Below are 133,789 nucleotides of genomic sequence, written 5' to 3'. Positions count from 1 at the left end.
TTGAGGTTATAACATAATATATATGAGGTTATAGCAATATATATTTGTGGTTATAACATATTATATTTGAGGTTATAATATAATATATAGTTCGGTATATAATGGTCTGTGTTTGAGGGTATAGTATTTTTATAACACCAAATATATTATGTTATAATTTCAAATGTATGTTGTTATAACTCCATATATATATTATATTATTACTTCAAATATACATTGTTACAATTCTAGATATATTATGTTATAACCTCAAATATATTATGTTATAACCACAAATATATGTTGTTATAACCCATATACTTCCTCCGTTTCATAATTGTTGCTACATTTGCATGGGCACGGGAATTAAGAAAAGTGATTGACCTACACTGTAGCTGATTGTTTATTTTATAGAGTATAGTATTTTATTATTGTTAATTGAAAAAGAAAAAGGAAAAATAGGTTGTTAAGTTACTTTATAGAGTATAGTATATATTTTATTATAGAGTATAGAGTATAGAGTAGGATAAAAATAGGGGTAGATAGAACTTTAAATGATTGTTTTATTACTAAAAACGGAAATGTAGCAAGTAATATGAAATTGCCAAAAATAGAAAATGTAGCAGGTATTATAGAACGGAGGAAGTATATTATGTTATAACCACAAATATATGTTGTTATAACCCCATATATATTATGTTATAACCTCAAATATATATTGTTATAATTTCAAATATATTATGTTATAATCCAAAATAAATTATGTAATAAACCTCAAATATATGCTGGTATAACACCAAATATATTATGTTATAACCCCAAATATATTATGTGACTTTTCACATTAAACTTACACGTGTGTGTCAGTTTTTTTAAAATTAATATAATAGACTGGACTTTTGAGAAACGTCTTTAGAAAAGACGGTTTCAAGTAAAAATTGTTGATAATAAAATCGCCAAGCACACAAATGAGATGGTAACAAGAGATTTAATGTTGTACTGAATAGTTTTTGAAGTCATTTTAGAAACTTTTCCTATTAGAATATATCACCAACAACTGGAAAATTGCAGTTAGAATAAATTATTAACACAAGAATTTCAAGCATATATAAATAGTTGAAAGATAGATAAAACAATTCAAGATTTACGAAAATACATAAATTTTTATGTCAGTTGATCAAAAAACATAATAATTTGTGAGTTTGATCTTGCGGAAATCCAAGTAAATCACAAAAAATGATCATTTTTGAATTCAAGTCCTATGTCTTTTATTTTAGAATTAGAAGGCATCAATTCATTCAAATTGTTTCAATCAATCAATATTTTGATTAATGTAAACAACACATATTTTAAAGAGTTTATTTATTTATTTATTTTTTATTTCAGTTAACAGTTTAAACATGATTAGTATCATTCATAAGCGTTAACCATAGAAACAAATAAGAAATCGTTAAACAAAGCAAGGACACATGAAAACTGTCAGACATCAAATTGTATTGCACAACTATGCATTACGTGACCTAGGTCGCGCTACACATAACTTGTTGCCTGCCTTTATTGTCTTTCATGCATACTTCTTCTCAATTTACTGAAATAAATATATTTGACATATAAAGCTTATTTAAAACTTTTATACTTCCTTATTGTACTTAGATATAATATCAATCAATAAAATGATGCATCATATTACTCTTCTTTGGGGGATGATATTCTCTCAATTGCCTTTTCTTCGACCTTTATTTGCGACTTTGTTATTTCATAGTTAAAATTTGATTGATAAATATCTAATTTTAAGATTTAGAGGCTAACGAGTGATAATTATGCAGGTTTTACATCATATTAGATCTAGTGAAGATAAATATGGATGTGAATTTTCAGGGTAATGTGTGGATATGAGTATGCAGACTCATCCTCATCATTGGGTAAGGGATGTATGGTGGGTATGAGGTCTTACCAGTTCCATATTCACCCCATCTACCCCATACTCACTTGCTCATATATACAATGTACCACCTGATATCAATTTTACTTGTTTTTATCTGAACTATCGACAAAAAAATACTTCCTTTATGCCAATAAGACTAAATAAAAGAGAACGAGAAGTTGTGATATTTTAACATTAAGTGTAATAAATGTAATTTTTAAATGAAGTGAATTAGCTGCGTAGATCATATTTTAAAAAATGTAAATAAGTAAATAAGATTAAAAAAAGTATCGAGCCAATATTTAAAATTAAAAATGGTGTAATATAAGTAAGATAATATTAGTTAAATAAAATAAAAAACCCAAAAAAATAATGTAATGTGCAACAACCAAAATCAACGCGCAATAGTAAGAACGTATACCTCCGACTCCTTTCTCCTCCTTTCATTCCGCGTAACAGCACGTGTCAATGTAAAACCGCGGACCTATAATAACAATACACGTGTCAATAATCTACCGGGTAAATTTTGTTGCTGAAGGATTTTCATCCTAGCCGTCCTTTCTCTCTCTTATGGAGACAAAGTCAGACTACTATGCCAACTTCGGAATTGAACCTCCTTCTCTCTCTCTCCTAAAGTCATTTTCACTCCTGCTGTGACTAAGTCCTTCCAGAGAGAGAAAATTTGAAGAGAGAGAAAGTTCCACGGCTGCTTCTGTCGAGGTATTCTGCTCTTTCCTCTCACTTCTGTTAACTCGAATTCTTCAATTTGTTCCTTATGTTTGCATCAATTTCCGTTTCTTTTTGTTTGTGTGCAATTTTGTTTGTATTAACTTGTTGACTAGTTCATTGATTACCTTTTTCGATTGTTCATGCTTTTTTTTGGAGGTTCTAGTGTTCTTTCTTGCTGGATTTTAAGGTTTTGGATTAAATTTGTTGTTTATACTCGTGTTTGATAGTTTTTGTCGGTATTTATGGTTTGTGGTTTCATTTTTTTATGAATTAGACTTCAGTTTATTTATTATTTTGACTTGTTGGAATTGATAATTATATTAGGTTTAAGGAATGGAGATTTAGTTAGAATTCGTTCATTCGGTTTTCTCAGTTTCGGATTGTGTTGGATTTGTATTATTTTTTTCCTCAGCTTGAATTAGTCTTTAAGTTTTGATCTGGGTAATGATATCTTCCAATAGATTTTGTTCATTTCCCTACCTTTCCAGTTGTATGGATGGGACGCCGCCTCTTAATTTTCAATTTGCTGATAGTTTTGGTATTTTTTTGTCCTGTTGGTTGCTATAACTCGAGCAATTTTTCTGCTTGCCTTTTCCTTTGTCTAATTGAGTATAAAAGAGATCTGATGACAAATTTATTTCTCGGTGAACTAGTAGATGTATGAGCTGATGAGTGTCATACTCATAATTCATATGCCTAAATTATGCTTGGAAAACACGTTTAATGTATTTTACATTGATATGTAGTTTGGATTTGATAAGGTCTCTATTTGACTTAATCTCCTCTTTGTATGAATTAAAAAATGTTGCTTACCTTCCATACCTAGTGATGGAGGTGGGAGACAAAATAGCGATGCTGCCTTGCTTGTAGACTACTGCACATTGATATGAGTTTATTAGTTATTCTTCTTCCCTGTGTACACCAACTGAGAACACACTGTTACATTTTATAGCATGTGTGGTCTCTCTTTGTCTTTTTCATTTTACTATCTGCATGACTCCACACCTTAGTTTTGAAAAGCTTGCCTAGGCGGCTAGGCTTGTATAAGGCTAGTGCCTCGGGTGGGGAAGGTTTGATGCCTTGTTTGGGCTTAATGAGGCTATTCTTTTAGTCAAGCTCCTCAGAGCGCTTTATAGAGCCTTAAGCCAAGCCCCTCAAAACACCTTAGAGCGCCTTTTGGTCTTAATCTCAAAAGGAACCCATTTGATGCGAGCATCCACCACTAGATTTATTTTCTCTTTATTTCTCCTCTTTTCTTTTCTTCTTTTTATTTTTTTAGTTTTTTTTTGTGAAGTTTTTAATTTATTTTTAACACATTTGGCGCATAGAGCCTCCGGGGACCTTTAGTGCCTCAGTGCGCCTCATGCCTTTCAAAACTAAGCTTCACACTTATGTCCAGATTTGTGGTCTTGTACAGGACCTATTAGTTTTTCTGCTTGGCCTAATGCTTCAACGCCCAAATTGATGGTTGATGTTCTTTAAACTTGATGGTTTTGTACGTTAGGGACTTAGGGTTTAGCGCTTATTTTTGGAATTGGTTCAAAAAACTTTTTTAGCTCGAGCACTAGACTTAAGAAAACGAATCTGCCTTCATTTTTCAGCATCTAGATGCTGTTGGAGAATTCCCTTGTAACTATTGACCTCATTTTGGCTCCTATCCTCTTGAGTTGTCTATGCCAAGTTCTGTCCAAGTTGCTTATATTTCCATTGATGGTTTCTTTGCAGTCTGTTGCCGATTGAATATTATACTGGGGTACATCTTCCCCACTGATGATACCAAAGAAAGATTGTCAAAATATCGAGTATAGTGCAAATGCCATCACTAAGAATGAAGAAGAAGTCAAGTGTGTGTTGTCTGAAAGAAAAATATTCTTTGCGTGTTTGTCAAAAATCGAGTACAATATCCAAAAGTTCTCATGTCAAAACTTCTCAGTTAACAGCTGAATCTGGTACTTGCTGTCAGAGCTGTCAGGAAGGTAAGCCATGCAGCATCATTTAGAAGCTAACGTTACTAGAACTCTGAACTTTTTCACAGTGACGTACTTATTGCCTTGCAATCTATTTTTTTCCCTTTTTTTTTCACTTATAAGGTAAGCAATATTGTTTTTATGTACCCTTTTTGGGTTCTACACTTCTACCTCTAGTTTATGGATGTGTTTTTTTGTCAGGGACACAGTGAATACGTTTACAAGTCAAATTTTACATAATTATCTCCTCTACACCTATTACAATATGCCAAAATATTTTTTTTTATCTCAATTTGCTTTTGAAATGGTTTCTTAGCAATAAAATCTGGTAAGAAAGTCAAGTTTCGAGCTTGTCAAAGGTGCCTTTTTAAAGGAGCCATAAAAGATACTCTTTATTCAAATGAAGAAGTATTTTAAGATACTTTCTTTCTATAACTCAAATGGCCAAGTTACTTTCTTTTATAACTCAAATGGCCGAGTCAATGCTGGTATTCTGACTTCATTGGTGGAATCTGATGTTGAGGCACCTTGTTTCTATTGAATAAATGGTATTTTTTTTGGCTAAAAGTATTATAAAATTTACGTGTGTCTAATTATTTTCTGAAAATAATATCCAACCAAAAACCCTTTACTCAAAATAATATCCAACCAAAAACCCTTTACGGCTACAGATCGACCGTCTAACTAGCTGCAACAGAATGAGTTTTGGATTTTTCTATGTTAAGTTGGAGATTTAAAAATGCAAAGTTATCAGAAATAAGGTGTTGGAGATCTTTTTCTCTATATGTTAATATTGATGTTATGAATTTCTTCATAGAGTTAATAAAATTATGAAGTTTAAGACTGTTAGTTTGTGCGTGCTATAATCTTAAAGTCAAAATTGACCAATAAGTCAAGTTCTTCCCTCAGAGATAGATGTATATGCGTAGCTTGTTTATCATGCGCTGCACTTCTCAAATCCATAGCTTGTGATCCATATGTACCTGTGATGTATGACAGATTGTTTGTCCCTTGAGGTGAAATGCTTATTCACCAATCAATTCTACACTATTGTTGTGTTAATGAAGATGGATGTTTAGAATATGCATCCTTAATCACTTTCCATGTTCTTTGTTCCTGTAATGGAACACTTTTCAGATGTTTCCCTCAATAGAAGATTACATCAACATAATATAACTGCTTTGAAAGGCTCCATTACTAGGCTATATTCAAAATGAGCAAAACAATTTGTGAAAAACTTCCTGTCAATGAACTTGAGAAGTTGTCTTATTGTATTTTGTCTTTGAACCTGTTGTAAGATAAGAAAATTAATATTTGTATGGAAGTTTTTTTTTTAATTTTTTTTTAATTTTTTACATAGTATTATTAAGAAAAGAGTCCAAAAAATACTTTCTTCTAACTACGAACCCTTTAATAGAATGTGAAAATATGAAGCTTCTTTAGAACAAATTACTGTTTTTGATCTCATGTATGAGGAAATTATGGAGTTAATTTCTTTCCAACTAAAGGAAGTTAATATATAATCCTTGGAGTTATCAAGCTAAATCTCTATTCTGAAAGCTTGTAGATGTGCTTTTAGTACTCATTTATCACAATTCTGTCTTGATTGACAAAGTTGAAATAAATTTTACGAACAGCAAGAACAAGGGATGTTGAAATTTTAATGGACGACCAAGATATCCCAAAAGCAAAATGAAGGATAAGTCATTTAATCGTTGTTCTGTCATGATAGCCAAAGGTAAATAAATTTTACTAACAAAAAGAACAAGGGGTAAAGTTTTTGTGGAAGACTTAGTTATTTCAAAAGCAACATGAAAGGACAAGAAATGGGTTATGTTGACAGTAGAACAAATGTACGCTGGAGAAGCAAGTGAGTGGCTTTAGTAGAAATTATATAAAGTATGTCATACTCGTTCGTCTTGAATGCCAATAGCTCTATGCTTTTAACACATTAAAAATGTCTAATTTAATAAAATTTAACTTATTTACTAAGGACTCTTGTTGAAGATTTCGATATGCACCCTTGAAAAGTATAATAGTGAAATGTGAAAATAGTGGTGCAACTTAGGTTAGAAGTGATTTTGGGTTTATTTTGTTGATTGCAATTTTGGATCTTTTATAACCATCTAGCAGCTGATTTCCATATTAGGGACTGGAGAACATACTTTTAAGGGATAATATCTACTGTTTTAATTTTTTTTTCTTTTTTTGCCTCCTGTTTTTGTTCCTTGCGAATTGCTGTCCATTTTTGGAAAAATTTCATGATGACCTACATATTATTTGTGCAGTTTTTGCTAGCAGTGAATCAAATATCCAGGATGCTGGAGCTGTTAAAGCAACCAACTCAGATGAGTGGGAATGTGGTGAAGACATCTTCAAGCATCTTGCCACTTCTTTGAGTGATTCTGATTTGATCGAGGGAATGGTAAGATATTGTCCTGGATAGTGGATATCTTCTTTGATGCTGGTCCATTTCTGCTTATTTCCATGTAATTATAGGAGCTAAAAATATATGTAACTGCCTCTTACACTCTAATAAAATTCTGGCCTGGACCTGGACTTGAATTGAGGCATGAAGTTCATTTGCTTGATTTGTGCATATAATTTCTACCTATTTACTTTGTTCTGAGGTAACTTGAGAAAAATAAGGAAATGCTTTATAAGTAAAAGGGGACACCTAGAAGGTTTTCATCCTAATCTAAAAGGAGGGCTAGATGGAAAAAGTGAAGGTGTCAGTTTATATTCATTTAGCTAGCTGGCTAGTACCACAAAAGAAATAAAATAAAATAAAATAAAAATAAGACAGTGCCCTGCAATATTGATGTGCTGTGCACTCTTACTCAGTTAGGCATACATTAATGATACATTGATGCCAAAGAAATACCCTTAAGCTCGGTGTCGAAACAGGATTTGTCTTGGACTTATAAAGATCAAGGCTCACTTGTCTATTCTGTCTTAATTTTTTTCCTTCAGTTCTCATTTTCATTATGATAATCTTAGTTGTCTATGTGACAGTAAAGATTTTTTCTTACGAGGAAATTTCCTTGAATTTAATATAGTCATCAATTCGTCATGTAGTCTCTTGAAAAATTTGATCTTCTATGCAGAAACTACCTCCTGTGTCATGCTCCACAGACTTTGGGACAATTTTCTCTCCTACTTTCTGTCAAATTGATGTCCGAGATATACCAAACTCTTATGATGCTGCAGGTACAGGCATAAGCACATTTCTTTGTTTGTTTCGATTTATTTTCATAATGATGCGGTTTAAGTACACATGCTTGCTTTTTGCCAGTTTTATTCTGTGCCTTTTTTCAATTGTTAGATAGTTACTGTTTGGGAAAACAATATATGGCTGCTTTTGTAACAATCTTTAGTGCAAGTTGAAATGTTTCTATTGAACATCTATCAATTGTGGACATGTTGTTGCAAGATCAGTTAACTAGATATAATATTTTCTGTGCCTTAAAGCAAAAATAATGAGTAATAAATCATTAGTATAGGCTTTAGTCTATACAAATTTAGTAATGTTTTTAATTTGATTTGCTAGTTAAAGAATTTACGTTTATTTTTCTTTGTTAAGCCATCAAGGACATGGAAGGTTCTGCATAATACATAGGTGTCTATGCATGCTCATCTTTAAGATTAAATCCAAAATATGTGATTGCTGAGGGTTCAAGTTCTACTGGTTTTTTTTTACAGGAGTCGGTATTGATGCTGATCCATTTAATTTCAATACGACTGATGACAGTGATGGTAATAATGGAAGTTCATCTGACTCCCAAACTTGCAACATATCAGATTTCTACATTTCAGACATGGTTCTTGCAGGTTCGACGTTTGACGGGAGTTTTGTGTGTGATGATATTGCACTTGGTAATACGGAATCTAACATCTTTGATGCTACTCAACGACACATAATGTTGCCCTTTCTAAATGATCCCATGGAATTGAGCGAAATACTCAATCAGCGACCATCTGAAGAAGCTAAGGTGGACTGTGATGGTTCAAGTTTTTTGTTAGCTATTCATCAGATTCGTCCTGGTGAACAAGAAGCAGATCGTAATTGTGTTGACTCAGATGAGGAGCAATACTTAGATCCACACTGTTTTGATAGAAACTTGCCTGACTTGTCGGAGATCGTACCTAGTACTCGACCGACTATTTTGCCCAAGGAATCCCGGGAAAAGAAGCCCATAACTTTAGTACTTGATTTAGATGGTGAGTTTTTGTTACTTATCAATTTTCCTAAGGTTGACTTTCGTAATTATTAATCTTTCTGATTTTTTCCTTTCTGAAATGTTGGATTAATTTGACTATAATGAGTGGGAATGAGGACCTGATTATATGCTTCAGTATCTCCTCACCCACTGCCTCTATCGCTAAGGTCAACTATCGGTGATGGTCCTCAATTTTCTTGAGGGTTATGCCATTAGTTTCTTTCTTAAAACTTGTTTCAAAATCTAGAATAACTCTTTCTACACCTGACATCAGACTTCGATATATCGTTAACAGTGACTTTGTTTTTTTGCAGAAACCCTCGTCCACAGTACTTTGGAACATTGTGAGAATGCGGATTTTACTTTTAAAGTTTTCTGCAACATGAAAGAGCATACTGTATATGTTAAAGAAAGGCCTCATCTTCGAGCTTTCTTGAAGACAGTTGCAGAAATGTTTGAAATTGTTATTTTCACTGCCAGCCAAAGTATTTATGCAGAGCAACTTTTGGACATACTGGATCCTGATGGAAAGCTTATCTCTGGCCGAGCTTATCGTGAATCCTGCATTTTCTCTAATGGAAGCTATATTAAAGACTTGACAGTGTTGGGTCATGATCTTGCTAAAGTTCTGATAGTAGATAACTCTCCTCAGGTATTTGTTGCTCACCTTATCTCATCACTTAGCCGGGACCTAATCTTGTTGTGCTGTCTCTTCTTGGCTTGATTTTCTTGATTTTGCTTGATGATTTCTCTTCCTTTGTTATTCTAATTTCTAAAGCATAAAGAAAGTACTTAGATTCCCGAACTTAGTTGGAAGTCATGGGGGATCCTTTCTTGGGGAGCTAGAATTTAGGCGTAAGTAGCTTTTAACCTTTTTATAAGTCGAGAACTTAGTTCAGTTGCAGTTTCATTGCCTAAGGTGTGTGTGTGTGTGTGTGTGTGCGGGCGCATGCGCGTGTGTGGATCTTGACATTATATCTTCTCTTCTGTCAGGTTTTCAGGTTACAAATCAATAATGGAATTCCAATCAAGAGCTGGTTTGATGACCCGTCAGACAATGAGCTAATGTCTTTGGTTTCATTTCTGGAGACCTTGACTGATGTTGATGATGTGCGCCCTCTTATTGCTAAGAGATTCGGTAACAAGGAATAGAATCCCCCTGTTCTCTTATTTTTTCTAGAGTTATACCATTGATTAACTCTTGCGTCGTCCCATTTTTGCAAAAGCAAGCAACTCGTCTGATGCCCTTTCTCATTTATCCTTCCTATAATTTTTCGTGAAATAATTAGCTTTTCTGCTTGAGGTAGGTTTTTTGTTTGTCTTTTTTGTTATCTTCTACTGGCTAATGTCCTAAGTGTTATATGATTGATGCGAAAGGTAGTTTCAGGATCATGTTTAAATGTTATTTTTGTACAGTTAAAAGATATTATTATCCGAAAATTTGTATATGATTCAGCAGTTTCTTACTCCAGTTTTTTCTGAGCCTTTAGAAATCAATGATAGACATGTTTGCAATTTAGGTATAGGTTGAATTGGGCAACAAATACGCATAATTGCAATTCCACAGAATAGTGATACAGTTATCATTTATGAGTCAGATGTAAAAAATTTTGGAAGTAAAAAAAAAAGTTGATCAAGTGTGGTGACTACACTCCAAAAAAATAGAGAAAAAAAGAAAAATGGAAAGGAAAAAAAATGAAAAAGAGGAGAACATGGAGAAAGCAAAAGAAATGAATGGAAGTTGATCAAGTGGTGAATGGTGAGACATTGGGTGCATGGTAAGCAAGAAAGTTTTTATCATGTTGGCTGCTCTCCTACCCAAGAAAAACAAAGAAAAAAGAGACAAAATGGAAGAAAGAACAAGAGAAGAGAAGAAAAAAAGATGGAGAAATAACATTTGCTCAGTTTTGTGGCTATTGGGTCTGCATGTCCACCAGCCGCGTATGAGCAAATGCTGCTTTCATTGGCTTTTTTATCATGTACTTGTGAATGAAATATTTCTACATAAAATTGCTATATGCATGTGATTGACGTGCTAAAGATAAGGCTCAATCAGTGTAAATTAGAGTATTTTGACATAAGATTGGATAAGTGCATCATTATGAAAATTATTTAAACTGAACTTTTGTTTGAATGGAACTAGAAGTATTGAAAATCGTGGATTGAGGGGTTAAATCCTTTATGAAATTTTAATATGAAAAAACTTAATATAACAGTGCCCTAAAAAACTTTTATCTCAGACTTGCTTCTGGTACGAATGAGTGTTATGTAGCAGGACGAGCCCATTACATTATCCTAAGTACATGCCTTTGATGGCTTTGTGGTGATTAATAAAATTAAAAGGGGTTTTTCTGGACTCTTTCTGTCAAAGTACCTCTCACCATCTTGATGCAAGGACCCTTTCCAAGCTATAAACTATCAAGAGATTTAGATATGTTCTCAAGCTTACTTAAGGTGGGTCATCCGTTTATACACTATGTTTCCTATAGATAGTCAAGATAAGACTCTTGTCTATATAGTACATCTTCCTACTTGGAGACTATATCTATTCCTCTGTGATTTTTTCATTTTATACATGTCTAATACCATGAAAACACTGTTGGATTTCAAGAATTTCTGACCCTGTCCTCCATTAGGCCTTGAAAATGTTGTGTTGATATGTGAAGGCTTAATGATTGTTAGAAATGTTGGTTTCCTTTTCTGGAAAAAATTTGGGGGTATCACAGCATTTTGAGGCACTTGAACCAATATAATAAAGTCTGTGTCCTTCAAACTTCTTCTCAGTATTGCTTTTCCAGGTTGTAAGAAATTTGTCTGACGTAAGGCCGCCGAATGGCTCTGGGTTGAAGAGAAAAACAAGAAGTACCTGTTCTTGACGCTCTTTACACTTTCACATAATGTAAGCCATCTTTTTTTTTTTTTAAAATCAACATGATTTTTAGTCTCTCTTCTTTTGTTACAGTGATGAACCAATGACAAGCTTACTTGCCTGCATGATTATCTTGTGTAAATTGTGTTCGGGTTTGATTGGCCCATTAATTGATTGAAATACTAAAATTTTGATAGTTTTACAAGTTTTGGGGGCATTTGGTAGTTGGCTTTTAGATTAGCTTTTTGGTTGGCTTTTGGCGGCTTCAGTTGGCTTTTAAGCCAAAATTAAAATGCTACTCTAGTTAGCTTTTTTGTTGGCTTTTGGCTTGTGGACCTACTTTTTCTCTAATAAACAGTCAACGGCCAATGCCTAAATTTACTAAACATCTCCGTAAACAGCTGGCTTTTCAGCTAGTTTAAAAGCCAACAAAAGCAACCAACATTTCAGCTGGTTAAACAAGCCAACTAAAAGCCAACAACCAACAGCCAATTGCCTAACACCCCTGTCTTAGGCCAACAAATTAGCGCAGAGACCAAATTGGATCAATTAGGATTATTCAATCCTATATTAATCTATTCAGTTGGACCTTGTGATTATTATACTTCTTCCTTTTGCTTGCTTGCTTGCATGGCTTAGAAAATCTTGATCTTTAGTCTCCTTTATCCTGCTATTTAATCCTGGAACTTAAATCTCAAGTGTTTGATTGTTTGAATTTTCCGCCTGCTGCTGAATTTATTTATGTTTCTCGAGAAGTTATACTGAAATGTTGTGGCTCTGGTTGTTGTGATCTGTGTGTTAATCTTGGCCTGGTTAAAGCTTGATAGAGTTGTAGTCTCTGTCTATGTATATAGATCTGAAGATGTATGGCTTGGGGCTTTGTTACAAGAGAGGAAAAGTTTGCATATAGATTGCTACTTGCTTGCTGTAATTGCATGTTTTGATTTCTCTATCATGCCTTACATCATCAAAGAATAAACCAATGGTTATCAAGCTCTCCATTTTTAATCTGCTGTCAATTATCATCCTATAATTATGCTTCAGTTCACCTATAAATATTCTACACTTTACAGTTTACAGTATGGTACTTACCTGAGTTATATTGTTAATAGGAATATTCTCTTTATAACAGCTTTAGTATACTGACGAAAGGGTAAGTGTTTATGTCTAAATAAACGTGTAATGAGCTTTTTGTCTGCAAATCACTGATTTATTTTTTTCAGTCACTGATTTATATTTTTGACTAAGGCTGTACGGATCTTGCTAGTACCTACTTCATAGGCTTGTCCTTTAATTTGTTTATCTCAGAGAGCATATAGTACTGATTTTAGCAGGCATCCCTGAAAACCATAATCCCGATAGTGCAGCACTGCAGCTTCAAGAAAGAGACAAATTGGGGATGTTTCGTCAATAATCATCTAAAGTATGGTGAAGCAATTGTTTGTTCACTATTGGATGTTTGTATTATTATTTTTGTTTGCGTCGACGAGTATACAATAAGAATGAGGTAGGGTTGTGATGTCTTCTGCCAGTCTGAAGTCTCTAGTTTGTCGTAAATCTCTATCAAATCGGGTTTGTAAGTCAGGTTTGGGAGATTGCGTGTTGCCACTTTTGTTCATCAAAGTGCACAGGCCTATAGGAAGCAATGCTTGAGCGCCAAATAACAATGTGCTCTCGAGGAAGTGATGTCAAGGTTCAGGAAGTGCTCTCGAGGAAGTGCACTGGCCTATAGGAATCTGCAGCATGTTTGATGATTTTTATAACCTAACTGATGGTAATTTGTTGTTTCCTTGATTAAAGACCTGGTGTTGGGAAGGCTATGGTGCTCTTTGACCTTTGCTTGCAAAAAAAAAAAAAATGAATCTTCATGGATTGATGTGGCCTCTTTCCTGCGGAAGAAGAGTTTAAATTTCCAGGGAGCTATTCTACTGAGATCGGTTAGAGTCATACTGTTCTGACCTTTAATTAAAATTGTATTTAGAATGTGCTTTTTTGTAACCGTAAGTGTATATCCATTAGATTGTGCTTCCGTAGATACATTATCAGTTTTATTTTATTGTAGTGTAATCTCGTTCTTTCTAGACAGCAAGTCAAATGGCTTCAGATTGACGATAGAGGAACTGAGATGCTATTTCCTTTGCTTGGGCTTCCCTCTTTCTTGAAGATCTTCATGCATTCTAGATGGACAGTGTAATTGTAACTGTAATAAAAAAAATCTATAAATGCTATGATAAATATAAAATTATATACTTATTAGTTACTCATTCTTATTCACCACATGTGTTCCATTTGCTTTATATACTCTATTTAATACACTTATTTAATTTTTAATATCTCTAATTGCGCATAATTAAAAATTATGGAAAGTTGATATAAATAATCCTTGCATTAAGACAAATCAAATAAAATTTCACTTTACTATATTTTAACTTATAGATTAATAATAAAATGTAAATTAAGAGTAAGAGATGAACAGTGTTCAAAAAGCGAATGGGACATTTGTGGAGAATAAGAGAGAGTAAAATATAACTTCAGAAAATGAATGCTACCGAAAATTTATGAATATAAAAAGAATCAATTTGAATGTTTAAGTTAGACGTTTATTTACAGAATAAAATATCGTCAACAAAAATAAAATATGATCACAAATTCTTGTGTGAAATGGTAACATGTTGAGGCCCTTTCATACTTGAGCCGCATAGCCCAATTAAAATAATTATCACATATAGACTCTTTGATTTGAGGTCGTCTCAATAGAAGAGAATTTCTCATAAAAGCAACACAAATATGATTCTTTTAACTCAAAGCATAAATTATTAATTGTAACCAAAAGAAAAAGCATTTGAATAGAGGTTAAAGTAAGTTCAATCTGAAATTTAAAACTTCAAAGATATTTCAATAATTCCACATTTTGCTCATTTATCCAAAACAAGAATTTATTGATCAACCTCAAATAAATTCAACTTTGACCTGTTAAGTTATTAACCTATTGAAGTTGATATTTTAACATATTAAACTTGATATTTTAACCTAATGAAATTGATGTTTTTATTGTAGTTGATTAAAACACCAACTTTAAAATATCAACTTCAATTGGTTAACATATTAACTTCAACAAGTTAAGACACTAATTTTAATAGGTTAAAATACCAGCTTCAATAACTTAAAATGCCAACTTAAAAAAGTCAAAATAATAACTTAAGCAACATCAAACACCAACTCAAATAGGTTAAAATGCCAACTTCAACATGTTAAAATATTAATTTCAATAGGTTAAAATACCTATTTTTATATGTTAAACCATCAACTCAAATAGGTTAAAAATTAACTTCAATAGGTTAAAAAACTAACTTCAATATTTTAAAACATGAACTTAAATAAGTTAAAATACCAATTTAAGCAGTATAAAACACTAACTTCAACAGGCTAAAGTATTAATTTCAATATGTTAAAATAGCAACTTTAATAGATTAACAACTAACAGATTAAAGCATCAACTCCAAATAGATTAATATACTAACTTTAATAGGTTAAAAGACCAATTTCAAATAGGTTAACACATGTTATAAAGCGCAAATTTATTTTTAAGTTTAATTTATTTTCTATTAATATATTAGGCCGACCTAAATAAACGCATATGTCAAAAGATCGTCTCTCACAACAATTTGTAATACCTAAATAGCCTAAAAATTTTATGAAATGAATACACATTTTATGAAATAGCCTTAAAATTTAATTTTTACATTTACAATCTTGATGCTACAACAATACAACTATAATTTTTAATTTGGTGCACATATTTTTTGAACGCAGACGCAAGCTGACGGTTTGTGATGGTTACCTACAATAACTGAAATTGGTATGAGAAACCTGAAAGCTGCTGACTATTGAGTTAGTTCATCCTCCACATTCTTAGAGTAGAAGACACCATTGTTGAACGAGATCCAATTTCAGTGACTTAATCCCTAATTTCTTCCTCTTTTTCCTTTCCCTATTCGTCGGATCCCAATCATTTCAATTCGCTCTATTCCCATCTCAATTACACCAATTCCACTTTACCTGCGATCACTGCATTAATTGAAGGAATATGTCCGTAGACATTTCCGACAATTACTAAATATAAATATATAGGATATTTATGAAGATAATAAAGTTAATTATTATTAGTAATTATATTTGCTTGCTAGAGAATAAATATAATTGGTGGGTCAATAATAATTGGACCACAACTAATATAATTAATCCTATAAGGTCTTACAAAAGAATCAATTGAACGGTAAATGACTCGGGCCCATTAGGAGTATGGGCTTGCGATCCAATTAGGTTAACAAAAGAATCGGTTTCTTTTTGACCTAGGTTACTAGTATTATATGAGGATATAATGCTAGTAGTGGAGAAGTGGGGATAATGGGACGATGGATGTGAGTATTATAAATACGTTTATTTAAACTCTCACCATACACAATTCTCAATCAAAAAAAGGTTATTGAAAAACCAGGAAAAGCAAGAGAAACAATCTCTTCCGTTCTAGCAAACGTTGGTGTTCAATTGATTCCGGTAGACTGAATAGAGGAGCAGCGTTTGAGGCTCTCAATATTATCTTATCGCGTTATTTTCGTGGATTTCACGCTACAAAGGTAATATAGACTAATCCTTTTATATGATTCATATGTTTGATTATGTTTATGATCCTGAGATAGATGTTAGGAAAGTGTTTCCTGAAATTCCGCTTTAAGCATCCATCGAACCCAACAGTGGTATCAGCTAAGCCTAATTCATAATATTCATATGATCTATATTTCTCTGAAAAGTAATACAACCGTTTTTTTTTTTTTTTTCATGAAAATAAGATATATTATGTTAATTGTCTGAAAGTTATTCATAATATTGAATTTCAATTGGATTGAAATATAAATGCGAAAAACTTGTTTTTCCTGATATTTGAAGCCATTCATGCCGAATATTGTATATCAATTCGAATTTGTTCGAATTCATCAAACAAAAAAAAAAAAAAAAAAAAATTCAGTTTTTTTTATGAAGATTCGATATTTGTGTTAATTGTCTTGGGGCTTTGATTATTCACGAAATCCAAACAATGAAATGAAACACAAAATTTGTTCATTGTTATTGTGTTTCTCGTAATGGTATTCAAGTGTTTTGGATCGAAAATGCTTATACCCTAATTTTTCCCCAATTCAATTTTAATTGTTAAAACACAAAATTTGTTCAATTAAATTGAAATTTAAATGCAAAAACTTGTTTTCGCTAAAATTTGTAGCAATTCTATACAAAGATTGTATATCAATTCGAATATGTTCGAATTCATCAAAAAAAAAAAAAAAAAAAAAAAACAGAAAAACCGAAAACAAACCAGGATGTATGCGCAGGCCACGAGCTGTCTATGGTGGCTTAGTGGCCGGAGGGAGGCGGGCTGCTGGCGGCTGCTGGCGGCTGCTGGGTTCCGTTCTGAGCCTCTGTGTTCCTTCTTCCATTAACATGAAGGATGAAGTTTTTTTTTTTAAATAATGAAGATGGTTCCAGACTTTGGTTTTGCTCTTATTCAAGAGCATGCGGCTTCGTTTTTTTTTGGAATTTTTTTTTGTTTTTTTTTTTTAATGTGCATATAACTATTTATAGAGTTTTAATTGAATTTTAAACAGTTTTTTTTTCCCCTAAAAATTTCTTACTTAAATTAGTTAAGTTTGACTCAACATAAGAATATTTTATATGCTAATTGTTATGACCATTTAGTTTGATATATTGTATAGTTAAAGCTGTTTATAATATTTGATATTATTTTGACATGTGATGACTAGTATGGCCCAAAACAAAATTTATATATAAAATTAGGAAAGTATATACGATCTGCGAATCGTTTGTTTTGAATGTAAGTATATACGATCTGCGAATCGTTTGTTTTGAATGTAATTAAATACGATCTGCGCATCGTTAATTTTTTTTTATTATTCAAAGTATGTAATCACAAATGAAAGGAGTTTCAAGGAAGGTGATCAATGGAGATTCATGGAAGCTTCATGAAGTTTTTTTTTAGGGGCCATACTAGATCATCTTTTATTCATGCTTTTATTTGCTTTGAGCGTTTATTTTATTTTGGTCTTTGCTTGCATAAGTTAATGTATTGGTTAAATATGCTATGTGTTCACTTAATATTAACCATGTTAATTAACTTGAATCCCCATAAATAATATTGAGTTTTATTGTTTTTCCAAACAACACTTATAAGCCTTTGATAATGAATAATACATTCTGCCAAAGCGAGGTATTGCTCATAATTCTTGGGATATGGGGTAAATTTTTTTTGAAAATTTACAGGTTCATGTTTGGTTTCACTCAACAAAATCATCAAAAATAAAGTTTTGGATTTTGAAACTAAGAGATAGGATTGAACAAGTATTATCAATCTATCTACTAAGAATTATAATTAGTTATAATTAGTAAAACGTTTAGTTACCTTAACTACTATAGTTAAAGGCAGGGCCAAAGTCCGTTTAATTGTAGTGGGAAAGGATCTTAGTTGTTATTTATTCAAAAGGGGATTTTAAAATTTTGAATAAATTATTAAACTTGTTTAATTACTGCTTATTGATAGACTATTAATTTTACTTTATTACATTGTTGTAGAAATCATGTCTGGTTCAACTAACAACAACACTCCTGCTTTTAACTTACGCTGTGTCTTGGAAAAAGACAAATTGAATGCAAACAACTTCCTTGAATGGGAAATGGCTGTGAGAATTGTTCTCAGAGCTGAAGGAAGGGAAAGTGTTCTTGACACTCCACTCCCTGAACCCCTGCCAGAAACTGCAACAGTTGCAGAGAAAAGAGCTAGGCAAAATCTCGAGGCCAATTCTGTGCAAGTAACATGTCTGATGCTTGCTTGCATGGAACATGATTTTCAAAAACGTTTTAACAATCTTGATGCCTACACAATAATCCAGCAACTTAGAACAATGTTCGAAAAGAATGCTCGATTAGAGAGATTTGAAGCTAATTGTAAACTTTTGGAATGCAAACTGGGCAAGGGAAAACCCGTCGGACCCCATGTGTTCGCCTTAATAGGGCATTTTCAAGTCATGGAAAAGTTGGGTTTTCCTTATCCCAAAGAGCTGGCCACTGATATTGTGATCAGATCCTTGCCAGAAACTTTTGATGCTTTCAGATTAAATTTTTACATGCAAGGAGGGGAAGCAACCTTGCCAGAATTGCATGGTATGCTTATTCAGGCTGAAAGGAGCTTACCTTCTGAACCCGCACTGAAAGATGTGCTTATGGTCAGAAAGAATAAAAAGTTCAAGAAGAAAGGGGTTCCTAAATGGAATGGCAATGGTAAGGTAGTTACCACTAATGCCTCTCCCAGACCAAAGGCTACTCCAAAGGCTAAAGTAGCAGCACTACATGAGTGCTACCACTGCCACAAGATTGGCCATTGGAAGAGGAACTGCCCCGTCTATCTAGAAGAAAAAAAGTCTGGTGCTTTATCTTTAGGTATATATGTTATTGAAATTAATTTAGCGACTTCGGCTTCTTGGGTATTTGATACTGCTTGTGGGTCTCACATTACTAGTAATGTGCAGGGTCTAAAAAGAAGTAGAAGCTTGAGCAAAGGTGAGGTGGATCTCCGAGTCGGAAATGGAGCAAGAGTTGCTGCTTTAGCTGTTGGAGTTTATATTTTAACATTACCCTCTGGTTTAATTTTAGAACTAAATAATTGTTATTATGTTCCTGCCATCACCAAGAACATTATTTCAATTCCGGTTTTGGACACGGAAGGTTTTTCATTTACTATTAAGAATAATTGTTGTTCTGCATATTTAAATGATATGTTCTATGTTTCAGCTAAATTATTAAATGGGTTGTATGTGCTAGACTTAGAAACTCACATCTATCACATAGACAGCAAGAAACGTAAAACAAATGATTCAAACCCCACTTACCTATGGCATTGTCGATTAGGCCACATAAGTTCAAAACGAATAGAGAAACTTCATAAAGATGGAATTCTAAAATCATTTGATTTTGAATCATTTGGTATTTGCGAGTTTTGTTTGATGGGAAAAAATGACAAAGTCACCTTTCACAGGTACAAGTGAAAGGGCCAATGACCTCTTAGCTCTCATACATACTGATGTATGTGGACCTATGAGCACCATGGCTCGGGGTGGTTACAGCTACTTTATAACCTTTACTGATGATGTAAGCAGATATGGATATGTTTACTTCATGAGAAATAAGTCGGAGTCCTTTGAAAAGTTCAAGGAATTTCAAAATGAAGTAGAGAACCAACTTGGGAAGAAAATAAAAGCATTACGATCCGATCGTGGTGGTGAATACTTGTCTCACGAGTTTGATGATCATTTGAAAAATCGAGGCATACTCTCACAATTGACTCCACCAGGAACACCACAATTAAATGGCGTCTCTGAGAGGAGGAATCGAACTCTATTAGATATGGTTCGATCAGTGATGAGTCTTGCTGATCTTCCTATTTCATTTTGGGGATTTGCATTGGATACAGCTGCATTCACACTTAATAGAGCACCTACCAAAGCAGTGGAAAAGACACCATATGAGATGTGGACGGGAAAAGTTCCGAAGTTGTCTTTTCTAAGGATTTGGGGTTGCGAAGCTTATGTTAAGCGTTTAATATCTGATAAGCTAGCACCCAAATCTGACAAATGTCTTTTTGTGGGTTACCCAAAAAAGACAAAGGGATACTACTTCTACAACCAAAGCGAAAACAAAGTGTTTGTTGCTCGCAATGGTGTTTTTCTAGAACAGGAATTTATTTCTAGAAAAACAAGTGGGAGTAATGTATATCTCGAAGAAGTTCGAGATGAGCAACAAATGGATAAGGTTAACACCTCATTAGAGGCGCCCCAGCATGAAAATGCCCAGGAGGAAATGCATTCAACGCACTTACCTCCTACCGCCCCAAGTGGAGAAAATCCACTCGAAGTCACTCTACCTAATGAGGCAGAAACTTCTCTTGTTGTTCCCCTACGTAAGTCTAGTAGGACAATAATTCCGTCAAGAAGATATATTGATTTCCTTTTGACAGAAAACTCTGAAATAACCATGTTAGAATCAGAAGAGCCTACTAGTCACAAAGATGCTTTGGAGAGTCCTGACTCCGAAAAATGGCTTGAAGCCATGAAATCTGAAATGGATTCCATGTCTGAAAATCAAGTTTGGGACTTGGTTGATTTGCCTGATGGGGTAAAACCCATTGGATGCAAATGGATTTTCAAACTGAAAACAGACAAGGATGGAAACATTAGTGTTTTCAAAGCAAGGTTGGTAGCAAAAGGGTTCAAACAAATTCATGGTATAGACTATGATGAAACTTTTTCTCCAGTAGCCATGCTAAAATCCATTAGGATAATCCTTGCGATAGCTGCCTTTCATGACTTTGAAATATGGCAAATGGACGTCAAAACTGCCTTTTTGAATGGGTTCTTAAAAGAGGATGTGTACTTGACACAACCACAAGGTTTTGAAGATCCGAAAAATCCAAGGAAAGTATGCAAGCTTAAGAGATCCATTTATGGATTGAAGCAAGCATCAAGGAGTTGGAACCTTAGATTTGATGAGGCAGTCAAAGAATTTGGCTTTCTCAGAAATGAAGAGGAATCTTGTGTATACAAGAAGTTAAGTGGGAGTAATATCACTTTTCTGGTCCTGTATGTAGATGACATACTCCTCATTGGAAATGACAAAAACATACTTGAGTCGGTCAAGCAATGGCTTAAAAGTCATTTCTCCATGAAAGACCTGGGAGAGGCTGAGTACATACTGGGAATAAAGATCTATAGGGATAGATCGAGGAGACTTATTGGACTAAATCAAGAGACTTACATAGATAAGATTCTCACAAAGTTCAAAATGGAAAGCTCCAAAAGAGGGTTTATTCCTATGCAACATGGCATTAAACTTTGCAAGACTATGTGCCCATCGAGTTCAGAAGAGTTCAAGCGTATGAATAATGTTCCTTATGCTTCTGCAATAGGATCAATCATGTACGCTATGATATGTACTCGACCAGATGTTGCATTTGCTTTGAGTATGTGCAGCAGATACCAGTCCAATCCAGGAGATGCACACTGGATAGCAGCGAAAAATATCCTCAAGTACTTAAGAAGGACAAAGGATAAATTTCTGGTATATGGCGGAGCTAATGAGTTGTTTGTCACTGGATACACTGATGCAAGCTTCCAAACTGACAAAGATGACTTCCGATCCCAATCTGGTTTCATATTTTGTCTGAATGGAGGAGCTGTGAGCTGGAAGAGCTCCAAGCAGAGTTCAGTTGCAGATTCTACAACAGAGGCTGAGTACATAGCAGCAGCTGAAGCAGCAAAAGAGGCTGTTTGGATTAAAAAGTTCGTTAGTGAACTGGGTGTAGTTCCTAGCATTGAGAATGGCATCAAGTTGTATTGTGACAATGAAGGTGCTATTGCTCAATCCAAGGAACCTAGATCTCACCAAAAATCTAAACATGTTGAAAGAAAATTCCATCTTATTCGAGATATTGTTGGAAGACAGGATGTAATAATAAGTAGAGTTGATACCACGGATAACATAGCAGATCCGTTGACTAAACCACTCCCTCAGCCGAAGCATGAGAGTCATACTAGGTCTATGGGGCTTAAGCATATAGGAGAATGTCTTTAGGTTGTTTACTTCATGTTTACAATTATAAAGAATTTTGTTTACCATATGTTTGGAATGTTTATCGATAATATAAATGGTTTGTTTCTTATTTAATTGCTTGGTTTAGTATTAAATAAAATGTTCATATAATTTGTGTTTTCAATAGGACTATTGGAAACGTTTCGATAATGGAACCCTATAAGTAAACTGAAATCACAATTTATATAATGTCCCTAATCTAAATCACTAAATTGGACATAAGTGGTTTATTAAAGATTAGCATGTAATTAATTGATAGCTCGGTTCCATGGGCTATGGAAACATAGAGATGTTTAATCGATTACATGGATGCATACCTGATGCATTGAGACTTGACCTAATCTGATTCGAAAGGGCAGAATCGAATCCTTATATTTAGTGGATTCCTTAGACATGAGTATGTCTTAATCACTACGAAATAATTAGTTTAACCTTGACGCTGTTAAACGTCGTGCTGTAAAAGGAGGCTATAAAGGCAGTGATCAGGTGGGCTAAGAATTGAGTGGGAGTTATGGTCATACAAGAATGAATAAGTCCTCCTATGTGATAGGATTGGTGTGTAGGCCTCTTGATGAGCGAGAATTGAAAATTGCATGGCCATGCGGAATAAGATTAAATGGTTAATCCTTAGTTGAACAATTCGAACTCAGAGATCAAGAAACATAATTTGAGAAATAACACTGTGTTGTCAAATTTCACATTAAGTGGCTTAAGGAATTTATAATTGTGCAATTGTCTTCGGACAAGTGGGAGATTGAAGGAATATGTCCGTAGACATTTCCGACAATTACTAAATATAAATATATAGGATATTTATGAAGATAATAAAGTTAATTATTATTAGTAATTATATTTGCTTGCTAGAGAATAAATATAATTGGTGGGTCAATAATAATTGGACCACAACTAATATAATTAATCCTATAAGGTCTTACAAAAGAATCAATTGAACGGTAAATGACTCGGGCCCATTAGGAGTATGGGCTTGCGATCCAATTAGGTTAACAAAAGAATCGGTTTCTTTTTGACCTAGGTTACTAGTATTATATGAGGATATAATGCTAGTAGTGGAGAAGTGGGGATAATGGGACGATGGATGTGAGTATTATAAATACGTTTATTTAAACTCTCACCATACACAATTCTCAATCAAAAAAAGGTTATTGAAAAACCAGGAAAAGCAAGAGAAACAATCTCTTCCGTTCTAGCAAACGTTGGTGTTCAATTGATTCCGGTAGACTGAATAGAGGAGCAGCGTTTGAGGCTCTCAATATTATCTTATCGCGTTATTTTCGTGGATTTCACGCTACAAAGGTAATATAGACTAATCCTTTTATATGATTCATATGTTTGATTATGTTTATGATCCTGAGATAGATGTTAGGAAAGTGTTTCCTGAAATTCCGCTTTAAGCATCCATCGAAAACAAACATTAATTTGACTGACAATTCTTCATTCATCTTCTTTCTCATCATCTGATTTCAGTACAAGTTAGCGGTAATCACGAAAATCCTTTTCTTTTGGTTAATTTACATGTTGCAAATATTAAATGTAGGTTTTAGTATGTGTTTTTTGCGTTTGAATTCTATTTTGTGCAGGTACAAGGGTAAGTGTAATTGCATCATCGTAAACAAATTGCTAATAACAATCGACAATCTCTATGTTTGGGGGGCTTGTGAATGCTAGTAATAGTCCCCATCTCCGCAAATCTGGAAGTAGACCTGTTTTTGGTGAACCTGGTAATGTTTATGACCTTCTATTTCAAATGTGAATTTACATGTTTGTCTGTTAATCAATGCATGATGCTAAAGTTGTATGATTAGGTGAAAACAGTGAAGAAATTCTTCTACATTCACACGTTTCTAATGAAATGAAGGGTATTAATATAACTACCCCTCTAAGTAGCACTTTCATGATGCCATCACCCACTTTTTTGTGGAGATTTAAGGTGATTTTGATATTTTTATAGCAATTATATATTGATTTTGTGATGTTTATACAATTTCTCCCATGTCCTGATTTGATTTAATTTCAGGTATTATTGTTTTTTATCTGGGGCTTTTGTTGTTGCAAGGTCAGCTTGTAGTTCTTTTTTTTTTTTTTTTTTTTTTTGTTTTAGTGTCCTTGTCTTTTAGAATTGGTTTGAACTTTGGAGGCGTTGAACAAGTTATAAATAGAATGTATAGCAGTTTGATTGACAATGTACTTGTGTTATGACTTTCAGATTGGATGGCATTCTGTAATGCGAATGAGCGCTGATCTGAGGGATCTCTTTTTGTACGAGGCCTTTTTATACTACAATCCTCTTCTACTTGTGGTTAGTATAGTTTATTATGTTTCCTGATCTTTGTATGAACTGAATTTTCCAAGTCTACTCTCTATGTATAATTTGTGTGGATTGTTTTTGCAGACTTTGATGGTTTGGCTTTGGGGGATAAATTTATGGGTCTTTTCTCAGGCTAACGTTAATTATTCAGAGATTTTTGACATTGATCAAACTCATCTTACTCACAAGGAAATATGGAAGGTGATGCGTACTTTTATGCTTTCAATATTTAGCATGCACTTTTACAATTACTTTTATTAGGTCCCTATTAGCTTCTGGTATATGCTGTATCACCACCACCTTACAGAATTGTTTTGCTGCTGGAGTGCTAATATTTTTGATTAACAATTTTAAGATTTAAATATGATGGAGGGTTGCACCCCACCTTATCACGTGCAATGACTTGGGGGGAACCAATCAGCACCTGACCTTGAACTTTATTACAATGGTCTTGAATTCTGTCTTGGCACTTGTAAATTGAATGATGTGATGGTTTCTTACTTTGAAGTTCACACTGAACTTACTTTCTTGCATTTTTAGAGTAATTATTAAAACTGTTTTGTTTCCAGTGGTTAGCTGTGTCTAGGATATTTTACTTTTTGGTTGAGATTCCATATAGCTCCGTTTCCTGTCAAAATTATACTTTGATATGCTTAACTAGGAAATTAAGTATTTTCTGGTCTAATTTACCTCAATTGTATTCAAAGATGTGGGCACTCTAAATTTTCAATGTGACTTGTTTTGGTCTTGGCCAATGAAAATTGAAATCAGCAGCTTATTTGTTGGTGGGATAAGATATGGAAAATGATAGCAATTCCCTCTTCTTGCTCCCTTTTTTTGTTTGCAGGAAAATGTTATATTCCATGTGCAAGGCATAGTATAAATTGGCCTCTATATCTTGCTTTCTCCTTCCAATGCTGAAAGACTCATTTGCTTCCATTAAGGTTTCCTTCTCTTCCATAACTCATGCCTCCTTTGTAAAGAGCTGAAGACAATTTGTTAGATAAAATTTATTTTCATACTTTAAACCATGTTTACTCTTCTTTTTTGTTTTCCATCATCACCTTCTTGGCTTGTTCACTAATCTACATCATTGGGCTTCTATAATGCAAATATTTTCTGTTCATTTTTTCCTTCTTCAATGTTGTTGGAATTGGGGGGGGGGGGGGGGGGGGGGCCAAATGAAATTGAATAAAAAGAAAAAGAATAGAAGACGAAGCGAGTAGTTTTTAATTCCATACCTGTCTAATCTAAGAAACAAGGAATGAATATGTTCCAATTTGTTTTCACTTCAGCCCAGATGAGGGATTGGGATAACTTAATTGAATTCTTCATTTTCGTATTCATGTCTCTATTAATCCTCTGTTTCCTATCCCATATATATTATAGCCCCATAAGAGTATTAACCGTGTCAGGAAGCAAGCCGCTACCCATTTTTTCTTGCCAACCAGCACTATTAATTGTGCATGATTTATCATCAAAATTAGCTTTGCTCTTTGTTGTTTTTGGAATCCATTTAGACACACAAATTGAGTAGTTTGTTTTTTGTTGTGGCTGGAATTTGATGAAGAGTTGTTTCCGTACCTTATGTATGGCCTAGGTGGCTGTCTTTCAATTTCCATAAGCTATAAAGTATGAATAAATGTATCTCGAGTTCCTCTTGCACTTCCTACTTGTGTGTATTTTTCTTGATCTATTTATAATGCTTTATTCTGATTATTCTACGTGGCTGTTCCTTCTATATTCTGCGGACCTTTAATTTAATCATTTTTTGATTGTTTCTCCTGTTTTGCTGAAAATATTGATCGAATTCATTGTTGTGTTTGGTTGCAGTGTGGCACCTGGATGACCATTATAGTTCCAACGAGTATGACAGCGTATCTTTATCTGTATTCAGATGGAGAAGTATCATTAGCAGCATCTCAACCAGTGTAATAGATACTTCCATTTCTTGACCTTTTTTAAAATTACTTTTAATACTCGTATAATTGCAAATGTTGCAATTATTTTTTAGTTTTGAAAAGAAAATTTCAAATCATATCTTTTGTATAGCTGGAGTTCAATGTTAGCTTGTGAGCATAACTTAAATCTGTATGCTGATTGGAAGCATTCCTATCTTATTTATATACTCTGATTTGTTATGTTTTCCATTTCTTGACCATTTTTCTTTCATAGTTTTCTTTTTCTAATGCTCTGATTTTTCATGCTTGGAAAATGAAGAAAAGTGTAAGAAATGTTTGATACTTCTTATGACACAGTTTCTCCTGTCTGGTTCTATTCATCTCCTTGTCTCAGCTTCATGTTTGTTGCCATGCTGAGGTGAAAATAATGTTCACCGGTCTGCAATCCGTTGACAATTGACTGTATTGCTTGCCTTTGTATTCTCATTGTGAAAGGCTTGACGATAAAATTAATGCATACAGGATAATTGCAGTGTACTGCATGATAATTTGGTAGTCTGGTTCTATTTATCTCCTTGTATCAGCTTGACTAAACATCGTTTGCATTAGGATCAAGACTGAATCATATCAAAGCATATGTTGGACTCTTCACTTTCTAATCTCTATGCATATTTGAATGCTCTCCAAATTTGTGTGGTGTATGTCCCTATGGTGTTGAGTTCTTAAGTACTTTGTTTGATTTTCTGGTTCCAGAAAGGAGGTATCTTAATATATGACATTGATCAGCTTTTGTTTTACATCGCCTATGCAGGTTCTTTTGTACATTGTTGTTGTTTTGATATTAATTTCTCCGTTTGATATTTTCTCCTTATCTTCACGTTACTACTTTTTGAGAACTCTTTGGAGAATAGTTCTTCCCTTGCAGGTAAGTAAGCTCTTTTTCCGTCATGCAATTTAATTTATTCATGCTGTGCATGATTTACAACTATTCGTTTTAGTTACTTCTGTTGTAAAATTTTCACACCATTTGCTTTTTTAAGGGTTTAGTTAAAAAAGTTATTCTTATAAGAAAGTTTTCAATGAGGATGCTGGATGCCACATTATTACCAAAATAAAAAATGGGAAATGATTAAGACTAGAGCCTTTACTTTTTTTGAAAATCCATACTTTTTGCTTTGTTGTAGCTTGAAATATTGAAATGTTACCTTAATGTGGAAAATAACTTAAACATTGCCACACAATATTCTTCAACAATAAAGTTGTATGCTGGAGCACATTGCTGGAAATGATCAACTAACACTTCTAATATGTTTGACTCGGTACTCAGTAGTCTATACCATCCTTGAGGTCCGATGACAAAATTTTTTCTCAAGATCCTGGAGTATTCTTTGGCCTACTACTTCATTTGATAAATATCACCTTTTATTGGTTTGAAAATTCAAATAGAATAATTGATGTCTCAGGTTTGCAGGGCATTTGTTTATCTAAACTTTTCAAGGAAAATTGTCTCGGTGGCAGAATTGAGTGCTCATTAGTTTTTGTGCTGACTTAAAGAAATCACATATTTTGCTGGAGAACTTTGCAATGCTTTTGCCACAACAAAACATTATGGGCCACTGCGACTTAGAGTGATTGTACCAGTCAAAACTCGACCTATCCAAGACCCAGATTGAAAGATTCATAGATACTGGTTTTTAAACAAACTCTTTTGGCCTGGAAAGATTTGTTCGAACCTAAAAGAACTGATATTTTACCCAAAAAACCCAAAATTCATTATACTAAATAGTGTTTACGTAATAAATGAAAATAAGTGATTTTTCAATTCAATTTGGTTGTAGTATATTTTGATGCGGATAATATAATTTTTATAAGTAGATTACCTTTTTATTATAGAAAATGACAATTTGATGAACACATTTTCACAAATTTTATTCTAAAATTTAGTGAAATTAATCTTTAAAAGGGAAATAAGGGATTGTTATACAATTCCTCAACTTAATGGATCAACCCAAACCCAAACCCAAACATGATTTAACTGATCCATTTGAAAGGTATAATTGTAACACATACACCTACACGCCCACACCCTGACATTCTTCCAGAATGGCTGCTTTTTATTTTTAAATTGGCTTGCATTATGCGGTCTCCCTAGACGGATTCCTCTAGACTTTAGAGAGATAATGGGCGTGTTAGAAACACTTCAGTGTGGTATAGATGTTGGTGCATTGAAATATATCTCTTGTCTTTTGCTTATAGGACATCCTGCATTGTTTTTATATTTTGACTTGTACTTCACTGGTTTTTAATGCAGACAATATCATTTGCTGACTTCTTCTTGGCTGATATCTTGACGTCCATGTCAAAGGTATCTGTAACTTCTATTTATATTTTATATGAAAGTTCACGTAGTTTTCTATTATGTAGAATTCATTCTGAAATTGCTAAAAAGATGCACACATAGCTGCTGGCTGTTTCTGTGGCACTCTCCTTTGCAATTAAGATTAAATTATTACAGTATTGGTGCTTCTCTTATAGAAAATTGGACAATTGTAACCATGTACTGCAAGTTTTTGCTCGGCCTACCTCCTGAAGTTCTATTCCCTGGATATTGTTTTTATCCTTCTCTCTTAAAGTGTCTCTAGGTTTTGGCCGTTGGGAACAGGTGATAGACTTCAGTACTCTTTTAGCTCAGCTATTTTTGACCTTTTTACATCTTTCCTTTCTAACTGATAGTCCAACTTTCCATTTAAAAATATTCCTTATTGCTCTTACTAATTGCACCTTGTTCCTAATTTGTCATGCTTTCCCTCTAAAAGGCTTACTTTTGTCCCTATTTTCTCTCCAGAGTACGTATATGGATTCCTCCTTGTCCCATTACATCAATTTAAAAGTAATTTGGAAGCTAAGTAGGGAACAGAGAGAGTAATAAAAGATTGACAGATGCTTGTTTTGAATAGAGTCAACTTTTAAATAGAAAGGGAAAACACCGCCTTTTTTTAGCTCGAATAGTTTTTGTTTTTTTCGCATACACTCTGCTATTCTAGTTTATAAAAGATTGACAGATACTTTTAAAACATTAAGTTGCTATGATGAATAAATTCTAGTCATATTTTTTATCAATGCTTCTTGGATATATTCTTTCTCATTGTTTTAGTGTTAGTTTCATCTTTCTGGTGTCTAGATGATTGTTTACATTTTTTTTGGGTTTGGTGCAGGTTCTATCAGATTTGGAGCGTTCAGTTTGCCGCATGGTCCATCGGCAGGTTCGTTTTCGTTCTCTCTTTGTTTCCCTCACCTCCTTGTAAATTTATTCGGAAAAAAAAAAGATTTTTAAAATCCAAACTGGGAGACTATTATCTATCAAGAATTTGTGAGAACTGAAAGCCACAGCAGCTCGATAATAACCATAAGTCTTGAACTTGTATTAATGTAACTTCAATGTAATAAACATTTAGATAGCTTCTTAAACTTTAATAGTGTGGTTTTTGCTCCTTGAAATCAAGAAGTCAAAAATCCAAAGATATATTTATTTTATATTACAACTCAAGTAAATTTGAAGCAAATTTGCATTACGGTGTGGCTCCAACGTTGTTATACTTTTAAATGATCCTTACCCCATAATATTGGTGTTATATTTCACCTTATGGTTACTTGTTGAATTATACATTTATTTGAACTATGTAAAACCGATACTTCAGATTTCCATATTCAAATTCGGGAACTTTTTTTCTGTGCCTGTTTCTGCTGGGAAATTGTCGAATTTATAAAGAGGACTTTAAGTGAGAAGTACCTTTGAATTAAGAGAAGTGAGATGATCTGACTGCCACGAATGGTGCATGTGACAGGAGTGGCAATCTCGATACATAATTAACATTTAATAATAACGTTTAATACAAAAATATTGCGGAAGTCTCAAAATGTCGAACTGTTAAAAACTTTAAATCATAAAAACTAAAATTGTTTAAAATAAAAGTAAAATATTGCATCTGATAAGAAATGTTGTTTGCTCAAAATGAAAAAAATACATCATCATCACGTCATCAATAAAGATAAAAAAAACAGCTAATCTCAATAAATAGTAATTGATGCAGCCTAGATCGGAACCTAAACTAAATCTTGCAAAATGCTGCCATCCATGATACGGATGACAGTTGATTGAATCGGTTAGCGCTTAACGCCGAGCATAACTTTTTATCCAGCTCAAAATACGGAAATTATACGCTACATTTACAAATTAATAATGTAAGTATGAACTTATAATTAATTAACCCACCGTATACTTTTACCATATTTTTTTTCTGTTCCATACTTTTAAGACATTAAGATACCATTCTCATTCATGACACAAGTACGTTACTGCCACTAATACAATTCGGTAATCTTAACACTTAAGTAAGTTCATTTGGTTAATACTCATAACCGTACCATGCATCAACACTAATCATTTTTATCACTGATCAACAAGCACATCAATTTATGTAAGGGTCTGGTTAGGTGAGGACCGTAGTCCTAAACCCTAACTGTGGTGGAAGTCGTCACCCCTCTAATACAATTTATGCTCGAGCTCTACAGGATAGGTAGGTAACCCCCTGTCTTACACCGCATTTTACGTGCTAGCCAACACGGCGCCGGGATTTTACATGTCGGTCCATGGTTCGACATTACCTTACTATCAGGGTCATTCAATCAATATTCATTCATACAAGTACATCACATTTTAATTACTACAATTTGACTTTGACTTTGACTTTTACTTTGATCAACTTAGGTGATAACCTCTTTTATTTGATAAAATTTCATAATCATAACATAAAATTAACCTTTATGTCTTTATACATTCATTATTAAATTTTTACACATTAAATTTTATTTATAACTTTATTTTTAATAGTTCGCTAAAGTCACACTAATAACTTAATATTTTATTAATAGTCTCCAAATTAATATTGTCCACAAGTAGCTACTAAAATCTATTTCTCTTTAAATAAGTTCCCAAAATCAACATTTCCAACTTTACAATAAATAAAACTTTATTCTCTTAAAAAAAATCAAATATTCTAACTAAAATTCAAGTTAAAATTGCATCATTTGGATAAGTTTCCAAAATTCTACAAGTTCACCAAAAACCAATATTTCAAGTTTAGAAAAATAAGTAAACTTATTAGGTTTGCGAAAATCAACATTCTAGTTATAAAACAAATAAAATTTATAATTTCACAAAAATCAATATTTCTAGTTTTAAAACAAGTCAAAATTATAATTTTCACAAAACTCAATATTTAAATCAAACTCTTTTTTTTATATGATAGTGGTCGAATGGCCTACGAGTGTTTTGGGCTCTTTTCACATAAAAAGAACGACTTAATTTAATTTATCCTACTAAATTCTAGATTCAAATAATTAACATAACCACTTAAAAAAAAATTTTATGCATTAACTTAGAAATTTACGATAACTTTAAGGATAAACTTAAATCTCAAAATAAAGTATAATAACAATATTCTTAATATAACCCTACTTAATATAAAATAAGTTCATAAAATAACTTACTACCTTATAAACTAATTTGAAGGCTAACAAAAACATATTAATAAAGTTCTAAGATAAAAATTCTTAAATATAATAACATTCCTAATGTAACACATAACTCATAAATATACTAGCACTAGTTTATAACATGAATCATACTTAATATCACTAGAATATAATTTTGCACCCAACTTCCTAAACTTGTTCAAAGATTATTAAATTAACATACTAAAAATACTTTTAGCATACACATACTTAATATAATCTTGATCATAATCTCATTAAACTGACTTCATACTAAAACATATAAGCATATTTCATACTTTGCATATTATAAAGTAAATATAATGTAAAAATTCCATAAAAAGAGTAGGGTAAGTAGTTGTACCATACTAACACCAAGGATTAGTACTAAGTACTAATTAGGAAAATAATAAAAAATAAGGCCCTCCAAGATAGATAATAGTGCTCCAAAGATAATGAATCCAAACTCCCAAAATAATGATGATCTTCTAAGCTCCCAAAATAATTAAATCCAAACTCCAAAAATAATGATACATTAAGTACCCAAAGTAATAACCTAATAATGCTCTAAAATGATGATGATTTAAGCTAAATAAAAAATGTTCTAAGCTCGATCTTCTTGAATTTCTTCAACTAATATTAAAGGTATTAAGGTAGTAAGATTTTAATGAAGTGAAAATATAAGAAATAATGTTAGAAAGATTTGATGATGCTGGTGCAAGTGATCTCATGGCTAAGGGGGTATTTATAATGGGTTTGGGCAACTTTGTAGTTCATTAGATTGTATGAAAAAGAGTGTTAGGAGTATAGAAAAAGGTTAACTTGTGTAAGTGATTTAGAGTGTGTAAGTGAATGTGTAAGAGTTTGAAGTGTAGAAGAAGGTTAGCTTGTGTAAGGAAATGATGATAGCTTGTGTAAGTGATGAACATCATGGGTTACTATAGAAAGGATTTTGGTTCATCAAATTTTTGTTCTAGTATGTACAAGTGAATATACTTTAAAATAATGGGTAAATTTGATCATGTAAATATGTAGTTTACTTAGAAAATTTTGCTTAAACTATACTAAGGTTAATAATAAAAATACGACTCATTTTTATGTATAAAATAATTAAATCACAGTTATAAGGTTAAAATAATAAGTAGTAATGTTAGTTTAAGGAAGAAAGTTAAAACGTAACGTTTTACAAACTGTGAATATAATAATAAAATTTTACTTTTCGTACTATAAAATAATAAAATAGTATTTTAGTGCTTATAAAAAAATTTTAAACAAAATAATATTTTAAAGTTTAATATTTGAAAGAAATTACAAAATGGAAAAGGTTTAGGAATTAAAGATGGTTTGAAATGGATAACCAAAGGATTAGAAATTTGAATTGAAAATTCAGAATAATTAATCAGAAGGTTAAGATTAAAAATTTTGAGTCTGTTACAGTGCACCTGCAACCACAAAGAAAGACTAAACCAGGGGCTGATGTCCCGGAAAGCCCTTCGATGCTTAAGTCAGACCAGGAAAGGTAAGGAATAATTGTAAGTGTGAGTATGAGAGTAAGATTGCGTAACTTGATTTCTGTAGAAGGATGATTTATTTATAAGAGTCTATGTAGAGAAATTGTAACTGCCAATTGGTTATTCCTATAATGTTGCCTTATGGAGAGCATGATCAGGGAAGTGACATAGTGGCGGCAGTTTTCTCGAAATGATGGGTGGTTACCCAAGGAAGTGTCTTCAGTTGAAGTGAAAGCGAGAAACTGTTGTGTGATGTCTGATTATGTAACTTTGATTGTTATTGACTTTAAGGGTCGATATTGACTTGTACTTTTGATCCTTGACCCATTGACCAAGGGTATTTTGGGTATTTCAAGTATGTGGGATTTCTAATCCCCAACATTGCCAATTTCTAAATCATCTTTTCTTGGTGAAACCTAGTGGCATATCAATATAAATACCTTAATTTCAGCTATTATTGGACTGCATGTCTTCTCTCCATTTTTTGAATGTGATTCATAGGAAAAAAATCGCGGATCTCGTCGCGAATGTGGTAACGATTGCAATGTCATAGACGCGGCACCTTGTGGTGTTACGCTCGTTTCGTGGACTTTGCAATGTGAATTGTTAATTTGAAATAAATCCATTTCATTAGAGTAATTCAACTTTTCTAGAACATATATTTAAATTAAAGCTTATAATAAACTTTTTAGAACCTAAAACCTTTTTATAAAAAGATAATAAAGGCTAATAAGTTAGAATATTAACTTATAATGGTTGTTACTCTGTGATTTTAGATCACAGGTTTTCCGGTTCGATAAGCTCAATATCCGTTATGAAGCAGCCGCTATGTACGGAACGACCTCATTTTATTTCATGATATAATCGATTGTTTGAATTCCTTCGGTTCTTTTTTTGGGATTGTTTCCTAGGAATTAGTTTCTTTTGTTGACCAAGGATGGAAGGCTTAGTACTTGAACCTCATATCTCATACTCCTCCGTTCCCATGAATTTGCTACAATTACATTTTACATGTAGCATACTTTTTAAAATTTGGTTGGATGAGTTGCAAGAATAAAACAAAAAAATTGTATTGTGTAAATGGTAGTAAAAGAGGGAAGAAATGGGTGGATGAGAATTAAAGAAAGCGGTGGGGACATTTCCATAAAATGAATTGTAGCAAAATCATTGGGACACTTCGGAAAATTTGACAAATTGAGAGGGACGTAGTGAGTAGTTTTTAGTCATGTTGTTTGATGTCAAGTCCAACAGCTGAATATGCTAGTTTTACTTGGCTAACCGTAACTATATATATGTTATTGATGATGTTATAAGACTATTGGTATAGGTTGCTACTACTGCGTGGTTTGAGGCTGATTCTGTGTGTGGCAGTCACTCCGTTGCAATTCCTGTGGTTCTGGTGCTTCCTTATATTTTCCGACTATTCCAATGTCTTAGGCAATACAAGGACAGTGGAGAAAAGTCAAGTCTTCTGAATGGTAAGATTGTGTTATCTAGATGCATTGTGTTGGCATTGTTTAAAAATCTTCTTGGTCATGTATTGCTGACTTTTGATGGAGACCAAAAGTTTAGCTGATTTACTGGTAGAATCATTAATACCAAGAAGGTTATGAACTTACATATTAAGGGGAGAGTGTTTCTGCTTCACTGCTTTCAATTTTAACAGTGTAATAATAGATATCCTTTTGCTACTCATTACATAATAGCTTGGAGTCTCGGATCTTTCTTCTTGTTTCGATTGGAGGTAAGGCTGGAGAATCCCCTACGGTCAAGGGGAAGTGGGATTTAATCCTTCCTGTAAGTGGATAGTGTTTCTTTTTTTTTTTTTTTGCAACTTATAAGAATTCTCTCACAATTCTTTATTGAAGTTTCTTACAAACTCTTCAATAGTGTCTCTGACGTCTTTGTTATTCTTGTACTTGAATTCATCTTGCATCCTCATAATACAAGGAACATTGTGTTGATTCTTTGTATATCAAAGTGTATTTCTAGCATCCTGCACCAAGATCTGTTGTGCGGAGAAATAACACTAAAGGGAAGTGCCATACGCCTACAATCAAGTATCAAGTTACTGAGCACTTAATTGTCTAACATCATTTCTTTTGAGAAATAATTGTCTACCATTATCTTACATATTAGTTATTTATTCTTGTGCAAGAAGCATAGTCCATGAAAGATAGGTTCCTATATCCTATTGTTAATTGCCTTTGGGTTGCTATGTGGTCATGAGGATAAGTGAATGGCATGAACTGTTTTCAGTCTTTTTCTCACTTGCTTTTGACATCTTCATTAATTCATCCTCAAGTGATTATATTACTTTGCATAATCTAACAATTAATATTTTTTTTTGTTCCCTGATCGTGTAACTTCATATCATACTTTCCTCATTATTGTGCTACTTGGATGACATGAGCTTCAGCTTTCTGACTTTTTCTAATGGTACTTATATTTCTTATAGATGCATGTGATTTTTATCCATTCCTGAATTTTGGCATGTTGGGCATGCTTGATTTTTCTTCATTGGGGATTTCTAGCCATTTCTGAATTTTGACTGAGCTTAGAGAATGTACAAGCTTTAATTGTACTGTGATATGCTGATATATTTTGTGATAATGTGTGTGCCTCATTGAGTACTTCATGTATGTAAAATACTGCAACCAAGCCTTCTTTTTGCTGCATTATAACTTTGAATTAGCCTTTTGAATACAAAATATATGGCCAGTCCATAGTGGAAAAACAAGACCGCATCATTACATTGCGGCTGTATCTTAAAGGTTTTTCAGTTTATAGTGGCCAAAATATTGGATGGTACAACCGCAAAACCATTTGCGTTGACCGTAAATCCGTTTCGCAACCGTTACTACGACTGTGCCGAAACCTTATTTTTGCACTAGTCTTGACTTGCTATGGCCATGGCCTTATTGGTGATGCTGCACACAGCTTGACACTCATTTAGATCCCTCCCTCATTCAGATTGTGTTACTACTATGAATTCCACAATATACTAACTTCAGTCTTATTGTATTTGTCTCAGCTCTAAAATATTCTACTGCAATACCAGTTATCTTTCTTTCAGCGCTGAAATATCATGTATTCCCAGACATGTGGACAAATATATATAGGCCACTTTGGCTGATGTCAAGTTTATTAAACTCTATTTATTCCTTTTACTGGGATATTACGCGAGATTGGGATATGAGGTATGTGTACTTGACATTGGTCGTTGTCTAGCTCGCATTCACATGTGTTTTATTTATCTGGCTTTTCCTTTTCTTTGGGATCCTTGTTACTATGAAACTAAAGTTCAATGATGTTATGCACATATCCTAAGACGTTCCAAAAATGATCCAAAAACTATTTACTTGATGTGATGAAAATAATTGCTAAGTACTTCCTCGGACTCTTTTAATTTGCACCATGTTAATACCATGTTCTCACAAAAATTTGGGTCTATGAGGAAGCATAAGAAGGATCAAAATTTAATAAATAATAAATCATACATTGTCAAGGTCAGAGGAAAAATGAGAGGAGAGAATGTGGCAATAGAGATATAGGTTCTAGTTGAAGCAAATAACAATATGTAATTGGAATATGTCATGTTCTGTTAATCATTTGGTTGCTCAAAGACGTCTCATTTTGGCTATATCAATAGATTCTTAGAAAACAATTGAACAACAATATTAAATACTTAGTTATGCTTATGATCTCGTTTCATTCAGTTGTTTCACTCGGATATTCAAGTTTGGAAAACCTCATATTTTCTCATATCTTCTGTATGGACGGAAATGGGTAACTACCACAACCCTCCTTTTGAAGTTGTTTATTCCTTTCTCTATTTCTCACGATAAATTTTCATTTCAATAGCATGCCACTCTATAGTTAATTATTCCATTATTGTTTACGGATTTTTAGGTTTACTGTTGGGTGATTGGAAGCAATTTAATTTTGCGATGTACTTGGACGTACAAGCTTTCTGCTCATCTCCGACACAATTACCTTACTGTTTTCACTATTACTGCTTTGGAGATCTTCCGGCGTTTTCAATGGGTTTTCTTTCGCCTGGAGAATGAGTGGAATAAAATGAGTGCAAAGTCGCATATTCAGCTATCAGAATGTGACGATTCTAATGAGAATGCTAAATTGCTAAACTCTGCAAATCATAGTGTATAAACGACTGAACTGAAATATTGCTTTCCTGTTTGCAATCGCCATGTTTGTGAATTTTCGGGAAGAATATCCCTAGAATTGTATATTGATTTTGAATATTGAGCCATTGTTTATAAGATGAGATCATTTTGTGCATTTGAGAGAACTGTGTTTCACTTCGAAATGTATGAACAGTGTAGCAATGGAGTTTTACTACTCGCAGATTATAGAAGCATGCAAGCTACAAATTTAATATTCTGTAAGATTTTTGACCAACAACTTTAACTTGTTTTTGTATGATAATTTTGCTAGTGTGTGGATCGTCCCTCTATAATTATTTTGCTAATGTATTGGTTATTTGCTCCTAAACTTACTCGTAGTTGCAAGCAATAAGCCCGTTTTCCTGGCTTCTGGAGTAATTTCGGTAGTTGACAAGTGGACTCCCAAGATGGATAGTCAATATTCTACATGCAAGCAAAAGATATTCATTTCTGCTCTATTTTGCCTTATATCCGTAGTGCAGAAAAAGGCTGCATCGTTGTATCGCCACTGCATCGTAAAGGTTTTGAGTTTACCGTGACCAAACTATAGGTCGCGTTGACTGCAAAATCACCTTTATTGACCAGAGTCTTAATTTTCTGGGTCTCTGATGAATACGAAACCCCGTTGATGGGGGAATTCCAGGTTTTAACACACATTTTGCTTTTTATATGAGCTTGATGGTGCCTACCATAGTACATTTACAGAAGTAGTTCATAGTTTGAGCAGAACATGTTTGTGATTAACTTTTTCTTTGCTGTAAAATACATTTCTAAAGCTGTATTAATCTCCTAATATAGTTTATTTGTTTGATACTGAATCAGTACTTTCTGTTTCTACAAATGAAATTTACTAGGAGTGATGTATGCCTATATTGTCAAGAATTTAAACTAACAAGAACTGTGTATTATAGATGAATGACGAAGAATTCTCCTGGTGATGATGAGGACTCGACTCACTAGAGTGATGAAGCTCGTCTGTGAAGTAGCGCCTTCGAACATTTTCATCAATGGTGCAACAAAGCTGATATGATATATATACTACTTTTCACAGGAAAAAAGTGTTCGCCTTCTACATTTGTTCATCAATGATTTGCTTGTAAAATGTACAGAAGTATGCTTGTTGAACCGAAGATGAGAAACCACTGCTGAGACATTGCAACGGCCATATTCGGGCTTCCTGTTGGTTCTGGTACAAAACCCGATCCCCCACCAAAAGGTGTTCCTGGAAAGTCTGAAAATGGCGGAGTTGGTGGACTCATGGTAGTGGGTGGTGCTTGCATCGTTGGGGTTGGAGTTGCTGGTGGTGTACTGTAGCAAGAGCACAAGTTATAACTCTACTTTTGTTGGAGAAGTTAAAATTGATAACTATGGCCGAATGATTACCTTGTCGGTCCTTTCGAGGATGCATAATGACAATTTCCAGAGCCTGCAAAGAGCAAGTACAGATAGAGTGTTAAATCTCTCCATTTAGTTATCAGAGATCAGATTTTTGGAATGCTGCTGTTTACGATTTTTACAAGACAAACAAAGATGACGAATATCTAACATATTTGTTCATGATAATTCTCGAGTTTCTGTGATCGTTCTCATGTTATTTGTTCATTATAAAAATTTCTGATGTATTTCTAAACTCGATCGTGTGCTTACTTGGATCTGTGTATACAAGTTGGGCTGTTCCTCCGAAATCACAGCTAGTTGGAGCTGGGTTCTTCTGGTAATAGTTATTGTAGGCATAAGAAGCATGGTCTTTTACTGTGTTTGGATCGTAACAGCTTGCACCAGATTGAATTGCAGAGCAGTCAGCTCCTCCAAATCCACAAGCATAATCTAAACCAACTTGTAAAGCCTTTTCGGAAGCACTTGGGTTTGCCACACACCAAACTCCTGCGCCTCCACCTCCAATGCCGCCTCCACCTCCAATGCCACCTCCAATGCCACCTCCACCTCCATTACCAATGCCACCTCCACCTCCATTACCACCTCCACCTCCAGTGTCAACTCCACCTCCTCCAAACGATGGTGTAGGATTTGCGGTTGGCGTGGTTGGTGTTGTGGTCGGTATGTTAGGCGGGAATGAAATTGGTGGGTTTGGCGGGATTGTTGGAGTGGTTGTAGGTGTCGGATTAAAAGTCGGAACATCACCCGTTGGATTGTCAGGCGGAACATCTGTAGGGTACGTGTCGTGCATGATCATTGTTGGATAAGTGTCATACATTCGGAGTCGCCTTGCTATTTCCGCATTAGTCCCTGAAAGGTTTCAAATCATTGTAAGTTTTCCAAATTCTCTATTCTTACATATATGTACTTGTATTGTAGTATATTAACATTTTCTATATGAAACTAAAACAAAATCTAATCTTTATATGTACTAATGAGACCACATGAATCACCTGTATTCAATAACAGCAATATAATAACTGATAGGCAACGAAGAAGCACGAAACTCATTGTCGTGACCTCTCCTTTGATCACTCGATACGAAAAAATATTGGGTTTGGCTTACTTATTGACTCGATGATCGATAAGGGTGATGATTTAAGAGCAAGAGGAGGTTTAGTGAAGGCTTATAGAATAAGGGAAGCCTTAATGATGTATGAGCAAAGAGGAGAGTGTCATAATTAGGCTTCATTTATTATAAGAGGTTAAGAGGGAATAATGATAGAATCAATACTTTTCCTAGCACAAAAAGAGAGGGAAAGGAGGAGAGGAAAGGAATATAAGCAAAACTTGAAAGAGGAGGCAAATGTATTTGTAGAAATTTGAGAAATCATAAGCTAAGAAGTTAAGATTGAAAAAGGCACCTGGGAACAAAAGGGAAGAAAAGATTGATCTATTTGGGATTTGAATCTTTTGTTTCTTTTAGGTTTGTTCCCATGTTAAACTTGATAGAGATGTTTTAGTTCTTGTCTATCTAACTTTCTTTTCTTTCATTTTTTTAATTGTTTTTTGTTGTATAAAGATCCACTAGTGCCGTTGCATGATCGAACTTTTGGTTTGTTGGTTAGTCAAATTGTCAAAAAATTGTTTATAGTCAAATTGAAAAGGTTGCTTCCGAAAGCTTTTTTCATTAGCTCTTGATTTGCGGGTCGGTCAATCATAATTTACTAAACAACTCCATTCATATATAGGTCTTACAACCATCTTAACAATCAACCAGTACTACTGGTTGATCAAACAAGTCAAATAAACCATCCAATAGTCAATAATCAACAACCAATTGCTAAACATCTAAAAGATCAGCCGTCATAGATTGCATTCTGATTTAACATTACCAAGCAAGAGTCATGAGTTGACCTAATGGTTGAAGGCTCACCCTTTCACCATTAAGACAAAAGTTCAAACCGTTGCCTATAAAATATTCTCCGAACTGGTCCGAAAAACCACTAAATTTCCCATCTTAAAAGGACATATACGGGGCAAAACCTGTTAGCCAAGCATGTCAGCCCAAGAATGGAATTGGCAAGTGGTAGTACTTGGTAATTATGGGTTTTGTTTATACAATTATGGTTTGCTTTAGAAGAGTATCTATACGTTATGTCTAAAGTGGCCACAATACTTTTTAATTGTTGAAAATACAACAAAAGATTCCTCTTATTGCACATTTTCACTTCTTTCCCTGTCTAATGAATCCTTAATACGCTGCCTGCCAGTCTGCAATTGTAATCTTAATCTATACTAATCAAAATATTAAATATCACCAACTAATTTCGCAAGTGGTTTTAAGCCCATTCAAGGTGTTCGATTGTTTAGGCCCTGGAAAAAAGGAGCCTCATATATTAACAAAATTCATTATAATTTATCGGTTTGGTGTAACTTAGATTTATTGTGATATTGTTGGATAGAGGTTCAAAACCTATCAATATTAAATTTTTTGCGAAAATTTTGGTCTCCATTTTTATCATTAATTGTTGATAGAGGACCCTAATTTTCTAAACATTAAAAAGTAAATAGGGTCCTTATAATCTTTGCTACATTTCTGCTTTATCGCAATTGATTTTGTAAGCATATTGCAAAGACAAAGTCGCATCACATTATCTCAATCGTATTATAACGATTTTTGAGTTTATCCCCATCAAAATATAGGTTATATTGACCGCATTATTTTTGCACTATATATAAAAGTTATAAATTATTTGCCAACAGAGTTAGATAAAATGTTATTTTTGTTTTCATCGATGTTATTAGATGACCATATAGATTGGGTTATAAACGTCCCATTTGGTAAGTCTAATATTTTGAAAATTATTTTCTTAGGTATCGCAGTAAGTTATACACACAAGACCACTGTTTTTGAAGTTTTTCCCTAATTTGGCTCAACTTTTTCGTTTGCTTTATTCTTAAGTTTGTGCTTTACTTCAATCTCAGCCCTTAAAATGCAAGTTAAGGGCCTAGATTAAGTTATGTTAAGGATCGCTTATGTTTTACATTTATAATCTAAATCTACAATCTACAAGCGTATACTATACAAATATGATCATTTGATCAAGACAAGCATTCTTAGTTTATTTTTAGTATACCTGTAAGAATTGGTTGATTGTGTCGATTTTGATTGGATTTTTTATAAATAGGATTGTTTTTGAATCGAATCATTTTTACATTTTGAATTTGATCAGATAAAAGGTTATGTAAACCAGTCATTTTCAATTTTCAATTTGATCTGATAAATTTTGATCAAACTTTTTAAGCCGAATTAAAAATTAACATACCTAATTATCATATCCTTCATATCATATTTCTTAAAAAACAAACTGAAGGAGTACATAGTTCAAATTAACAGACTCAAAATTTTTTTTTCCATATTTTCTGAATGCTTTGGTATTCTTTACTGGTGTCAGGCTCAAATGAAAAGGAGTTCAAAGCTTTTCATAGTTCATATATATCATCAAAGCTCTGTTATTGTATCATAGCCAAGTTCCATTCACAACATTAATGTCGACTGCCCACCCATTTTTTCTTCAGCCATTCTTGTCCATCATCATCATCATACCCAGTATATCCCGCTCATAGAAAACTATAATCAAGATCTGAGAAGGAAAGACGGTAACTCATACCCATAAAGCAGAGTGCGGCGGCCAAAGAGTCCTTCAGCCGTTCTTGCCCGTCCCAGGGATATGGAACTTCAAGGAAATTGGAAGAATTGAGTGAGCCAACATAGGTTTGCTTATTGCACTAGAAAACCGAGGGGGAAGGAGAAATTTAATTTATAGTGTTGATCATTTCCTGGACCAGCTAGGCGCACCGGGAGAGAATATCTATAGATTTTGCATGTGTTTTGTTTTAGATGGTTTATTATATGCGAAAATTGGGATACAAGTCAAAATATTATTCTGTAACCAAGTAGTTCTTGCTGAACATGCATCTATTACTTACAAGGAATATTAATATACATGAAAGGTAACCCAATTACCTCTGCCAAATTAAACCCGATACCAGAAACAAGGATCAGAAAGCAGCAAAATCTCGAGTTCTTCACGACTACAAGGTAGGACCATCATGTTGGGTGCACGAACAAAGCAATGGACAATAATTCCGATGAGAAAGAACTTTGATATGAGCAGCCTCACAAGAAGTAATTTCCAGGCAAAAATAATTGTCTGCTACTGCTACTATCACCCCTGCCTAGATCGATTGCAGGTGGAAAGATAATTTGTCACCTCGCTCCACCCTGAGTAAACATCACAACGAGGACCAGAGAAAGGGAAGTTTCAACTTGTGTAAACCAAAAATGAACTTTTTATGAAAGAAAAAAAGTTCATATCTCACTTGGAATGTTTGAGAAATCAGGCTCGATTCCATTGCCATTGATATCTGAGTGGCCAGGTGTGACATATTTTCCTACAGTCACGACCACACCGGATCCATCATGTAGCTCAAAAACTGATTGAATGAGACCCTACAGATGACAATTGACTTAATTTAGTGACATATTTTCCTACAGTCACGACCACACTGGATCCATCATGTAGCTCAAAAACTGATTGAATGAGACCCTACAGATGACAATTGACTTAATTTACTCAACATCCACTATAGTAAAATCCATCAACCCTAATGAAGACTTACAGCAAAACATAAAAACTCACACCTTGCCAAAAGTTTTTTCTCCAACAAGAACAGCCTTGCAATTATCATGAAGAGCAGATGCGACCTGTACATTGGATGCAAGAGTTAAGCAGCTTCAGAAGAAAACGGTTGCGTTTGAGAAGATATTAGCAAAAGAGGGGCTTACAATTTCACTTGCACTTGCAGTATTGTGGTTCACCAAAACCTGCATAATAATCAATATTGCAGTTCACTGAGAAACATAAGATACACCAGTGCTGTTTTTTTCCCTGGACAACTAATAATAGTCGCACCATAGTCTATACAACATCAACACAAATTGCTTACTCAAGGCAAAGAATGATTTCATTTAACAGATGCTCCATTATACAAGCTACAAGAACAAGCATTCGAGAAAGAAACTTCAGGAATGAGTAATACGTCTACAGAAATACCAAGTCTAGAATGAGCGGTCTGATTAGTCTCACAGGGGTGACATCGTAATAGTCAGAGATTTTTACCTTAATAAGTTCAATATTTATGGTTTTCTGGCCAATAGTTGCACTTTTTTAGCAAATGTTAAGCGTAAATGTTAAGTGTAACTGTCACGATCATAAAATAAATCTATTCGTTCCTTTTTTGGTTTTTCTTACTTTGATCCTTTTATTTGAGATATACTAGTAAGCGATCATAAAAAAGCCATTCTGACTTTTGATTGAGCATGCTCCAAAAAGCAGTAGCCCTTCAAGTGGAGATTGGATCTGGGAAGAGGCACAAACAGTCGCAATCAGCCAAACGCATGAGATATCCAACGCGATTTTTTACACCTCTACAATATATAACGATTCTCTTTCAATAAAATATGTTTACAATGTGGCCTATGTGATGCATCCTTGCTTTTTCACTATGTACAAAGGGTTAACCTTTATACAAAATGCTCTCAAGTTTTAGATCCAACATAAAACTTTGCAGCTGCCATAATGCAACTGGAGTGACTGAAATACGAAAAAACATACATAATACATAAATTAATCTCGATCCAAAGCTTATCTGATAAATACCATGAGAGGTGCAGTAACAAGTGGTGCAGTCTCTGCCACAATGGCATTCTGGGACAGATCTCTTCCAGCAGTATAAATCACCTGTTTTCAAAACACAAGAAACAAGCAAAGAATTAGCCTGAAGCTAAACAAACATTTGCATTTAGATATGATATCATCAGACACTTAACTCAACCTCAATGGTGCAGGGTTAAACGGATCAGAGTTAAGGTTGACACTCTAGATCAAGCAATTGAGGAGAAAGGAGAAGCAAACAAAACCATTTCATGATCCATTCAATCTTAGTGGGAAGCATTTTTTGCCTTCTTTGGGATTAAAAGTTTTAAAACTTTGGCATTGTTTTTGTTGAACAGGTGAACCTTAGGACTTTAAATTTAATACATAGTGAAAAAATGTCAATATCCAAATACAAGTAGTGAACGCATCCAAAACCCTAACTTCTCTTAGTTCACACATACACCCAGTCACCCAGCACAAATAATAAAGAAAAAACTTTAAACTCGTGCAATGCACGAAGTTTATATATACTTTTATATAGCATTGCTTATTTTCTTTATTCCAGTAACATAATTTAGTTTCTTTTCATCTTCACTTTGGATGAAAATTTTCTACTATTACACGTAAAAAGAACATAATTTTTCTATCAATTTTTGACAATTACTGTTCAGTAATTCTTCAACATGATATTTATTGAGAATTGAGACAGTAGTGATTTTAAATATTTTTTTAAACGAGACAGTAGTAATTACTATTGTAATGTTCCAAGATTTTCCTATGAGTTCGAATAAACTCAGGCACCTAGATCAGGGTCCTATGATCATGATTAATCTCACAAAAGATGACTTGATTTTGACACAATATTAGCATTACCAACAATTTTAAGGTAAACATGCAATTCAAAACATAGTTACATCTCACAAAAGGATGGACAAAGGAATCGGGAAGCTGAAGAAAATGCACTAGGCAAGCATGCATGGTAGCTTCACTATACCGTATCTCCTTTATTTAGAAACAGCTTTGCAATTTCTATTCCAGCCTGCACAGAAAATAAGCAATGCTACATAAACCAACAACAATATCCAAATTTGAAATGACACGTCTATATTAAAGAGTATACCTTAAGGAAAACTAAGCAAATAAATGTTCTGCAAAGATCCTTTCAGTTATCAGTATGCTACTGGAATAAAGAAAATTTTTCAACATAAAATCTAAGCAGAACTGCTCACGTGTACAGTCCTAACAATTTCAATCAATAGTTAAACCATTGAACTAAATCCAAATCCTTATCAGGCAAGTCAGCATCTGAAAGTTAAAATCATTGAAAGAATTTGACAATAAAATATGACGAGAAGCTGGAGGTTGGAGGTCCTACAAATTTTTCGCTCAAATGCAGAGAGACATACATGGATTCAATTGTCCATTGGTTTCACCTTCCTACTAACTAGGTCTACCTAAACATAACAACAAATTAGTATAATACCAGGAGAAGTCAAAGTGATCTCCCTAAGGGCTTAGAGCCAACAAAATTATAGTCTTTATCCCATTAAATTTGCTACATATCTCCAACAACTCTTACATCAGAAACTAAATTGTTGCAAACTCTATGAGACAGAGAAAGTATACATTACTCACAAGATCGTCTGCACTATCAGAACCTGTTTAAACAACTCTGTTCACATGATAACACTAACTATAATTTCTAGATCCATAACACACCTCAATTATTTCTTCAAAAACGGTTCAGATACATGAATTTTACATCAAATTGTCAGGCGTGAGAGCATTAATGCTGAGGCATATACCTGCACCAGGCCACCAAAATTGTCCCTCAGATCCAAAACAAAGCATGAGGCACCTAGATCCTGTAGGCGCTTCATTGCTGCATAAGATTTTGTAGAATTGGAAATAATAAATATAATCATGATAAATCAGACAATTGAAAACACTTCAAAATTGGCACAATCCCATGCTTGATAGTTCAAGAAGTATACGACAAAATCATACTCCCCTTATCTATATGAAATTGCACCCCGTTTTTGAGTTGTAATACTAACTTGAAGTTGGAGCATAAAACAAAACACATATCGATGGAATAAATGAGTGGATGAGATAAGTGGAAAGAATAAGTTTGTGGGTGAGATAAAAAAAAAGGGAGTGGGACCATTGCCAAAAAAAACGCAATGGTGCAAAGTAAGTGGGACAAACACATAGAAATAGACAGAGTGAGTATTAAACAATGCAGGAGGTAAATTTTCCAAACATAGATGAAATAATGTATAATCATTGCGTTAACGAAATTTCAATCACCAGTGATCAGCATTGTAAGTTCTTTTGATAGAAGAATGATCTTACTTTCAAAGGGATGAAGAGTAAGCTTTCCAAAATTTGATAAGAAATAATGTCCTTGTTATAATTTTTAACCGAAGCAGTTTGGACATAAACATTGGGAATCATTTAAAATCACTGAGAAATTAAGAATGGAATAGAATGGGTACCTTGTTGTCCTGGAAAGGTTACATGCAAAAGAAGTGATTTAATTTTGGGACAAGTTTCAAGTCTCAATGAGACATTGGCCGATCATTTACACGCATCAGGTAGATAATTTAATTTACACATGAAAATTGGGGTATAAGGTCTGAATGCTTGAAAATGTGACTTTTGTCATTAAAGAGAAAAACAACTAATTTCCCCTCCTTTTGTGGCCAAAGTGCCATTTAATTCATAGAAATGCAAATTTTAATAATTCAGGCAATCGTAAACAGCCAGAATTTTAGTTGAATGGTGATAGACAGTAACAATGCGTCTGAATAACTAGCTTGGAAGGTGGTTTCATAATCCCTTTTTGACAAATTTCACCTGTGGCACTAGTTTGAGTACCTTGTTTGCTAGGGAAATAATACTATCGAAAAAGACAATCACTATACTGTCAAATGTAATAATACTTCAAAGGTTAAGAGAAATAGTTTCTGAACTAATAACAAAGGGTAACAAAAACATGCATATGATGACAACTATAGTCGGTTGTCTAAACAAAAATTTGAACACTACTATTATGCATAATCGACTGCAACTGTCACAGTGTAATAACAATTACCTGTCACTACATCTTTTCTAGCCAATGCATTGAACTCTTTCAAACGCACATATCCAACTGAGGTTGCACCATTGTCAATTTGTTCCAATCTATAGAACACAGGAGGTCTCGCAACCAGCTGTCTCTGAACTTTGAAAGACTGAACAGGACCACAATTCCCAGGCTTGACCTATAAAAAATTTTGCATTACTCATCAGGCCCAATTGCCCAAAAAGGAATACAGCCTTAAGGAAGGATTCAAGCATTGCATTTAATGGTTTGATGTAGAAAACACCACCTCAACTGTTACGAAAGTTTCATTGGGACCTTGCATTTTTGATGATACTTCGAAGGCTGATTTTCCCCTCACATCTTCCCCATCAACCGATAAGATTTCATCGCCCTTACAGAAACATAGTGGAAAATGCTGATGAAGTTTCTACTTTCTTATGTAGATGAAAAGAAGAGGTATAACAATTTGTAAAATAAAAAGACAATAAGCATTAGGGAGCGACTCAACACTTGACAACCTCATGAACAGAAATTCGTAATTTTTCATTTCTCCTAATTCAACTACATATATAACTTGGAAAACATTTGGAAAGTAAACTTGTAAAATCAAACTAATATAGTGTTGTCAAGCCACCAACTCAAATGAAGTCTAGCTGGTAGTAAGAAAATTCAAGGGACACAATTAGCCAAAAACCCTATATTCCAGAAAGATATGCACTTTTTGCTCCAAATGAAAATAAAAGCTCCACGATTGAACATAAAATATTAAAGGTATTGTGCTCCAACACCATAACAAACAACATTCTCAGTTCTAAGGCTGGAGGCCTAATTGATGACTGGTGCCAGTATACCGCAATACAAAGCCTATTGTTACTTCACCTAATTTACTAAGTAAATAATATATTTGGAATTGCAACTTCTAAGTATTGTTATAGGAGTATATATCAAAACCCATTAAAAATAGTACTTTAGTGGTCACCTGTCTTATTCCAGCAGTATGAGCAGGGCCGTCTAATATGAGTCCTAGCACCTTCAATTTAAAGCTTCCATTACTGTCAGGAATTTCCCTGAGATTTATTCCAATACCAGTCATGTCATATCTCGCCATCTTTGAGAACTTCAAACCACCAACAATTTACATGCCATGGAACAAAAACTACAGTACACGTGAGATAAAATCTGGGATTAATCCACTACAACAACAAACCAATATAAAATCAGCAAAGTATGTCTACATACATTGTTCAAAATATCATAAAATGTTGAATATACAAACAATGAAACAACCTTTGATACCTATATAAAGGAAATACATGATAGAACAGTGAAGAAACCGAATTTGCAAACAAAAGCTGAACAATAAGCAAAACAAGTAAATTGCATACTTAAGATCAGAAATGCAATCTAGCACATTGAATTTTACCAAGGGCAAAAATACAGCACAACTCAATAAGATTTCAAGAATTTTCCAAACAATGAAACCAGTCCTCAGAAGCCAAACTATAATTGAGAGATTTCTAAAAGCATCTACTACCTTTGTTTCACTTGGATTGTTCGATTTCACTACTCCCGCTCAAAATGCTAATAAAACAAGTAAATTTTAGGCTAAATTAGGGCGAAAATTACTAGTTCATACATCAAATTTTAAGCAAAACTAGGGAATTTTTAGAAATATAGGCAAATTTAAACAGAATTACCTCTTCGGGTGATAAAAAACGAGTATAAGGATCTCTCAAGCTGGCCAACATTTTTCTCACCAAATTATGAGCTTTAGATCTACTCTTAACAGAACTACTCAATAAATCTTCCTTTGTGCGCTGTAAATGAAAGAAAATTATGCTTTGAATCAACAACATTAAACAACAATATACATTTAATCAAACAATTTACGATTCATATCTTACACGCCATGATTCAGAGGACCAATGAGTAAGACCAGTGTTAAGAAAGCTATCATTAACAATCTCCCAAGCTTCCTCTACAATACCCTCATTTGTGGCCGAAACCTGCGTAGTTTCGGCCTCAATTTCACTTGCATCCTCCTGACAGTACTCCACGGGGAGAGGTGGTTGATCGAGAGGAGGAGAATCAATGGCTACTGAAAGAGGAGAAGGGAGTAGAAGAGTGAGTGATAATGCGCCTGAAATGGCAGCAGTAAGTATAGATTTTTGTGGGTAGTTAAGAAGGTGTATATTGTTGTCAATAGAGTGATTGCATTTGTTGATTCCGCCATTTTTGTGGTTGAGGAGAAGGAAATTGCATGGTTTTGGTGAGCTGAGAGAAGAGATGATCATCCTCTCTCTCTCTCTCTCTCTCTCTGGGTCTATCTCTATTCTGAGCTCTATAAACAGATTTTAGGCTTTTAAGCCCTTTACTTTTTTCCTTTTTTTCTTAAAAACAAAATTGTTATTACTTGGTCCCACACATTTGAATCAAACAAAAATAGAATGTTATTTGGTAAAAAAAAATATATTGATAATAAATAATAAAAAAAAACTAAATTATATAGATGAAATTCAAAGATAGTTATATGATATTGATGAAATTAAAAGAAAACTATATAATATTATCGAAAAAAAAGAAATAATACAAAATGAATTGAATGGACCAAAATGACAATTAATGCTAAATGAGCAGTCGAAAAAAATATACTATAATGGTCAAACTATCATTGAGATTTTGAGCCTTGAGCTCTATAACTAGCACTTAAGGGGGGGGAGTGTGCCAAAAGACTCGACTAATAATGAATAAATAGTCTAAATTTCATAAAAGTTTTTTTTTAGCTCAAGCACCCTCTTATAGGTTAATATGACTTGTGATTGTAAGAATCTCAATTATTAATTAAGTTGTATAAAGTTCTTAATAAAATTATATAGTAGTTTATTAGATAGAAGAGTAAAAAAAATTCACCGATTTTTAGCAAACAAAAATCAGGATCAAAATTTATTTCTTTATTTATTTTTCTTTTCTTCTTGAGAATAAATTTGAAAGTTACTCAATAAAAAAATGCTACTATTTATCCTACTTGATTTCATCTTCATTTTCAATATTTTTTAAGTTAGTGATTTACCTTTATCATATATTACTCTCACTTTCTCAAATCCCATATATATTTCAAACAATAGGTTATTAAAAAATATTAGAAAAAATTACCCTTAATAATACAAACTTTCACTGATTTTTCAACAATAATATGAACTTTCAATTAACCATGAATAATACGAACTTTAACATGTATTTTCCGCTGGTATACCTGATCGGTTTATAACCGGGAGAAAAGGTCACTTCCTCAGTTCCTTCATCAGATATTGGACAGCAGCCTTCATCTTCCTCATTTCCTCACTTTGCTCTTCCATTTTAATTACTTCTTCCAACATCTCAATTTTTTTTTTTCATATTCATTTTAACCTCTAAAGTAATTTGATATCTAAAGTAATTTGATATTTAACATGTATTCTCCTTTGTCATCATCTCAATCTAGAACATTAATTGCGAAACGAATTCCTCTATGTAAACATGGTGTTCAGGCTAAATTACAAGTAGTTAAAAAAGGAACAAGGGTTGGTGACAGGTTTTATGAATGTGCATTATCAATTAGGATTTTATGTTTTGGTTTGAAATGTAGGCATAAGATTGCAAATTTTTAAGTGAGAAAAAGATTGCAAATTTCATCAGGCCATTGAATAAACCTCGGCATCATTACTGTTTTAATGGCGGAACAGACTTCTAATACAAGTTTATGGCAGGTTGAAATCCCTAACCCGAACCGTTTTGAAACGAGTCGAAGCGGTTCTTCGGTAGCAAACCGCCATATACAGACAGCGACCCGTTGATGATCGGGTATTGCTGCTCGCAACATGGTATCCTTTTTGGTAATTACAGGGTCTAATTCATCACAAATCATGTTGAATGTAGCTTTACTCATTTTAAATGATTTTTTGAATTCCTCTTCTGGAAAATCAGGATGACTGCATTTTTCCCACCAATCTTTGGATCTATCCTTAACCCATAACCTCCTTTGATGGGTTATCGGAGCAGTAGATGGATCTCCGGGTACAGGGCTTGAATTTCGAGGGCGTTTGTTTTTCTGTTTGGGTTGAACTACTTCTACTTTATTTAATTGTTCATTACTTACATTTGAATTTGAATAATAACTGTTTTGAGGATTCTGAAACTGCAAAAATTGGTGGGTATCTATATGTTCTTCCTCCATTGTAAACAGAGAAGAAAGGAAGTCTTTAATGGCGGATGGGTTTGGGATTTAATTCTATATGTTTTTCCTATTAAATTTAAAAAAGAGCTCAGCACATTTACCGATTACAGTTAAATTAGTATACCAGCGGAAAACACGTGTCAAATTTTGTATTATTTATGGTTAATTGAAAATTCGTATTTTTGTTAGAAAATCAGTAAAAATTGGTATTATTCAAGGTAATTTTTTCAAAATTTTAAACATTTTTATTAATCCTTTTCCTTGTTGTTAATGCGTGTGTATGTGCTGGAATATAACTTTTAGTCCCAAGACTCTGAAAGAGGAGGAAACCCAATCACCATCATGAACGAAGGGTAGGACGAAGCAACTAGGATCCCTTCAGAGGTCCCAACTCCCTGGAAAAGATGACTTACCCCCCTTAGAGGACTAAACTTACTCCTCAGCTAAGTTCATGACTCACAGAAGCAGTAAGGTCATATTAAAAGGATCTTGACAAAGAATGAAGAACATAAATACCTACATGATTGATCCTGCAGAATGATGACAACGGAAACGATGACGTGGCAGAACAGAAAAGCTGTCAACACTTGTATAAGGCAAGACACCACACCTACCTCGTACCCTACCCATATAGGTGTACTAAAAGACAAGGAGGGGGAACCATGGTGTAAGGATCAGCAAACCACCAAACGTCACATAGGCATACGAAATAATTTATCTCTCTCCCTCTCCACTGACCTGGAGAAAGATTCCATTAGGGTAAAAACCTGAACTACCATTAGGGTTTTAGGAGACCTCTCCTAAGACCCACCACTATAAATATACGATGTTATGCATCACCAAAGGTAGGACAACTTTTTACACTGAAACCCCAGGCATTATTCTCTTACGAAAAGATAGCCGAAATTCCTTACAAGCTTTATCAGCAATCCTTTGATAACCCTTACTGACTTAATCATCAGAGGAGGACCCTCGGAGGACCCTCTCTGGCCCTCGTTTGTTACCTTGTGCAGGAATATTCAGTGAAACGGCCGAAAAAGCAACTCAAACCTCCCCAGTAGTTCATATCCATTGTGAACTTTAAAAGACATTTTTCCATAATGTACTTGCACGAGTTGGACTTGATAGTGCACAGGCCTAGTAAGCTAGTTCTGCTTAATTTTCTTAGAAATACAACTACATATTATTTAACATAGTTTGATTAAGAAATAAAGTGGGATATAATCAACCACTTACCTAAATAGACACCTCTAACATAGGTCTTAGCAACTCCTAAAGGAGAAGCCCCATAAACATGACCTTACAAATACAACTTTTAATCCAACAATTAGGGAGTTTTTAGCTTTTTGCTAACTCACTGAGATCAAGAGAGCTATTTATCTTTGCATACTCCATGAAGATTGTAGGCTTGTAGCACTCTTTTTTGAGTGACTCTTCTTCATTGAATCATTCAATTATAAAAGACCTCACGTTTAAGACATTGCCTTTATCCTTTAGTGTAGGTGAGATCCACTCTCTTTGATTAAGCATTAACTAAGGCAACGAACGGTGTCATATAGGAGTTATTTGGTGCTCAATGGATGTTATTTTGACATCGTTTAATGCTGAGACAAATTAATACAAGGAGTTTAATTTTAAGTAAATGAAATTTTAATATCTAAAATGTCAATTTTAACCTCTAAAATGACATAATAAATATTTAAGGGAAATTATCAATGATATCTTTGTGTTTTGGTACTTTATCAATTTTAACTTTCTTTTATGTTTTGAATTATAAAATAAAAGAAAAAGATAAAAGCTTAACAGTTCTGGACGGAAAAAGTTTAAAAAGGTTACAGTTGTAAAACGCTCAATAGTACGAGGGTACCATTGATAATAAAAAATTTTAGGGTACCATTGATAATAAAAAATTTTAGGGTACCATTGATAAAGTGCCAAAAGTCAGGAATATTATTGATAATTTCCTATTATAGGAGTTATTTGGTGCTCAAAAGATGTTATTTTGAGATCGTCTAATACTGAGACAAATTAATACAAGGAGTTTAAATTTAAGTAAATGAAATTTTAATATCCAAAGTGTCAATTTTAACTTCTAGACATAATAAATATTTAATAATTAAAGAGAGTATTTGATCAATTTTAAATTATCTTTATCTCATGGTAAAAACATCTTAAATAAAAATTTATTTAGAAATCAATGTTTATACTTTATAGGATAATACTAAAATATAAATGCTTTGTTGCCTTCCCATTTTGAAACCCTACCTCTTCCTCAACTCCAAGTATGCCCTCTTTTCTTATAAAGCGCGTCCATCAAATTCCTTTTTATTTTTTTTTTTATTTTTTTTATTTTAAAAAAATCTTCTCACTTGTCAATAATTATTCGGCCTTACCCACAAACAAAATCCACAAAACCTAATTTCTTATAATTATATCGTATACGGAAAGACCATAATAAAATTCTATATTATGCTGCCAGAAAGTCTCGTATATAGTTGGTTTACCCTATTTTAGAGTGCATAAACTAATTAAGTAAAATTATTAAGAAATATTTATTATATTTAATTTGATTTAATTTAAAATAGTGTGGATTAAATTTTTACTTATTAATATTATTATTATTAATATTAATAATTTAATTCTTTATTCATTCACAGTGAATAATTCAAATTAACTTTAATATGAAGCTCACATCCATATTTTTTCTTTAATTTGTATAAAATGGGATATTAAGCGCATATATATCTAATACGTCTCTTGAAGAAACTGTCTCTCACACCAATTTGTGAATATTGAATTATTAATAAATGATCAAAATATGAGATTATTCGCGGATTAGTAAAAGATTTGATTATTAATATAATTTTTTTTATAGTATAAAATTTAATAAAATAAAATTAAGCAAGGAGGGTTTTCTATTTGTTTTTAGAGAGAAACAATAACCTTCCCTCACTTGTTTCCATCAGCCATCCTCCTTCCATAATCTTATTCAGTATTACCAAGCAGATTCTTCTTCAATAGCAGCCTTAAAGAGAGAAAGAGGATTAGGGTAAGACGAAGAAAACCCAGAAAGTGAAATTAGGGTTCAGATCTAAATATGGGGAGTGGAAGAGGTAGCCATAGTAATGGAAGTGGAGCTGTGAATCAAGTTCCTACTTCATCAAAAAAGATGATACAAAACTTAAAAGAGATTGTTAATTGTCCTGAAGCCGAGATCTATGCGATGCTCAAAGAATGTAATATGGACCCTAATGAAGCTGTTAATCGCCTTCTTTCTCAAGGTCTTTTTCCCCTAATTTTTTGTTAATCTACTTCTGCTTTTTTGCGGTTGCGTTAATAGGGTTTTGATAAAGGAGCCCTATTTTTGGTCGGCAATTTTATGCTGTTAGGGTTGGGAAGTATCAATTTTTTTTAATGTTTTCTGTATTGGGTTCTTTTAATTTTTAGGAGTAAGTAGTTTGTGGTTTTTCATACCAATTTTTTCGGGGACTTTTTCCCCAATTCTTAGTATAGTTGTTCTTTGCGATGAACAACTGATGGGATTCCTTAAAGGAATAGTTTTTGGCATATTTTGAATTTTTGAATGGTTAATTCTGAGTTCGAGCAAGATTTAGATTTTCCATGCTCTGAGGAAGATTCAAACTATCTCAATGTTTTCTGTATTGGTTTATACAATATTTTAGGAGTGAGTAGTTTTGTGGGGTTTTGATATCAATTATATTTGGGTTTTTCCCTATTCCCTAGTATTTTTTCTCTTTGCGATGAACAGCTGCTAGGATTCAATAAAAAACAGTTTTATTTTATTAATTTTTTGAGTCCAACAATTTTTTTGGCATATTTCTTAATATTTGAATCTTTATTATGAGTTGGGGCAAGATGCTGTACTTGTTGGGGTTTGTGAGTTTATTTTGTCTCCAAACTCCGGCTTGGATTGTATTTGTGTTCTATCCTTTTTACTGGTTCCTATGTCTTGTTTTGTAACACAAATTTAGCTTTATCTGTTGGTGGCTTTATTTTTTTTGTTCAAACAGTTTCTCTGAAAAGAATTCCATAAATAAACCTCTTCCTTTTATGGTGTTTTGTTGATAGTATAGATTTTTTAATACCAATATAAGCTTTTTTTTTTTGTTTCTTTTTGGAAATGTTAGGTGGTCAATGCAAGTTTTTATGCTTTTGAATTTCACATATTGTGTTCAGAGGATCTTTTATGCTATGTTTGGAAACAGGGAGAAAGGGAGAGGAGGGAAATGAAAGGATGTCATTTTCTTTTATATGCATACCAAAAGGGGTGGGGAGGGAAACAAACAGAATTGAATTGGATGGATTCATGCACATTGTGTACTATTCAATAGTGGAAAGGTTTGGAAGGAACTTCCTTCCCTTTCTTTTCATTTTAAAAATGTTATTCAAATACACCCTTAGCTTCAATTTCACTAGGGGACTATTAATAATGGAGAGCATGCTTTAGTTTTCAGCTACAACATTCTTTTTATATACTCTTTCCGTTCCATCATGTGGTTACATTTGTTTTTTGTACGGATTTTAAGCATAATTCGAATCTCAAATTTTGTATAAACACACATCATTATAAATTATAAAAAAATCTAGTAACATTTCACATGGATATATGTTTGAATTTCTCTCTCCTTGTATGTAATATTCTAAACATAACCTTCGAAATGAAACGAATTGAGTACCATATCAATATGTTTCATGGGGAAACAATTTTCTATGTTGTCGATGATTTGTAATTAGGAGCATATGAAACTGTTTTTGGCTTATTCATGGTATTGATCATTTATCATAATCACCATCACAAGTTTTTTTTAATGAAGACTATGTTTTATTAGTTGCTTTATGTGCTTGCATTGATCTTATTTGGAAACTGGGTATTAGTGCTTTAGTTTATTTCTATCTAAGACCCTGTTTTGTAATTACTCAACCTACTTTGTTTTAACGTCATTTGTCTTTATAGGTATTTGATGGATGAGTTGCTTTTCTTGGTGTTATTGGACTTCCATTGGCGCTTATTATCTAAAATTACTTGGTTGCTTATTTCCTAGATTCATTGTTATTTGCATATTGAGGACGGTTTTCAATTTTGTGGATCAAATAGCTTTTATAAACCTCTGTTTGCATTGAAGCTTTCCCTAATTTGAAGTTATCAATCATGCAGATCCGTTTCATGAGGTGAAGAGAAAACGTGAAAAGAAAAAAGAGGTGCGTTTACAAAAGACATAAACATTTGTTACTGTTTCGAAATTTTGTTTTTACTACCTTTTGCACGTTAAGATCCTTGGCTTACACACGGGGTCCATGCTTGTATGCCAATTTCTTCATTACATTTATTTTTGTTCAAGGCGTTTATACATGCAAATGTACTGTAGGTTGTGATACTTGTTTCTCGATTCTCCCTAAAGTTGTATAGTTGTTTTTCGATGATCCTAAGTTATTGATAGGTGTCATTTTGCACACTTGTTTTGGGATAACAGATTTCAATGGCTCAAGTGTGTTGTAGCTTTATTGTACTTGTGTGCACACGTTTGTTTTAAAAGAATGTTTACTTTTTACAGAGTAAGGATGTTGGTGATTCAAGGGCCCGCGGCTCTAGTAGCACTTCTATCAGAGGTGGTAGGAGTGGGACGGATCGTTATTCCAACCGCAATCATACATCTACATATGGGTCCTCGGGTAATTACTAGTTTCCATTACTTTAGCTATGAATGGTGATCAATATTATATAAAGAATGTGTTTTTGATGATTGGCTTTGTTATTCTAGACTCTGCTGCTTCACGTGGTAAAACTGCATATAAGAAGGAAAATGGACCGACACCTTATTCAAGTTCTGCCATGGGTGTTGCAGGAAATAATTTAAACAGGTGGCAACCACCTAGCAGGTACATTTTCCCTGATTCATGATTCTTATTAGTCTTACCATTTTGGAATATGGACCATTATGGGGCATGCTCGTTTTTTTCAATCTAGTAGTTGTCTCTTTCTACGCCTGCACTTGTGTCTGTAGTGTGCTTTGTAGCATTAAAGGGTTGACAAGTAAATAGATACTTACGTATATTATGTACATATGGCTTGTAGCTTGTAAGCAATGGAAGCTTAACTCTGCACACATTTCAACATGTTGCTCACTACTGTTCTTTTACCTTGTATATATAGAAATGAATAGCCTAATTGTTTTACCTATCAAATATAAAATTAAAATTATATGAAGCTTTTAAGTAAGGAGGATTTGCAACAAACGAATCATATAATTGCAAAAGAGAGTTTGAAGAAATGAAGAATTTGAAAAAAAAACTATAGGCTTTCTTTGGTAAATAGAGGTTTAAGACCACTTTGGAGGATATAGATTGTTGAAAGTGTTTGGTAAATAAAAAATTGGATCATTTGAGGGGAGGATTAGGCTAAATCCTCCAGTTTCCAATTCATTTTTTATATACCGTGAATAGGAGTTTTGAGATAGAGGATTGTATTTTTGGAGTTAAAATTTTTTTTGACAACTTATGAATGTACTACTCGAACAACTAAAATATTGAAGTCTTTCAATGCCATTTTATTTCCTCAAACAAATAAACTATTATCTATTAACCATCACTTAATTTTACTAAACACAGTAAACTTATTAATTCGACACACTATATGCTTGCTAAGCAACAAGCGTGAACTTGGAAGAGAGGGAAAAACAGAAGGCAAAATTAAAATTTTTGGGATGAGATTATTTCCATGAAATTCTAGCTGTCCAAGCTCACATATGGAAACCACCAGGATTGTAACAATATTGTTGAATTTAAGGGCCCTTGCTGGCTGCATGCTCATTCCACCTTCGGTTTGTCTTCTATTCCGTGATTTGCTCTGGGTATTCAGTTATTAATGTGTGAAATAACTTTGTCTTCTTCTATTCCGTAATTTGCTCTGGGTATTCAGTTATTAATGTGTGAAACAACTGTCTAAATGTCAATAAATTGAGAATTTATGTAATGTGAAATTTGCTTTCTTGAATTGTCTTGTAAATGATATTAACTCATTTGGGGATGATATTTTTGTTGCAGTGATCCTGTCCAGGACAAAGCATGGTCGTATAATGCAGTTGATACAACAGAAGCTGCACCTATGTCTTCTGGATTTCAATCTGCATGGTCAGGCACGCCTGGTCAAATGTCAATGGCCGACATTGTTAAGATGGGAAGACCGCAAGGAAAAACCAGCAGCACATTAACCACATCTCATCAGCATGCTAATAATCACCCTCCCTTGGCATCTTCTACTGTAGGTGCACCTCACGATTGGCATACATCACAAAATTATTCTGCCGAGGTCTTAGAAGTGAATGCCGACTCAGGAATGTCTAGATCTGCACCTCCTAATGATGACTGGCCCCTAGAAGAGGAACCAACAGCTGCTAGTGTCTCTGCCGATGTGGAGCCCCCTGTAGATTCTGAACAATATGGTGACACTTATGATAGGACAAACCAACAGTTTAGACCTCAAGATGATGAAATTCGATTTGAGGAGGACACTGTTGCTGAAAATGCACATTCAAGTTTTGTTCAATCTATTCCCGACTCTAATCAAAGTATACCAGAGGATTACTCTGGCGGTGCATCTGGTTTTGATAATGAGATATACCAGAACATCAGCTCACACGAGGCTCACCGTTTAGAAGGTACAGAATGCATATAGTGCTGCTAAGTATTTTCTTAAACTTTTGTTAACATTTAATGTGGGAATGTATCGAAGTATACCACATTTGAGTGTTGTGGTTCCGACATGGGTATTTGAATTAAAATGAAGTGTCGTAGTAACATAGCTTTAGTAGCAATGGGGCAACATAATGTTAATGTGGAAGATCTAGGTCTTATTCACTTCCAAGTTCTTCCCCCCTCTGATTTTTTTTTGACATAATACATTTTCGAGTTGAGGAAATTTAATATCAAAGAATCTTAGAAGTTAGAAGCATAACTCAGTAAATATTTTTTTTTTCTGAATCATGTTACTCTAGTGAGACTTGTACTTTCAGAAGGGGACTGGTACAAATTGAAAGGTCACGGGTTCGAAATCTGGTGGGATCCTGCCCTGGAACCTTTGCTTTGTGCATCCACCTTCCCTTTTAGTGACACTTTTACTTTTCCCCCGTGTAATATATCATATGACAAGGGATAGTAAGGCCTAAAGGATACGAGTTTTACTAATGTACCTCAAAGTTACCTATAATATCATTCTGGTGTTCTCATTGGTCTCTTATTTTTTAGTCTAGTTCTGCTTACTTATACATTCTTTGAGACAATATCTTTTGGGTCTGGTTTGACGACAGTTGAAGGCACCAGTGCATCAGTATCATCTGTGGCCAACAATCTTCAGAGCTTGTCTTTGCCAAAGGAAGAGGAAGACTCCCCATCTGAAGAAGATGGTCCTGCAGTGAAAATCCCAGATCACCTGCAAGTTCAGTCTGCTGAATGCTCTCATTTGAGCTTTGGTAGTTTCGGGTCAGGATTGAATGCTCCTTTTCCTGGTTCTTTTGGTTCAAGAGCTGTGCAAAATAATGAGGAGGCTGCTGTATCTGCTGAGGTCCCATCTGTTGCTAGGTATTCAAAGTTTTGAAGTGTACCTATCATGTTCTACGTTAAATATGATGTCTTATATGTATTTTGTTTCTTATCTCTGTAGAAATCCTGATTACTACGAGGAGGAACATCTCAGAACTACACCAGATGTAAATATTGCGCACGCTGCTCACAGAATGGGTGGTAGTTCTGACAATTTCGATACTCCATCAGTTTCACAGACAGATATGTTGAAGCAAGAGGCTACTGAAGTTGGCCAAGCCAATCAATACGCTTTCCCCTCATCCTCTGCCAACTATGCATTTGAGAATAGCCAACAGTTGAATACGTCCTTTGCAAACTCACAAGCAAGCTCTCAGATGCAAGGTCTTCCTTTTTCAAGTGTTATGGTGAGTATATTACAAACTCTGCTGTCTCTTACACCTTACCCCCCATCTCTTTATAAATATATATATTAACGAGGTGTTTGGTGATTGGCTTTTGAAGGTATCTTATAGCTATTTTAATTGTATTTTGTTTATTTGACCAGTTCTGGCTATTTCCAGCATTTGGTGAAACCACTTTTTACAAATAGCTTTTGATATCAATTTTGAGAAGCTGCATATTAGTAGCATTTGTGAGAACTTTTCAAAACCTTAACATGCACAGAGATATATATATCCTTATAAGTGTAAATATTTTTATCAATTTTCATGTCTTTTTTGAATCTTCAACTACTGTTCACCAAACATCTTAGTTTGAAGCTAAGATAGCCCTTGAAATGGCCTAAACATATTTTTTCTACCCCTTTTATTATGATGCGAGTAGCATCAATATTGTAGATTTGGATAATTTTACAAGTTGACTGATAGTCTGATATGATACGACGTGTCATTGTTTTTGCAATTTGATTGGGGTAATGGAACAGCGCAACAATTAATAAAGAATTTTATGCCTCATATGATGGAATATATGACCTTTTGGAAGGTGAAGGATGTGCTATAGGTCTATGAACTACTCTTTTGTATGGGGCTTTTCATTTCTTATTTTGAATGTCTTATCTGTATAAAGTGCAATTTGATATTTACTGTTATGTTTGTTTGAAGAAGTCATTTGTTAGACAACTTATAAATTTATGGTGAGTTACTTTTGATATTTCTGGGTTTGAGTTTTTGGTTAAAATGTTAAATGCTATTCTATTGAGTTTTTTTTGGTTAGGTGACCTCAAAACAACTTCTCTGAGTCCCTCTCCAATATTCTCTCTGCATGAGTATCTTGTTTATTTTTCCCAGTATTCTGAATTTCATAAAATATTGTGATGTTGTCTTGCACAGAAGCTATAAGCATCTTATCAAATCAATGATTTACCAACCTGAACTTCATAATAATATTTATTTTGTGAAAGCGTGAAGAATAATACTCTCTTGCCTTACGGTGCAGCATTCTCTATTTTCTCCTTGCTACAAAATCCTCACAATTTTGTCTTCTGTTTGCAGCCTTCAGACTCTTTCCCCAGTGCACTATTGGCATCAAATGCGCAGTCCCTAAGGGAGGCCGAACTTGCATATTCTTTCCCCATTTCACAATCCATGGCTTCTAAGTATAACAACTCTGTCTCATCTATTGGTGGTCAAACTGTTTCAATGGCAGAGGTAGTTTTTCACACATCTATTCACTTTTGCACACTCGATACTGATGCTTTGCTGGTTGTGCTTTGCTATCACTCTATGGTCACTTTAAGATGCCATTTTTCTCCATGGTGTCTGCTATATTTTGATTATAAATCTGACTGTTTACATAACTTACGTTTCTCTAATATGCTGGCATTTTGACACATAATGTTCAGTGAGGGCTTTTAATTTCCTTTGTGGTGGTGGTTGTTTTTTATAACCAAATTTCATTTTGGTGTATTTTAAATTTTTATTTGATCAGAGGAATTGAAGGCTGAGTGCCTGAGTATCTAGAAGGCTTTGGCTTAAGTTTCTTTTCATTGATTATTTATCTATATTTTAAGTCAAGTTAAACTGACACATCTTAATTGGCGGATGCGTCAATAGAGTGCAAGTTGGCTACATGTTGACCCATAGGGTAGAAACAAGGCCACATTGCATTGCATTGGCCATATTGTAAAGGTATTAAAAAAATGAATTGATATTTCCTGGATTGTAATGTAAAGGTGTAAAAAAAACCTTGTTTTGAGCCGTTTCGAGAAATATTTCATGCTTCCAGCCGATATTTGGCGTTAATAACCACTTCACTACCGTTATTGTTCATTACTGATATCGCGACTGTTACCGCAGTTTTGCATTGTGTGTTGATTCCATTTTTGGGATTAAGGCTTTGTAATTGTTATTTGTTACTCTGTTTATGGACGTTAGTGCTTTCTATTACTGTTTTTGTTTGCTGTAAATCAGGCATGGTAATGGTTTTTCTTATCATTGTGACCCCTATCGTTTGGGATTAAGGCTTGCATGGTTGTTGAATCAAGCTACCTTTTCCTCATTTACTCCTTTTCATATATTCCAACATTAACTGGGAATTTCATTCTCGGACTTTAAAAAGGCAGTTGCGAGTTTTTTAAATTAATCCTGATAATTGTTATTTTTTTGTTGATCTGCCTATAGGCACTGAAGACCGGCAACTTTGCAGCTTCCCAGGCAACTCAGACACTACCTGGTGGCAGCAGCATCGCTGGTGGGGCTGCTCTTCCACAACATTTGGCGGTGAATCCATACTCCCAACCTTCGGTGCCAATGGGACACTTTGCCGCTGCTAATATGATGGGTTATCCATTCTTACCTCAAAGCTACGCATACATGCCATCTGCGTTCCAGCAAGCATTTGCTGCCGGTAATAGCGCATATCCTCAATCCCTAGCGGCGACAGGTGTGCTTCCCCAATACAAAAATAATGTATCTGTAAGCAGTTTACCGCAAGCAGCTGCAATTGCCTCCGGTTTTGGAGCGTTCGGGAATTCAAGCAATATCCCTAGTAACTTCCCATTGAATCCTCCTAGCGCACCAGCAGGCACTTCTATAAATTATGATGATCTTTTGAGTTCACAATACAAGGATGCTAGTCATCTTCTCTCTTTGCAGCAGGTATTTTGTTTCTCTTTTTTTAGTTTTTGGTTCCACTTTGCCTTTTCTCGGTTTATCTTGAAGGATCTGAAATATTGAAATCATGGAATGAGGTTGAGATAATTTGATTTTTTGTAAAGCATATGCGATTAGAGGCATGAATGTGGATTGAGTGTTAATTAGTAGTAGTAATCCAGATCCAGAATTAGGTAGTAATCCAGAATTTGCCAGTTATTTCGCCTTTTCGCTCAAAATAGATAAAAAAATAGCCTAAAATTGACCAAGATTCACTTTTATCGAATCGAGATTCGCGACACTGATTCCCCCTAAATTAGTCCACTTTTATGCTTGTTTTTTCTTGGCGATCCTGTTTATATCAAGCGGGTGAAGTCGCCATCCCATTCATATTTAAAATTTCAGGGTAGAGATGAAGTGATCTGTCTAAAATACATAAGCTCTGGTTTATTGATATTTATGTGGTGTTCTGGTTCAATCTCGTAAAATAGAACATAAATGTGAAATCTCCTGCAATTTGAAAATTTCAGGGTCCTGGGTCGAGAACACAATCAGGGGTTCCAGCGAGCACGTATTACAACAACTTCCAGGGGCAAAATCAACAGCCTGCTGGATTCCGTCAAAATCAGCAACCGTCACAACAACACTATGGACCTCTTTCAGGGTATCCTAATTTCTACCATTCACAAAGTGGGCTGTCGATGGATCACCAGCAGCAAATGTCAAGGGATGGTTCCCTCGGTAGTTCCCAGGGACAACCGCCTAAGCAAACCCAACAGTTATGGCAAAACAGCTACTAATTATAAAAAACGCCGCCTTTGCCGTTCAAATTTTTTAGGTTCTTTGTAGTAGTACTATATGTCCAGAATCTGGCTAGAATATTAGGGCCTTGAATCTGTACTGGACTTAGGCTACTGCTGTCCTGTGCATGGAGAGGTTGTACTTTACCCTTGTTCCTTCTTTTTGATTTTCAGTTTGGCTAACGTAGGAACGGTGTTGATGTGTGCTAATTCGTAGTCGATCTTTGTGTTCTCGTTCTCATTTAGTTTCGTCATCCAATAGTGAAAAGTTTCTTTCTCAATTCTCAATATCTCCGTTCTTTTGCATGACACTTTCTATGTTTTTTGGTGTTAGGATTATAATAGATTATTATGTTAAGTTAATTTTTATTTATGTGAAGTTGCGGATGCTATTTGCTACTAAAAGTTAATTGAAAACCACCTTTTTATTATCACTGATAAGAGCAACGGTTGCTTACATTCGATCCCCTAAATAGGTTTGAGTAGTTTAATGACAATGCATTAAGGAAATGTTTTATTGTGCTTAGTTAGGAAAATTTGAAATAAATAAGAGAAAAAATAAAAAAAATTAACAAAATAAACTAAGTTTTAAACTTATTTCAAAGGTAAGCGTGAAATTCTCAAACCTGAGGTTTGGGGTTGTTCGTAGTTATTAACTGCGAACAGGTCAAAAAAGGCAAAATAGCTGTTTGCACTTACTAACTGCGAACTATTTTGACTTGTTTTTGTGCAGCATGTTGTTCGCACTTACTAACTGCGAACAGGTCAAATAGCTGTTCGCAGTTAGCAAGTGCGAACAGCTAGTTTATCTTTTTTGACCTGTTCGAGCAGCCTCAAATCTCAAATTTGAGAATTTCACATTTACTTTTGAAATAAATTTAAAACTTAATTTATTTTGTTAATTTTTTTTTTCTCTTATGTATTTCAAATTTTCCTTAGTTAGCATGTAGTGTTCGGCCCGGTTTGGGCATGAGTTCTTCCTTGCTTAGCAACTCCAAAGTTGTCTTACAATTTAACTTGCAGCTTGATATGAACTTGGTCATGAGCTTCTATCAGACTAAAGTTTATTATATCCTCCGTTCTGAAATACTTGTTACATTATCTTTTTTGACACTATTTATCGTTTTAATTTATTTTATATATTACGGCTAATGTGTCAGAAAAAATAGTCAAGTTTAATCTTGTTTGAATCGTGTAATTGCATATTTTTATAATATTAACTTTTTATAATTTTTAGACTCGTATAATTCAATATGCAGATGATCAAAATAATGCATTAGATTGCGTATAAAGTCAAATATAAAATTATAGTGGAATAGAGAAACTACAATACTGAAAATAGGAACAATGAGTGTTGGATAATATTTTTTTGACTTATGTGAAATTTTTTGTCAAAAAAGATTGTAAATGAAAAAGATATAAATCATATATTGTCGAGTACGTTTATACTTCACTCTAATGAAGGAGATTAAATTGCTTTTTATTTCACCTGATTTTAATATAAGTTAATAATTTATTGAAAGTTATTTATGCATATATTTTTTGAAGTAAAGCTATATATTAATAGTCTAATATTTCCCTATAAAAATTATACTGTTAGTGAAAACATGTATTTTCATTGAAAGTCAAATTGCATTTTTTTAAAAAAAATTTCACAATAATAGTAAATTGTCAAAATTATGAGTGATAGTTCAAACTTCACTATATGGACATACGATAAAGAAAAATTGTGAGTAAATATCCTAAAATTTTAAATATTTGAACATTCAAAAGTATATATGGAGATAAAAAAAATTAAATTTATTCCTTACTGAAATAAAAAAATATACTTATAATAATTCAACTAGAGTTAGGAATCTTTTGATTACGAGTAACTAGATTATACCGTATAGTTAATCACTTTTGTCTTTCTTTGAAGTTCTGCTTCCCCTTATGCACATGAAGAGTGAAAGATGGGGAACCCTTTCTAAAAGGTGTGCCTACCTTTCATGCTGATGCAAATCAGGGATACGATTCTCTTATTAGTGGTACTCTTTGTACTGTTTTGTTCTGGATTAATAAATATTTTTTTTCTTTTTCCGAAAAAAAAGAGTTAGGTCCATTATTAACTTGTCTTCTCTCGCTATTATCTAATGCCCTTAAATTATTAAGAACAACTTTATTTGTTTTTTAGTTTATGATGAAAAAAAATCTGAAATTATTTTAAATGAAAAAAACTCTAATAATAATCGCAAATAAAATTGATAATATTTACAAATTTGGTCAAAGAAATATTTATAAATGAAAATATACCTTAATTAATGATTAACAATTAAAAAAAAAATTCAAAATATGAAAATGCTCCCACATTGAGGAATTTATGCTGGATTGCCTCAGTTTTCCACATGTTTCCAGTTTCCACCCCTTTACTAGTCTTGTAACTTGTTCTTCAATTCTCCATTGTAAGCAGTAAGCTATTCTTCCCTTTGTGTTTGTTGCTGATTCTTTCTGGTAAGTTCTTTACTTTTCTTTCTTGATTAATTCATTTTTTAATTCTAGATTCCTGTGCCTTTTCTCCTTTTATTTACTCATATCATGTAGTTGCAGAAATGCCCATTTCACTGTCTCAACTTTTTATGAAATTTTGATCTTTATCTTTTTGGGTGAAATTATAATATGTAATTCATCTAAAATATTAAATATATAGTTCTTGTATTATATTTGCTTTACACCACCTTTGAATTGCTGAAGAAAATATATTTTAAAAATCTTGAGATTATGAGTGTACTTAATCAAGGGTTTTCATGGGTACTTACTGTAAACATTGATTTCTGGAGAAATAGGCTGATTATATATATTTTTTCTGTATTTTATCAGGTAATAAAGGGTGGGGATTGGGTTTTGAAATTGGATTTATCCATTCTAGTATGAATTCTGAAAAAATTGACTGACGAGGAGCTTTATGGTATTGACATGAACAAGGATGCAGTGAGCATATTTTTAGATCATTATAATGATGGGATTCTGACATCCTGTGACAACTATATTTAGAAAGGATTTCTTACTCCTTTCCAGTTTTAGAAACATTTGGGATTTGTGCTGTTGTTAAATATTGAACAAAATGAGTCTTAAGAGCAATGAGGGTTCAAACCATAAGAGAAACCTTACATCAAAGCCAGAAGTTTCAAAAAATCATAATCATAGAGATGCTATACCTGGGACAAATCTGTGGACAGATGGGCTTATTTGTGGTTTTGAGTATCTGCGAGGTCGTCGTAAAATGCAGAAGCAGAAAACTTCATCACAATATCCTTACCCAAGAAAGTTGGAAACTGATGATTCTCAGAATCAGAAGCAAAGTTTTACATATGGAGAAACTAATATTAGTGGTCAAAATGGGATATATAATCAGGATTCTCTTTACCATACAGAGTTAGGATCTTATCATTTTCCTGTTTTGGATGATCAAATGGGTAACCAAGCTAGCAAAATAGATCAGTTCTATGAAAGCCGTTGGGTGCCCATTGGTTGGAGTAGAATATCTGAACTTGTTAACGAAGTTCAAGTAGATGTTGATTGGGCATCTCAGCAATTTGAATTTATGGATACGGAGGATGAGGTTACGGTGGCAGAATTAGCCGCCCCGTATTGGGAAAGACCTGCGGGTCCTGTATGGTGGTGTCATGTAGATGCAACTCACCCTAATATTACTTCATGGCTTAGCAGTGCTCAGTGGTTACATCCAGCTGTTAGTATTGCTTTAAGAGATGAAAGCCGATTAATAAGTGAACGGATGAAGTACCTTCTCTATGAGGTGACACTTTTTTCTCTAGCTGATAATAAATTGCATCATATTTGTATTTAAGAATCTGTTTATGAATGGATTTATTTGTTTACAAGATTGTTACTTGGAGATAATATCAAACTATTATGATGGGAAAATCTGCTAATCTCTTCAACGAAGTAGGAGCGGATATGTATATGAACTAGGAGGGGGATGGAGGACATAAGATCATATCTTTGCAAGGCTGATGCTATCTACTTGAATATACAAATTATAGTATATGCAAAATGATAAACTTGCTAAAAGCCGTAAGTTAGCTTGATTGGGTCCTGTGACTAGTGTCAAAGATGTGAGTCCATAAGAGAAACCCATATGGAGCTTGTGTTGGCTGTCAGCCATTCCCTTTTGAACTCGAAATTCGAATGGGGCTGCCAACTGCTTGAAATAGTGTTTGTTAATATTAAAGTTTTTAATTTCTATTCAAAAGTCTTAATTTGATGCTTCTATGGAAAATCAGACACATTGGCTATTGTCTATAATAGATTTCTTAATAGTCCTGAGAAGTCTTAATTTGAAGCCTTTATGGAAATTCGCGCTCATTAGCTATTGTAAATTTTTTTACTTGGCGAGAATTTTCACCAGGCTTCCCTGCTTATTACTTTTTAAACACATTTCACTTGTCAATATTTGTGTTTTTCTTACCTATAATTTTACTCTTTGGAGTCTTTCTGTTGCTTGAATGAATTCAGTATTTACTTTATACAATTTGTTTGTTTTTACTTAATGGATAAGTACAAACTGTAAGAAAATTTGCTCCTTTATGATATTCCAAATTTATGCTTCTTAGTTATCTTTCTTGTTGTAGCCCACTCTCCAACTCCTTGCTCCTTCAAGTAAAAGTTGAACCCATCAACTATTTTTTAAAAGTAATTTGCTTTTAATAGACATAAGTAGCAAGTGTTAAGTATGCACATCGTATATTCTTCATTTTTATTACTTTGTTTTGTGTTATTTAAAATTTGATTGTTACTAGAGAATGCTAATTGTGGTGCTGTCACTTCACAATCCCAATTAGAACATAGAGTTATCTATTAAGTATGCACTTTATATATATATATATATATATATATATATATATATATATATATATATATATATATTTCATTTTTATTACTTTCGGGTTGATTGGACTATATTAAAATGACTCATTAAATTATATGCACTTCTTATTTATGTAAAGTTGGTATCTTGGTGATAGTGTTTTCTACCATGGACCGATAAAAAAAACCTTTTGTTATCACTAACATGGGTAAGGTTGCGTACATTTGACCGCAAACCTCGCATAAAAGGAACATATATTATGGCTTTGGGAAAACGAAATGTTGTTGTTGTGATCTACTCATAGAAAATGGAAATTGATTGTAAGATATATTCAGTGTTATTCAGCTATGACTTTTCTTGAACACATGTACTTGGCGGACTGAAGCCATTTCTTGCACTTAGTACAGTCTATGGCGGTGCAATTAATTATGTTAATTATGGATGGCTCTTAGCTTTGGCTGCCAAATTGATCTATATAATGTGGAAGGATTGGAGAATAGGGCTTGAGGAGTGAGTGACTGATTACGATTTTTAATTATGTTTCTTGTCCACCAAAATGAAGACCAAATTTACAAATATTGAACTTTCAAAAGTAAAAAGATGGGCTTGATTCAGAAATCAACATTAATCAAAGTGAAGTATATTACTTGAGAAATGGATACATGTGTTAGTCCATTGTATTATGATTTTTTATTTTTATTTTTTTTTGGAAAATGAGGGGATACTTTAATTGATGCTGTCATCACCTGAAATGTGCAGATTTTGATGCTGATGTCACTACATTTGTTTACCAGGTCCCAGTTAGAGTCGCTGGAGGGATTTTGTTCGAGCTATTGGGGCAGTCAGCTGGTGATCCTCTAGATGAAGATGATATTCCTGTCGTTCTACGTTCCTGGCAAGCACAGAACTTTTTAGTAACAGCAATGCATGTCAAGGGATCTGCGTCAAATGTAAATGTGTTAGGAGTGATGGAAGTTCAGGTGCATCATCTCAATGACAATTCTTCTAGGATTTATTTTCTGTTCATGTGAATCACATGTAAATGTTCTAAACTGATTTTGTAATTGGTCTTCCCCAGGAGCTTCTTATTGCTGCTGGTTATAATGCACCAAGAACAATACATGAAGTTATTGCTCATCTAGCCTGTCGTCTTGCCCGTTGGGATGATAGGCGAGTTTTCAGATTCCTAATTATTCTTCTAGATAACGAAAAACATAATTAATTAAACAACTAAAGCATGTTATGGGGGCTGCGTAAATGCAAATCTGCAGTCCTCTAGGGGGAATAGAAGTCCTGACAATATGTGATGTTGCTGTCCTCAGACTCCTCATTTCCCTTAAGACCAGCGTGTTTTACAATGAAGTGCTTGCTTGTCTTGATTTAGACATCCAAAGGAAAGGAATAGTTCGTTCCATTTTCTAGGGGATTGTAAATAACCATCTTTTATCACAAATAAAGTTGAGTATGTGATAATGGGTATTTTGATGACAAAATGAGTACAAAGTGAGTGCAATCAGTAAATCTTCTCACGTATTGACTTTCATACATGAAACCAAACAGTTACTTTATCAACAAAAGGGGTTATTTTGCAAAGTAAGGAGTTACTCTCATGAAATCTTGAAAGTATATAATGGGTAGAGTTTAGTGAGAACATGAGTCACTCTAGTGATAGTAAATGAGACGACTTTAGTGAGAAAAAAGGCGGAGCTTTGAAGATTGAAGAGGGGGGGAATAGGGGTGACTGTTGAGAAAACGCACAATTATTACGCGCAAAAAGTTCTGTTTAAGAGGTATTTCATGTCCAAAATTAAAAGTTAATTAGTACTTGCAAAAAATGTTTTTGAGAAATTAGTTTCTTACAAAATTTTTAAGTGTAAAAAGGAGTCAACGGGAGAAAATGAGTCAACTCACATAATCTGTCAAGTGGTGTTTCTTGCAGAAGAATTTGGATAAAAGGGGAATTCTTGTGGATAAAATATTAAAAAGGTAGTTCTTGAAAAAAGGTTGTCTGAAATAGTATTTTATCACAAAATCTCTTAATTTATTTGCAAAAAGACAGTGAAGTCTTAAATGCCAACTATGATATAGAGGAAATAATGTTTTATCCTATGTTGCATTACTTCATCACAAAATCTGATATTCATTTGCAAAAAGACAGTGAATGTTTACATTTTTTTTGTTGCTGTACAGATTATTTAGGAAATCTATTTTTGGTGCCGCAGATGAAGTTGAATTGAAGTTTGTGAATAGGTATTGTTCTCGCAATAGCATGTAATCATTTATAATTTACTGGGTTGTCTGTAGTTTTTTCATTTAGTTTTGATATTTTACGCAATGTCTTATGAGTAGGAGGAATAAGGAAGATTGGCATCTTTTTGGTGTGATTCTTAACCAAGAAGTTCGAAAATTATCAAGACAGGTATATACATTTCTTAGTTGATTGATGTTTACAACTCTATGATGTACCATTGTTAGCATGTAAAGTTGAATTATATTTGCGCGTATTTTGTGATTTATAAGGATGGACTGATGGAGTTCTCAAATTGTTGAAATTGAAAATAAAAAAATTAACTTTCTAAGTTAGTCAAATTTCCTAAATTGCTTGATTTTCATTTTAGTTTGTAAGCTCTCAAGAAATTTACCTTGAGAGATGCTTAGTATATTATCTGTGGATCCAATTGGCAAGATTTTCAAATCGACAAAGATTTGTTCCTTTTTGAACATAGAAGTGTTACCTAGGATAGTCATCTAATGATGATTCCATTTGGAAAAAAATTGGTATCTCAGACTGTCATTTGGTTGAGATCTTACATGTTATTTGTTTGGATGTGAGGGTGAAAGAGAGTTTGGGAGATTTGTATTTTGAACTTTAACCAGGGCCAAAATTAAGGCACCTAAGTGTGAAGCTTGAATTATGCATGAAATCTTTGCACTCTTCGTGCATGTATATTGGAGACATTGCACCATAATTATACTTAGGTCATGCAAGAAAGTATTGATAAACTGCTATTAAGGTGATATATACAGCAGTGCTATCTGTGTTTCTTGTGGGTAATACATTAAAATCCCGAGGGGCTAAGGTAATACATTTAGGGGGTGTTTGGTATGGGAATATAAAATGTAATGGAAAGGAAAATGATAAAGAGGAGTAAGGGTAAGGGTATGGGTTGTAGTTATATGTTGTTTGGTATGAAAATATAAGGGAAACACTTAATTGATCATAGAAAAGAGAATTTGTTACTTGACATAAATGGGTGGTAACAAAGTAAGGGTATCCATTACCCTTTTACCCTCAAGAAAGGGATTGGGTTAACCTAATATCATACCAAACAAATATGTGTAGTAATGGTAATTGAATCTCTTACTTAGTATTAAAAAGTTCATACCAAACACCCCTTAGAGTTTCTTTGTCTCACTCTAAAGGTCTTCGGTAATATATCTATATAAGTGTCCATGCTGTGATACCTTGTCAATTATGTTGTCTTTAGATGTTGAAAAAATCTTCCAAAAAAACACACGAGATGCAGGTATCACTTGATGAGGTTAATTTGTTCTTGCTGACTTTTGAAGTTAATGGTTTTCTGAGACTGCTAAAAGGATCGATAATTAGTTGTGAATGTGATTAACACTTACAGTCAAATTTCAGATTTCGTTGAACCTTGTTTGAGTTATGAGTTATGACTTCCCTAATCAGTTTGTAATAACGATAAAAGTATGTTATAAGTCAAATGTTTTATTCTAATATATACGACCTACTTTTGACGAATTGTGGCACCTGTGTCATGGAATAAAAACTCCCCCGTTACTTGCGTAACACCCATTACATAACCTATTTGAAAGGTTCCGCTATGTTAAATTCTGTTATGTAGCGGTTCATGAAATTTTAAGGTTAAAACGCCACGTTGACCGTAACGCCATTATTTTACTGTTATAACAATATTTCACCGTTACAACGTTATTCGTCTTTAGGTTGAAGTTTCATTAATACCCATTAAGACACTAATTATAATTATTACGATCACTTAAATTGTAGTTACTTATAATTTTAGTTAAATTGTAGTTTCATTAATTTTAGTTACGATCACTTAAATTGTAGTTACGATCACTAACTATAATTAAGACACTAACTATAATTATTACAATCACTTAAAGAAAATGATATATGGAGCCCTAAGGGTTGTATATAAGATAGAATCTTGTATTTTATTTATGTAATTTAATAATTTTTTCTTTGGAAACATAAATATTTAATTATACTTTATTACTTTAGCATTTATTCTTTTTTGGGAAGTAAAAATAATTATATAAAATATTAATTATTTTTCAATTTCTAGATTAGATTCTCTTGAAAGTTAAAATTATTAATAATAAATAAAATTTATTAATTTTTATGTACAGCCCTAAGGGCTGTAAATATCATAACTCAAAAAATAATTAACTAATAACTTATAAGTCAATTACTTATACACTAAATGCAACTATAATCTAAATGCAACTATAATAGCTGGTTGCATCTTATTGCATAATAATAGTTTTTCAACAACAAACATGCAATTATAAGTACAAAACCCCCTTTATGTGATTTGTTTTTTCAAAAATCACACCGCATTTTCCACGACACTACTACTATTTCCGCAAACACATTTGCGACCGCCATTTTTTCCATGCTTGTGGTCTCACCAGCTAGGTTATGTTGTAAAAGTATCCGAGATTTTTGCCTAAAACGAAATATCCATCTAAAATAATTTTACATTTGTACTCTCATTTATATTTCATTGTCTGTTTTGGTGACTGCATGTATTTTGTTTAGTTAGGTCATTAGAGTGAAGTGGTCACTTCATGCGAGGGAGGAGATCATATTTGAGCTTCTTCACCAGCTACGTGGGAATGCAGCAAGAGGCTTACTCGAATTGGTAAGAAAGAGTACAAGGGAAATGATTGATGAACAAGAGGCAGTTCGTGGTCGATTGTTTACCATTCAAGATGTTATGCAGAGTAATATTCGTGCTTGGCTGCAGGTTTGTATCTGTCATACATTTTGTCCCTTTCCTGGTTATTAGTTGACTTCTATGTTAATCGGACTCTTCATTTTGCTTCACATACTTGTGTCTGATCCTTGATGTTGGGAAATTGGTAATTTCGTATGGCACTTAGACACTTCATATTAGGCGTAAAATTGAATATTAGACGTATTAGACACTTGAACGCGTACTAGTACCCGACATCAGTACCGAGTCCAAGTAACATAGGTTGACTTTATGGAATTCTTAGACCATCTACGAGCTCGTTTGATTGACACGAATTTTGAATTCTTTGAAAGTTACTTCCTTTGTCAAATTTGCAATTGACACAATTTGGAGTTACCAACAAGGTGACAACCCATTGTAATTAAGTTCCTACACTTTGTGGGAATTTCTGCTTCCATGTAAATTTTTATTTCCTATGCTTTCTCGAAAAATTTCAATCAAACAACTATGGAAATAAGCAGTTGAAATAGAAAGGCCAAGGAATTAAGAGGAAACCAAACGACCTCTAGATATTCTATTTCATGTTTTCTTGTCAAGTAATTTCTATGCTACTCGCTTTTAGACCGAAGCAAATTTTAACTGCTCGTTTGGTGCAAAAAGGCAAAAATCTTGTGTGATGCACATGTGCAAGTTGCAAATTTCAATAACTTAGGCACTGTTTAGTTCACCTGGTTTTTACTAATAGTAACCGACTTTTAGTGATGCAAATCTAATTTTTGCTGATTATAACAGATTTTTACTGATTGAAGATGGTTTTTACTGTTGGAAACTAATTTTTACGGATTGTAACTGATTTTTTATTCTTAACTAATTTTTACTGATTTAACTGATTTTTTTTTTACTTATTTGGATCTCGTTAAAGTATATTGTACTTTAGGTAGAATACTTGTAACAAACCCATTGTTGCGGAATTTTGATCCAGGACCGAAGTCTTCGAGTTACACACAATTTAGCGGTCTTTGGTGGATGCGGACTTGTATTGTCTATCATAACTGGGCTCTTCGGCATTAATGTTGATGGAATTCCGGGTGCTAGTAACACACCATATGCATTTGGTCTGTTTACAGGAATTCTACTATTCATAGGGGCTATTCTGGTTGGGGTTGGCATAATATATCTTGGACTGAAACAGCCCGTCTCTGAAGAGCAGGTAGAAGTGAGAAAATTGGAGCTCGAGGAATTAGTCAAGATGTTTCAGCACGAGGCAGAAACTCATGCTCAAGTTCGTCAAGAGAATCCTCAGCAGAGTTTTCCTTCAGAGAACTTCCCGCATGATGCTGATTATGTGATAATTCAATAAGGACTCGGTTTTTCACTATGGTGTGAAGTTGACATCCACTCGGCTTTTTCGCATTTTCAAGGGTAAAAGTGAGTGAAGAATAAGGAAATTCATTCGCAACTTCATGCATGTATCTTGATATCTTACGATCGCAAAACTTGGGCAATTGTAGGATTTTTGAGTACTGCTTTCGAAATGTAAACGTGTTGATATAATGTATCAAGAATTTGTGTACATATTGTTTCTAAACTATACAAGTATCTTATGTGTTGAATGGTGTGGAGCTCAGTTGTGTTTATCTGTATGACACTCCGTGTTCGTATCGTTACGTAATAAGGTTCAAGGGATTACACGAGACTTACCATGTTGACTAGCACGCATCATCAAGTCTCTAAGACATTAGTATTGTCAGCAGATTTTAAACTAGGAGGTTAAATAGTCGATAACATTAGAATATAATTGAGTGAAGGACATGTTTGAATAACTAAAATCGATATGAACATTAGTAATTCGAACCCAAATTTGTAAAAACTTTGTCTAAATTTTCTTTTTCTTAAGGAAGTGTTTGCAAGCGCAATTTTAAAAAGGGAATGGAAATTCAAGAGTCAAAAAAAGTCTTTGGAAAGGGAGCTGCTTTAATATCAATTAATCCGTTCTTTTGAGTTTGCTATAATTTCTATTTTTGTCGTTTTAACTTATTTTGTTACATTTTTTGGAAATAGTCTAATATTCATTAATTTTTCATCCACATATTCTTCTTTTTTTTTATATCATCCACACGAATTTTTACTTATTCTCCCAATAACTTAACTACACATTTGTGCCAATTCTCTATATACCAAACTCAGAGGACAAATAACTACTTCTTCCTAAATCACTATTGTGGATTTGCGGTAACAATATTGTGATGTGGTAATGAGAGCAATGCAATTGATGAAAAATGGTCTAAATTTTCATAAGAAGGTGTTTGCATGAGCGATTTGGAAAAGGAAATGAAAATTCAAGATTCCCAAAAACAATCTTTGGAAGAGAAGGGATTTTACTTGTGACTTTATCAATAGCAATTTCTTCATCCTCTTGAGTTTGCTATAATTTTTATTTTTATCGGTCCAATTTAATTTGCTACATTTTCTTAAAAAAGTCTCCATCGCCTTCATTATTTTTTCATCCATACATTAACTTTTTATTATCATCCACACAATTAATTTTTTTACTTATTCTCCCAATAACTAAACTATAAATTTAAGTCAATTACCAAAATAGCAAACTCAGAGAACACGTGACTACTTTCTCAAAATAAGAAGTAACTTTTTTCCTTATTCCTCACAAGTCACATCCTATTATAGCACAAATTAGAGGTGTTCATTCGGGTTATTGGTTTGATTTTGGGTCATGTTTTTCGGGTCGGTTTAAAATTGGATTTTACATAATTTTAAATTAATATTGACGTTGGGTCAAATCGGATTCGGTTATTAGGTCGGATAAACATCGGATCATTGGGTCTGTTCTGAACACCTCAAGGGCAAACATACTTTTACAATAACTATTACGACAACAATACAAATATGGTAACAAAAGTGATGCGAACATGCGATTGTTATACCATCATTTATTCTAAAATGATGAAACATCCTCTAAATCGACCTATAAAACAAGTTCTTACACATTAACGATGTCACTACTATCAGTTTAATAAATTTATCAAAAGTAAAGCAAAGATCGACAAATTCTTTAAAGGTCTTGTGCAATTATAAAAATCACGATATTTTTCGAACAACTTTGTATCTTTAACTAAGATCTCTAATAATTTTAGAGTTCTATACGGTCGAACATGCTCAGAATATCCCAAAATTTGTATTATCTTTATTTCATTATATTTATTACTGATTGTAATATTTTCTCACGGAACATAACACAATCAGTTCAGGTAAGTAAGTCTTTACGATGCGTCCGATACATACGACACACTCGTTTATGTTCAAGCGTGCTATTAGACTATACCAAAATTGTATGTTGTCTTCGCTCTGCGGTAATTCCAAATTTGCGTAGGTCCATCGTCAATATTAATGTCTGGAATGCTTCTACTTCGTCGTCTTCCTCTTGGCAAACCAAAGGTGTCTGTGCATCTACCTTCCTTCTCTCTTCCATATCTATATTCATACATGATATACCTATTTTTATTGATTTTATTCATGTATCATAATTCATAATTAAGGTTACTTTTTTTCATTACTCTTTGTGTTTTGGCAGCTTGAATTTGCGCCTGTATTTCAATTTCTCTCTAGACTCCATGGATGGTACTTCCCTTTGTTCCCATGTCGTTTTTCTTTCTTTTCAAATTATTTCACCCATGTCTAATTTCTTCGATTATTCCCAGTTTATTGCATCGTTTAATTGAATGCCTTTCTGGGTTTAGTTTTCTGGTTGTCTTGTTAATTTTTGCATGATTCTTTGTTATGTTTTATAGATCTCGAAGAGATTATAAGTACTGAATCGAAATTACAAGTCTTTGTAACCTAATACAAAATCTAGGGATTGAAATTAAAGCGAATCAAATAATTTGAAATAAAACTTCCTATAAAACAAAGATTTTTTTTAGATAATACTGTCTGCGGAAACTTAATACTAATTCGAGGCACTATCTAGTTTTCCTTATAGCGTTATTCCGCCTACTTAGGCTTAAAAACTTAGAATACGCTTTTGATATATAACGGTTTGCAATCAATTATACCACTATATAATTGATCTTTGTGAAGTAATAGAGATTATATTGAGTAAGCTTAGAATTAGAATGAACAGAGATTATATTAAGTAAGCTTAGAATTAGAATGAATAGAAGTAGCTAATTTCCTTCACAATTAGTGGACAGTTTAACCTGGGGAGAGAAACAAAAATCCAGAAGAATTTCAAGGTACCTCCTTATATAGGATTAGAAGTAACTACCCCATTATCCTATGATCCCACTTCCTCATCTCAATTAAAGATGGATTAAAGAAGTTACTTTTGGATTTAATTAAACATAACCGCTTAATTAAATGAACCTTGATGACGTGCCACGAAAATTCAGCCCAGAAGAAATCAGCACACACATCTCGCGAGGGGCGAGGAATATCGCGCGTCGCATAATTTTTGCATGATTCATTGTGGGTAATTTTATTCCAGATATTTGAAATGTTTGATCGGTTTCTTTCTGATTGTGGTATCAGGGTGTTTGTCATGCATTATTTTTGTGCATTCGACTAGGTCTGTATGAATTATGAATGGTTAAATAATTATACAATTGTTTTGTGACTTTTGAGACTTATTCCCCTTTTTTTGTTCTATGTGTGTGACTGTGTGTTTGGGGTGCGGGGGAGCCTATGTAGGCTCGTTGAGATAGATTTCGAACCAAAGTTTTCCTGTTCAAAAAAACATATAGAAGAGTCTTTCGAGCATTTGATTATTGGTTTTAAATGATGGTAATGGAAAATAATTTTTGATTTAGTTTTCATAAAATAAAATGTGTTATGCCGTTATCATGGACGGTAGCAAGATCAGATAGAAAGAGGACCAAAATGGTACATAGCAATTGGTAACACAAGAAGATTCAGTATTTTCGACATAGGATGAAGCTAGTTATATGTTTAACTTCTTGAAACCATTTAAGCCTAGAAATTTCAATATAGTCACCGGTTGGCTTCTTCGTAGTGCGAATCATAGGCCACATCACGAGTTCACGACCACGTTGTAAAGGGTTTTGATGTTACCGCAACTGCAATATAAGCTAGTATTACAACCCAAAACTATTTGTATTAACTGTCAAAATGTGTTTTGTGACTGTTACCACATTCGAGACTTTGCACTATGTTTGGCTTTGTGATCCATATGATGAACTAGGTTGTACACGGTCCATTGTTACGCCGAACTCTAGGACTCACTTCTCAATTTTTTGAGGAGTAGGCAACTGCCCTTAGAAGGAGGAAAATGGACACTTTCACTGCAAGAGACTCGATCCAACGAAAGGTTTCTTAGTGGCTCCCTTGTTCTTCATTCTATTCAACAACCTCATTGTGCAAAGATTGCAATCATTTTAGCTGAGAAGATTGATGATGATAGTGTTGTTAGATTTTCTTGAAAGGACCCATCAGTCTTAATTTGGTGAATCATAGATTTTGTTTTGGTTTATAACACACAAACTTGCACACACTGATATAGCATCTTATTGGCTTTGAAGACGTGGTGTGAGAGACCAATTTTTGTTTAATCACAGCTCAAGCACCCCATTCAATGGAATGTTACAGAACAATATGGAACTGTTGAAGTCTAGAAAGGGTCATCATGAATTTAGAACCTTCTGTACTGTCCCAGGTGCGTCTAGCTTTTACTGGTAGCTTAATTATGGCTTAGAAAATTTATTGAGAGATCATTGAACAGTGATAGTCCTTCGGTAACTTGCTGTAGATGCAATTTAATTGCCTTAATAGCATTGTCACATACTCACATTTACCGTACCCTGTATAAGTTTCTGGTCATCATTTCTTTCAATTATCAAAATAAGCTTCAGAATCCATTAGAATCATTATGTGAATAAACTGCAAAATATATCTTAAAGTCAGTTTATGGCACATTAGATGTTCAAGATGATTTACTTTGGAAAATTTCTGAAAGCTAATTTTTCCAATCCAATATCGCTCAATGTCATACGTTAAATGGCTACATGCAGAGTTGCAACATTGTTGCAAACAAATTTTGCAAGACCAATTGACAATTCCTGATCTTCCCTCTACTAATTTCTTAGCTGACTTGCACAGATTTGGCAGCAAAACATTGTGTGCCTTGTGACTCAAAGGATATGCGACCTATGAATGAAGAGTTAGCATATCAATTGATTGCAAAGGTATGCTCTTTATTCTTTGGGGCTATGTACCTTCTCCTCTATTTGTGTGATCAATCCGAACTGTTATCTGTGGAAAGCAAATGAGATACTCAAATGAGTATATTTTACGTAGACAATCAAGGAAATCTGTCTGCTAACTTATTTCTGTCTAGTAATTGACATCGTCCCAAGGCAAATAATTTATCTTGGTTGCATGTTTGTCCATCCAGGTTCCTGAATGGAATTTGGTCAATGAAGAAGGTAAACTGAAGCTGAGCAGGTCTTGGAAAGTGAAATCTTTTACTAAAGGGTTGGAGTTTTTTCAGATAGTTGCTAATGTTGCTGAAGCAGAAGGTGTAGCATTTTTTGCTTTTTTGTTTTTACTTTGTGAGTTATGACCTAGAGTGATCTTTTATCTTTTATCTTAAATTATTAGACAAGTTAATCCTAATGTTATGCTGATGCAGTGAAAAAACATGCAGTTCTTATTTATCATTTGTTTTTGAATACAATAGGTCACCATCCCGATCTGCATCTTGTGGGTTGGAACAATGTAACGGTTGAAATATGGACGCATTCTGTTGGTATGTACAGTACAATGCTTGCATTTAACTATGTTCTTTACTCTAAAGGCTTTTTGGGTATAATAATTGGGTTTTTGGCTGCATGAATGCTGTTCTTTCTTGTTATTATCAGATAAAGACACTAAATTAGAGTCAGAGGGGCAACTTTATTAATACAGAAGCACATGTGCTGTCGGTTTATGAAACTTTGGTTTGGAAGTTGTAGGGTTGTGAAAATTTCTCTTAAATGGATACCACTGGCAATGAGCAATACCATACGTAAAGAGTGTGTATATTTCCGAGTTGCTAATCAACCATTCCGTTTATTTCTTTTTTTATGAAATCAGAATTCATGTTGCCCCCCATGTCGAATTGTCTTCAACAATCAGAAACATCTTAGGCAGCATTACTTATATATGAATATGGACATGAAACAATAGAAGAGAATGTATAAGCCGGGGACGTATCTCGATAAAGGGAAGTTCGGTATGTGCATGCTTGAGCTGAAGGGAGGATGAGGACTCCTGGCTTAAATCGTCTTTTGGTTAAGTTCATCTAATACGGTTTTTAAAGTATTTAATGAGTATGGTTAAGTATATGAACTATTAGAATAGGGGAAGAGTTTAGATCACACTGGTTGAATTAGGGACTTCCAGTATGGAGCTTCACAGAGGAGTGATGGCATGATACATTTATATATCATTTGCTCATTATGTTCTTTAATTTGCCTTTTTTTTAATATGGAGAGCATTTTTTATGAGGTTTGAGAGTTGAATTTTTAATTATGGTTAAGAGTTAAAACTTACTAACTCAAAATAAGATTAAAAAACGGACAGCCCTATTCACAAAGCTCTCTGCGGAACGAGGGTCTGGAAAAGGTCCCACCAAAAGGGTGTTATGTAGGGGAACCTTACATTGCATATATGCAAGAGGCTCCTTTCCTTTCCTTTCCCTGTTAAATTGTTATCCAAACAAAGTGTAAAGGTCACCGTCTCACTGAACAGTTCATATCAGAAAACAAGGCTCTAAAGTTGATGCCAAATTACTTTGCACTATTCCCTGCTCTTTTGGTGTTCTGCAGGATGAATCTTGTTTTCGACAAGGGAACAAGCTGTTTTCTTTTGGCGTAAATTCAATAGCAGAAGTGAGCGATGCACCTGCTAACTGCATCTCGAATTAACTCCAAGTAATTCCATAATGTGCAGGAGGACTTACAGAAAACGACTTTATACTCGCAGCAAAGATCAGCGCTCTTGACCTTGCACACCTTCAAAGGATTAAGCCCAAGTAAAAGCTATCATAGTCCATAGATTTCTCAAAGCAGATAACACAAACCAAGTTGTTCTATCAAGTTATGCACTCTTTTTCTTGCCGAGAACCCCTTTCGATATTACCGGAATAATTTCAGTTACTCAAAATGTCTATTATGTAATTCTGATTCATATACACTGCTTGATTTTATATACTTCAGATAAAAATTGTTCATGTATAACTTTTGTTTGTCGGTCGTTACTCCGATACATGAATGAATTTCTTTGTCTTGAAATCTAAACCTGTAATAGAGTGATGTAATGCAACTCCTGTAACATAATTTTGACAGCACTAAGGTTAAGTTTAATGTTCTTCACTAACAAGGATTTATTCCATCCATCTCTTATGGCTTATATTGTTATAACTTACCCCATTTGACCAAAAACTGCGAGTCATTGGACCAAACACTATTATGACATATTTCTTTCCAAAGTTTATTCATGTCCTTTGACTATTTCATTTAAACAATGCTATTTTGCGGTAGAAGTGTTCAAAACAGACCAGATAACTAATATTTAACCTATCTTGTAACTGAACACAATTTAACTTGACTTCAAAATGAATTTAAAATTATGTAAAAAATCAATATGGATGCAAAATCCAATTAAAAATCGACCCAAAATATGTAACTCAAAATTGACCTAATGACCGAAATAATCACGAAAATTTGTAGAGGAAAATACTGGTTCAAGGATAAAATTCTGATTGGCCTTTTCAATAAGTAGCTGCAAGCTGGCCTTTTCTCCTTTAATACTTGTATCTTGGCAACAATACAACGAACTCTTTAGGTTTATCACTATGACATTTTTTCACACAAACTATCAAATCAAAGAAGCTCCATAACCAAATACTACTATCCTATAGTACTTCTATTTATTATTAACCTTAGTAGGAATACCTCAATACCCTGAACTAAATATGAATAATAAGAGGAGAACAACGAATACACATTGTCGATTTGTCGTATCCTGCTTGGGCAGTTGCGCATACATTATGTGCCTCCTTGGTGGAATGCTTCTTTCTTGGACATCTACAATCATACTTGGGAGTTTACTTACAGCACTGGAGGAAGGAGTTTCCAACAATTGATGTCCACAGTCGAAGATGAACTTGAACAGCGGCACTACACCGGAGGACTCGTGTAATAGACTGAATCTTCAACTTTGGATACATACACCTAATCAATACATCTCGGGTTAAGAAACAGGATTGACGTAATGTATATCAGGAGTTTACGAACATAACAGTCAATGAATGAAAAAAGATTCAACTCATCAGAAATGAAGGGATCAAAGAAAACACAGGAGTGCCAATTTTATAAATTTGATTACAAACCAAGTTGAGGTAATTCAACAGAAATCTTCAGAGCCCCAAGTAAAATACGGAGGAGCATATTAAGAGTATCTTGTATACATATTGAAAAACATACATGCTATTTCAATCGTAAGAACATTATTTGATTATTTGTGTGCGCGCAGTCCTCTGAGGTCTTTTCATGACGGGGGTACGGGAATGATTTGTCCGCTACCTTCCTATCCCGGACCTCGACATGTGCGGGATACTGGGTTGATAACTATGGCTATGACACAAACATAAGAACATATAATAAGTCAAAACACAATCATACTAAATAGGGGTCTTGTAGGATTGCTCCCAATTCAAATTAATAATCACTACTAAAATTTTCTTCTAAGATGAAAGTCTTATTAGGGTACGTTCAAAGACTCATAACAAACTCCACCTTTGTTACATCGTCATTGGTATTAGCTTACCCTATATCAGCTAAGTTTGCCCTCCTTGCCTGCTTATGTTAGCACTTTAACACTGGTACTACCCTACAGCCTTCGCGAGCATGGTACTACACTAAAGAGTTCTGCCGAGACGAAACTTGACATCTCTTTCCTACTCAAGCAGATGGATTACTCATAAGAATTGCCTTCCTACACATTTTACACCTTGTTCCTGGATGGAACCCAATGGCAAAACGAAAATTACAAATAAGTTTTGTTATTGGGACTGGTTTCTTCTAATTCAGATCAAAATAATCACCCTAGGACCCCAAGATGACTAGATGAGAAGAAATAATTCATTAGAATATTGAGATATTCACGATGAATCGAGCAAAGCCATCAGTTACAACATGAGTACACAAATGAAAAAGTATCTCTAGACATGGTGTTTGGCAAACAACTGATAGCTAATAGCTGGTAGACGATTACATTGGCTGATTTGACTATCTGATTTTATTGACCGAATTAACCTGTTGATTTTAAACTCGCTGCTATAAGCAGCTTGTTCAAAAACAGCTTATTCATAACAGTAAACTGTTTCAACCAACTAATTTATTAAACACTAGTATTGGATGGTTTGACTACCAAACCTTCTATTTATATCAAAATAAGCTAAAATTGCCTAATGAGCTATTTTGCTAAACACACCCATAGTACTTTAAGGAACATATAATGAAGTTGAGTCCACAAACTTCCAAGCATATATGGTGATCAAATCCAACCAAGCAAATTTCCTCAAATTTAGCTAATGAAAATCAAGATGTTACAGATCCAAAGACGAGTCCTAGACATGGTTCATCTCTCTTCCGACAAGTTTGCACAACGTTCAACCAACCAATAGAGCGAATGACAATATACTAGCTCATACAGTGTCGTTTATTGACCGCGTCATACACCAGGAAAGCATCAAGTTCGAGTCCAAAACGTATTTGATTCAATGTCATTGTCATGCAAAAAAGAATCCTTCCACAGATTCTATGTAACTTTTCTGAGCACCATACTAAGCCTCTTAATTCTAGACACCCATCTCTCACGCTCCAAGATGAAGCAGATTTTTTCCATAGTAAATGCATTAAAATCATTACTACATAGTTTATGCAAATTCACCTAAAGACATGTCCTGCATACACCTAGTAAACTATTAGTACTATTATAGCATCAAAAGAATGGCAAATAAGTAAAACCTTCTCATCAATTGATACTATCTAAAGGGAGTGTAATAGCACACTAATCACTAACCACTAATGACTAACAACTAACTAACAACCAACAACCACATCCAACACTTATTTATTTCAGCTCGTCTTGTATGAGACTGTCTCATAAGCCCATGTAATTAGTCCATTTCTCTAATTGGTCACATTAAGATCGTAAATGATCACTTTAAGGTTATAAGTGATAAGTAACCACTTTATGATAATAAAAAGAAATCACTGTGATCTGATCACTTTAAGGTTATAAATATATAGTGGGTCAGCTCGAACTCAATAAAAATGGTCTCACCATCTAAGCTATCTAGTCTACAATGGAAATCACAAAAGACATCAAATCAAACTTAGTATCATTAGCATATAATCAGTTAATGTTCTACTAAAAGCACCATGCCATTCATAGCTAAGCTACCAACCTCATCATCATCACAATATACCACAATGCCAAACATAAACAAATGACACATATACAAATACTTAAATACCACTCAAAAAAGTTTCATACCAAAAAAAAGAATACCTTTTTCTTACCACTTAGGAGTACATAAGAAGAAATATCAACTTTTCTCTTTTCCTCTAATCATCTGGACTTTGGCTTCTGCAACAATGCAGTCAAATATACCTCCCCATTTTTCATCCCACTAGAATCCATCTTACTCCCAGTTGCCCATTTCACAATCTTATACCCCAATTTATCAATCAATGGTTTATAGACCTTATCTAAATCTGCCCCTTTACTGAAAAAATGATCAACCCACAAAAACCCACCACCTCTCAACACTCTATCCACATCAAACAATAGAAAGTCCATCACCGTCGTCGGAATCCACCTATTTACGGCATGCCCACATCGAACCAAGTCCACAACCCCATCAAAAAACGGCAATCTTTGCTGCAGTGGTGCATGTAATGTCAACAAACCTCTAAGCGCGTTATACTCGCTATAAGGAGCACCTAAGTTCATAGTAGTAGTCAAAACAGTCACATTTCTCTCCTTCATCCTAGCAGCAAAAACCCCAGTTCCACCCCCAATATCAACCCCTAAACGAATAACAGAATTAGCCCTTTTAGCAATATCCAAAAGCTGAGGAATAGTGAGATCAATTTCAGATTTATAACCCAAAAACTGATCGTAAACAAGATTTTGGTCAAAACCCAGTTTCGGATTCAAACATTTAAAGCTCTTACACGTAGCAGAAGTATAAGAACTCCAAATAACATTAGAATCAGGGGAAGACAATCTAGGGTTAGATGGGGTTCTCGAGAAACAACGACGTCGTGGCAAAGGATGACACCCACGAAGAATCAAAGATTCAGCTAGAAGGGTATCTTTAGGACAAAGTGAAAAGGGGGTATAATTCATGTATTGATGAAGAAGATCAGGGTAATCATGGCAAGAAGAAGCAATAGGGGAAAGGTTAGAGTAAATAAGAAGGTCTGAAGGTGGGGTTTTAATGGAGTTTGAAGATGGAGGCGAGTGAGAAGGTTGGAAGCGCGTGAGGTGGTTAATGGTGGCGCGTATGGTTTGAAGTTGACGGATAAGGTAATGAGGAACAGTGGAAGATTGTTGAGGAGGTGTAGAAAGATGGAAGAAGGAAGAAGTTGATGAAAGATGGTAAAATGAAAGGAGGTTTGTAGCAACCATGGCTACCAAGAGGAGGAAATTTAGACCCATTGTGAAGGACATTGCCATTGAATTGTGTGCTTTTGGGTGTTTATCAATGGTGGTTGGAAGTCCTAGGGGACAGTGAGGTCTGCCAAGTAGCAGTTGGATCTTGGGACTGAGAATTGAGGGCTGAGGAATGATTGGAGTGTAGAGTGGAGGAAATTAATGGAGGGACTTTTTAGGGGGTTGTTTGGTAGTTTGTTTTTACATTAGCTTTTAGTTGGCTTTTGACTTTTGCGTGTAGGTTGGTTAAATAGCTAATAAAAGTGTTTGGTAAACGGTTTTTAAGCCAAAATCAAAAAGCTATTCCAGTTAGCCTTTTATGTTGGCTCTTGGCTTATGGATCTACTTTTTCTCTAATAAACATTCAATGCCTAAATTTATCAAATATCTCCATAAAAACTGACTTTTTCAGCTAACTTAAGAGTCAATAAAAACAGCCAACATTTTCAACTGATCAAACAAGTTAACACCCAATTGTCAAATATTCCATGTTTTGTTGTTTTTTATTTTCTATTTATATTTATTTTTAAAATTAAAATAGTGAATTGATAATAATACAAAATCTAGTACTACTCCTACATTTGATTATAATTAGAAAATGACGCTTTAAATTTAATAACTAGTAAGCTATAATAATATATTTGGTAATTAGAATTTTATAATTAATATTTTTTTCTGAGTCTTTTAAATTTTAAGACTAATTCTATGTATGTAAAAGGTTTATTTTATGTGATGAGATTCTATGAAAAAAAATTTATTTGGGAGAATTGGTAGTAGGTTATTGTGATTTGTCTAGTTTGCCAACTTGAGAATATAGAATGTTAAAATAATTTATATATATATATATATATATATATATATATATATATATATATATATATATATATATATATATATATATATATATATATATATATATATATATATATATATATATATATTTTTTGGTACTTTTATTTACTTATCATCATTCTTATTTAAGTTGTTCTTTTTACTTTGTAACGTTTTTATATTGGTTAATATACTTAAAATTTTCTTAATTTTTATTCTTTTTGCTTTTCAATTTTCACATAATTTAAATTTTTTCACTACTTTTTTAATCTTTGTATCACTTCCCATAATATCAATCTCATGAGGACATTCTAATTCTATCAATCTCATGAAGAAAGATAGAGTATTTTCTTTTGCACCAAGTACAATAGTATGAAGATTAAATGAAAACAAAAGTTTTGGATAACTCTAAATACTTTTATTGTTTTAAAATATTTGTAATATTTGACTTTTTACGCATTCTAATATACTAATTTAATTCTTATTAGTATTTTTAATTATAAAAATTTTATATTAATAATCTTTGCATTGAAACGAATCAAACAAGATCTCACTTGACTATATTTTAACTTATAAATTATAATCTAATCACAAATTAAAAATGGTGAATAAACATTATCATTTTTTTTAATGTTGGGAGAGAATAAACACATTCAAATGAAGTAAATAAAAATCTTACGTGGCATAGTCTGAAGATTAAAGTTTGTATAAGCCTTTCAACGCTCTAATTAGTGGTCAAAGCTCAAAAGTTTATGTAGTCGCTGTCGCACCATAGGAGGCTGTTAAAACTTGCGTTCGAGTTACGCTGTATTCTAACTTCCATATTCATCTCTCCGCAGTCCGCACCCGCTTCGTCTCTCTTCTCTCGTTTCTCGTCTGTGACTCTGTGTTTAGCTATTAGCAATGGTACCTGCAAATTCTCCCTCCTCTTCCTTCATTTTCTCTTTATCTTGCGTTTTTACTTTCTAGGGTTTAATATGCTGCAATTCTTTGCAAAATCGTTTTCTTTTAATTTTATGTCTTTTGTTATCTTGATTATTGCTTTGTTTATATCTTCTAATTTATCTGTTAATTGAACATCAATTTAAGTTTCTATTTTTAATTCGAGTTGATCTATTTTACTGTTTTTGTAGGCGGATCCCGAATTGGAAGCCATCAGACAACGAAGAATGCAAGAGCTAATGGCACAACGTGGCATGGTAACAAATCAATGAATTATACTTCATCCTATTCTAATCAATTCCTGTATGTTATTACTATTCACTTTTCTTTCTTAGTGTGTAAACATAATCACTCTTAGTGTGTAAACATAATCAGGTGGAATCTCATTTAATTTGTTGTAATTCGTCTCAATGTGAGTTTTATGAATATAGCTTTTTATGATTTCTAATCGTGCATAATTAAAGATATTAAGGGTTGGATTAGTGGATTGTCAAGTGTGTAAAATCACATGGGGCATTTTTAACAATGTGTGATTGTAGTAAGTTTATAGAGTAACGTTCTGACTGAATGTTACCTTGTACCAGGGAAGTCAGCAGGACCCTGAGCAGCAGAAAGCTCAAGAAGATGCAAAAAGGTTTGATTTTAGTGTTTTGGATGAAACAACTGAAAGCCCTAGTTTTTCATTTGTTGTTTCGTGAGGTTTGATTTTGGATACTTATGAGGGATGCAGGGAGGCCGATGAACAAAGGCAGATGATGCTTGCTCAAATCCTGTCAGCTCAAGCACGTGAAAGACGTAAGCTCAATAGCTTTTCTGTTTTTCTTGTGTTTATATGATTAGTGATCTGATCACAATTACAATGGTGATTTGGTGATCAGCTTCTTTTTATGTTGTCATGGAAATTTGTTTCGTTTGGATTACTCCCTTCGTCTTTTAATAGTTGTGATACATGCCTAATGCCTTACAAAGATACTTGACATATCTGACAGAATTAAAAGTGTTCAAGGGGGAAAGGTGTTTGTCTGTATAGTGGAATTGTTGTGCACTATACCTTTGCTATGTACAATTATAATTATTAAAGCAGTTAAAAGTCATTGGAATGCTTGCAGTTTCTGTTTGTGACATTTGGAACAAGTTTGTATATACAGTCTCATGTTCAACAATCACCTACAATTTATTTTTAACCAAATAAGAACTATTTTTTCAGCTCTTATACAGTTTCTATAGGGAAAGGGAGGGAAGAGTGATGAGGTTTCCTTGAATAAATCTCTTTATTGCTGGAGAATAGTGTTTCTTTTAACTTAAAAAGGAATTAATCCTCCATTTTCCTCTCCCCCAATTCCCTTCCGTCCTCAATTGTTATCCCAATGAAGGAAAATGCTTTCCTCCATTTCCCTTGCCTTCTCTCTTTCCATTTTTTGTAGTTCCTTCTACCCTCTTTACAATTTTTATCATCTGTATGTCAATGATTAATCTAATTTGAACTACAATATATTATTATCATTATAATTGTTAATTTCTTTGGGATCCATTCCCCAAGCTTTAGTTAGGAGTTCCTTGTTGTCTTGTTGATTCCAGTTTGTTGAGTACTATTAGTTTATTCCCTGTAATTTGTGTTTAGTAAACCATCAAAAAAATTGCGATCTTAAAGCAAAATATTTCATTCTAGTTTTAGATAAGATTACCCTCTTTTTTGGTTAAATCTCTTTTTTATTTGTAGTTTTAGGTAAGATCAAAATATTTTGGTTAGAATTTGACCATTAACTTCTTAAATTTTTTACCAACTATAAAAATAACATTGACTAACAGAAGTGTCCATGAATTGCTTTTTTTGGTCGGTTGTGCATGTGCATTTTTATTTAATTAAATTATGTTTGCATAAAAGATTTGTTCGCAATAATCTTTTGTTATCCCTTCATTGATCATTGTTAAGTTGTTCGTGTAAACTTGTGTTTAGAGCCTTTTCACATACGTGATTTCTATGAACACCTTCTTATAAATTATGTTGAGTTTCTAATGTATCACAAGTCAATAAAGGAATATACTAGCCCTAGCACTCTAGCAGGGGCCCAAAATATTTTATTGTGTTAAAGAAGCTCCCTGCATTCCGTTTCGTGTCGGAAGATTGAAAATAGTGAGGAATTCCCTGATTCCTCTTGATTTAAGACTTTGAAACCCTTCATTTTAGATTCCAATTCTAATAAAATGAGAAAGAAAGATTGGAACCATGAACATATTTTGAAAAATTATGAAAGCATGTAAGGTTATGTTTGAACCGATGGTGGTAGCTTATGGTTCCTCATGTTTCTATAGAAGAAAGTTTAGTTTGTATTATATTGGTACCAATATCTTGGCGCAAAACCATTGTGGGTGATTTATGTGGTCTACAAAGGATTTGAGCTATTTTTTCCCTACTTTTTGCCCAATTTGTTGAGGAATGTTATATGTTAGTTTCTTGTATTTGGTATGTCAAAAGGGATTGCCCCTACCCCTTTTGGAAAACGTCTAAGTCCTCAAAATAAACTTGTTTTTCTCTTTTTTACAAAAAAAAATATTTCTAATATCTCTCCATGTTATTGTTGCTGGCTGATCCTTCCACACTGTAGTCTTAAAGAGGGCCTGTGGATTTAAAGAACCTTTCACGTGCCAAATCGTTTTTGAAATTATGTACCTAAAATATAAAAAAAATTACCTCAATGTTTCACTATATCAGCTCTCCTTCTGAATGTTGCTTCATTCGATCCAATCATGCACGGAAAATCTTTATCTCAGTATTTAACCCTACACATTATGATCCTATCATGTAGTGCACTTGACACTAATGCCCGTACTCTTATTAGTCCACTTTCTTGTTTTCCTTTGAGATGATTCAGGTATTAGATTGGACTTGGAATCTTGTATAAAAATGGAGGAGGAAAGGATTTACATTTAACTTGTACCATTCCCCTAAAATCTTGTTAACTTTGTTGGATCTTGGTGTATCTAGATGTAGAGGCGAACTCTTAATGATTTTGATGGAAGTCAATTTCTTTCTTCACTACTATGGTTGATCTTCCAAGCTTGCTTCAAAGGCTCAAACCACTGCAAACATAGGTTGCATCCATTGTTAGTTTTCTTTGATGATGGGAGACACTACTCTTCACAAATTCTTGTTAAGTTTAGTGCGATTTAGGATGGTGATTTGGTTGATGGACTGCTGGTTTGGTTGTAGATGGTGACAAATGGTTTTAACAGGAACCATATTTGTTACCTTTGGAGAGGGTACCGATTCATGCAAGTACTTTAGCAATAGGACATCACTCGACTTAAGTGTTCTTAGGCAAGCTTTTTTAGAACTAAGGATTGTTCTCACTTTTGCTCATTTGGATGTGAACCCTACATGTCTTGGCCAAGGAATAGGGATATCAATGAAGTTGCTTGGATAGTCTCCCAACCATACTCTCTTGGTTTCTCAGCTTTGCCAATTGACATTTGAATTAGCCACAAAATTACTCTCCCTTTCAACAAAAGAAAAGAGAAAAACTTAAAAGACCTAGCATTATGGTGAGGTTGCGTATCAGCATGTCCAAAGGAGTTTAAAGCATCCTTTATGATGATCTGCATTGTTCATTCTTATTTCAATTTATCTGTTTATCTACTCTTCAGAGGCTGCTTGTGCCTCCATGTATGTGTTAGAATCTGGCCGATTTGTCTGGCTACGAATCTGTACCTGATGCTTCCTTGAGGACTGCCCTGCACCGTCCTCCCCCCTTCGGAGCCCTGCTTAGTTTCAAGCATGTATATATTTATACATATTTAAGGCATAGTTTTTGAGAGGTAAACTGTGATAATGTGTCGTCATGGTTTTATTTGTATAGGCTCTTGTATTACAGTATCCACATGAGTGTCTACTATCTCTTCTTTCAGTGGTCTATTTGAATTGGTTTATATGCTAGATTTTTAGTTGTTAACAGTATTATGGGTGGGTATTTCTCAACTAAATATATTGTACATGGATAACTTTGAACTTCCAAAGATTAGTTTTCATGAACTTATCTTGTCTTCACTTATGTATCCCGAGCTCATCTTTTTCTGAACATACTTCTGAAATCTTTGTAAATAAGGTGAGAGAACAGATTCAAAGGATAGGACAATTTCATCCCTACTATTGCCAATTTGTGAATTGTATTATTAAAAAACTTAATCGTCAAGCAGCGAATTTTCATTTACGACTTTGTAAAGTATTTTGATGATATCATTTGACTTCTACAATGTTGCTGCCCTCAAATCCATAAGACCATAACATTCTGTAGCATGAGGACGCTTAATCTTGGGAATTATGTTAGTTCTGATTTCGGAAGTATGAAGTTAACCTTGTTTGTAGAGGAAATATTAGTAAGTGATACAACAAGTTCAAATGAATGTGTTTATCATCCAAGCTAAGCATGTATATTAAGTTTTCACAATGTATGCTCTTGCTAAATGCAATGTTGCACTCTGCAATAGCCGTAATTACTGTATGTTGATGCTATCATTGGTTTCTGAATACTATTTCAATTTTCTGATCAATAGTTGCTCGCATTGCTCTCGTTAAGCCGGAAAAGGCTAGAGGAGTAGAGGATGTTATATTAAGAGCTGCTCAGATGGGTCAAATTACTGAAAAGGTATTCCAAAGCCCTGCATAAACTTGCCCCTTTACTAATCACTTTTTTTCAAGTGTTCGGTCTACTGTATTGCAATTTGCAAGATACTATCAATCTAATAAATTCAAAATTGTATTGCAATACTACAGGTTTCTGAGGAAAGGCTTATATCACTGTTGGAGCAAATTAATACCCAAACAACTAAACAGACCAAAGTGACTGTAAGTTTTGCTTCTTACCCTGTTGGTAGACAGCTTGATGCCTACCTTTAAGCTTCTGCTCTTATTTTTCTCATGCACTTTCAATCTTTCAGATCCAAAGGCGCCGGAGTGTTCTTGACGATGATGATTAGATTCTTTTTACTGCTTGTGCCAAAGAAATACATGTCCTAGATATGATTTGCTGAATTCCAAAGTTTATGAGCCTTGTATTTTGTGCTGAGCCACCACAACCTGGATTGTATTTGATTGCGTTAATAACTCGTGACTTGTAACTCGTGAATTTAGGTGTTTACCCCCTTTTTGTGAAGAGGGATGTGCATTTGGAACAGCCCCAAAAGGGAGATGTGTTTTTTCATCATGCTATGTGAACCAGCTAATTGGGTTTTGGCATTAATGTATACATCTTGTGAAGCAAGGAAATCATGGTATAAGAGATTCCTAGTTCCTATAAAAATATACTCCTAAATCTATTGATTTCATTATAGGTAATTTTTGTTAGTTTGCAATCTTTTATGGCTTAACTTGACACAATATAAACTCGGCATATGAACAAGGACTTTTAAAAATCCAATTGAGAAACTAAATCTATAATCCTAGTTGTAAAAACTTTTATCAAACATGAATATTTGTTCAATATCAATGCATACAATATATAAAAGGAAAAGTTACCGTGAATAATACTTTTATCAAACACTCGTTTTCTATGAATTTTCATTTTCTGTTAAGAATTACAAACGCTTTATGTGGAAACGTACGAGTTTTCTAATTTAGTATTTTTCATGTCTCTAAAACTCGTATTTTTCAATGCAAATGCCAAGTAAATGAGCGCTTTCTAACTTAGTTTTTTCACTAACTTTTTTTTGCTATTAAAAATTAATCAAGAGCCTCTCCTAGGGGAAATTTGACATGTTTTGATTGCTTAGTCCATATATTTGATATACAAGTCAAAATGTGGCAAATTGATGTCATTGAAAAGAATTTTGTAAGAGATTTCAAACAACATCTTGTACAACCATACTAAGACACATGCAGAATATTAATAGCGTTTTTACGACAATATGTCAAAATAACATCGACCTTTACGTAGTTTGCTAACTGTTTTTTGACTATTACAAATAACAACACATTTGTTACTACAAATTCGGATCAAGAAACACTTACTTTTGAAATTAATTTCTAAACATTTTTTAAAATCACTAAAAAAGTTCCCTATTCTACTGGTTCAAGAAACACATGCCTTAGGAAAAGAAGTAATTTTTTTAATAAAAAGAAAAGAAAAAAAAAAAAAAAAGAAACCCAGATTAATGTTTTGATTATAGAATTTCGGCCCATAAGGTATCCAAGTAGCCCGTTACAGCCTACTATAGGTATAAAAGGAGGGACCCTAAACCTAATCACCAGGTAAGCCAGTTTATTTTCTAGGGTTTCAAAAAATCGCAAGTCGCCGTTGCAGCCAAAACCTCAGCACCAAAAATGGGTAACTTTCTGCTTCCCTTGTCTCCAACTTCTGTTCTTGAATATATTCATTATCAGTTTGTTGATTAAATTTGTTGATAAAAATGCGCAGCTCGGATCAAGGTTCATGAGTTGAGGCAGAAAACAAAGGTAGAATTGTTGAATCAGCTCAAGGATCTCAAAGCTGAATTGGCTCTTCTTCGTGTTGCGAAGGTTACCGGTGGTGCACCTAACAAGCTTTCCAAGATGTAATCATTCATTTTTTTTCTATTTTTGTTTTAGGATTTATCCTAAGTCTTCAAAATGTTTATTTATTGGAGATGATTTGATAATTGACAGTAAGGTAGTGAGATTGGGGATTGCGCAAGTGTTGACTGTGATGTCACAGAAGCAAAAGTCGGCATTGAGGGAAGCTTACAAGAACAAGAAGTATTTGCCGCTTGATCTTCGTCCTAAGAAGACCCGCGCTATTCGTCGTCGCCTCACTAAGCACCAGGTATTGTATACTTGTTTAATCTTTCAAGTACTACTTTTTTAACTGTATTTTGGTGAGAGAAGAAAATGAATCAGTATCACTGTTGTTCCATGTTGTGTGTTTTGTTCTTGGAATTCAGAAACATACATACTTCCTCGGTTACCTTTTTTATTTGGAATTCAGAAATATAGTTTTGCCGGATATTTGTCACTGAAAATAGTTTCAATAACTAGATATTATCAATTAATAATGTGCATTTATATGTGTGTTTTGAAAAGTGTTCCAAGTAAAAAAAGAGGTTGTATGTTGATGCTAATTTTACAATGTACAACTAGAGATATATCAATTAAAAAAATTGTGATTTACATGAATGTTTTGTAAAGTGTCTCAAATTAAAAAATGGGAGTAGTATACTGATGGGCGGGCAAATATTTTGATAGTATGGTACATTGCTGCTGTTTTTTGATGATGGTTATGAGGAATGGATTAATGGAATTTGGGCTGGCTGGAATGTTTATAAATATGACATTCTCTGATATGAGTATTTTTTCAATGCTATAACTTGAAACTTTTAAGTCCATGTATTTGGGAATTGTTTTGCTTACAAGGTTGTATCGTTGGTTGAGATTCTTTTAATACTTGATTAGTTTTTGGCAGTTGAGCTTTATCTTGTTTATTGATCTCATTTTCGCTGAAAATAAGGTGTGAGCTAGCTCATTTAGCCTTGTAGGATGATGATTTGATACCTGCCAAAAGCTTGTCTTATTACTCTTTAGTATGGGCTCTTTATCAGGATTGACTCAATACCTAGTTTAATTGCTTGGTTTTCCCAAAGATTTTTTACTATTGATGAAACAAGAACTTATTTTTCTTGGGCATGATGGTGGACGGAGGATTGTCAAGGACTTAAGGTAGGGACTTAGTTAAACTTTGAATATATGCTTAGAGCAGTCAGTAGTGTACTTTTACAGTCTTCTCTTTTCTTGTGTGCACATCTTCGTTTAAAATGCGTGATATGTCAAGGTAGGGGCATAGTTTAAATTTGGTACATGTCTAAACATAGAAATGCTCCCATTGCTTTCTTTAATTTTACTGCACATTCTCTGTTTTGATATCAAATACACAACTCACATATTTTGTTTTTCTCCTATCCGACCCTATCAAATGGGAACAGAATGCTACATTGAATTGTTTGAAATTTCTAGGGATAGAGGAACTTGGACTCTTTATTTCACCTTAGGTATCGATTTCATATCCTTGTGACATTGTTACAACTCGTATACTTTGTTTTCAACCAAACTTGGTAAAAACCTTTTACAAAAAGAAGTTTTTGAGTCTCGGTGATACCAAGTGACATAGGTCTGTAGTGCAATTTGTCTATAACTTTCCAATGGAAGCAATATCTTTCACTTGTGGACTCTGATGGTGCATGAAAACTGACCTCTTCCATCAGTCTTAACTCTTAGTAAATATTAAGCTGTATCACCCCACATAATTTAGGCAATGGGGGTATTGATTAGCTGTATATCTTTCACTTGTGGACTGTGATGGTACTTGAATACTGACCTCTTCCATCAGTCTTAACTCTTGATAAATATTAAGCTGTATCACCCCGCATGGTTTGGGCAATGGTTGTATTGATTAGCTGTTTGTATTGAGTCATATTGGTTGATTAAGTGGACTTGTCAAGATTTTAGTGGTGATTTTGCCTAAATCTGTAGTAATAAAATTGATGGAGTTAAGATTTATGTGTTGTGGAGATGCTATGTTTATGCCTCTATTTACGCATGTCATAGCATGGAATTTTAAATATTAATATTTGTGTCTTTGTTTTTCCAGGCATCCTTGAAGACTGAGAGGCAAAAGAAAAAGGAGATGTACTATCCAATGAGGAAGTATGCCATCAAGGTGTAGGCTAGGTATTTTTATCTAGAAGCATCATCTTAAAAAAGACTGAAATTTTGTTGAGAAGTTTATTAAGATTCTAAAAGTGGTTTATGACAGCACTTGTTTCTCTTCCTTTTTGCTTTAATTTGCTGGGATCTTTTTTCATATTGGTAACTCGTAAGTACCAAGTAGCATTGTGGTTTATGATCTATGACAATTTTTCTATGGAGAATGGATGATAGATGTTTACCGAATCTATTTGTGTGTGTTGGCAATGAAACATAGGAGTTATCCTTCATTGACAATGTCTAATGGAGCTTCAAAACAAGATCTCATATTATTCTCGATTTGGTTACTTTTCATTTGCTTTCCATTTCTATTCCTTCTAACCATATAGAAGTACTATCTATTAGAGCTGGCAAAACACAGGGCTTACGTTCGATGAGCCTATAAACCATCTCGCGAAATCCACTGTCAAAGCAATTAGGGGGCAGATATCTTTTCCTCTGAAGTGGACTAACATTATCTCCCTTTGCAGTGACCTTATCATTATTTTTGATGTTGGTGCCTTAAAGCATTAAAGTATTAAAAATAAGTGTTAATTGCATAATACTCGCTCGGAAGTCCGAACCAATTTAGATGTCCCATTTGCTTAGTCACGGTTATTAAGGATGGTGTGGGGTCCATTAAAAAGGGTAAGTAGTGAAAGGTAGTTGGATAAGTAAGGTATATAGGGGTATATTCGTAATTACTGGTGTGAATTAAGGATATTTAGGTAAAAAAAATTGACAAAAATAGAAATGAGACAACTAAAAAGACTTTGCCAAATAAGAAAATGGGATAACTAAATTGACTCGGGGGGAGTAATATCCAATCTCCGTAGCTAGAGACTAGAGTAGGTCATGTTTTGTTTGAGTCATACTCATACACCTTACTATTCTACTCTCTTTGTTCCTCAAAGAAGTTTTCACTTTTTATTTTTGAGTGTTTTATTTGTTGTTCCATAAAAAATCTTTTCATTTATATTACAAATTTTGGACTAAAAACCTTGTTTATTCTCATTTTAATATTTTAATAATGTTTATGGTCTCCACACATCTTTCACTAACTTCATTTTAATATTTTTATATTTTTTTTGGTTTTTACATATTTTCTACTAACTTTATGAAAATATTTTTTTATTAGTTGTGGTTCATATATTTTTTACTAACTTTCTTTTAATGTTTTTCTAAATATTTATGGTTCTCACTTTTTCTCATTTAAATTTATTATTCAATAAAATTTCTCTACTATCTAAAATATTTTATTTTTTTAATTTCTGTGAATATTCATTATGAGAACTTTATTAAGAAACGAAGAAGTAATTGAATACCCCATTTGTTGAAAGTAGTCAATATTTTGTTTGATTCAACAATTGTTGATTTTATTAATATTTTTTTGTTGATTTTTAATCAAGTAGAATTAGAGATTAGAGATATTTATGATAGTGCACTGTATAAATATGTAAAATAAGATATTTGATTAGAATATAATGGAGTATCAATTTCAAATTTTGTATACTATACCATATTAGGTCAATTTGACACCAATTCGAATTCTTTAAGTTTCTGTTTAGTAGATGAATGAAGAATTTTAGTTAATTTTTACATAAATTCCAATTCTTTAACAATAGGTCAATCCGAATTCTTCATCAATATTAGGTCAATTTGAATCATATATTGACATATTTTTATGTGTATCCCTTTCTCAAATTTGAATTCATTTTACATCAATTCGAATTCTTCAATGATTTAAATTCATTTAGTGGTCCGTATTAAATCAATATTGTGCAAAATCAAAAAGGTATCATTATTAATAAAGTAGTTACAATACATTTAGTGATCCGTATTAAATTGTCAAAATGAATTTGAAAAACTAATTCTATTAAATTTAATGTTATACTCGTTTTATTTCAATCATTTCATTTTCTCTATAAAATTTATTTGAACGCATCGTCATTTGAAAAGATGTATTAGGTGGTACTGAAAAATGATAAAAAAAACTATGATTAATTTTTATGATCATGGTATTGACATTATACGTTTCAAAAAAATTTACTCTAAAAATCATTCTCATTATCATTATTTAATATACCAACAACTAAGTGAGCTGTCACACTGTTACTCATAAATCAAAATTTACCAAAAATGTAGTCAAGTTGCATCTCAATATAGTTTAGGCCTTATTTTGTTTATCTTTTTAAAAATAATTACTAATCAGTAAACATCAATTTCAATCAATAAAAGTCTGTTACAATTAGTAAAAATTAATTTTAATTAGTTTACAATCAGTATAAATCAATTTTAATATATAAAAATCAAGTGAATAGTTAAGACTTAAAACTCTTTATTAAATACTAGTATAGAAACTCGTCCTATGCACAAATTTATTAGTACAAAATATATATAAAAATAATTTCTAATAATGGCACAATCAAATTTACTAAATATATGCCTTTTTTAAATCAAAAAATAATTACTAATGTTTTTTTAAAATTATTTACTGAGAAATACATTAATTTTTTCATTCACTAAACAAATCTAATTATAAATTAAGTAAATAGAATAGCTATAATAAATAATTTAGTAAATATTATTATATAATTAACTATTATTTATTAAAATAATTCGATATGTCAAGACTCTTAAAGAATAATATTTATCATTTTCCAATATTTTAGAACTTCTAACTTAACACGTCTTTAAAAACCCAGGGAGGTGATGCGAATTACGAGCCACAAAGAAACGATTGCCAATTTGCATCATAGAAGTATTAATGTCATTTGGGTATGTGGACCCCTTTCTTCTCTCTTCCCCCTCACCTGGCCCTCAACCTGTAACTGTTTAACTGATTTCTTTTTCTTATTCAACCATTTTTCTTTTTTCTTTCCCTCAAATCATTTATTTTCTATCTAATCCCCATTAATTATTCTCTTTCTCCCTTCGATTTTATCATCATCTTTACCTGTATTATTATTTTCAGAATAAAAATTATATACCCTAATCAACAAATTTAGTACCCTTTTGAAATTGCAACCTTAAAAACTCAATTTTATCCATCAACAATTCACTCGCCACTTTTTCTGCCCAATCATACTTGTTTTATTCTTCAAATGACTCTCAATTCATTAATTTCTGAGTTTTACACAAAAAACGTTTCTTTTGATTGTAAAGTTACCATTTTTAGGACTTTCTCTACACAATTTCTTCAAAAATCTCCCACTTTCTAATTTTAGTTCATGGGTTTGTAAGAAAAAACCCATTTTTGGTAATAAGTTTGAAGCTTGAGCCATTTCTATGGCGCTAAAACCCATTTAAAAGCAATTTTCTTATATCCAAATAAAAAAAAACCTTTCTTTTGATTGTAAAGGTACTACCTTTAACCCTTTCTCTTAACAATTTCTTCAACAAAATCTTCCATTTTCTAATTTTATTTCATGGGTTTGTAGGAGAAAACCCTTTTGTGGTTAAAAGTTTGAAGCTTGAACCATTTCCATGGCGCCAAAACCCATCTAATACCAATTTTCTAAAACACCCATATGGAGGAAGACCATTTTCTACCATTGTTGAGGCAACAAGTACCTCCCCCACCCCCGCCTTTAACTTTACCTAGGCTTCCTGAAAATGAAGAAGCTTCCATTTCTTTAACTCCTTATGAGTTCAAAGATCTTCTCATATTTGGTCCTTCTCTTCCCTCTCCTAGAGAATCACCTGTTACTATTCAGCATACTCCTTCTACTTCTCTATTGGAAGCTCTTTCCTTTTCATCTCCTCCTAAATTACCACCTTCCCCTTCAGAATTTCATCATCTTTCTTTTCTTTTTGATCCCCAAGATCATCATCATCATCAACAACAAGAACAAGAACAATTTCCATCATATAATGAGCCACAAAAACAATGGTTAGTTGATCCCAATTACAAATGCAAGAAAACCAATCTTCATAGGTCAAGAACTGCCCCAGCTATGGCTGTTTTAAATGATTTTAACAAACACAAAGAGAAAAACCCACAACCCATTTCTCAATCTATTGTTATACAAGCTTTTATGTTACTTTTAGTTTATTTATCATTTGGGATTCTTATATATTGGTTTAATAGAAAACAATTTTCAGTAAGGGAAACTCACCCAATTCTTGATGCTTTGTATTTTTGTATTGTGACTATGTGTACTATTGGTTATGGGGATATTACACCTAATTCAACTACAACTAAAATGTTCTCAATTTTATTTGTTTTAGTTGGATTTGGGTTTGTTGATATTTTGCTTAGTGGGATGGTTACTTATGTGTTGGATTTACAAGAAAGTTATCTTCTTAGAACTGTTAAGGCTGGAAAACAAGAGGATCAAGCCAAATCTGTGCTTGTTGATGTAAAGAAAGGTAGAATGAGGATTAGAATGAAGGTGGGTTTAGCATTAGGTGTTGTAGTTTTATGTATTGGAATTGGGGCTGGTTTTGTGCATTTTATTGAGAAACTTGGATGGGTTGATTCATTTTATTTGTCAGTTATGTCTGTTACTACTGTTGGTTATGGTGATAGGGCATTTACATCTTTGTTTGGGCGTAGTTTTGCTTCTGTATGGTTGCTTGTGTCTACACTTGCTGTTGCTAGGGCATTTCTTTACTTGGCCGAGGCTCGAATCGATAAGCGTAATCGGTTGTTGGCGAAAAGGGTGCTTGGTCAGGACATGACCATTTCACAATTCCTTGCTGCTGATATGGATAACAATGGTTTTGTGAGGTAAGATTTGATATTGCCTTTTGTTCTCTTATGTGAAGTTTTAGTCAAATTGCTTGCTAATTATGTTATCTTGGATTCTTTGTAAAAGATTGCGAGTTTGATTCTAACGTAGGCTTTTTCGTTCGTTTTGTATGTTGTTTTGTGCCGTTTCATTGGTTTGGCGATCTTGCTATATTGGGACTTTGGATTTTGGTGGAAGTGAAAGTTTTGTTTGTGATTTCTTAGAAAATATATGTTCATGTGGACGATTTGACCCAATATTTTTGAATTAAGGCTTTGACATTATTGTTGTTGTATCAGCGGAAACTCTCGTTGTAGTTGTTTCCTTGTCGACCAACCGTCACAAATGCTATAAATCTCTAAGTTGAAGAACTTCTAGTTGTTGTGCACAATCCGATCACGATTGCTGCATTCGTGTTGGGAAGTCCACTTTAGTCCCTAAATGAATAGGAAGTGTTAATAAGGCCTCGAATGAAGCATTGCTAGCCTGCCATCCTCAAGAATCGGGCTCTCAGTCACACACGTTTCCTTCTTCTTACCAATAAAATAGCTCCTTTCGCTTCAGTGATGACATAGTCGCTTGTGGTAGGAGTTCTGATTGAAACCTTGGAAACTTCCATCTCTAAATGATGTTTCTTAATGGAAGAAGATCATATACTTAAGCCAGTGCATTATAATTCACTGGCTAATTCGCTTTTTTAATTCGCAATTCACTCAAATTTGTCCAAAAATAGCCCAAAACCAACAATAATTTGCTCTTTTTGATTCGTGATTCTCGAGAAGATTAGCGAATCATGCGACACTAACTTAAGCTGTTTTTGTTAAGAAGTCGGTGTGATTGTGGATAATTGGCCTTGTCCTAGGTTTGGTTTAGAGACGTGATTTACAAAAGTAAACAGATTTTCAAGCTGGTTGGTTCTTGGATCTTGGATCTTGGATCTTAGTTCACTAAATGACAATTATCATGTGATCTTGATTTATGATGTTCTGTCCTTGCCTTAAACTATGTTCTAGAGCAAATCTCACAATGAGTGATGAGGTTATACTTAATTTTTTTTTCTAATACAAAATAATCACAAAACGACAATTTATTATGAGGGTGAAGTCATATGTATGACATGTTATAGCTTTCTTAAAAAATCCTTTAGAAGGCTTTCCTAGCTTTACCCTAGATGGGAAGAAGATGTAGATTCGATTTAACTCACAAGATTTCCTTCTTTACTGGCTTTGAGGTCTAATAGAACTTTTTTTCTTTGTTAAAATGTTTTTTTTTCATTTGGTTTCCTTTTTGTTGTTAAGGTTCTAGTAAAATCTTTGAACGTTTGTAGCTCGGTTGTTAACCTGTCCTGAACATCAAGTGAGTGTTCAAGTCAATGCTCATTACCCCCGAATTTGTGAGCCCGAGTTCATGGGTTCTCAGTGGGTGTGTCCACACGATTAGGGCTTAGAGGTGATTATATGACGAATTGTCACGGTTTAACATGCTGATCTTAGAGTTGTGAAAAACATGGATCCTTTTTTTGAGTTTTTCTATCTTAAATGTCTTGCGCAGCACTATATCTTGCTCCTTTTAAGTATAACATTATTAGCTTATTCGACCTCATGTTGCCATAAGAGACATGTGATGAACTAGGGATGGGAACATTCAACTCTATATTTGTTCTTTGTCACATTGAACATGAATTGCTTACATCAGTGATCAGACTCTAACATGGACTTCCTAACTTGACTATATGATTCCACTATAGCCACACGACATGATGATTAGCTCTTAGGCTCAATCGGGTCTTGATAAGTGCATGTTAGGTATCGGATTTTCTCAATTTAACCATACCTTGGTTGACCTGGAAAATTTGTTATGATCTGTACTAAACCTGAGCACACGTTTGTTTTATGATGCCTTGGGCGTGTGCAACGACGGAATATTGTCGAATTGGTAGGAAATATAGAAAGTTGAAACCTTAGACTCGAGAGATCTAAAAATAGGGCGAGAAACATCGTAGTTGACATCATAGTGCTAAAACAAGGTCGCATCACATCACATCTCATGCTCGTGTTGTAAATGTGTAAAAAAGCCGCGCTTTTGCACTATGGTTAGACTTTAAGTTTAGGAATAAAGAAAATACTCTGAAAAAAATGAGATATATAGGTTGAGAACTTGAGATAGTAGATAATGTTGTCAAATGTCAGCATGTAATCGACCAAACCGCGTTCTCTTAATTCCCAATCGTGTATCGGTTTTATTCATTGTTTGAGATGTTGATGTGTGCAAAGATCGGGTTTTAGGTTCACGTCTTACTATCAATCTGTCATCAGTTTATAATTACGAAAAGGGGTTAACGGATTTCTGATCTATACTTTGGTTTTGCAGTAAGTCAGAGTATGTAATCTACAAATTGAAGGAAATGGGGAAGGTATCAGATAAAGATATCCTTTTGATTTGCAAGAAATTTGATCAGCTGGATTCTGGCAATTGTGGGAAAATTACTCTTGCTGATCTTATGCACAGTCATCACCGCGATACAGTATAGGACTCAAAAAGAGGGCTCGACTTTTCAGACTATCCGGTGCACATTTTGTTTTGTGAACATCACACTTTCCTCCCCAGCTTCAAACAGATTGCGTCCATCTCTGACATGTTTTCACTAGGCCAAATTTCGGTTAAGCAATAGTGATCGTTCCTGAAGTACACGAGACGGGTTGGAAGAGTTGTAGCGTTTTCTTGATGGTGCAGTTAATCGGCATGCGTCTAGGTAGATCATCATCATTATACATTGTAAATCTCGCTCAAATAAGCTATGATTGAAGTCTGGAAAGAGTTGAATGACGGCAGATAAGTTATAATGTCTATTGGCAACATTTTTCATACGTAGGTTGTTGATGCATATTGTTAGTAGTTCTAAAGGAAATGCAAGTATGGACAAGGGCATTGCAACTTTCAAGTTTGTATTTGGATTAATGTAAATTTCTCGGTCCAATCAAAGTGTTAAATCTAAGTTTTCAATTTACACACATAATTGAGGATATATACTCCTTTGTTTCATTTGCTTTATACATTTTATCCAATATACTTATTCAATTTTTAATATCTCTAATTGTGCATAATTAAAAATTAAGAAAAGTTGATATAAATAATCCTTGTATTGAGACGAATCAAACAAGATTTCACTTGATTATACTTTAACTTATAGATTAATAATAAAATACAAATTAAGAGTAAGAGATGAACAGTGTCCAAAAAGCAAATAAGACATTTGTGAAGAATAGGAAGGAGTATCAATTTGAGAAAAAATTTTGAATTTGTTTCTCACTTATTCCATTCATTCCTCAATCTATCTTGTCATAACAAAATAAATAAATTGTACACAATTTATTATATGACAATTTTTGAGAATTATTTTTTTTATATTTCTAAATAAATCATTCACCACATTTATATTAATATAACAGTAAATTATATATTATGATATGATATGATAATTATTGAGAATTGAAGTGGTAAGGTCATTACTGCATTATTTTACTCCCTTATTTTCACTACTTATTTCTCATTTGGTATTTACACGTTTGCTAATACACATATTCAATCATCAATATCTCAAATTGTGTTTAATTAAAAATTATAAAACACTGATGTTGATAAAAATTTACATTGAATTGAATCAGATAAAACCCCACTTGACTATGTTTTGACTTATAGATTAAGAATAAAATCAAAATTAAAAGTATCGATAAATAGTATAAAAAAAAATGAAACAATAATAGTGAATATGAGAGAGTAATTTGTTTAACCTTATAAACAAGCAAATTGATCCAATCAGCTAATTTTTTCCAATAAGCTGATTTATCAAATATCCTCTACTTACGGTTATTGGTAAATTGTTGTACATTTTCACCTCATGCTTTTTCTTAGGATAATGAGAGTGAAATTGTGATTGTTGAAACTAAACATTAGAGAAATTAACAAAGAAAAAAAGGCAACGAGGAGAAAGATGAATTAACATTTTTAGTGGCTTAAACTCATAAACATTAAACTTGACACGACTTTTTTACAACTATAATTAATAAATGATTGTATTGCAAAATAAAGAAACACTTGCAAATTGCAATAAACCGACATTTAAATGACACCAACCAACGATCATCGTTCACTACCAAACTCGCACAAATTTTATTATTTTCCAATCCGAACACAGCTGCTGATCTCAACATCAATGGCGGAGTATTACACAAGCTAACAAAACCCACCATCATTCTTTGACATTCACGCTCCTCCCCCATTTTTTCTCTTCTTTAAGCGACTACTATCTCACAATACCCAGATCTCTGTTAACTGTATTCCGGGTTTTCTTTCGTTTCTAAATTTGGCGGGTCTTTAGGGTTCAATTCGTATTAATACCTTTTTTTTTATTTACTATCACTCAAATTCAACGATCTACGTCTGTGTTTTCACGGTTCTCCCCTCTCTAATCTCTCTTTGTCTTGGTACTTTTCAGTTGAGCTTTGAGTTTGATCTCATTGATTCTTTTTTGGTGAGTTTCAAGTTCTGGATTGACTATTCGATTGATGTATGCATTTCTGTGTTGTGAGCAGTGTGAGATTGAGTTGATCAGTGGGGAGAATCGCCATGGTGGATTCTGGGCCAATTACCCCTGGACAGGTATGTTCTGCTATTGTTATTTGGTGTAATCTTACTTGTATTTATTAATCTATGATTTATTGGGTTGCATAATATTAAGTTGAACTTTTGATTCATGTATTTTGCTCCAATCTTTTAGAATTAAGCAGGCTTTTGGCATTCTTGTCGTTTCGATTTTGTATGTAGATAGTGGATAGTCAGTAGCCTGTAAAATTTCAGATTATTTTTGATCAAGGTGAGGGGATTTGTATAAGTTTCTGTTTTACAGTGTTTTAGTTGTACTCTTGAATCCTGATTCTAATTTCCTGCTTCTAAAGAACCTATATAGATTCCTAATACGTCAATGAGATTTGGATGCTAAATCCGAAATCGGGCGAGTGTTGCCAGTTTGATCAAGTGGTTGCTTCAGATTTATAGTTGATTTGAAATGAAAGATTCGTTGTTTTGTTATAGAAGTATGTTTCATTAGCGTACTTCGATAAGTGTTTAGAAATTTAAAATAAAAAATATACTCCCTCATATCCTTATTATTTATCCCATTTGGACTTAAGTAGGAGTGAGATGGGATCATGGGAGTATTGAAGTGTCATTGATAAGTAAAGTCACTATAAAGTTGAAGATAAAGAAATTGCTTCAGTGGATGCTTCAAATACCTTGGGTCTGTATATTAGAATAGTGGAGATATCCAATAAGATTTAACCCTTAATATTAAGTGTGGAATGTGGATGAGTAAAATGGAGATTAACTATTGAGATATTACGTGATTGAGGCGCATTCCTAAAGTTAAAGGGAATGTTTTAACGTACGACCATTGTGGAGCAGAATGTTGAGCTTTATGTTTTAGAAAGAATCATTCTAGGAAGATGGGAATAGCAGGAATGTGAATGCTTAAATGTATGAGCATACATACTTTGAGGGATGGGATTTAAAACGAAAACGTATAAAAGAGTTTAGGAGTTGCAAATTTTGAGAAGATGAGAGATATTCGTTTAAGATAATTTGAGCATGTTCAACGACAAGGTATATGGTAGGGAAGATATTTAGTTGGAACTTAGGGGGATTTAAAAAGAGGGTGAGGAAGATTGTACACCTATGATGAATTAAAGTAGTCATGTTAGAAAGTATGATTGTAGGGGGACTTGACCATTTCATTAAAATTTTTTCATCATAAGTTTTTATCCTATCTTTGTCTGCAAGCTTAAACTTAAGTTTGGGAAAAGATTTGTATTTGAAAGTTTTTTTAAAAAAAATGGAGACCTTTATATGGAATTGGATCTTTGCCATGTTGTATTGTTTACTTTCTTTTTGTTTTGTGACCGGAATAATAAAGAAGGAAATTAATGTTGATTTCCATGAAGATGAAGCTGTTAGTTTTCAAACTCCCTTTTGCTCTCTCTAAATCATTCAAAATTGTAATTTTCTTGGAAGTACTTGCTTATAGGCACTTCACCTAACCAAATAAGTTGTTTCATTTTTTTGAACCAAGTGATGGTGGCTCCTTTTATTGTGTAAATTCGATGTTGTATAAGAGTGAAAAAGGTGAGGCTGAAATCTTGAAATGAAATTTGAATGTATCTGTTGTAGGACAAACAGGATAGTTCACCCAAAAGACTAGCCTATTAGGTGAGAGAGCCCATTTGCCTATAAACCCCGCACCAATTGCACTTTACAACCGATGTGGGACAAGTCCCATACCTTGCAATGGACAATAACAATCGACCCCCCATAAGGCCAACGTCCTTGTTGGGTCTCGGCTGCATTGGGTCACGGTTGGCTCTTCCAGGCCACCCATTCCGCAAGCCACCCACTCTGTAGGTCACGCACTCTGAGTCCGGCTCTGATACCATGTTTGCTATGAACTGATTAATTCACTAAAACAATAAAATTGGAATTGAAAGATTAAAAGGACAAAAAGAGAAATTATGCTATTGATTGGATGATAAAAGAAAGATTACAACCCTAAAAGCATAACAAGAAACGATAGATCAAGCTATTCGAGATGCTTGAGATCTCCTAATAAGTATAAAACCCACCCACAATGTGTTTACTGATTTCTTGATGCTAATGAGTCTCTAATTCCCTTTATTTATAAGAAAACTAACACTTAAAACTAGCTTATTCTCCAAGTTACTCCTAATATTGTAATTACCTAATTACCCCTTCGTAAACCATTATCCCCAAATACCAAGTCATAGCAGTATCTCAATTTATACAATTAAAAGTTGTGGTAACACAAAAATTACAAATACATAAAATTAAGTTAGATGTATATGTAATTTTTTTTTAAATTACATAGAATTATGTTGAAGGAAATGATTTTCTTGTGACTTTTAAATTTCCTCAAGGGTTAAGTAACGTGCTGGCTTTTGAAGATAATGTTTCGGCTAGAGTTTCTTTGAGTTTGTGAAATGGGCAGCTTGAGCTTCAAAAGTGTTTTTTGGCTTCATAATGAAATCCCACTTAGTAACCTTGTTACTTAACTGTTTTTGATAGCTGTAGTTTATGCTTGAAAATGCATATGTTCTTTTGTGATATGATACCTTTCCTCTCATGTCGAGTTTCATTTATTTTTGTGTGTGTCTGGAATAATGGAACCCTACTGCTGTAATTGCAGATATCATTTCTTCTTGGATTTATTCCTATTTTGGTTGCTTGGGTCTACTCCGAGATTTTGGAGTACAAGAAGTCTTCATCTCACTCTAAAGTGTAAGTCCCTCTTCCTTGAGTTTCTACTCTAAAAATGGAAACTGATATTTTGATTGTAATCAAAATCTACATGTCTAAAGTCTGATGCATTTGCACAAGATTGTTAAAATATATTTTTCCCATTTGTATGCATGATATGACAGTATTCCTGCATTCTGTACACTTAGCACACCCTTCAAGTGTATAGAACCTTGATTAGAAAATCAGTATTCAAAATAATTATAGACTCTACCCATAAGTTCTTTGAATCTTGTTCTATTTTCCATGCATCTTTTCTTGTTCACCTGCTGCTTTGTTCATTTCCTTTCTCTTTCAAACTAGCTTGATTTTGGCTTGATGATCTTTTTTGATTTATAAGGTTTCGTCTTTGTGGTCCATGTTTCACCTTTTTGTGTGTTTTTTTTTTTTTTTTTTTTTTTTTTTTTTTTTTTTTTTGTCTTTGATGACCCAAGCCTTGCAGAATAGCAGATGTCAGTTTTCTCATAGTTGTAATTGTTTAGACACCAGAAGATTGAAAATGAAGTGAAAACATCATGTTTGACGTGAGCATTGAGTTTTGGTGATGCTCCTAAATTTTAGTTCTTGGAGGTTCTTTCACCTATCAGATTATTTGAACTTGTAGCCAGTAGAAATGCTAGCATTGAAATTTTAATTGGTTTTGGAGTATTGCTTTGGAGTTTGTGGTTCAAGGAAAGTAGGTCACCCTCATCTAATATTAGAAAGTTGCTTGTCGGATGAAATGAATGTGTCTTCCTCTTGCACTCTTGCTTCTGAAGTTTGGTTTTTATGTATCCAAATTGCTAGGTCATCTCCATATTCCTTCCTTTCCTCCAGTTTGGGAAGCTCCCCATTTTTTCTAGTTGCTATCACCTAGAGGGTTTCCAAATGCATAGTCAATCTTCTTGCACCAGTTGGATTTACAGAAGATGCTTTAATTTTTTCTATTGAAAAATTGATTTGGTCCAACTATAGGTGTCCACTTGTTTCTTTACTGCAAAACTTATTCTTTTCTATAGAAACTTAACTCACATGGTTTGTACCAATGTTTCCAGATGGCTGTAATTTTTGTAGCTTTAAAACGTTATTTTCGACCATTTATATGATTTTGGATATCAAGAAAATAATATTAGTGTTCACAAAAAATTAAAAGTTAAACCTCAAAACATTTTAAAGAGGAAAATAAAATGGGGTCTTCCAAAAAGAAGAGATGGAATGGATTCTGGATGCCAACAGCTTAACGTTGTCAGGTAATAGATGAGAAATGAATAGGGTGTGGAGTGAAGTTAGTGGAAAATAAGGTGGCACTTGGGAGAAGGGAAGGAGAAATTTTATGGATTACTAGCATTGTGGATGCTCTAACTCTTAGTAAAGTTATAACGACATAGCGATTCAAAAGAAAAGTTTTGTATTTAATCTTGTCCAGCAGGTCGGGGGTCTTGACATATATGACCCACTTGCAGATTGAGGGATCCATTGATAATATCTAGGCATATAGATGACAATAAAGCAGGGTAATTATCAGATTCAATCTTAAGATAGGCCTTTTCAGTTGCTTGTGACTGCTTTTCGTGCAGTTGATATGGTCATTTTGTAGTTTGATCACACAGTTCAGCTTTAACAGTTGCCTATTTCAATGGGTGCAAAGTTGTGATTGTTGAACTAATTACTGATTAATTTGGATAATGTGTTGCAATTACCGTGTACTAGGCTTATTTCTTTGGGAGAGAGAAGGATTTCAATATCCGTGGGAATGCCATTTGAAGTTTTTTCTTGGTGTTAGTTTAGATATGTAATTCTTTTTTCTTTTGGGAGTCAGAGCACTCGTATGTTTTCTTGTGGTCCTTTTCTCCACCTTTTTTCTTTTCTAGAATCTCAGATAATTGAGCGTATTTGTCCATTTGTTTATGCAAACACCTCTTTGTTATAAATCATGGTATTTCTGGACATTTATTAGTTTTCTCCAAGATTTGCAATCACTGCCTCTCAGTCTTCTGGGTCATGTTTTACATCATTTTTGTTCACTTGAGTAAAGGTTTGTTATAGTTCTTTGTCCCCAACGTAGTGCTTTGTTAATATCTATCTTTGTACGATAACATTTGATTACCCCAGGTCCCCAATGTCAGAAGTGAATCCTACGTAGGCTTCCTCCTAGGCAAGGTTTGGAGGGGTTGAACATTACGCAACCTTATCCTTGTTATAACGAAAGTTGTTTCCAATTGACCTTGATAGGAAACATCTGATTATATATATGTATATGTTTTGATGAATCATTTCACTACTCTGTTATATTTCTAAAACTAAAGAACCATAAAAACTTTGCTGCATTAAGAAAGGGTTTTTTGTCTTCGTAACCTATCAAATAATTATATAATATGGGAGATGATCAGTCCTTGTTCCGAGAGACTAGTGATTAGTGCCAGCTTTAGATCACTTGCATATTTTGTTTTTGATATTTTAGTTTACTTGATTTTGACTTGTGCTAACTAAAAGTGACATTGATCTTTATATGTCTATGTGTCTTCCATTGATCATATTATCTTCCCATGTCAGTCATTCAGATAATAACCTTCTTGAATTGGGAAATGAGGCCAAGGACGATGACCGAGCCGTACTTTTGGAAGGGGGCCTTTCGAAAACAGCATCACAAAAGTCTGCTTCTTTGTCAATCAAATCAAGCTTGATAAGGTAGCTCTCTTGATCTTATGCTTTCTTCAATTTAGGTTCCAAGTTCTGGGTTCACAGACTTTTGTCATTCTACCTTAATACACTTTAGGTTTGTGACAATGGATGAGGCTTTTCTGATGGAGAACCGAGCTACCTTGAGAGCCATGTAAGCAATAAACTTTTAGAAAGCTATGAATTCTTATTTGCTTCTTATTTTTGATACCTCTAGCTCTTTCACCTTACATCCACTTATCACGACTCTTAATCTGATAGGGCTGAGTTTGGGATGATTTTGGTGTATTTCTATATCTGTGACCGGACAAATATTCTGGGATTTTCTACTAAGGTATCATTCATTTTTCTCAAATTCACATTTTACCTTTATTGTTGACACCTTAAATATTCATATAATGATGGTTGTGTTAGAGGACAAGTTAATGGTTTTATAACTAAGAGGTCAAGGGTTGAAACCTTTGTCTCCTTGTTTATTTACCCATTTTCAGTGTCCTATTTTACGCCCTCTTAAATTTTGACCCAAGTTTCGCCACTGTTAACATTTGCTTGTTCTATTAACCTAACATGGGGAAATATGATTTTAGATATGTAACCTTAGAATCCTTTCTATAAATGTACCCACTAATAAGTGACAACACATAAGAAAAACAATAGTTTTTGTTGTGAGATATTTGTTCCTTTCAAAAGTTTTAAAATTTCTTCTTCTTACCAGGGGCAAAGCTAGGATTTTGAATTGGGGGGATTGTCGATACGCTAGCAAAAAATTATTGTCTAATGATTGATGTACTAGCAAGCCAACCCTAATTTTTTGGGATTAATGCTTTGGTATTGTTCTTGTTGTGATCATATAATAGCTAAAAGCATAGATAAAAACAAGATAAAGTTGTAAGTTTTTGTTTGTAAATGGAAAAAATTTATTCTCTTCAATTCACTTTAAGCATTTGCTCTCTAAACACTATTAATAGATCACTCCTAATCATTTAGTGTTTTATACTTAATCTATAGGTTAAAACATTATCAAATGGAATTTTTTTTGTTTTTTTCTCAATGTAAATTTTATTATTATCATCTTATTATAATTTTTGATCAAGCACAATTAGAGATATTTAGGATTGAAGTAGTGCATTGGATAGAGTGTGAAAAGTTAATGGGAGAATTAGAAATGAATTGGAGGGAGTATAATTTGGGACTTGAAAAATTGGGAGGATGTGAAGCTGTCAATAAGTGTTACTTGAGTGTCTTTGAAGACAAGATTTCTATCAAATAATAGTCTTAAAAAAGAAATTAAAATTAAAGTAGTAGGCTTGTAGCTAATATTGAGATTCAAACCATGGACCTTCATTTCTACTACTTTGACCACTTAATTGTACTTGATTTTGTGATATCTAACCAACAATTATAGCATATATTACAAATTAGTAAGGGAGCCCGAGTTAAAAATACAATGGGCCACGAGTTTGGACCAGGAGGCTCGCCCACAACCCCACATGTAGCTTTGCTTTGCCCATGATGAAAACCCTTTTGATCAAAGCTGTAAACCACTATCCACTTAAGTTGCATGTTATTTCTGTGTAAAACAACATGCTTGTAGGATCTGGTAAATATGTATTTTTATGTACTTTTAGGATCAACAGTAGGCAGACTGTAGGGTATCTGGGATTTTTTTTGTGTAATTGAGTTTGTTTTGAGAGAATATGATGTGATATTGCTATACTTTTCCATGGTTGTTCTAAAAACATCTGGTGTATCATGTCCTTTCAGTTCTAATTGGAGAAAAAATGTTGACTACCAATATTGGGGCTGGTAAATATGAAAATGACAATAGTGAGTGCATACATGTAATAATTTTAAGTTTTTCAAGTTATAGTATATTAGTTCTTTTGAAATCTTGGTTTTCATTTTGCTGGATTGTTGTATGAATGATCAAATGTAGCGTGTTTATAGTTGAGATTTAGCACTTTGCAAAGCATATTATGTCACGAAGTCGATGGATGGCTAATTATACTTGCTACTCTACCAAAGCTGTATTCTTTTACATCATGTGAGAGCTATCACTAAGCTTATATTTTGGAAGCTTTACAAAGCGGTGCTTTGGCTCTTATGTATACTATGAGGACTTACTATCATTCTCGTATTGGGTGTACTTGTTCCCTTTTACGTGATAGATATTTACTTTGTACTTTTGGCAGAATTACAATCGTGATCTTTTCTTGTTTCTCTACGCACTCTTGATCATTGTATCAGCAATGACTTCGCTCAAGAAACACCAAGACAAATCAGCTTTTTCTGGGAAGTCTATACTTTATCTGAATCGACACCAGACTGAGGAGTGGAAGGGTTGGATGCAGGCAAGTATATTCTAGATACGATTCTTGTTATATCTGTTTACAAAAGAGAAATTTCCCCATGGAGAATTAGATTTTACCAGTTATATTACTGCAATTCCACTACATATGTTTGTTATGTTATGGGTATAAAGTAAAATTTATTGTTCGAAATAAGTCAACAAAAATCAGGGCTATTATCAACTTTTATCCGTCCTTTGAGTAATTATGGTTTGATGGTGGTGGTGGAGAGCTGTTTAGGTTTTGAATATTCACTACATAAACGGATGGGTCAAACGTAAGTGAGACACTTATATTGCTGGGTATATATAATTGGATAATACTGTCCACAACTGATATCTAGCTATGGTTTGATATCAGAAATTAATATATCTTGGGAAATCCTAAGATCATTTCCATGTGAATACCATCCTTTTATGTGCTTGTGAATACTGATTGTCTGCAAGATAATACTTATAAGGAACCTCATATGATATCGACACTTAAAGTATTTTAAGCGATCTTCTAATTATGTACACACATTTGAAATGGCAGGTTCTCTTTTTGATGTATCATTATTTTGCTGCTACGGAGATCTATAATGCTATACGTGTGTTCATTGCTGCATATGTTTGGATGACTGGCTTCGGAAATTTTTCTTATTACTACATAAGGAAGGATTTCAGCCTGGCCCGCTTTGCTCAGGTGATGTATATTTTTCTGTTCAAATTTTTGTTTATCGTGAAGTTTTGTGTATTTTTAATTTGTACATGTATGTCATCATCATGGTGAGATTTTTCTAAAATCATTCTCTACTTCCTTCATGCGAATTACAGCCTCAATGTTTATTTTTTGAGAATTACAGCCACGAAAGTATCAAAGTTTGCTGGTTCAGCCTAAACACAGAATTCCGACCATTTTGGTGGTCGGAGTTTTAGGTTAAGTGGTCGGAGTTCTGTGTTTTTGGCCACCATGGTGATATTTTTGAAAAATCATTCTCTACTTCCTTCATGCAGATGATGTGGCGGCTAAATTTCTTTGTTGCTTTTTGCTGCATTGTGTTGAATAATGATTATATGTTATACTACATATGTCCAATGCATACGCTCTTCACACTTATGGTGTATGGTGCCCTTGGTATATTTAACAAGTACAATGAGGTACCAGTGGTGATGGCAATGAAGATTCTCTCTTGCTTTCTAGTGGTTATACTTGTTTGGGAAGTCCCTGGAGTTTTTGACTTGATTTGGAGTCCTTTCACGTTCTTTTTAGGTTCGTTACTTTGCCTTTGCTGCATCATGCCTACTTAACTATTAGAGATTCATTAGTCCTATGCAGAGGTTATACTTGAAATGGACATCAGTTTTTCTAAATTGACTCCTTGGAATAGGGTACACCGATCCTGCAAAACCAGATCTTCCTCGCATACATGAATGGCATTTCAGATCTGGGCTTGATCGTTACATCTGGATTATTGGAATGATCTACGCCTATTACCATCCAAATGTAACTTTCTAGAGTGCTCTTCTTATGTCACTTGATAATAATAATATTTTTCTGTTTGGTAGGCTTTACGTTTAAATATGTCATAATTGCTTTACTTCAGGTCGAAAAATACATGGAAAAGTTAGAAGAATCTGAACCAAAGAAGAGAAACATAATCAAAACTGGAGTAGTTGCTGTTGCATTAACTGTGAGCTGCATTACCCTGTGAATTGTAATTGCCTTAAAGTTTCAAGTCAGTTACATATTTATATTAAGTTTCTCTGTATGTGTTTCAGGTTGGTTACTTGTGGTATGAATATATATATAAGCTAGATAAAATCACATACAACAAGTACCACCCGTATACATCATGGATTCCTATAACGTAAGCCCACCATGTTTCTCATGTGCACATTTTTTCTTTCGCCTGTTATGCGGCTGAGTGACATGAATACTTTTGTCTTTTTGTGCCTTCTCCTGATTTCAGCGTATATATTTGCTTGCGCAACTTCACACAACACCTGCGTAATTATTCTTTGACTCTCTTTGCGTAAGTTATCTAAGCCTTAGGATCCGCTAGAATGTATGTAGTCATGCTTTATCACAAAAAGGAAAGGTCTGCAAAGCGTGGTGCCTTTTCTAAGATGCTTCCTCTTTGTCATCAGATGGCTCGGAAAGGTCACTCTGGAGACTTACATATCTCAATTTCATATATGGTTAAGGTATCTTCTCTCTACTTAAATAAATTTAACATTTTTTTATTGGATGTATTCCTGCTAAATTGCCCTTTTGGGATCAATGGTTGACGGCTATGTTACTCGGACTCTTCATTTTGTTTCACGTTCCCGTGTCCGATCTGTGATCCTCAGACATTGGTATGGCACTTAGACACTTCTTTTTAGGCCTAAAATTGAATATTTTGGCGTATCCGACACTTGGACGCGTACCAGTATCTAACATCAGTTTCCGAGTCCAAGTAACGTAGGTTGACGGATGAAAAATGGGCCAATGGGGTAGACAGTAGACTGGAGGAGGATATAAGAATAGAGAATCGGTATATTTCTGTCATATTATATGTTTCACAACTGGTGTTTCAAAATGGAACAGTTAAAAAAAGGTTGTTACGGGAATTAGAATGGGTATTCTTCCGTAAGGTTCGGGATCCGTTATTAGATCCTTACAAATGCTGTCTCTCCCATGATTAAAAAACAACAGTTTGGGATGAAATAGGGGTTTTCTTGGAGAAAATCAGGCAGAAAAAAACAGGAAGCTACCTGCAATCTTTCATTACATTTGTGTTTTTTCAGTTCATTTTACTATGTTCCTGGCATGTATATGACACATTGACTTCCCATGGGGAGTTTAGATATGTACATTCTGACTACCTAAAATTTGATGTGCAGATCGAACATGCCCAATGGACAGCCTAAATGGCTTCTCTCCCTAATTCCAGGGTTCCCATTGCTGAACTTCATGCTTACAACTGCTATATATGTTTTGGTAAATAGATCCCTTTGTTTTTTCATAATCAACATGTTCCAGTTGCTGTGTTTATACTTAACTTACTCGCTTTTTCAGGTTTCGTATCGGCTATTTGAGCTGACTAATGTACTTAAAACTGTATTCATTCCTACGAAGGATAACCGGCGTTTGTTGCATAATTTCATTGCTGGTGCTGCTATTTCATTCTGTTTGTATTTTCTCGCTGTTGTCCTCCTCTTAATACCTAGCTCACCGGTAAGTGACTCATGCAAATCGTCCTATATAATGCATTTTGAAGAAGAATCCTTTTGAACAGTGATATATATCCGAGGGAAATGCCACTTTTTTGTAGGCCTGAATCGTGGAACATAGAATCATTTTCCCATACAACCCACGTGGATCAACTGGCAAGCTAGCTAGGATCAATCGGAATGAGGAGACCGGAATTGTCTCTTGCAATTATAGATGATGAAGATGGTTATCGCTAAAATTGGTCAACCATACCGGAAACAAAGGATGAGAAAGCCATTTGTGTAGATATTATGGAGAAAATCTCTAACGGAGTATTTTTTTTCCGCCTCACCACCAAGTGATATTGTGTAGTTGTATAGCATCCTTTCTTTTCCCTTACATTTTTTTACCTATTCGATCCCATACCCATACAGCATGTTCGCTCCTGTTGTGTGTGAGCTACATAGCAAAAATAGGTTTTTCTCGGGCGAGTGGTACGAGTTCAGATTTGCTATTATTTGTAATGAATTTTAGTTGTGTTCCCATGTTTTTACTCTTGCCCCCTTGTCCCTTTCTTCGATCTTATACTTGTGAAAGGCATTTTCGTGTTGGAAACTTCACTTTTTCTGTGACAATCACCGGTTTTTGACAAAAAGGTAAAAAAATAAGCCCATATTGATTTAAGACCATGATACAAACCTAAAATGACTGCACTTGAGCTCATTTTAGCTTTAGTCCTAATGCAATATTGGTGCTTTTAAACCTTTGGCTCGAACACACTTAGGTTCCGTTTAGATCCTGGCCAAGCGCAATATCATCTCCTTTATCATTTATCTTTTACGTTGAGTAACACAAACTTTTCTTTAAATTAAAAAAAGTAAAAATAATTTAAGACGTTTTCATATGGAATTGATATCAAAAATCCATATGTACTACATGCACTTTTCAGCTCTTATGAGCTATATACTCTTGATGTGCATCCATGGACCTGCGGTCGTGATTGTCATCCTTCTTGGTTCCAATATGCTCTTCATTCGATTGTGTTATAGTCATAGTCAACAACTCAGTATTCTACACAAGTTAGAGTCTGAGGGAAGATAAAAACAGACATATCATATTCGTGCTCCCTCCAAGGAGAGAGCATGAAAAAATGCATGCATTTAATTTTTTTCCAAAAGGATAGGTTCTTGCAGAAGAAGGGTGATTAATACCCAACACGCTTGAGAAAGACACATGTCACTTCCAATACACACAATACACATTAAAACTGCTGCCAAGCCTAGATAACAATAGCAAATTGGAGGTGTAAACTAAATAAAAAAGAAAAAAAACTAAATAGCACTCTGGAAGAAAAGGAAAGCTAGCCAAACTATTAGAAGCCTAAAACGTGAATACTACGCTTTTAGCTATTTCTATCACCGATCTGGTACTTGGAGAGATGTAGCTCTCACAAGTCAAATTTTACTTGCTTCATTTTGCAGTTTTTCTCTTCACATGTTCAAACTATCTCAATTTGTTTTTACGTAATTTTTCCGATAAAGGAGCAACATCTAACCTCCCTTCAACTCCTGTTTTGTGATGTTATATAATTTAATCATTAGCACTTTTATCTTCTTGTTTAGCTTTATTTATACATTTCTATAGAACTCCAATAATTGTTATTGGGAAAGTTGGATAGAAAAAACACTAATTTGAAATAGTAAGAGATTTAAATTTATTCATAAGAGTTTTTGAGGTGGCTTTAAGAACTTGTCCTTTATCACTTGTAGTTATTTTTTTTCTTTCATCTTAAATGTATTATACGAGTTCTGTGTCCATTTTTAGCCTTAACTCGATTCATTCTAAAGACATAATAAAAGCTGGACTGAAAATAAGCTCTATATTTTTAAAGAGGGTTAGATTGTAAAACACAAATACTCAAATGAAACCGTCTCATGGTGATAACAATTATGATGGGCTGATCAAATATATACTTATAGTCTTAAAGTTTGGATTTGATTTGTGGTTGTTTGAGTGTGTATGAATGTTGATTTGAATTTAGGACATCGATGTTGTTCGAATGAGCCAAAATCGCGCCTCGCGATTGGGCACTTTTTAGTATTTCAGTCAATTTTTGTTTTGGGCATATCTTCTTCATTCGGACTTGAAATCAGACATATGACCAGTTGTTACAATTGCGCGGATGTCTGGAATAACATTAAATTGGAATTTAATGTTAAAGTGATCATTTGTTATGGTTTTAAAACCATCACTTATAACATTAAAGTGATCACTTACAATCTTAAAGTAATAAATCAAAAAACAAGTTAATTATATAGACTCATATAATAGTGAAACGTATCATACAAGATTTGTTGCTTTTTAAAAAGGCTAAGACTAGATTACTTTTAAACCGGCCCGACATGTATGAGGCTACAGATTTATACACGACAAACAACGTAACAACAAGTGATCACTTGCACTCAACTACGTGTCGAAAATTCTTAATTGCCCAATTATAATTGATTAATTAATTACTTAATTAATTAATTCTAAAACTGTAAAAGAAAATAAAAAAATACTCGTACTCAAAATAACTCATAGTGGCGCAGAAACAGTGATACAATACTACCTCTTCTTCTCCATTATCTTTCTCCATTTCTCATTTGTTTTAAGGGGATTGCATGTGAGACCTTTTTTTGCTCTTAACAATGGCGTCCAAGCTCTCTACATGTTTTCTTACTCATGGATGTTCCGGCTTTAACACTAAATCCTTCAACATTTCTTTTCCCAATTTAACAGCTGCTCATCGTCGATTGCATTTCGCTTTTTCTCACCGGGATTTAAGGTATTCAATTTTCCTCTTATCATCTTTAGGGTTTCTTCTTTCTTCTTCTTTTTTTTTTTTTTTTTTTGGTTTTTGTTGGCTTTGATTCTGGCCTTAAATTGAATTTTTTTTGTTGCTGATTGTTATGTTGTTTGATTTATGGTCGATAATCTTTGTTTGAACCTTTTGTTTTTGATATTGTTCCAATTTATGAATGTTTACAGAAGAAATGGAAATGGCTCGATTAATTAATAACTTTGGAGCTTTCTTGTTTTTTTATTAGAAATTTGAAATAGGGGAAAATATCTGGGATGAGGAAGAATATTCAGAAAAGGACTTGCTCATTTTTGTTTAGCCTTTTTAAATACTATTGTAAAAGCAATAAATTGCTTTATCTATTCAACATTTCAGTTTTTTATTAGGTTTAAATACTTTATACTAACAATGACTCAAAAAAAGTAAGATTTGCAATCTTTGATTACAATAAAACTTGAAAAAAAAAAAATAATTGATTACACAAAAAATAGATCTACTAACAATAACACAAAACATTACTGGATTTAAGGCGAGACTCTCCTTTCCTTAAGTAATATTTCTTCCTTTAAAATGTCTCGGGATATAATTTGAAGTCTGTTTCAAAACACAATGAAGTCTGTTTCAGTTTAGATTTTGGTGTAGCTTTTTGTTTCTTGATGTTTGACTCCGAATCAAGATTCTAGTGGTGTTCAACAATTGATACTGTAGGCTGTAGCTTTAAACACTTGAGGTAGTGTTTTGAGGCAATGTTTATTAAACTCGGGTCTCTAGTTTTTTTGCCGCTTTCTTGCTGCGAAAATATATGCATTGTTGCTGTATGGTTGCAATTGTGCACGTAAGCGATGAGCCTAAGAATCTGTAAGAAAAAGACATTGAATGAGCACATATGACTATTGGAGTGCTGTAATGCGAAAGAGATGAAAATATTATATAACTTTTTCGTAGCTTTAGCATAACGTTTTTTCTACTTTGCTATGGAGAAAGAAACCTATAGAGAAAAATGATGTGTGATTTCATATACAATCTATTCTGTAATTTTTTTCCATTAACTTGTTTGAAAAGAGAGATCTCTTGTGCTTATGTGATTTTTAGAGAGTAAGCTACTTTTGCCTTTTAAGTTTAACCTGTGATCCTATGATATTTGTGCTGTTCAATAATTTCTTCCAGAATTGCTTTGTTTTCTTTACTACTTTGGAGATGTTGCTTCTTGTGTTACTCTCATATTTCCTTGTTTTGTTTGGGTCTTTTACCTCTATTCCACCCAAAGACCATGTCACCTAGGTCATCACTTATACCTTCATTTGTTGCAATTTTCAACTTAAAGACAACAGGTTAAAAAAACATATCTGCTACATCCCCGAATATATGCAAACCAGCAACAAAATGGTGAAACAGATGTGGAATTTGAGAATGCTTCTAACAATGGCGCTTCAAGCTTAAGACAAGAGATCATACCAAAGAATGAGGTTGTCAACGGTATGTTAAATATGCAAGTGATTGAAAATGGTATACTAGAATACAACTAACTTCCACAGCCGTCACTTAGGTCCTAAATTTTGTGACTTTAGGCCAAGTCATGTATGTTAGTCTAATATGGCATACAAGGAAAAAATTTATACTTGAAGTATTGAACATTTGAGAGTCAAAGTTATAGCGTAAATATTGTGACTTAAGGTCCTAGACTAGAATTTTATTGTCCTTATCCTTTCTACAATTTACTATACTTATGTCCTTAGTCTTTGATTATTTCTTATTCACCACTTTACATATATCCTTTTTCCTTTTTAGAATCTAATTTATCAAACACGTCTTTGAAAGCTTTTGATTTCGATTCGCAAACTGCTATTTTTGCCTTTTGCTAATCAAAGACAACATTTTTCTTTTTCTTTACTGCTATCTTGACGTCATCTTTCCACTACTTTGTATCTTTGTTTCCATGATATTGCCCCATGATCCTCCTATAACCTTCTTAGCTATCAGAGTAATGCAAATTTTTCATCTTTGTCCAAATATTCCATCATAGTGACCATTACATTCTAGACAAATGCTCTAAAAAGCTAGTATTATATTAATAAAATGAATATTTTCCACGCCTTTTATTTTCACAGTAGCTTATCATGATATCTGTGATATGCCACTTATGTGATTTCGCCACCGGAATCACACCCATATTTATAATCTTTAGCTATGATTCTACCCTTATCCTTAAAAAAATAAAGAGAAGGGTTAAATTTAGAAATAGATCAAATTTGGAGGTGGTTGATTTCTTGTACTATTAATGAAGTAACAGAAATGATTTGATAATAAGGGGCTTCAAGCAACCAGAGGTACTAAAACTCAAAGATAATATATGGATTATAGGGATTAATAAATTCTTAAATAGTACAATATCGGAACTTTTTGGAAGATATAATTTTTTTTTAATTTGACGCTCAAATTGTTCACTAATATTAAGACCAATATGAAGCTCAGACTTGGCATTTCCCGTACCCCACTGCCCTACCATACCAATTTCCGTATGCGTCTGTATCATAGAAATGTCAACTCTTTGATAGAAGATTATAAAGTCTTCCTCTAGCCTAAAGAAACTAATTACTTGTGAATTCTCGAATACAAATTAATGAGCAGAGGATTTGGAAGGGAGGAGAGGAAGAGTTAGACACCAATCATCCTTCATTTGGATATCAAATGGGGAAAGCAAAGTGAATTGTGAAATATCCTTTTTCTTTTACCCTTTTAACAAATAAAATCATCCCCATTGGAGATTTGGAAGGAAAAAAAAGTTTTTCCTTCTCTCCTTCACACCCCCTTATCTTCACTTTATCTAAGTTAATTGATGATACTATTACGTCCACTTATGTGTTATCGTTATTGTCTTTTGTATTCTCACAGTTTGTTACCAGACATCATACAAGCTGTTCAGTATTTTGCGGAAGGCGTCCATTGTACTATAACAAGAACAAAATGAATAACTTGATCCTCCTCCATTTCCCTTGAATGAACTTGCATAATTCATACCATCACAGCCATTATATAAGGATGCTTCAGATCTGTATTTTGGTGGTGTTTTCATCAACCTGGTAACTATATTGAAACTGGCCAAAAACTGTAATATCTTAATGTTTGGGGATAAAACTGTGATATCTTATAATAAGGTCTTGATCACAGTTTCTCAATCCAGACCCTGAAATAACATGCATCAAAAGAAAAAAAAAAACCAAACAAAAAGAATTGTTTGTTGGGCACAAGAGTTGATTTTTGGTAAAGTTTGAATTTTAGTAATCAAGAACCAACCTTAAATTTGAAACAATCCAATTGCACCCAACGTAACATAAGAAAGGCACAGAACAAGGGGAGGTATACATTCATTCATTAATTGCAATTATATGACAGAAGAGGAGCTAAGATGAGTTGTACTCTTAGTTCAGAAAAGACTAATAGCAGTAAAACAAATAAAGATCCAGACTAACACACACCTCAATGTTAAAACCTGATACAGCTTCTTACTTTTAAACAAATAAATGAGAACATTCTCTAAGTACCTCTTTAAAAAGCAATAGTTTCTACTTTCTACCACCATCTGCTCAATATTATTGCTAGAAACAGACCTTGAGATTTCAATTTTGACATTCCCTTACATCAAGTCTTCTCTTTCACCTCCCTCCCTAGAGGTCACTATATGCAGAGTTTGAATCAAGTAACTCAATTGTGCTTAGAATTTGGACACAGGTTTCTGAATATATCTCTAAAAACATCTGTTTGCGGGCTGAATGTGTGAGTTTTGTTGTTTTCAGCATTACTTAATACTTACAATAAACTAGTTTCTTTTGCTGAACTAGCAGTCATTACTCGCTATTTTCTGCATATATCCAGTTCTTAGTAGTCTCTCTCCCCCACACCCTAAAATAGAAAACCAAAAAATGATCCCTCTTTATAAAATGTAATGGCACAACTGCTTACCATGTTGGAACTATAATTTTTATACCGACCTGCATCAGATCATTCCCCCCTCCCCTCCTAAACATTACATAACATTTTATTTTCCACAGTCCACAACACCAAATCAGGAACGCTGCCTCAGACAGAAGGAACCACCTCAGAAGGTTCATCACAGAAACGAGGGTTAAAGTGGTGGATTTGGATTGCGTTCTATATAGTTTGTGTCCTTGTTGGACAGTCAGTAGGCATGTTACTTGGCAGATTGTATTTCAATGAAGGTGGAAGAAACAAATGGATGGCAACACTAGTGCAATATGCGGGCTTTCCATTGCTGTTGCCCTTGTACAGCATTTTACCCAAAGAAAGTACCCAAAATTCTAAACCAAGTAACGTGCTTTCTCCTCTGAAAACTACATCAGTTTACGTATTTTTTGGGCTATTTGTGGCGGCAGTGGGTATGATGTACTCTGTAGGACTGCAATATGTACCTGTCTCGACTTTCTCTCTCTTATGTGCATCCCAATTGGCCTTCAATGCCTTCTTCTCCTTCTTCTTGAATTCACAGAAGTTCACACCTTACATCATTAATTCTCTTTTCTTGCTTACGATCTCATCTACCTTACTCGTAATTCAGTCTGGTTCCTCCATTCCTGAAGGAGTTTCAGCGGCAAATTATGCCTTTGGTTTCATTTGTGCTATTGCTTATCCAATGGCATATGGATTGTTGCTTTCCTTGACTGAGTTTGCCTTCCAGAAAATACTGAAGAAGCAGGACTTTGAAGCGATTTTGGATTTGCTACTTCGTCAGTCATTTATTGCAAGTTTAATTGCAGTGGTTGGAATTTTGTCAACTGGTGATTTGAAGGCTGTGAAATTAGAGATGAATCAATTTGGGCTTGGGAAATTGGCATATGTGATGACCTTGATTTTCACATCCATCAGTTGGCAAGTTTACAACATAGGTTTATTTGGATTGATTGTTGAAGTGTCATCCCTGTTCTCCAATGTTGTTGCTACTCTAGGATTGCCGATTGTTCCAGCACTAGCTGTGATCTTTTTCCATGACGTAATGGACGGGATAAAGGTGGTGGCTATGTTATTGGCTATATGGGGTTTTGTTTCTTATGCCTATGATCAATACCTTGACGAGTGTAGTGCAACTGAAACTGTGAACCAAACTAGTGCATCTGGAACATTTGAGAACAAAAATTAACTGATCAACTCAAAGTCGGGAAAAAAAATACACCTAGCCATCCAGTTCCTGGACTGGCCTAGCTAGTATAATCCCGATTCTATCTTCTGCTACTTCTGGTGGTGATCTCCGAACAACAGTAGATCTGCGAGGGTATTAGTTTAGATCTTCTCATCAGAGGTGTTCGCTTCTTTTTTTTGGGTGTTGAGTGTTGGAGGGAGAAAGAATTCGTATCAACAGCCTGATTTCATAAACCCTAATTCCTGTTATGTACATGTATGACAATGCATTTTAATGTATGTATTTTAATCTTTTTCTGCCCATGTATTTATTTATCTTTTCCCTCAGAGCAAGTCTTCTCTTCGTCTGAAGATTACGAAGACACTGGAAAGCAGTTTATGCTACTTATTTTTCCAGCATACACGCTACACAAGCCACAAGGTACATATTTTTTAATCTTAGCTGATTTTGATTCCAAAATCCAGAATTTTGGTGTTTATATCTTTGCCAGCAATGACTATGGACTTGTGATTGTTAGAAGGAATCAACTCGATTAAAAGCTTAAATAACGTCTTTCAGCTATAATTGTGGATGTAACCTGGTAATAGTGTAATAATCATATATAAACTACCAGAAAATCATAAAAATGAATATTCTTGACATGAACCTATATAATAAGCTCATAATTACCTAAAACACCAAAAAGGAATATAAAGTAACAAGAAGAGTGCAAATAAATTGGGTAGAATAGAGGGTAAATGTAGAAGAGAGACAAGACGAGATATCATCCCAATTGGTTACAATTTTTAACCTCTCTTCAAATCCTCCCAATTCATATTTGTGAAAGGGTGGAAATTAAAAACTGCCAAAATGGATGCCAAAACTCACATTTCTAAAACACAAATTGTTATGGGGTGGTTACACCGAGAGATGTGTCTTATTCATAGAATAAATAATCAATCTCATACATATTATGAGGGTATAATGAACTTCATCCTTGCTTTGATCATTAAATTGATAGAAATTTTATATAGCAAATTTGTCCAGAATAATTCCACTTATTGTCTATCTGCTGTGAATAATCCATACTATTAATTATGTCTAAATAATCCAACCGTTGTATATTATTTGCTAACAATACTCAATTTTTATATTTTAACCGGCTATTATAGATACCTACCACCCAAGAGGAGTAAAGTTAAAACAACGAAAAAGCATAATGGGAATAAAAGGCGAGTGTAACGGTTGGTAGGTACCTACAATAGACGGTTAAAATGTGGAAAGGGGTGTTATTAACAAATAATATACAAAGATTGGATTATTTAGAATTAATCAATAGTAGGGATTATTCACAGCTCATGGGCAATAGGTAAGATATTCTGGACAATTTTTCCATTTTAAATATTGTTTTGCAACCCTAAGTTGTTCGAAACTGAATACAAGATTGTAGGCATTTGAAAATTTATTATTTGTGATATTTTTCCCATTATTGTACTTGGTAAGTACTTAAACTAAATGATTGTGTTTGATAAAATTAAAAAAAAAGAAAACAATATAAAAAGCCTGCAAGGTTTTTATATGATCATGTATTGAGGGCAATGATAGAGTATAATTTCTGAATTAAATCATATGTAATTTTTAAGCGCGTTCCTTATGGAGATTGATCATGCTTTCAGTCCTACTCCCTCCTCATGCGACCCTAATAACTGAGTACTTTATTATGTTATTTTTTATGGCTTATATTCATTAAGCCACCCCAAACAATCATATCATCATACATACAATACTATAATTTTGATGCTAAATGACAAATGACAGTTTAACAGTCATTTGCCAAATGCAGCAAAATTACTGGTCATTTAATTATAAATGGCAAAATGCATAGAATCTCAATATTTTCATTTTATATAAAATGCTTTTACCATTTGAAATTAATAAAATTATTGCAATAATGGTATCTTATTCTTCGGAAAATATTATTCTTTTATTTAATTATTTATTGAGCCATTATATTTTTATAAAAAAGTTGAATATATTATTAAATTTTGTTTATAGTACTATAATTTCATAATGATAATATGAAAAAAAATCTACTCTACAAATTCCATGCGATGCAGGGTTTATTCTAGTGTGTATACACATATATATATATATATATATATATATAGAGTGAAGTTCAAGTGAGAAGCATCCTTACATGAGAACCGTGAGAATCAATCTGTCAGACAAAAAAGTATTACTTTTTACTAAAAAGATGTTATTTTTAGACAAAAAAAGTGTTACTTTTTTTTGAAAACAAAGATGATACTTTTTAGGCAAAAACATATTACTTTAACAAAAAAATTCTGAAAAAAACGCACAGTAAGGTGTTACTTTTAATGTAAAAGCTGTTACTTTTCAAAAAAAAAAAGTGTTACCTTGTATTTATATTTTTTTCTAAACTTAACACTTTTTTGCTAAAAAGAACCATTTTTTTAAAAAAAAACAAAAGTAATAATTTTTGTCTAAAAATAACACCTTTTTTGTGAGAAAGTAACACATTTTTATTGGAGAGTTTGGTTCTCACGGTTCTCACTAGAACTTAACCCTATATATATACATATATATATATATATTATATATATATATATATATATATATATATATATATATATATATATATATATATATATATATATATGGTCAAATTTCAGTGAGAATCAAGCTTATATGAGAACCGTGAGAATCAATCTACCTGAAAAAAGTGTTAATTTTTAACGGATAATGTGTCACTTTTGGGCAAAAAAATATTACTTTTTTTTTAAAAAAAACGTTGAGTACTTTTTAGCAAAAAACTGTTACTTTCAGAAAAACTTTTAAAAATAAATAATACAAAGTAACACGTTTTTTTGAAAAGTAACACATTTTTGTGAGTTTTGTTAAGAATTTTTTTTTTTTGAAAGTAACATTTTTTTGAGAAAAACTATCATTTTTTTTATAAATAAAGTAACACTTTTTTTACCTAAAAGTAGCAACTTTTTAATGGAAAAGTAATAATTTTTTTCAGATTGATTGGTTCTCATATAAAGATGATTTTCACTTAAACTTCTTCACCTTATTAACAATTTTGTATGTTAGGTGTTGGTATTGCCCTCCCTCTAAAACTGGAGTATTAATTCCTCACGAATCCTGTGATATATGAGACAAATTAAGTAAGATATTTTTTAATACTTTGAAAAGAACTATACTTGATATAAAAATATTTTATCTCTTTATTAATATACTTTCTCCGTTCTTTTAAGTTCTTTCATCTTACTATAACGGGTAGTTTTATAAGTTCTTCCACTTTAGAATACTTTCTATTTTTAGAAAGTTTTTATCCCACTTTTACCCCTTAAAACCCCCCCTTTTCTTTTAATGTACGCCTTTTTTTATTTATAATTATTTTCTCTCTCATACTTTCAATACAATCATTACTTCACACTACTATTTAATTAAAATAATACCCACTACAACCAAAGATTTTCTTTCTTAATATGTGTGAAAAATTCAAAGTGGAAGAACTTAAAAGAACGGAGGGAGTAATTGCCTTTAAAAGATTAAATTTTAGTCGACGAAATCACTATTTTTTATATATGGCGTCTAATTAGAATAGCAGCAGCAATTACATGTTCCTTAGTTATACATCCTCAGTTGACAGCTTTTCATACATGCAACGCCGTCAAAAGCGTCTGGCTTAGGTTTTTACGATTTCCTTTATAGTCGCCCATTGAACCTCCATATATAATATAATTAGTAAGGGTTATGATATACTCCCTTGTCCCTTAAAATTGTTTTCACAAAGAATTTTCACATGAATTAAAAAAAAAATATTTAGACGTAGTTATATTATTTTATTAAATAATAAATTTAATTGAGAAAAAAAATAGAGACTATAAGTATTAGAAAAACGTTATGATAAAGTTACAGAAAAATATGAAAACCATAATTATTAGAAAAATGTTGAATTAAAGTTAATGGAAAACATATAGAGACCTTAAGCAAAATAAAAATATTACATTAGTATTAGTCAAAAATATGTGGGACAATAATCATTAATAAATTATTAAAATGAGGTTGAACAATTATGTCCTAAATTGTAATAAAAAAAAACAAGGATTAGTATGTCCAAAATATGTGAGAAAGATTCTTTTGGAAACAAGAAATTAATAAAACGACCTAAAATGACAAATGAAAACAAATCGAACAGGGGGAATGTCCTATATGAAGCCCTCAGAGGCATAGCTATGTGTAAACATTAATTAATTATGTATACTATAGCCAAAATTATACTTTTAAAAGAGTACTAATGCAAGATAAGTAATGTAGTAATAGAAAAAACACACACAATGAAGAGTATTTTTTTTTTTTTTATGATGATGAGTACCCAATGAAGAGTATTAATGCAAGATAATTAATAAGAGGCAGAGCTATGTGTAAACATTAATTTATCAAAATTCGTGGTTTTGAACGGAAGTCAAGCTATTAAAGGAAATAAAATAAATATTTTTAAAAATTAGCTTTGAATTAATATAATAAGTAGAAGAAAATACCAGATGTAATAATGAGGAGGATTAATATGACAAACACTATGAGATGATTTCATTTTTAAATTGAGATTTGATAGAATATCAAGCTTAACATTATTTCTTTCTTGTGCCTTCAATGGTATATATATGGTTAAGTTCCAGTGAGAACTAAACTTATATGAGAATTGTGAGAATCAATCTACATGATAAAAAACTGTTACTTTTTTATAGAAAATGTGTTACTTTTAGGCAAAAAATGTTACTTTTTTTTTTATAAAAAAGCTGTTACTTTTTAGCAAAAAAGTGTTTTTGTAAGAAAAATTTTCAAAAATCGAATTATACAAAGTAACATGTATGTTCCGAAAAGTAACACTTTTTTATGTAAAAATTAACACCTTTTTTTGTGATTTTTGTTCAGAATTTTTTTTTGAAAGTAACACATTTTTATCGAAAAGTATTATCTTTTTTTAACAAAAAAAGTTACATTTTTTTTGAAAAGTAACACCTTTGTAATAGAAAAGTAACACTTTTTTGTCAGATAAATTGATTCTCATATAAGAATGGTCGTCACAGGAACTTCTATTTATATATATACATATATTGTGTTATTTCATGCATGTTACTTTTGAACAATAAAGTCCAACTTTTTATTTTTCAAATACTTGACCAAAATATTAAGTGAAACTCTTTAAGTAACCCTGCGCATAATATACATTTTTAAAATTTTTATGGTAGTCTTTAGTTTCAAATCAGTCTAAACAATGAATTAAAGTTATTCACAAATGACATTGAGTTTCAAATTTCTTAAAATAGACAAAGTTTAAACAATGATCTTATCAACCATTAAAACATTAAAATTTCCGATATTTATGCAGAAAGACTCAATATAACGTGGTTTTCTAGTCTCTAAATCACTACATTTTCCCTCTAACATCTTCAACATTAGTGTACCCTTTAATAAATGTTGTACATTTGGAGATTAAAAAACCACTCCAATTTGAGTTTTCATACATATGTGTTGGAGATTTTAGTGTTTATATGATTAAACGACATACTAGACAAGAAAAACCAATTGATATTTGCTAATAAAGACATAGTGCAAACCAAATTAAAACTACAAGATTTCCACAAGGATCAAAATTTTTTTTGTCTACTACTAGTATAAGTAGGCATTTAAAATATTGTAATTAGTGTACGCTTACTCGGTGAACATTAAGGACATTATAAGTAGGCATTTAAGATATTGAAAGCAGACATTAAGGATGATGTAAGTAGACAGTTAAAGATACTAAAAGTAGACATTAAGGATTAAGTAGTCATTAAGAATACGGTAAGTAGACAGGATAATGTAAGTAGGCGTTACAAATGATGTAAGTAGTCATCAAGGGTACAGTAAGTAGGTATTAAGCTTTAATGGGTTGAGCCTGAGAGACGTCTACTCTGACAGTCTCTTAGGAGATCAGGAGAGGAAAAGTAAGGGGAATGGAAGATAAATTAGTGTTTCCGCCAAATCTTTCAACCCAAAAGTTGTTTATCAAAACTAATGAATTGTTGGCAAACCGATGATAACACAAGATAATAAACATGGAACTTGATTATGTGAAAAACAATAGGCACAAAACCATTTCTTGAATTAATTAGAGGAATGTTAGTTAAACATCGAAAAAAAATAACCAATTTACATTTGTTTATACTCAAGATTTGATGAACTTCATGTCAAAATAAATCCTGGAAGAAAAGTCCACAATTTGCAGTATAATTAGAAAACATTTATACACAAATTTAATCAAACAAATTAGATTGTGACTTCACTATCGCCACTTTTCATAGTGTTGGTTCCTCAAGTTGGACAAGCTAGGTGAACATATCTATTCTCTCCTATATACCATGATACTAATTTCTTTTTAAATATCTATGAAAATTTAAATAGTATATTTTCTTAGCACTACATTAAACATCGAATCAGTTCTATTTAAATTTTAAAGAATAATCTTACATGAATAGTTACTAACTCATTTAAATCAGTTTCTTAAAGAGTGTTATGTCTCAAACAGAGCAAGTATCACATTTTCAAGTAAGGTTCTAAGACCGAATCCCTCTAACTATCCCTTTCCCTCAATCAACTCTATATTAAAAATAAAACCAGTAATTATATGATTTTTAATAAAGATACTTATTATAAAATGATAAAATAATGGTAAACATCAACATTTTGGAAGAACAAAAAATTCTTAATAAAGTAACAGACATTTATTTTCAGAAAATGATATTAGTGTCTTTTGTTTTAGTTATGTTTTTTTATTATTGGGTAAGTTGACGAAAGGAAGAGAACTAGACTAGAATCAACCCAAAATCTTTCCTCATAAATAATATTTGTTCTCCATCTAAAATAAGATACATTACTCGTTTTAGTTATGTTTATTTATAGAAGATTGTTTGAATTTGAATTTTAAATAGCTTCGAGAAAAGAAAGTAACGTGATCACCATAAATAAATTGCTTAAATTTAATAAACATTGTTATCTAATAATCCTACGTGTTATTTGGTTAACGATATTAAATGACAAGAGTAAAATGAGTATAAGAACATATTAGTTTTTATAGATGTGCTATTTAAGTCCCACGATAAATGTCCCACGATAATGAAGGTGTGATACCTTGGATTGAAATTTGAAAAGGATTGATAGACTACTCATATCAACAAGATGCATCTTCTTTTCATGGTAGTCTGTTTGCTAAGAACTCTACAGTTAGGCGTGTTTGGTGGGGAGCAAGCTTAGGATGGGTAACCTTCTGGAAAGTTTTCCTAGGTGCGCAAGAGTGAGGCCAAAGTGCGCTGAAAAGACTTGTGTTGGTCTGTGAGGGTATTCTACAGTCTCCATGAGTAGTCACTAGTGGTCCGTTGGGCTGGGGTGTTACAGAAGGTCTTATCCTTCAACATGTTTTTTTCACAATTTTCAATTAGAGCTTTTCTTGTGAGAAGACAATCTCAAAACAAGAAGTTTATATGCTAATAATTTTTATTATTGAATAATTTATCATTTTCCGTCTCATATAAGAATTTGTGTTCCTTACCACCTAATTTATATCACCTTCCTAATTGATAATGGACAAGCGTAACCATAAGCCTTGTCCAATAAATTTCTAACAAAATTGCATTACATTTTCATTATCATTCTCTTGATTTATTATCAACAATTAAACAGGTCGCTTGTATA

General features: G+C 33.4%; 14 protein-coding genes across 26 annotated transcripts; 10 read left to right on the top strand and 4 right to left on the bottom strand.

Moving 5' to 3' along the window:
- Positions 1–2,380: 2,380 nt before the first annotated feature.
- On the top strand, positions 2,381–13,851 carry LOC130815041 (uncharacterized). 3 transcript variants are annotated; one of them, XM_057681374.1, is made up of 8 exons: positions 2,381–2,623; positions 4,358–4,608; positions 6,888–7,024; positions 7,707–7,809; positions 8,302–8,355; positions 8,431–8,820; positions 9,134–9,471; positions 9,813–13,851. In XM_057681374.1, the coding sequence occupies exons 2-8, from the start codon at positions 4,446–4,448 to the stop codon at positions 9,969–9,971; spliced, it is 1,344 nt and encodes a 447-aa protein (XP_057537357.1). In that variant the 5' UTR covers positions 2,381–2,623; positions 4,358–4,445; the 3' UTR covers positions 9,972–13,851. The 3 variants fall into 3 exon arrangements, 2 of the variants coding, with proteins under 2 accessions (XP_057537357.1, XP_057537356.1); XR_009042533.1 differs by having other exon boundaries at positions 2,466–2,623; positions 8,302–8,820; positions 9,813–11,718; positions 13,051–13,851; XM_057681373.1 differs by having other exon boundaries at positions 8,302–8,820.
- A 9,765-nt stretch (positions 13,852–23,616) lies between these two features.
- On the top strand, positions 23,617–38,118 carry LOC130815107 (uncharacterized). 6 transcript variants are annotated; one of them, XM_057681458.1, is made up of 14 exons: positions 23,621–23,895; positions 23,997–24,137; positions 24,222–24,346; positions 24,434–24,472; positions 24,623–24,715; positions 24,809–24,925; positions 26,558–26,653; positions 27,437–27,550; positions 28,937–28,990; positions 29,841–29,888; positions 35,017–35,167; positions 36,724–36,889; positions 37,409–37,478; positions 37,602–38,118. In XM_057681458.1, the coding sequence occupies exons 2-14, from the start codon at positions 24,059–24,061 to the stop codon at positions 37,857–37,859; spliced, it is 1,410 nt and encodes a 469-aa protein (XP_057537441.1). In that variant the 5' UTR covers positions 23,621–23,895; positions 23,997–24,058; the 3' UTR covers positions 37,860–38,118. The 6 variants fall into 6 exon arrangements, with proteins under 6 accessions (XP_057537444.1, XP_057537445.1, XP_057537441.1 ...); XM_057681461.1 differs by lacking the exon at positions 24,222–24,346 and having other exon boundaries at positions 23,617–23,895; XM_057681460.1 differs by lacking the exon at positions 23,621–23,895 and having other exon boundaries at positions 23,907–24,137; positions 24,232–24,346.
- Positions 38,119–38,594: 476 nt separating this feature from the next.
- Positions 38,595–40,565, bottom strand: LOC130815108 (PLASMODESMATA CALLOSE-BINDING PROTEIN 2-like). The gene is made up of 4 exons (XM_057681465.1): positions 40,267–40,565; positions 39,524–40,123; positions 39,260–39,302; positions 38,595–39,184 (listed from the first exon to the last, which is right to left on the bottom strand). The coding sequence occupies exons 1-4, from the start codon at positions 40,322–40,324 to the stop codon at positions 38,959–38,961; spliced, it is 927 nt and encodes a 308-aa protein (XP_057537448.1). The 5' UTR covers positions 40,325–40,565; the 3' UTR covers positions 38,595–38,958.
- Positions 40,566–43,135: 2,570 nt separating this feature from the next.
- LOC130815106 (carboxyl-terminal-processing peptidase 1, chloroplastic) lies at positions 43,136–50,410 on the bottom strand. Of its 2 annotated transcripts, none has more exons than XR_009042538.1 (12): positions 49,969–50,410; positions 49,762–49,881; positions 49,044–49,181; positions 48,351–48,455; positions 48,074–48,242; positions 46,782–46,858; positions 45,971–46,015; positions 44,980–45,060; positions 44,106–44,144; positions 43,962–44,024; positions 43,640–43,866; positions 43,136–43,541 (listed from the first exon to the last, which is right to left on the bottom strand). XR_009042538.1 is itself a non-coding variant. In XM_057681457.1 (12 exons), the coding sequence occupies exons 1-12, from the start codon at positions 50,356–50,358 to the stop codon at positions 43,486–43,488; spliced, it is 1,413 nt and encodes a 470-aa protein (XP_057537440.1). In that variant the 5' UTR covers positions 50,359–50,410; the 3' UTR covers positions 43,136–43,485. The 2 variants fall into 2 exon arrangements, 1 of the variants encoding a protein (XP_057537440.1); XM_057681457.1 differs by having other exon boundaries at positions 43,640–43,769.
- Positions 50,411–51,707: 1,297 nt separating this feature from the next.
- LOC130815711 (uncharacterized) lies at positions 51,708–52,277 on the bottom strand. The gene has a single exon (XM_057682197.1). It carries the CDS (start codon positions 52,275–52,277, stop codon positions 51,708–51,710), a length of 570 nt encoding a protein of 189 aa, XP_057538180.1.
- A 2,908-nt stretch (positions 52,278–55,185) lies between these two features.
- Positions 55,186–65,088, top strand: LOC130815105 (putative GPI-anchored protein pfl2). The gene is made up of 10 exons (XM_057681456.1): positions 55,186–55,558; positions 57,454–57,497; positions 57,851–57,968; positions 58,058–58,175; positions 59,340–59,953; positions 60,602–60,872; positions 60,955–61,240; positions 62,327–62,482; positions 63,455–63,931; positions 64,456–65,088. Exons 1-10 carry the CDS (start codon positions 55,375–55,377, stop codon positions 64,723–64,725), a joined length of 2,538 nt encoding a protein of 845 aa, XP_057537439.1. The 5' UTR covers positions 55,186–55,374; the 3' UTR covers positions 64,726–65,088.
- Positions 65,089–67,061: 1,973 nt separating this feature from the next.
- On the top strand, positions 67,062–76,169 carry LOC130815222 (uncharacterized). Its single transcript, XM_057681610.1, has 8 exons — positions 67,062–67,215; positions 67,582–68,518; positions 70,384–70,569; positions 70,668–70,759; positions 71,780–71,839; positions 71,939–72,008; positions 74,404–74,607; positions 75,539–76,169. The coding sequence occupies exons 2-8, from the start codon at positions 67,826–67,828 to the stop codon at positions 75,914–75,916; spliced, it is 1,683 nt and encodes a 560-aa protein (XP_057537593.1). The 5' UTR covers positions 67,062–67,215; positions 67,582–67,825; the 3' UTR covers positions 75,917–76,169.
- Positions 76,170–77,843: 1,674 nt separating this feature from the next.
- LOC130814724 (pterin-4-alpha-carbinolamine dehydratase 2, mitochondrial) lies at positions 77,844–82,940 on the top strand. The gene is made up of 7 exons (XM_057680888.1): positions 77,844–78,009; positions 78,146–78,192; positions 80,145–80,242; positions 80,686–80,771; positions 80,981–81,104; positions 81,266–81,334; positions 82,519–82,940. The coding sequence occupies exons 1-7, from the start codon at positions 77,962–77,964 to the stop codon at positions 82,602–82,604; spliced, it is 558 nt and encodes a 185-aa protein (XP_057536871.1). The 5' UTR covers positions 77,844–77,961; the 3' UTR covers positions 82,605–82,940.
- Positions 82,941–83,304: 364 nt separating this feature from the next.
- On the bottom strand, positions 83,305–87,682 carry LOC130814723 (probable methyltransferase At1g29790). 2 transcript variants are annotated; one of them, XR_009042480.1, is made up of 2 exons: positions 86,146–87,682; positions 83,305–83,801 (listed from the first exon to the last, which is right to left on the bottom strand). XR_009042480.1 is itself a non-coding variant. In XM_057680887.1 (2 exons), the coding sequence occupies exon 1, from the start codon at positions 87,316–87,318 to the stop codon at positions 86,206–86,208; it is 1,113 nt and encodes a 370-aa protein (XP_057536870.1). In that variant the 5' UTR covers positions 87,319–87,682; the 3' UTR covers positions 83,305–83,801; positions 86,157–86,205. The 2 variants fall into 2 exon arrangements, 1 of the variants encoding a protein (XP_057536870.1); XM_057680887.1 differs by having other exon boundaries at positions 86,157–87,682.
- A 1,111-nt stretch (positions 87,683–88,793) lies between these two features.
- LOC130814514 (uncharacterized) lies at positions 88,794–94,364 on the top strand. Its single transcript, XM_057680609.1, has 7 exons — positions 88,794–89,031; positions 89,259–89,324; positions 89,652–89,701; positions 89,798–89,862; positions 93,619–93,710; positions 93,839–93,910; positions 94,003–94,364. Exons 1-7 carry the CDS (start codon positions 89,029–89,031, stop codon positions 94,039–94,041), a joined length of 387 nt encoding a protein of 128 aa, XP_057536592.1. The 5' UTR covers positions 88,794–89,028; the 3' UTR covers positions 94,042–94,364.
- An 871-nt stretch (positions 94,365–95,235) lies between these two features.
- LOC130814515 (60S ribosomal protein L35-like) lies at positions 95,236–97,981 on the top strand. Its single transcript, XM_057680610.1, has 4 exons — positions 95,236–95,387; positions 95,478–95,613; positions 95,705–95,861; positions 97,680–97,981. The coding sequence occupies exons 1-4, from the start codon at positions 95,384–95,386 to the stop codon at positions 97,752–97,754; spliced, it is 372 nt and encodes a 123-aa protein (XP_057536593.1). The 5' UTR covers positions 95,236–95,383; the 3' UTR covers positions 97,755–97,981.
- Positions 97,982–100,502: 2,521 nt separating this feature from the next.
- LOC130814513 (two-pore potassium channel 3-like) lies at positions 100,503–105,589 on the top strand. The gene is made up of 2 exons (XM_057680608.1): positions 100,503–102,506; positions 104,878–105,589. The coding sequence occupies exons 1-2, from the start codon at positions 101,305–101,307 to the stop codon at positions 105,035–105,037; spliced, it is 1,362 nt and encodes a 453-aa protein (XP_057536591.1). The 5' UTR covers positions 100,503–101,304; the 3' UTR covers positions 105,038–105,589.
- A 988-nt stretch (positions 105,590–106,577) lies between these two features.
- Positions 106,578–118,595, top strand: LOC130814512 (protein REDUCED WALL ACETYLATION 3-like). 4 transcript variants are annotated; one of them, XM_057680607.1, is made up of 17 exons: positions 106,578–106,960; positions 107,100–107,166; positions 109,760–109,851; positions 112,402–112,536; positions 112,625–112,681; positions 112,789–112,861; positions 114,720–114,878; positions 115,410–115,559; positions 115,871–116,126; positions 116,245–116,360; positions 116,461–116,547; positions 116,636–116,724; positions 116,827–116,889; positions 117,005–117,061; positions 117,743–117,839; positions 117,918–118,076; positions 118,174–118,595. In XM_057680607.1, exons 2-17 carry the CDS (start codon positions 107,134–107,136, stop codon positions 118,177–118,179), a joined length of 1,629 nt encoding a protein of 542 aa, XP_057536590.1. In that variant the 5' UTR covers positions 106,578–106,960; positions 107,100–107,133; the 3' UTR covers positions 118,180–118,595. The 4 variants fall into 4 exon arrangements, with proteins under 4 accessions (XP_057536590.1, XP_057536587.1, XP_057536588.1 ...); XM_057680604.1 differs by having other exon boundaries at positions 106,578–106,991; XM_057680606.1 differs by having other exon boundaries at positions 106,600–107,001.
- Positions 118,596–120,540: 1,945 nt separating this feature from the next.
- On the top strand, positions 120,541–126,444 carry LOC130814511 (purine permease 21-like). Its single transcript, XM_057680603.1, has 3 exons — positions 120,541–120,879; positions 122,219–122,370; positions 124,944–126,444. Exons 1-3 carry the CDS (start codon positions 120,743–120,745, stop codon positions 126,044–126,046), a joined length of 1,392 nt encoding a protein of 463 aa, XP_057536586.1. The 5' UTR covers positions 120,541–120,742; the 3' UTR covers positions 126,047–126,444.
- Positions 126,445–133,789: the final 7,345 nt, after the last annotated feature.

This window comes from Amaranthus tricolor, chromosome 6, assembly GCF_026212465.1.
Source record: "Amaranthus tricolor cultivar Red isolate AtriRed21 chromosome 6, ASM2621246v1, whole genome shotgun sequence".
NCBI classification, from domain to species: Eukaryota; Viridiplantae; Streptophyta; class Magnoliopsida; order Caryophyllales; family Amaranthaceae; genus Amaranthus; species Amaranthus tricolor.
The sequence above is the reverse complement of the archived record's forward strand: the minus strand, read 5'-3'. Positions and strand labels throughout refer to the sequence as shown.

Bases quoted from the DNA above. Each gene is read 5' to 3' on its own strand.
- LOC130815041 (XM_057681373.1), top strand. From the start codon at position 4,446: ATGCCATCACTAAGAATGAAGAAGAAGTCAAGTGTGTGTTGTCTGAAA. The intron at 4,609-6,887 runs GTAAGCCATGCA...TTATTTGTGCAG, and splicing joins CTGTCAGAGCTGTCAGGAAG to TTTTTGCTAGCAGTGAATCA. The intron at 8,821-9,133 runs GTGAGTTTTTGT...GTTTTTTTGCAG, and splicing joins TTTAGTACTTGATTTAGATG to AAACCCTCGTCCACAGTACT.
- LOC130815222 (XM_057681610.1), top strand. From the start codon at position 67,826: ATGAGTCTTAAGAGCAATGAGGGTTCAAACCATAAGAGAAACCTTACA. The intron at 70,760-71,779 runs GCGAGTTTTCAG...GTTGCTGTACAG, and splicing joins CTTGCCCGTTGGGATGATAG to ATTATTTAGGAAATCTATTT. The intron at 71,840-71,938 runs GTATTGTTCTCG...TCTTATGAGTAG, and splicing joins GAATTGAAGTTTGTGAATAG to GAGGAATAAGGAAGATTGGC.
- LOC130815107 (XM_057681458.1), top strand. From the start codon at position 24,059: ATGTTTGGGGGGCTTGTGAATGCTAGTAATAGTCCCCATCTCCGCAAA. The intron at 28,991-29,840 runs GTATCTGTAACT...GGTTTGGTGCAG, and splicing joins TCTTGACGTCCATGTCAAAG to GTTCTATCAGATTTGGAGCG. The intron at 29,889-35,016 runs GTTCGTTTTCGT...CTATTGGTATAG, and splicing joins GCCGCATGGTCCATCGGCAG to GTTGCTACTACTGCGTGGTT.
- LOC130814512 (XM_057680607.1), top strand. From the start codon at position 107,134: ATGGTGGATTCTGGGCCAATTACCCCTGGACAG. The intron at 116,127-116,244 runs GTTCGTTACTTT...TCCTTGGAATAG, and splicing joins TCCTTTCACGTTCTTTTTAG to GGTACACCGATCCTGCAAAA. The intron at 117,840-117,917 runs GTAAATAGATCC...TCGCTTTTTCAG, and splicing joins CAACTGCTATATATGTTTTG to GTTTCGTATCGGCTATTTGA.
- LOC130815106 (XM_057681457.1), bottom strand. From the start codon at position 50,358: ATGATCATCTCTTCTCTCAGCTCACCAAAACCATGCAATTTCCTTCTC. The intron at 46,016-46,781 runs GTATATGCCTCA...TTTTCTGTGCAG, and splicing joins ATTTTGGTGGCCTGGTGCAG to GCTGGAATAGAAATTGCAAA. The intron at 45,061-45,970 runs GTATAGTGAAGC...TTTTGAAAACAG, and splicing joins TTCTAAATAAAGGAGATACG to GTGATTTATACTGCTGGAAG.
- LOC130815711 (XM_057682197.1), bottom strand. From the start codon at position 52,277: ATGGAGGAAGAACATATAGATACCCACCAATTTTTGCAGTTTCAGAAT.
- LOC130815105 (XM_057681456.1), top strand. From the start codon at position 55,375: ATGGGGAGTGGAAGAGGTAGCCATAGTAATGGAAGTGGAGCTGTGAAT. The intron at 57,498-57,850 runs GTGCGTTTACAA...TACTTTTTACAG, and splicing joins AACGTGAAAAGAAAAAAGAG to AGTAAGGATGTTGGTGATTC. The intron at 63,932-64,455 runs GTATTTTGTTTC...TGAAAATTTCAG, and splicing joins ATCTTCTCTCTTTGCAGCAG to GGTCCTGGGTCGAGAACACA.
- LOC130814724 (XM_057680888.1), top strand. From the start codon at position 77,962: ATGTCTGGAATGCTTCTACTTCGTCGTCTTCCTCTTGGCAAACCAAAG. The intron at 78,193-80,144 runs GTACTTCCCTTT...GTTTAATCACAG, and splicing joins CTCTCTAGACTCCATGGATG to CTCAAGCACCCCATTCAATG. The intron at 80,243-80,685 runs GTGCGTCTAGCT...TGACTTGCACAG, and splicing joins AACCTTCTGTACTGTCCCAG to ATTTGGCAGCAAAACATTGT.
- LOC130814514 (XM_057680609.1), top strand. The intron at 89,863-93,618 runs GTAAGCTCAATA...TCTGATCAATAG, and splicing joins AGCTCAAGCACGTGAAAGAC to TTGCTCGCATTGCTCTCGTT. The intron at 93,911-94,002 runs GTAAGTTTTGCT...TCAATCTTTCAG, and splicing joins CTAAACAGACCAAAGTGACT to ATCCAAAGGCGCCGGAGTGT.
- LOC130814723 (XM_057680887.1), bottom strand. From the start codon at position 87,318: ATGGCAATGTCCTTCACAATGGGTCTAAATTTCCTCCTCTTGGTAGCC.
- LOC130814511 (XM_057680603.1), top strand. From the start codon at position 120,743: ATGGCGTCCAAGCTCTCTACATGTTTTCTTACTCATGGATGTTCCGGC. The intron at 120,880-122,218 runs GTATTCAATTTT...TTCAACTTAAAG, and splicing joins TTTTCTCACCGGGATTTAAG to ACAACAGGTTAAAAAAACAT. The intron at 122,371-124,943 runs GTATGTTAAATA...TATTTTCCACAG, and splicing joins AAAGAATGAGGTTGTCAACG to TCCACAACACCAAATCAGGA.
- LOC130815108 (XM_057681465.1), bottom strand. From the start codon at position 40,324: ATGAGTTTCGTGCTTCTTCGTTGCCTATCAGTTATTATATTGCTGTTA. The intron at 39,303-39,523 runs GTAAGCACACGA...TGCTCTTTGCAG, and splicing joins ACTTGTATACACAGATCCAA to GCTCTGGAAATTGTCATTAT. The intron at 39,185-39,259 runs GTAATCATTCGG...CTCTTGCTACAG, and splicing joins TCCTCGAAAGGACCGACAAG to TACACCACCAGCAACTCCAA.
- LOC130814513 (XM_057680608.1), top strand. From the start codon at position 101,305: ATGGAGGAAGACCATTTTCTACCATTGTTGAGGCAACAAGTACCTCCC. The intron at 102,507-104,877 runs GTAAGATTTGAT...TTGGTTTTGCAG, and splicing joins GATAACAATGGTTTTGTGAG to TAAGTCAGAGTATGTAATCT.
- LOC130814515 (XM_057680610.1), top strand. The intron at 95,614-95,704 runs GTAATCATTCAT...GATAATTGACAG, and splicing joins CCTAACAAGCTTTCCAAGAT to TAAGGTAGTGAGATTGGGGA. The intron at 95,862-97,679 runs GTATTGTATACT...TTGTTTTTCCAG, and splicing joins GTCGCCTCACTAAGCACCAG to GCATCCTTGAAGACTGAGAG.